Consider the following 137,632-nt stretch of genomic DNA (forward strand, 5'->3'; position numbering starts at 1 on the left):
GCATTAGAGAAGATCAAAAGCTTATTCTAATAAGTTCAGTATCTATATCCAATATTCCAGCTCTAGACAAGGCCTGTGAGAGCTTTGGCTGCTTCAATCTTCATGGGTGTGCTTGAGGTTAGCAATCAAAGACCACACCTCAGATTTCAGCGAGCGAAAGATTTCATGTACAGGTTCCGCCAAACTGCAAACTGAATAATCTTTTCATGAGCCTTGAATGTGTTCAATCGCCCAGAACTGAGAGGCAATTGAAATTGCCACCATCTGGAATTTTCACTGATTCCTTTACTCATAGTTGTGCTAACATGAGTAAAGTTGCCACTTAATCATGTCTCAAGCCAGTACCAAAAGAAATAACAACAAAGCACCTACTCGCTACAAGTACAAACAGAGATCTCGGCAGAGGAAAAGAGAGGGAAGCCTCACTCAGGGGTCCAGCTTATTGTGCACAGGCCGCCGCCTGTGAGGTAAAGAATAATCCTCGGACCACCACTGAGGCACCGTTTCCTGCACATTTGCTTGTTTCCTTTCCATTTTCAGCCGGTAATCCGGTAACCCCTTAACACCTGCAAACTAACAAATGATGTTCCAAGCAAAAATGCAAATAAATCGTAAAAACAACACAATAAGAGCAATATGTTTCTACCTGAAAGATGTGGTAAGGCAGCAATCATGTGGCATTGACCAAGAAAGAAGAGGCAAGTTATCATCTTAAGCACAAACCCCAACTTCATGTTAATCCTTCTCCATACTATTCCCTCCCAACTCCCTATATGCTATGCAAAACTTCTTACTCTGGCCACCTTTTATGAAGATGATAAGACTAGGAAAGGACCCACTGATGTAAAGATAAATAAATAAAATAAAAATAAATATGCATTTAAATAATGAATACATGAATCTAGCTAACACGGAAATTTAAAAAGTAGAATCTTAGAGGCTTAGCTGGGGTTTCTTTTTGTTCTTTCTACAAGTATAAACTATGAAGAGGTATAAAGATAGATGGATAATGCCACTTAGTCCACATTCTTGAAATAAAGTGTACCATTCAGAAGACTGAAGACTGGGCTCAGCCAGTCATCCAATCAATCAGCTAGATGGTTTGAGTGGCAACCTCACAAATGCAAACTAGCACACATGAAGAAAAGGCCAGCAGATTATTGAAGCTGCTGAAATTATGCCTATTGAACCATCATAGTGTTTCTGCCTGAAGCTCTTTTTTTGGAACCTCAATGGTACAACAGAACCATCTACGTAAAGTTGGAAGAACTTCATTGTTGCCCGACATTTTCATTAACTGATTTTGTTTCCTCTTGCCAAATATTAGTCAACCTTCTTTTATATGAATTATGACTTACCCAGCAACCACAGCAGAGGCAGCTGTCACTCCAACAAGCACTGAAACATGCACATCCCAATCATCATAACATGCATCATTTGCATGACAGAAGCATTCCATCAGCATTGAAACATTTTTCACTGGATTATTATTTTTGAATGTCTTTAAGAATAACATCAATCATTTGCATACAATGCATAACGTTCAAAAATTGTAAAATTCTCTTCCTCCAGTTATATCTAAGAGGATGGGAAAAAAGCCATTCAATCAAATGAACTTTCTGATTGACTAATGTCAGATCAACTCAAAAAATAAGGGCATACTACTCCCTTCGAAGTCAGTGTCCGGAACAACACCATTCCTAAAAGAAAACTGGAAGGTACAGTTGGTGCGTCATTGGCAAATAGCAATTGGCAAGTTTCAGGGAGCTCTGTCAAAGGGCTGCGTATCATTGTAGCAAACATCCCAGACAGCTTCCATGGCATCCTTTGCAGCTGCTTCTGAGCAGTATGGATTAGCAATTACTGATTTCATGACTCTTCTTCGCACACAGTCCTTCAAAATTCAAAATGAAACCGACAACCAAGTTAATTACATGTAAACAATGCCTAAAATATTGTATAGTACATAGTGTATAGCATGTGTTGTGCAAGTAGACAAAGATTAACTGTGCCTGAAATAATCCTATACGGTTTATCCTTTTTTGCTCACCCAAAAAAAAAACTCTAGACAGTATGCACTCCTAGTTTCCCCCTATTAAAGACCTGCCTTTTCTCTACATCTAAAGAAAACGGATCACATCAATTGGTGAAGCATGGTTGGTAATACAAAACAGTGAAAACTTAAATAAAACAAGAACTTAGTACACAATATATATACATGTGCACAATGCATACACAAGGGAACTATGGGAATGTACTTCTAGGTCCTCAACAGTATTCAGAGCATATGGTTAAGATACTTTACTTTCCTTTAGGTTGAGAGCAAAGATCTCACTTAGGTTATACCAATAACATGAGGAAAAATTCTTCTTATTGTTGCATTCAGGAGTAATGCGGGTTACTTTCAATCAGCCTAAGTTATTCCCTGAAGCAAGGAGGTATTTAAAATCGTCATTGCTGAATTCTTCAGCTAACAGAATGATTGAAACCCATATCAAAAGGTGGGCCATAAAAAAACCACTGCCTTGCTAGGGTGTGTATAGAAACCCAATATTTCAAATAGAGCCATAAAAGTAACTACCGCCTTGCTAGGGATCTGGGATGGCAATAAACTATAAAATTTCACCTCTGGTTTTAATATTATAAAGTTAGATTCCTCGAAGAATATATGACTTTAATAAGGAAACATCCATCACAGGTACACCAAATACTCCGGTGTTGGATCCAACCAAAAGTTGAATCAGTTTCCTTGGAGCACCCTCACATGCCCAAATTTAGATATCATACCCAGTTGACTTCCTGTAAGGTAATGAGCACTTGAGCCTTGCATATGAATTTTTGAGCTGCCACAAAGCTGGTAAGCTTCTCATACCTTAAAGTTAAGCATACTGTATCCAGTGGCATGCTCCTTTGATAAAGGTTAGTTAGGAATACTTCCATTTGTAACAGGTGATGTCAAATCAAGAGAATTATGCTAAACACCTAACTCCCCATGTAAATAAAAGATTATGTCCTGTCTGTTCCACTGCCGCCTTACAGCTGAGTGTTTTCGTCTTTGCAGAAATCACAATTGAAAATATAGCTAAAGTGATGAAAAGAAAATATTCAATGCTAGCAGATACAGGAGAAGAGAAAAGTAGAGATGGAGATTCTTTCTAAAGAACTTGTTTAAAATGAAAACAGAAAAACTCACCTGTTCGTGGCCTCTTATCTTCGTAAAACCCCGCAGCAACTCCCGTTTGTAGTGGCAATCACCACTTAGATGACCAGCCCGAATCTGTTTCACATAGATAACACGAGCATTTTTAATTTTATAAAAAATGAGAAATTCATATGGATTAAAAAATTTCATCACAACTAATGCAAACCTCACTACAAGCGTGGTGAGCACAATTAGCCCAGTCCAAATTTGCAGCACGACAGTCATCATATGCATGAATTAGCTCATGTATCACCACTTGATTGACCTCATCTTGAATGCTCATGTGATTACTACACACCACAATCTACAAAAGGTCCATACAAAAATAGCAACACATTACCCCTACACACTCAAGAGAATTAGCTTATAATAAACTCTTTTGTGAACCAAATCTGGATTGTAAAGGAACTCTTTATGTAAGCAATTTCAGAAAGATCACATCCGAGAAGATAAAACTTCATTTTGGCCCTGTATACCTACTTTGGTTATGAAGTAGATACCAGTCAATTACCAATCAATAGCTATGTAGGGGGGGTACCAAATGACATACATTTTTTAAAATTAAAAGCCACACGCATAAAATTAGCATTTGAAAGCAGTACCATAATTTGAGCGAATTAAAACAATTAAACCCCGATTACATTGAAATACAAAAATATCAATTATAGTTGTAAATTTTAACTATAAAAAAATAATAATACCCCCTCGCCACGAACGTAGCCGCCGCTGATCTGCTTGTCGCAATGGACAGCCTTGATGAAGTTTTCCCCAACCACACACCCAGCTTTCTCCAAATGCTCCCTCAGAAACTTCACCATCGGAGCTTGTCACGGAAAAAACGAAGAAACGAAGTCCGTTAAACAACCAGTCCATGTTTCGCTACCCGTATTCAGCAGAAGGGAAAAAAGGAAAGAAATTGAAATCGCGATAAATTCCTAAAACCCTAAACCCCGACTATATGTATCAGATTAATTTTCTATTAGAAAAATAATGGAGAAGTCTTGAGCATATACATCGAAGGCTTCGTCTGATCATGTCCTGGCACTCCTCTATGGACTTGCCGCCGTTGACGGCGGAGGAGAAGCTTCCGGATCCTGATTCCGGGGCGGCTTCCTCTGCCATGAATTTGTGTTTGGGAAGCTCTTGTTTGCCGTCTTTCGATTGGCAGAGGAGCGCTCTCCCTCGCAAAGTGATTTCCGGGTCAATTTCCAGTCCGGGTCTTTCAAAATGCCTGGGGCCTGGCCCTTGGGGCGGGGTGCGGTTACATTACAGTACAGTATTGAGTATACGCTGTTAAACGGCACGAATTTTCTTTGTCGTTTTCACGATGTCAAAATTGTTCTGCCTTCGAAAATTAAAGTTGAATTTGCTTTAGAATTCATCCCCAAAAAAAAAAATCATTTTTTTCTTCAACTGGGGTTCATTGCCTTTTTTTTTTTTTTTTTACCCTTCGAAAATTAAAGATCTCATCATAATATGATCATAAATGTTGTAGTAATACGTTAGAAAAATTAAAATACCTATAAATAAAACAATAATATTAATTATTTATATAAGCTATATATACCACATATCATTAAAATATTCAATGCATATATTATAAAATTACACATGATTTATACGTTCTAATTAATATTGGTGACTTAAAAACATGTATGAAACCTTACTGGTCGACCACATATATATTTATATATTTATACGTACGTAGTTGTGTTCGAGGTCGTGATTATTAATGAATCAATTAACGAACCTAATTGGTAGTACTTCCTTTCAAACATGTAATCCCCGATGATCTATGGAAGGGATAAAATACAATACTCCCATGGTGTTTACTAGGCCTAGCCTAAGAGGAGACTCATTAGGAGGAAAGAACATGAAGAGGGAGGAAAGAGAAAAAAAGCTGAGAGTGCATAGTATCGCGAGGAAGATAGGGAAGTGACATCAAGTAAAGGGGAAGTGAAATAAAGTAAAAGACAGAAGATAAAAGGAAATAGATACAGACGACTTCAATGATTGTTTGGCTAGACTTATCCCGGAGGCTAGAAGCTGGTTTCTTCAATCTCATGACAAGAGCCATAGCAACGAGATCTCTATCATAAGATAGTTTTCTGATATCTATTGTATAGTAAAGATGAGAGATTATGAAAGACTATAAAGCATGCATATTATAGTGAATTATCTCATCTCCAAATTCCTATGGATGTAAGCCCATTATCGAACCATATAAATTTGTGTGTCCATCTCTCTTTATTTTTTTTTTCATTTATTTATTATTCACTATCATGGACATATACACAGACATCGTATAGTTGCACCAAACTATAGTCGAAGACTCCATACCACATCAATCGAGACCCGAACAACCTCAACAGGGTCGAAAATGAATCTTTCTTCTCTTCCAATGCGCCTCTTGTGCTGATTTTAGGCGTTAATAATCTCTGCGTGTGTGTACAAGTTATCATTAAGGTTATACAGTAACTCAATCCATATGATCATCATGTGTTCTAATCGTCACTAATTCTTGCTTTTAAATATATGCTGAGGTGATATCGGATAATTTGAGTTGATCTGTAAATAATAATATTTTGTAAGTCCTATTGAGATACGTTTGAATATAAATAGGTTGTGATATGTATTTGAATGTATGAAATATGTTGAGATGGGTTTAAACATTTTAAGGGTAGGTTCCATCAATGATTGGTTTGAGATAGATTGAATGGGAGTGGCAATATGTGACATGACCCATTAATCCAATATGAACACGACATGATAATAGCGGATTTGAGTTTAACCTTAAAGAGATCAGGTCAAAACGGGTTGATCTAAAATACGATTATTTAATAGGTTGATAATGGGTCAACCTGTTTTGACATGTTATAACCCGTTAATAAAATTATAATTATAATTATACTCTTGTATCTAAAAGTAACATTTTTATAATTTTAATTTTGATATTTTTATTGTTTAGATTGTAATTTTAAACTTGTAATTAGTTTTATAATTTTTTTATAAATATTGTGATTTTAATATTCATATAAAATTATACTAAATTTAATCAAGTCAAATTAGTTAATTTGGGGTGTATTCAATTCATTTACATAAACGAGTTAAAATAAGTTGATATGGCACGACTCATTATGTTAATGGATCGTGTTAGGGTTTGATATTTTAACACGATAAACTTAACTAGTCATGTTTAGATTTACTCATATGGTATAATATATATGTCTTAACATAACACAAATACAAACACGACTTGTTAACACTATTTAACACCCCTATAATTGAAGTGATCTTGACATCCAAACGTAGCCTTATAAATTGATCCCCCATAGAAGGTTAATATATATCTTTATGTATGTGTGTGTATTCTTAAGATCAAAATTACTAGATCGAATACAGTTAATTAATTTTTGTACGTACGTACATTTTGAGCTAGGATGATGTATAATGATCAGATTAAACTTACAACTGGAGTATCTATTTCGGCTGTGATACAAAACCCAAGTTTGGCACTTTCTCGTAACATAAGACCCGCGCAAATCCTCCCCAAGACCACCAAATCCGGCCGGTCATCCAAAAGCCCTCCTCTCTCTCCTATCCTTTGCCCTATAACCGACTAATTAACCAACTATATCGATAATAATCAAAATGCAAAAGCCACCCTCCATCTTCACCCTCCTCCATACATTTCCCTAACTTTCCTCCTACGCCTAACCCTATATATTCCCTTCTCATCTCTAACGTCTCCCCTCATTCTTTGGTGCAGTGTTAATTCTCTATATATCTTTAGAGAATTACTGCAATCTTTAGAATCATCTTTCTCTTTCATCTCTCCTAACAGAACGCCAGAACCGACAAACAACATTATCAAGATTAAATAATAATGGCTCGTAAGTTTCTTGTTTTGGCTTTGGTTTGCATTGCCGTTGCTGGAGTAGTGGTGGCAGCCCAAGCCGAGCAAGCTCCAACGAGCTCCCCCAAGGCCTCTCCCACGCCGAAATCCTCACCCACCACTCCATCATCGTCACCTTCCTCTGCCCCAGTACCAAAAGGCTCAGAGTCATCCGCTCCCAAGTCATCAGCATCCAGCCCCAACAGCTCCTCCCCATCCTCCTCGCCCAAGGCTTCTGCTACTCCCACCTCCACACCTGCCGCCTCTCCTTCCGATGCCTCCTCCCCCAACACTGACGTCTCTTCTCCTCCCGCCCCAGGCAGCGAGTACACTGGAGGACCCGCAGCTGGACCTACTGGTGATGAAGCTCCTGCAGCCGCACCCACGACAGAAAGCAGCGCCTCCGCCCTCAAGGTCTCTGCTGCCGCTGGTGCTGCAATCGTCGCGGGCTTTTTCGTCTTCTAAATTAAATTAGAGACGAGATTGAGATCGTCTTGTTGTTGGCAACGAGTGACTCTTTATACGTGCAGCATGTGTTTATGATTAATTCGTACGTACGTGTGTCAGATTTTCAATCCAGGGGAAAGCCGTTTAAATACTAAAGGGACCCGATCTTCTAGTTTAGGAGTCGGTCCTTAATTTGATTGTTTAAATAACTTTTTCGATTTTTACTTTTAAATGTATGCACGTGCGCCATGCGATCGATTTTCTGAGTTGTACATGTAGATGGGACATTTTGGGAGAAAGAACAATAATTTTCATTAATTTTCTGATCTTTTAAGTATATTTGGCATGCATGCATATTTTAAATAGAGTAACATTAAATACAGTCATTTTTACATATTTTTTGTGTATTTTATTGATATGATTGGTTAGATTAATTTTTTTTAATACACAACCAATCATATCACTAGAATATATAAAAGAGTACACAAAAATAACTGTACATAAAATTTTTGTACTAAATAATAATATAATTGATATGCACCCATGCATTCATGCATTATATACGGTGCATTGCTTATATATAATAATTACCTTATAAGTTATAATCTCAAGCAATACTCTTTAATTTATTTTTCTCAAATAAATTAATTTGCTTGTTTTATTTTATTTTTTTTATTAGCCCTAAATTTAAATTTCCATGGACCAGATCATGATCATGAATTGAATAAAGATAGTCACTCTTGCATACTTTTTATACATTCCACTAATTTGATTAGTTATAAGTAATTATTTTATATTAAAAAATTAATATAGTTAATTACATTAATAAAATACGTAAAAATGACTATATATAGAAATTTTATTTAATGTGTAACATTAATATATATTGTCATGAGCAATAAATATATATATATATATACACACACTCAACGGCATGAGTTTGACATGAAAGAGCCTAGCTCATCAAATGCAAAATGAAAGGGCGGGCAATTTCACCAACTTAATTAAAGGCCATTTAACTTTAACCAATATGGATCGTTAAATACAGAACAAATCATAATTTGCATGAATATGAATATCATTGCATGAGCAAAAGTAGATGATCAGAGATCATTGATCTAATTGATGATATGCATGAAATAAATAAATTAACTAGCAAGTGATGTGTCGTGAAATATTACAAGAAAAATAGATTTTTGCAACCGATTAAAATGACTATTTCCATCGAAAAGTCTCAAAAATCCACTTGGTTTCGTCTAAAATAGTTATTTTGCTCCCAAAAATCCGTTTATCATGCAGTGTTAAAGGTAACTAAAGTTATTGTATGTTTTCCGGCGTGCGTGCATGGGAACATCAGACCCACGATCTCTTAGGTCCAATAGTGATTATTATATATATATATATATATAGAAAGAGAGAGAGAGAGAGAGAGAGAGAGAGAGAGAGAGAGAGAGAGAGAGAGGAGCCAGCTCGTGCCCTTCATCTAAAGTTAATTAGGTCCTCGAGCGGGGCAATTCATGATCTGCAGATTGACGACAGGATAAAGGAGGGAAAAAGTTTATTCCGACATATGTCTTTAATTATTCACCCATTAATCATGGTAAAACCACCTTGTTGCCTATATATGAATATTGTGTATGCTCTATTTCGTGATACGTACGTAGTAATGATCAATCGCTTGCTTTTGAAGATCTTAGTGGCAGCGCGGCGGACTTACGTTCCTAATTAATTTTGGAGCAATGTTCATTGATGCTGACTTCGACTTACGTACGTTATTATAATGTCCTTTTTTCTGATCATGAATAATTCATTGAGCCACTGATCATCATCAACGACATATATATATCCTATATCCCAAACCATGCACTCATGTTTGAAAAATCTTAATTAGTACCCCTTGAACCAGCTAGCCAACGTCATGAGTACTCATCAGTACTACTTTCAGTACTTATTCCTTTTTGGTTGTTTTTTATTTGCTATTTATATTCGAAATTATCATTTCAGTCACGAACTCATGAAAATCAAACTGATCAGCTACTACTGTATGAAGTTTTTTTGTTCTCATAGTTTAGAAATGTCATTAAAACTGATCAGCTTGCTGCTACTGTATGAAGTGTTTTTCTCATAGCAAACTTGGTCTTGACTACTCTTGAGTCGTCCGACGCACGCATGCATGACGCATCCACTGGTAGATCACGTCATGATGAGAAGACCGGGAAAAGTTGGAAGATACTAAGATTCCACAGAAATGATCAGAGGGTGCTTTTGGGAAGTGCAGAGGGGTCGGCGTTAATTTGAAACATGCATGACAAATGTCAACTAAATCGGCACTTTATAACTTCCGTGTCATTAGACAGGAATTGCCATAGCATCGATCCATGATGTTTTTTTTATAAAGCTATAGGCGGAAGGAAGCTGGAAGCAGTACTCTTAACTTCTTACTAGTAGTACTCCTTAATTCACGTGGCCATAAATATTATATATGATAAACTGCGGGCAAACAAGCTACATCTAGAGAGATTAATATTCTTGATCTCTTCCTTAATTTTTGTACTTGCTTCCCCGCACTCATATTAATGATATCTAGGCCGGGATCTCATGCGCACGTGATCATTTTAGCTAGCAGCGGGAACCCTTCCTGCACCCAAGTGCACCAGCAGTCCTGGTCATTGAGCCCACCAGAGAAGATGGTCTTGCACTCAGGCTAGTTGCCCTGGCATAGCTGGATGATGCTCCTGCGCCCGACTGCAGGAAGTATGCCCCATTCAAGAACAAATCCCCTTCCGACCTCCAGTTCCAGTGCCTCCATTCACTCTCTGGTGCGTCCTCATGCTTTGTCACCTCTTTTCTAAACCTCAAATCGGGTGCCAGAAATCTGTTGCCTTGGCTGTAAATTGTAGGCGCAGCGCTCCCTCCAATGGCATACATTTCCCAGTGAGTGTAATCATTGTTCACCACGTGAAAATACCCAAATCTACACCTGCAATAATTTTGAAAGCAAATTAGACCCTCAAATACTATGTTTATGTACTTCTGAATGAAGTAAAGGGTACATCTGTAATTTCTACTTTTGAATATTTTCCTCCTCACGTAGTACGTACCTTGGCATTCTCTGTACCAGCCCTTCTCCAAAGTGATTAAAGGCTACAGTAACTTGCATGTTCTTGTCTTGTGTGTACGCGTCATTGTGGCCTAAAAGCATGACCTTGTCATGATGAGTCATGTAGTTGTTGGAGATGGTGATGGCGGTGGATCCATGGATGGCATCGATGAGGCCATCATGGCAGTTAGACAGTGAGCAATGGTCCACCCAAATATGCCTCCCGCCAAAGATGGACACTCCATCACCGTCCGATCTGGTCCACCAACCAGAATGGTGAGGGGAGTTCCTTATATTGGCATTCCCTCCTTGCTTACAGTCATGAATGTTGATGCCATGGATGATGATGTTAGAGACATAATGTATAGTAATGCATGGCCCACCGGCAATATGGACGCTGGCACCTCTACCATCGATGGTCTTGAAGGAGTTCATGACAAGCTCTTGCTCCAGCTTAATCACCATATCTCTTTGGAAAATGATCCACAAAGGCTCATCTTGTATAACTGCGTGTCGTAGAGTACCGGGCTTAGGATTCACGGGGTCATCGTTGCCGGAGTCAGTGACCACATAGATGCGACCATTTCTTCCTCCAATGGCATTCTTTCCGAACCCGATGGCACAGTCGGCTAACCTCTGGCGGTTCTTCTCCCAGTTGGGATCGCACCTCCAGCAATCATCAATGGGGTTTCCGGTTCCGCAGGAGAGATAGGCCAAGTTCCTCCTGGAGGCATTGATGCTCCTTATACCCCCAAAAAAAAAAAAAAACAAGTGACACAATTTCAGCATGCATAAATCATAGTACAGATCACTAAATATCCTTAATTAATATATAAAGTGAAATTTAACTACCTGTGCACTTCTTGGACGACAAGATCAGGGTCTTGTACAGGAGAGGAGAAAACGAAACCTGGATTGCAGCATAGAAAATAGAAGAAACTAAGAAAGAAAATGGAAAGATGGGCCATTTTCGATCTTGGGGAGAAGTAGTACTAGTTGAAGGGAGGAAATTAGAGATCAGTAGTGGGGGGGGGGGGGGGGGGGGGGGGGGGGTGAGGTCATGTGGTGCGGACATGGTGGATTATAAAGGAGTAAAAAGCCGGGAGTAATGGCGTGATTAGGCAGGCTGAGCATGTGGGGTGCTCTCATTATCGTAATTTCAGGGTATTTTAATTTTCTTATTCTTTGCCAGTTATACATCCGGTAGTTTGAAACCGTTGATCAAGCCCTCATAAGTTCAAACCCTCCAAGTCAAATTGGTTGACTCTTCGTTTTTCTCATGGGGCCCATGCGGCCCTTTATTTCCTTATACTGTACGTGTTCGTCGTTTTCGGACACTCTTGCTTTCGGCTGGCTTTGGATATCGTCCGAATAATTATTCAGTACGGCAGTACCCTTGGGCTTTCCCCTCAAACCTCGACAAATAATATCAATAAGAAGAATAATAAATGAATAATATTATAAACCAGTCTTGATATATATATGTAAAATTAATTAATATTGATTTATTTATTAATTTATTAATATATTTATTACAAACCAGTCTTGTAAAATGAGGTTAATTAATTTATATGTAATAATTAATTATTTATTAACTAGTCTTGATAATTTATCTATATAATAATTATTAGCTAATCTCTATGAACATATAGTACAATATATATATTCTCGTTCTATCAGTAAATGTTATAGATGTCATTCAAAGTATTTACAAAAACACTAATTAGTTAAGGACATAACATTTTGTAATAAGATAAAAAGTATCACGTTATCATATTTAAAAAAAAAAAAATGATATTTATAGTCTTAATATGTGTAAATTGTTGAGGAATAAATCTCATATTACATGTAGACAAGGTCTTTGTCATGTTTATAAGTACTAATGTGTAAACCTTTCTTAGTGAACTGGTTTTTAATGAAATGAATTAGGCCCATGATCTATTTCTTCATGGTATCAGAGCAGAGGTTTTGAGTTCGAATCCTGACTCTACGTTCTATCACATTTAATTAAATATTTTATGTGTTGGACTACCAATTGAGGAAAAGTCTAGCCCACACATGGGAGAGTATGTTAAGATATAAAATAAATAATAAAATCTATATCTTCTCATAAATTTAAATTTTTAGGATAAGTACTGATTTTGCATGATATCAGAGACATGTAAAAAAATAAATTGAATGGAATTAAAAAATAAGCTTAAGCTTTTGGAATTTCTATGTATGGCAGCTCGAGATTGAGGAAGAGCTTTGGCTGCCACTCTTGGTTTGGACTGTCCATGTGTAGCACCTTCAGCTTTGGGATCTTCGTGAATACTTTGTCAAACACAAATCAAGCTTCTTTTTAAAAAGGTGGAAAGTAAACATGTGACTCGCTTGAAAAAATAAATTTTTTAATAGTATACCTCACTCTTTTTTAAAGAAAGTGCACGATAGTTATACATTTTAATATTATATTTTGCATTACTCTTTATTATAGATTTTAAAATGAGACATAAAAAGGAATTAGACAGTATCTTCATGATCATGTATATAGTTGATGAATCCCTCGCTCAACGACCGGCCGGATTCATCTATCTTTTGATGATTTGGATAAAATGACTTATTTAAAATATATTTACCCGAAGAAAAAGACTCCAAAAGAAATTCTTTATTATTTGCCAAAACCTAATTGGCGTGACTCTGGGGTCGTGAGCAGTGGAAAAAGGTGACCCTCATGAGTCCCCGATCTTCCTACTCGAAGGAATTGGGTCCTAAATTTCCTTGTAAAATGAAAATAAGTTAGGTGTAGAAGCTAGCTAGCTCTCGATCGCATGGAAAAGGAAAACTTCAGCCCGCGCATATGTTTTCAAAGATTCTGAACAACATTTACTGTGTATGTTTCCTCTGACTGCGGTACGTAGAAGGAGAAAACAAATTAATAATTAAGGACTTATATACTATGATCGTTCGTCAAGATCCAAGATCAAAGGTCCTCAATTTAGTCCGTATTGACCGTAGTTAACCATGCTTTTTAGTACCTAATTTGCCTTTAATTTGCATGCATGCATGCAGCATGATATATCCCCGTTGCTAAATTTTCAAAGACATCGTAACTATTGTCAATTAGTTTGGTATATATACACGATATAGCTTGAGAAGTCATGGGAAAAAAGTTCTCTCATCTCTCTCTCTCTCTCTCTCTCTCTAAAAGTCTAGCTTATTCAGTCGTTGGGTTCAGATCCTGTACACTTACGGCTTAATCATGACGTGCATGCATGCCATGTCCCCAAGGGAGTATTTGGCGATCGATGAACTTGAAAGCATGATTAACAAAACATTGACGATAACAGGCTTAATATAAAGTCATGATTATGCACGATCGAGTACAATGCATGATGTCAAAGCTAGCTGCAGTATTGATGGAACTAACTAAAATGTATACATATATATACACAACTTGAGGCATCGCTCCTAGCTAGCTCGGCAATCAATCGAATCCACCTATCTTTTTTAGGGGATCAGGACGGTACCATTTTATTTATAGGCTTTACTTGTGGCAGAGGTATACTGTGGTTACAACCAAAATATTGGAGGTTACAAATAATCATAAAAACCCAACTTAAGTATTAAAACCAGTATTAAAATCAGGCTAAACATTATACCAAGATAACGACAAAGTAATATCTTAATAAGACGGAGTAGAGCAAAAACAAAGCAAAACCACCTGCATACAAAACTAAACAACCCGATTAAGATAAAGATAGGACAAAGTAAGTGGATAGCAAACTTGTGAGAAGCTGCTATCTACGTCGAAAAATGTGTAACCCAGCTTGGTCTATTCGAACTGCTCCCAAAATATCTTTTAGGAGACTGTTTATTTGCAAAGAAAATATCATTACCATTAGCCCCCAACTCGTCTAATATGTCAGCTACGTGATTCATTTCCCTGTAAGCATGGGAGATCCTTATCACCAGCGAGCTAGCCTTCAACTTAGCCTTATGCTAGTACAAGGGACTTGGTCATCTTTCTCCCTTCACTTAACCACCAGCTTAGAATTAGTTTCAATTTTAATATGCGTAATATTCCTCTAAATACAAAAATTAAGGTCACCTGAGAGGGCCCTGATCTCAAGATTATTATTGGAGCTTATGCCATAAAATCTGACAAAGGAAAAAATCATATGACCATACGCATTTCTAAGAATACCTCCGCCTCCACTTCTTCCAGGATTCCCTAGGCTGGTTCCATCAACATTGAGTTTAGCATATCTCTAAGTTGGTCGCAACCATTTCAAAATCTGAGTTGTCTTTTGCTTGACACACATTTCCATCAATCCAAATTGTTTCAAAATCACACCTTCTGAGCATCTGATGAAAGGTTTATTCATTTTGTTATGAAGGATTTGAGATAATAAAGTTCTGACTTTAAAGTACACTTGCTCCCTGTTTTCAAATATCCCCTCCATGCGAGCTTTACATCTGTAGAGCCACAAGAACTAGCTAATCAAAGAAGGAAAGATACCAATCACTATATTGAATTGAGATACTGCCTGAGTTTTGGATAACCATTTTGTATTTTACCACCACATGTATGAGTTGGCCATAAATTTAGTCCCAATGATGACTCAAAAAAACTCCAAACAAAAGTGGGAATTTCTACCAAAAGAAGCAAGTGATCTAAAGATTCCCAAGCAGCCACTTTACAGCATTCACATTTAGAGGCTAAAGTTATATTCAACTTCATGATATTCTTGTCAAAAGGTAAGCTTTTATACATACATTTCCACATGAAAATAGAAGTCTTACTGGGAAGTAATCCATGCCAGATCAACTTGCAATCTATAATATTATAATTAAATAGAAGTTAATTAACCACTTAAATATATAATAATACACGTTTATGCACAAACTAATTCCCAAATTGGAAATTCTTACATGCAAGCGAATTTATTATAATAATAATAATAATAATCCGATATAACCTGCAAAGGACTTCGTGTGAGACTCAAAATGCATATATGGCATGGCATAATAATGCAACATTCCATGCCATCTCTCTACTTTTTTCTTGGATGCCAAATAAAGATCAAATCTATCCTGCACCACTTTATGACTTCTTGTAATATCTTAACCAACTCCCCTACCTAACACAAATTAATAAATAAAAATCATATATATATATATATATCAATAGAATATTTGTTGATTTTTTTATTTATTTTATGTGTTGTTTTTGAAGACCGGGGTGAGGCATATTCTTGTCTTTATAAGTATTTCACCAACCAAAACGCCTTCTTTCTTTTTTAAAATAATATTTGCGGTTATAAATATATAAATTCCGTATACTCTTTTTAAAAAAAAATATGTAAATATGAGACTCACATGAAAAAATTAAATTTTTAATAGTGGATTCTACTCTTTTTTTAAAAAAATGCTAAGCACTTACACAATTCATGACTGTATTTAGTATTACTCTTGAAAATTTCTACTACATTCCTACACTACACATTACACATGATTTTTTTAATTTTTTTTCTCTTACCAAATATATAGTATATAGATGATGAGTAGAAAAATTCATTTAGTTTAGTTATAGTAAACTAAAAAGTAAAAAAATTAAATATAATATATGGTGTGAGAATGATAAGTAGATTATTTAATATTAATTAATTAATTAATTTTTTTACACTCTTCGGTTTATTGGAAGAGGCCATTAAGGGTCACTAACTCGCACGTGAATGTTTGTGGATTAGGAGGGATTAGGTCGAAAGTAAGCCTTGAACTTGGGGCCGAAAGTTCAGCCCAGTTTGTGTTTGAGTCAGATTTAGACATGGAGTGTTGAATCAGATCCAGACGGTCCAAATAATTACGACAACCGTGAAACGCATGAACTCTGTTCAACACAACACAGTGTCCCACTCCCAATACCAAAATGCCAGACAAATGATATTTATAAGCAAAAAATGTATAAATACTGCATATTTTTTTAAAATATATGTAATTTATATAAAACAATTTATTTTTTAATAACTGATCTAACACACGGCACTCTCTCATCTTTACATTCGGATTTTCAAGTTCCCTTGTTGAAAGGGCATTTGGTCTAGTGGTATGATTCTCGCTTAGGGTGCGAGAGGTCCCGAGTTCAATTCTCGGAATGCCCCCCCACCTTAATTATTTTCGTCTCCAGAACTAGAAGACCGTGGAAGCAAGCACGACGTCATCAGCATTCAACTGTGGATTTGGGGGTCTGACCCAGTAACAAACTACAGCCATATAAAAAGGAGTAAAGTGAGGTACCTTTAAATTTTTAAACTGGGATATTTCTTTTTTCGACGACTTGGTACACGTGGGCTGCCAGCAGTACACAAAGGTGCAGACAAAAGCGATAAAGACTCGGGTCCCACCCTACACTTTCCCGTGTAAAAGTTCATGCTGATTGGAGGATTTCTTCACTGTCATCTCTGGACATTTTTCCTATTCTGCCAACAAAATGAAAACCCATGTGTTAAGTAGATGGATGTAGGCGAATGATGGCGATGGTCTCAACACTCAGTAGAACAGTGAAAACTTTGCCGTAATTTCTTTAGGATCCTTTTATCTTCCGACCAAACAAAATTAGGAAGTCTTTAATTATCTTATTTTTATTTAAATAATAAAATTTAATTTATAAAATTTATATTGCCAAGAGCGGGAACAAGGCAGCGATCACGTGAATTAACATTACTCAGATTCACTGCGTATAAAGTATAAACAGCAAGTGCAGCTTTTATTGCTAAAAAGAAAAATAATTAAAAAAAATAAAATTAATAGGCTTGAAATACCAAATTCATCATCCATCCATGGCAGCAAACGATATCTGGATAACAACACAATCCAGTCCCTCACCCCAATCCCAATCCTCTCGGCCCACGTGGCGATAAAAAGCATTCTATCACTATCATCCCTCAATACGAGATAGCTGACTCTAGCCCCTCTCCTCTCTCTTACCTCTCTTTCCCAATGGGTCCAACTCCTGCCCCCACAAAAAGTTGTTCACTTTTTCTCACGATTTTTTCATTCCTCAGCTTCAACCAGGAAGAGAGATCAGCCTGAGGAAGCCAGAGAGAGCCTTCGTCTGTGAGTGTGTGAATGCGCAGAGAAATCATGTGCAACAAGAACAGTCCTCTGGATATGAAAACCAGGTCTCGGACCAAGAAAGAGAAAGCCAGAGCAACGCTTAAACCAGCACGCAAAACAAGAACCAAGACCAGGAAGCCCAAGTTCCTCAGCCTCCGCCTGGAACTTTCCCCAGAAAACTCACCAACCTCTTCCCAAATGACGCACAACCACAAAACCAACCAACACGATGATGATCATGACAGTAGCCAGCACCAGCTGAACCTGTTTCCTCTACACCCGGAAAACCTAGTGGAAGACAAAGACATACACGACGAGAACGTGGCCTTCCTCTTCGACACCGAACCCGGCACCACCCTTAACAGCCTCCTTGCCGAGGCTTCGACGTCCTCCGAGGATGACACTCTCTTTTCCCCGCCGTCACTAACGTACGCCTACGGGGGAAAGGATAGGGCTCAGGAGGGTACCGTTGATGTCGGTGGCAATTACTGTAACAGCACGAGCTCGAAGCTGGTACGGACGGCCATGAGGAACAAAGAGAGAGAACCGAGTGATCAGGAGAAGTGGGTGTGTTACTCGGAGGTACTAGTGGAGAAGAAGGAGCTGGAAGAGGTGAGCAGCTGCACGGCGGACGTATGGCCGCCTTGTGCAATGAAGCGGACGAAGATGCAGGGGTTGCTGTCGTTGAAGCTTGATTATCAGGGCATCTTAAACGCTTGGTCTGGAAAGGGCCCGCTTTTCATTGCTGGAGAGTCCCCCCCACAGACTGTGCCTGACTTGCACGAGGATCGGTCTTTTGCCCATGACGGTGCCAATGTAAGATCTTAGCTACGTACAGTTCTATATCCTTATTAATTATTATCTCAACAATTTTCATAATTCATATACGCATGTTTAAATTGTGAACCTGGATGAAGATCACAGCTATATCATTGTGGCATTAACAAAGTTTTTTCATATTTGACTCCGATTGCTTATTGGAATTCTGGGCAACATCACTTTTTCGCTTTTGGTGGCCCCAGCGCACCTTACCCAGCTGTGGCTATGGCCCAGTTCACCAACACTTTTTGTTGGTTGGAATGTCTGATATTTTCAGCTTTACATTACTGCAGTGAGCCATAGAAAATTTTTACTCATGTTACTCCATCACACATGATTATTTTTTATTGAATAAAAATTTTACTCGTGATCCATAACCCAAGCTTGCTGGAAGATCTACGATCCACATTCTTTTTTTACCTTCACTCGCACAGGAGCGGGCTTGGGTTAGATCATTGGGGTTGTTTCCTTATATAAAAATCTCTTACTTTAATTGACACTTGCTTGACAAACCATTTGGATGGAAGAGTTTTGGGAGGAATGGAATGTAAAAGAGTGGAAACCTATCATTGGAAGCTCAATAAAAGGTGCAGAGTGACTGCAGAGGGCATTGACCATCACTCCTTCCAATAATTGATAGAGCTAATTAAAAAACTGGTATAATAGCCAAATCAAGTGTTTTTTTCTTCTGTCTTAAAAGATCCAAACATAAAAGATATAATATCTATCATTCCATTATATTATATTATATTATATTATATTCTGTCTTGGTCCCTCGACATCGGCCAGAAATCAACGAATAACCAAAAAGTTTCTATAGTTGGTCTTGGAACTGCACTGAAGTTAGGTTGTGACATTTGTGGATTGGGCAGGTTCTAGGGGATGGGTGGGGCAGCGTTGGTAATATATGGGCGGTTCCAGAAATGGGTTGCAGTAGTACTGATATTGCAAGCATGAAAGTGGAGGAGGAGGAAGCGGAAGGCAAAGATGGTTGGAAGACGAGGCACAGAGAAGCAAGCGTGTTGAGATACAAGAAGAAGAGGCAGAACAGACTCTTCTCAAAGCGTATCCGATACGAAGTTCGAAAGCTTAATGCTGAGAAGCGACCCCGTATGAAGGTATATAACCCTCACCCTCTTTATCTTTTTCTCTTTTCTGCCATGCAAATATGTCAGATCGATGTTTGTCCTTAAAACTTAAATTGCCTCTTCATGAGTAGGCGGGGAAGTACTGGAGGTGATCTCCAGAAGTTCTATGTCAAGTAAATGCACTTTTTTCTTTTATTTTGTGCATTTTTTTAACAAGTATTTTTTAAAAAACAAATGGATAGAAAATGTCGGTGGCCATCCTCAGTGGTGTTTTCCAGCAAGAAAGAGTTGCATTTAAGTCGTACTGCCAGCGAAGTGTGAACAGGGATTTAATCACAATTTCGATGTTCAATGTGTCACGTTAACATATTAATTGAGAAAATGGTACATGATGCTGATACTAGCTAATTCTTGCCATTGCTGAGGCTAATCAGTACGAAATTCTGAATTCATTAACCCTAACTTTATCTTGTTAGAGGATGTCCCAATTGATCTGTCTCATTTTTCGCTTTCAATCAATGTCACACGACCCACACCGCTATTAATTTCAAAGCTAAATTGTTTTGACAAGTCTCAGTAATCTTATCCCATCCTACTTTATTTTTTGGTCGTGACAAGTACTGTTTGATTTGGCTATGAACAACTGGTCAAACCAAACTCTGTCCGAGTTCTCTAATCCAAATGGACTTTGCTCAATCTTATTTTTCTTATCTTTGACACTCCAACTGATTGCTGATTATCCCTTCAACCTGCATTTCAAAGAACCAAAGGTTCCAACTTCTAACAGCAGATAAGAGTTAGACCATCTTTTGGGGTAGAACAAGAACAAAAGCTATTAGAACTTAGTATGTTATATATAAATCAAGAAACTTTGGACATTTTTATTGATCTGGGTATGTTATAATCTTGTCTATTTGTTGCCAATGCTACATCAATTTCATCTCAGTGATTGATGATCTCTTAAAAATACTTTCTGCAGGGTCGATTCGTGAAGAGAAGTTGAGATGGCATAGTCTATCTTGGACATAATATTACTACTGCCTGAGGGTTTTATTTTCTTTTCCTTGCATCATAGTAGGGGCACTAAGATAATGTTAGTCAGTGCCAAAACAAATCCAAAGGAATAAAAACAAAAAAAAAGAAAGTTGTAGAGGCACAGAGATTAAGTTTTAAGGAGTGCCTACTTGGGAATAATGGATGAGATCCATTCCTGTATTCTTGTTTGCTTAATTTACCCGTCAATTTACAAAGCCAAATTATGTTTATTTGCAAAAGAGAAATACGCTAACCACAAAGTGATTACACAAAAGTAATCATATAAATTGATCTGATTTGATGCGGTTTATTAGATTGTAAAGTTATTTTTATTATAAAGCAAATTTGACGAATCACATAAAATCACATCAATTTGTGAGATTACTTTTATGTAATCCTTTTGTAGCTGTAGTACTACTCAAGACATTGTTAAGTGGCCAAGGGTGTTGCTTGTCCTTATACTAAACGACTCCATTTGCAGCAATTGTTGATCGAACAAACGAGGAAGTATATCTAAAAGTGTTCAAGTTCAGACAAAAATTTGAGAAGATAGATATTTTATTCTCAGAAAATCCCTTTGCAGTTATATTGAATATTGGGATTCCTTCAAATACTTTGTAATAAAATTGCAAGTGAGGTAGGAGATATGGTAGCTGTGAGGATAATCACCATGCTCTGCTATAGAAAGTGAACAACGCCTTGAAGAAATAGGAATACGATACTCTCAAAAAAGAAATGGTCATGTTCTTTGGAACAGGACGGTCGACATGCATACTTTTTCATTTGCATAGGAACAGAAGCAAAACAGGATTAGAATCTCCTTCAATTATAACTTCTGAATTTAGAAATAGAATATATAGATAGTTACATGTAGATTCCATAGTATTTAAACGTCAGGCTCCCAAGATCAGAGACACATGAATTTCATACTTAAAAGAAATTAAAAATAAAAAAAAAAATAGTACAATTTGTGACATGGTTTTGAAACCAACTTCGTTTCTCCAACCTCGGAACAAAGTTCAGGATAATTAAGGCCCTGTTTGGATAGCGATAGTGTTTTATCTCATCTCGTCATTACAACTTTCTTAAATTTTCACATAAAATATAATTAACAATTTAACATTTTCAAATCCTAAAACAATAATAATATTAAAAAATAATATTTTAATAATATTTTATTTAACTTTCATATAAAATTATTTTATCTTATCTCACTATCCAAACTGCAGTTTAACCTTATAGCAAGAATCAAATATCTAGGTCGAACAACCAATTATAGGAATATGTCCTGCACGTATTCATGCATCTTACCTTAACAGAACATGGAGATATGACAGAAAACCCCGAGGCAAGGAGGATGATAACGTTTGAAACAGCAGAAAATTATGGTGACAGAAGAAGAGAGAGCACAAACAGCTCAAACACAAAGCCTTTGTTGGGTATGTTCAGTTGTGCTCTCTATCTTCTGTCAACACAACTAATTAAAACCATCTTCTCAAGCAGAAAATCATCACCGACCTATATACTCTCTGATCGGGAAAAGGAAAGCATCCATCTGCATCAGCAGTCAACAGATCACATGCAATATATATATATATATATATGGAATACTAAATATTGGATCGAAGATGATAGAAAACAAGAGATGGAACAACATATGCTGGAATTTATTAGACTGTAGAAGATTTTTTCTTACCACAGATACAGAAAACAGACTCCTTCGGTGTTGGAAGTCGGAACGCTTTAAGTCTGTCAACTCAGAGAAAGATGCGGAGTGCTTTGTTGGGGGGGTAACTTTGTTAAGGAACATGGAAGCGAGAGGCTGTCTTCTCTTGTTGATAAGAAAGGCAAAAGGGGATCATTATAGATATCTGAAGCAAGTGGGTAGATAGACCATTGACTCATTTGATTAACTCGGTCTAAAGTAACTCTGCATGCTAACCCTTCAGCTTTCATTTTCTTGGAAGATGACTTTTTTATGAGTACCCTCAATTGAATAATATCCATATCCAAGATATAAAATAAAGAATTTTTTTTTTTTTACTATTTTCATCAACTTAAACTTTTAAGATAAATGATGATTTCATATGTTATCCGAGTAGAGGTCCTGAATTCGAATCTTAACTCTACTCTATTTTATTTAATTAAATATTTCATATGTTGAACCACTCATTAAAAAAGTCTTACCTATACGTGAAGATGAATTTTAAAATATAAAATAAATAATAAAATATATATTTTTTCATCAGCTTAAACTTTTGAGACAAACGAAGATTTAACAGTAGGTACATATGTATTTAATTACATAATATTGCCATCCTTTTTTTTTTTTTTTAATTTTTTAACAGTTCTCTATTTTGTCATCAGCATGTATTGCCCTTTTTATCAGTAACAAAAGGCAATAACATGGTGGCTCCGAGTAGATGACCCATTTGATGGCAAGGAATTGTAATAAAGGAGATGCTCGTCTCTACCCACAATTGTCTCAATCAATCGATCTCGATTGGAACTTTTAAAACAGAATTATAAAGAAATGTCCATCAATACCCCTTTCATCTGGAACTTTCACAAGCTATAAGACCCCAAAATGATAAATCAATTAGGGCCTATAGAGATTTTGGTCCATCGAGTTGTATTTAAGCTTCATCATTATTCTTGTATTGGGCTTTGTCGCTCCAGCTATGGGCTTCTTGTTAATATTATGTGGCCAATGCCATGTAAATTCGAGATCCAAATTAAATTCTATCTAGAATAATAATACATGTACAATTATTTTTATAATATTTTATATAATTATATTTTAAATTAAGGTTATTTCTGTAAAATAATATTATTTTTATAAGTTATTTTACAAAAATTTCATTTATTTATATAAAAAGTTATGAAAATTATTGAATGTGTATTATTTTCCTTTCTAATATATCGATATCTATGTGTTTTTCATCTTTATTTTTTAATTGGACTGTATTAATAACGGGAAAGTTCTTGAAATACAAACGGAACAAATTCAATCTTCGAATCCACTAGTTGCTGAAATAATGGCAGCACTACTGGCAGCAATAATGGCCTCCAACCAAGACCAAGAATGGGCTATCTTTGAAAGCGACTCTCAACTGATTTTTGAAGCTATCAAAAGCACGGATCTCTTTTCAAATTGGCAAATATCTCCCGTTATTGAATATATTCAGTGCCTATTTCTTTCTCATCAGTATTGAAAATTAATCAAAATTAATCGATATGTGAATTGATGTGCGCATCAAGTGGCGCAATGGGCAGCAATTAATTTTATTTTTGGTTACATATCCCTTGATCTTCTTTCTAGATAATAATGGAAAAGACCCTCCTTAATCTTTGTATTAAACCTTTATTTATAATATTATGATTAGGAAAAAAAAGAAAAAGTAAGGGCATGCATGAGGAGGTGTGAGGGGTCTAAGAATGATATTGTACAAAGTTATACAACAAAAAAGAATTTAATACCTGTCTTTGGACCCCTTTGAGAACCTAAAATCTTTGATTCTTTAGGATATTTTCTTGGAATGAATTATCAATGGAACTCCCTTTTGGCTCAAGCAATCTATACATACTGTGGAACCCATAAAATGCCAGCTTTTAGCCATAAAAAAATAAACTTACTTTACTACTGCTTTAGCTTTATTCCTCAAAATTCTATGAGTCGGCGTGCACGCATGGGTGCTATAAAATGAGGGAAAAGGCCAGGAAAATAAGTGAAGGTGATTCATATATATTAGCTCAAAGCCAGCATTTAAGAGTTGCTCACTCACACACAAAAAAAGGATACAAGCAGCAGCATTCCTTAATCTAGCTAAATGGAGGAGGACTCATCACCATGTTTTAGCATTGTTTTTTTTTAATGGTTAGTACTGAACAATATGATTAATTTAAGTTTTTTTTTCATACACTAATGGTATGAAGGGGAGCCCCAATTGGTTGGTCTCCTGCCAAGCCATAGAGTTTCCTCTCCTTTGTAGCTGGATCTTCCAGCAGCAGCACCTTGTCCTTGTCTCTCACCCCAACCATGTGTAAGTATTCACCATCCTCTCTCTCTTTCCCTTTGAACAGTAGCCTTTGCTCCCCTGGCTCCAAACCAGTCACCAATGACAGTATCATCTTCAATTCTCCTGAATATATATTATTCAAAGGGAAATTTAATCACTTACCACAAGAAAAGAACATCTCCTATACATGCTCATGTTGTTTCTTATATTTAAGACTCATTTAATCCCTGGTTTAACCAATTGAACTCTTGTTCTGATCAGATGATTCAGTACAGTAAAAACGATGCAAAAACACTAAATCGGAGTACTGATTGTAATGTAAGCAAGTACAAGAAATGCATGAGAAGGCTTGATTACCAAAAGTTGAAGTGGCTTCAATGGAGATGTCATGCCATTTTGAGACGGTTGATGAGACTCTAACTGTGATCGTTCCCTCTCCCACACTTTCCCCAGTGTCTCTCTTTTGGACAAGCATGCCACCAGGTCGAAGTTCCCATTTGATTTCACTTATGCCTCCACAGCACCCTTTTTCTCCTCCTTTGATTTTGTTGCCATTTCCACTACCACCACTGAGCTTTGAGCTGCTTCTGCAAAACCTCTTTGACCTTAACTTGATCATGATCTTTCCACTCTCTTTTAGCCCTCTGATCTATCTCTCTCAAAACTTTAACTCAATGGAGAAGATAAAGTGCTTGGAGGTTGGGTAGTTACATATATAGGAGTATAGAGCTTGCATTAATCTATGAATATAAAATACATGTCGCCTTTAGTTTTGCCATAAAACTAAGGCTTATGTTGGTAATGAGACAATGAGTTTGTGACACATGTTTCTGAACAATATGGGCACAGTTTCGTGTGGTGATTTTAGGGGGGCTATAGGCACATGGGGGTGGGTGCCTCACTACACGCTTGCTTGATTAGCGGGCCAATCTCATTCGAATTGATTGGTCAGTTGGTCTTTTTCAGAAAAATGGGTTTTTTATGTTTCTTTTGATGGCTAGCTTCTATCTAGCTAGTCTTGGACTCTGTTTAAGAACTGTACTGTCAAATTAAGGCCTTGTTTAAGAGATTAATGTTAGGCATAGTTCTAGAACGTCTAACTGTGCATATTCTCTTTGAAAAAATAACCAAGCCTATTATTAAAAACTGAGTTCTTTCATACAGATTACAGATTTGTTTATTTTTTTTAAATAAAATATGCGAAACTTATACACTTTTAAGACTTTTCCGACCATTTCTCTCGTACATAGCTTTAATATACAATTCAAAGTTCAAACAGACCCCAGATTGATAAAATAGCCTCTTCTATTTTACCTTTTTCTTTTTCGTGGATCCAAAAAGTCATAGCTCTCAACTGTCCCCATGGAATATATATTACATTAAACAAAGACATGAAGTTTTTTTGTCCGGACTCGTAAACTTGTGATCATTTTGGTTTAATATTATGCTCAGTTAGGTGGAGCTTATATTTGTATGGATGATTGACTAATCTTTTGGGCATCGACCCATGTGGGAGACAGTTAGAAAAATACAGTCTCTCTTGCTCTCAACCATGTCCAAGACTCCTAAAGTCCTCATCTTTATATTAAAGATAAAATTATCCGCCGAAATTAAGGGATAAGTAGCCAACTTAATAGTGAAAGATTCTCTAGACTTGCACTTAAATTACTAGAATATAGCCTCCTGACCAGACCTACTCAATTAAGTGTGCGACAAATACTAATTATCTGGCCATCGGAATCGGAGAGTTTGTGTAAAGTGACCCATTAAAACTTACAAGTTCCAGTAGACATGGCACTTGCAGAGGGAGAAATATATGGAAAGGGCAATCAGTTTCGAATTTTCTATTAGCTTTTTTTATGCAGTGGACACCCCACATGTTCTGGTAATGGCCCCTAGAGATAGGCTCATGGGTGTTTCTGAAAACCAGTTGAAGCATTATATGTGCGAAGAAAAGGTGCTTGGGAGGGGGCCCTGTGCTCATGTTTTGCCGCGCATTCATTTATCCAGGCATAGGCAAAGCTAGACATTTTTCAATACTTGCAGATGAATTATTAGCATATATATTATATTTTCTTGCCTCAACCTGAAGAATTAATTGGTTTTGGTCAAAGATTACTTACTGTTCATAAGAAACTCAGAATTTTTGTTTTAATCGTTGGGATTAAGACAAAAGATGAAGGAGAGTTTGGCACTTGAATTTAGATGATCACAAACTGATAGTTTGAGTAATTAAAGAGCATAGCTAAAACAATGGGAAATTGGCAGCTGCAGGAGCACGTGAAAATGTGGAAGATGATGTTATCTACCATGGCAGGCAGGCAAGCAGGCAGGCAGGCTAACGCATATTACAAGGGGAAGAAAGGGAGAAAAAGGATGATTCTTTCACGCATCCCACAAGATTTGCTTGATCTTGTTGGCATGCTGAATCACAAGATCATATGTATATATAGCCAGAGATTTTATGCGCATCGAGGCAACGTCCATCTCAATAATTATATATTTATCAGTTGCTATGCATGGGCTATACTATATAATAATAATGTTTATATGCAATGTCTTCCTCTTTGTTCTTCCTCTTCTTTGTGTTATTAATTGTTATTAAGCGAGTTTATTTTATTAATAATAGTATTATGATTACTACAGTTTGAAACTTCATCGAATAATGTCACTTCAACACGGTAAAATAAGAGTGAGATCAAAACATGGTATATAGCATTTTTTTTATAAACCTGTGTAGATGGCACACATTTGACAAATTATTTATATGACATAATTTTATTTAAAAGATAAATTTTATAAATAAAATCTTACCATTTAAATTATGTGTTTTACACGTCAACTTGAAAATATAATAATTAATTAATTTTTTTAATAATAAGAAATAAGAATAACTCTTTTGTGGGTCCTGGGAACTGATAAAGATTACAAACAATTGGTTGGGCTGGTTGTAGAAAAAGCCCAGTTATCACATACATAGTTAATGCAGTTTGCACCAAGTTCCCTGTTTCCTGTTTTGGGTCGGTCGGAAGTATTCAGTTCAGATTTGAGTTCTGGCCCAACTAATTTTCAGGTTTATAGGCAATAGCAGCCTAGCAGCTGCACTGAATCACGTCCCGGTCCGCGTTACTGATATTAGCGTGACGGCTCGTTGAGCCTCGTTCTGGGTGCAATTGAATGAATGGCTGAGAGATGACCACAGCGCCACAGAGAATACGAGAAGTGCAAACCCACTTCAAGACATCCACTGAATTCTAACTGCAAAGCTAATCTTGCATCTCTCTCTCTCTCTCTCTCTCTGGTCTTTAATCTTCGAGGTACGAACCCACCAATCCAAACTCAATTGAACTGTAAGTCATAACCAAACCTCACTTGCTATTTGCCTGTTGTTTCCCCCTCCTCTTTGTAGTCGAGAAACTGTTCCAGAAAAAATATTGTCACAGGAGAAAATACTTTTCCTTCTTATGTCTTATAGAATTCTCTGTTCTTAGTTTTTGTCTGTACTTGTAAATTGTATACGAAAATGCAATCCTTAACCACTTTGCCATCAAAGGGTGACCTTTGGGTGGTATCTCAATCGGGCATTGAACTGGGTTCTCATAGAATTGAAACTAGGAGGAGAAACAAAAAGACGAGGGGCGTTGGTTTCCCGGTTTGTCATAGTAGAAGTGCTGGTCTCTTGATGCTTTCAAATACCGAGGGAGTTGTTCGGCGTGGGACTTGCTGTGGGAGCTCAGAGTTCGATTTGGGATGTGGGTATTCTAAACTGAAAGTTGAACTCTTTCGTGTGCCTAAGAAAAGTCCTTTCGGTGCCTTGATTGCATTGGCTTGGGCAATGGAGCACCAAGCAATAGGGAATGAATTTCCTAGAGAAGGATCGGATTTTGTTAATGGGTTTTCAGGGAAAGTTGAGAGCAAGGATGGCGATTATGTTAATTTGGGCGAAGTGGATGATAATAATGATCATAAGATGGGAGATGATAACATAGAGAGTGCAGAACAAGATGGGGAAGGGAAGACTTCAAAGGTTGACGTTCGTTCACTCGCATGGAGCTTACGATTTGCGAGAACTGCGGATGATGTGGAAGAGATTCTAAAGGACAAGGGTGAGTTGCCCCTTCAAGTATACTCATCCATGATCAGAGGTTTTGGTAGGGACAAGAGAATGAATTCTGCACTGGCTGTTGTTGATTGGCTTAAGAAAAAGAAGCTTGAAACTAATGGATTGATTGGCCCTAATCTTTTCATATATAATAGTTTATTGGGTGCAGTCAAACAGTCTGAAGAGTTTGGAGAAATGGAGAAAGTCTTGAATGATATGGCGCAGGAAGGGGTTCTTCCTAATGTTGTTACTTACAACACTTTAATGTCAATCTACTTAGAGCAAGGACGAGGTGCTGAAGCCCTTAATATTCTTGAAGAGATCCAGAGGAAGGGCTTCAACCCTTCTCCAGTTTCCTATTCTACAGCTTTATTAGCTTATCGAAAAATGGAAGATGGGCATGGAGCTTTGAGTTTTTTTATTGATTTCAGGGAAAAATATCATAAAGGTGACATAAAGAAAGGTGCTAATGAAGATTGGGACGGTGAATTTGTTAAACTTGAGAAGTTTACTCTTCGTGTTTGCTACCAAGTAATGCGGCGATGGCTTGTGAGTAGTGAGAACCTGAGTACCAACGTGTTGAAACTTCTCACAGATATGGATAGTGCTGGGCTTCCACCTGGTCGGGAAGAACAGGAACGTCTTTTGTGGGCTTGTACCCGTGAAGAGCATTACATTGTTGTGAAGGAGTTGTATAATAGGATAAGAGAAAGATATTCTGAAATTAGCCTATCTGTCTGTAACCATGCAATTTGGTTGATGGGGAAGGCTAAGAAGTGGTGGGCGGCTCTGGAGATCTATGAGGAATTATTGGACAAAGGCCCAAAGCCAAATAGGATGTCACAGGAGCTGGTAGTTTCTCACTTCAATATACTTCTTGCCGCAGCTAAGAGAAGAGGAATTTGGAGATGGGGTGTTAGGTTGCTCAACAAGATGGAAGAGAAAGGTCTTAAACCTGGAAGTAGGGAATGGAATGCAGTACTTATTGCCTGTTCCAAGGCTTCAGAAACTTCTGCTGCGGTGCAAATATTTAAGAGGATGGTTGAACAAGGTGCAAAACCTACAATAATCTCCTATGGAGCCTTGCTTAGTGCACTGGAGAAGAAGAAGCTCTATGATGAGGCCCGGCAGGTGTGGGACCATATGATCAAGGTAGGTGTTGAACCAAACCTGTATGCCTACACAATCATGGCTTCGGTTTTCACTGGGCAAGGGAAGTTTAATTTGGTTGATGCCATCATCAAGGAAATGGTTTCAACAGGTATAGACCCAACTGTTGTGACCTACAATGCAATAATTAGCGGGTGTGCACGCAACGGCATGAGCAGTGTAGCATATGAATGGTTTCATCGCATGAAAGTTCAAAACATCTCCCCAAATGAGATTAGTTACGAAATGCTAATCGAGGCTCTGGCAAAGGATGGAAAACCAAGGATTGCGTATGAGTTATATTTGAGGGCTCAGAGTGAGGACCTTAACCTCTCGTCAAAGGCTTATGACGCAGTCCTACAATCCTCTCAGATTCATAAAGCAACTGTTGATTTAAGTGTTCTAGGTCCTCGGCCTCCAGATAAAAAGAAAACCCTCCGCATTAGAAAAACTTTGACAGAATTCTCTACCTTGGCAGACGTTCCCAGGAGAAGTAAACCATTTGTCAGAAAGGAAATTTACAATATTTCACATACAGAAGGAAACCCTTAAGTGATTTGTGACGATGAGCTCTGTACAATATTTTTCTTTTCCCCCATATTTTAGCTTATGTGGACATGTAATAAACTCTGAACCAACCTTTTTTAAGGCGCAGCTCTGATACTGTTGTTCGCTGCTTAAACACCGTCTCTTATGCAGAAATTCAGAACAAATGACAACCTGCCGCGTATATTCAGATGTGGAAGGCTAAAAGCATATGGGGAGCCTATCAATGTTGGAATTATGAATAAAACTCAACCCTCTTGCTTCTGAGTAACAAAGGGCTTATGATCGAAAACCACGTTCACTTTGATAATCAATGTCACAAACGGTTTCAATCATCCTGGTTCCTGGAATGAAACTTTTCTACAGAACCATTTTTTGAAGATGTTTGATAGGATCCCCTATATTCTCAAACAAGTACTCCGCATTTTTCTATATTTTCTCAAACTATTTAATTCATTATGCTTGAATTGTTACTATTTTTTTGCTTTCCACATGGGGCACGAGCTACCCCTACAATGAGCTGTCGATGCCGTATGGCAGAAACATCATGAATAATAAAATCACAGCTGCTTTAAACAATATTTGAAGGTTTGATCCCCTCGGAGTGATCAACTGGAGGTCCAAAGCGATTGATCTATCCCCAATGGTTGAAATAATTTCATTTTTTTTAAAAGGAAAAGAAAAAGAAAAACAGAAAGATTGTTGTTGAAAGAAACATCTGGATTTATAATAATTCGCTGGCGAAATCAACACTGTTAAACACAAGTACGTTTGACAAAAAAAAAAAATAGAGTTATAGAACCAGAGCAAATGCTTGTTGACAAGTCTATGATTGCCATCAGCATAAGTGGTCTGACTGGAGTATTAATTTTGTTTCCTAGGTTTCGAATATGGTAGCCGATTCAAGATTTCTGACAGATTGAACAAAATGACACCACATAATTGAAACAAATACCTCTTAGTTGTGCTGCCTGCTGCTTGCTTCCTACCATTGAAACATGACCAGTATACTCTCAAATTGCTCAAATATGGGGTTGATTATGCACATATCACACTACATCTGTGAAACTGCTTTTTGTGACCATGAATACACTGCTTTTTTTTTTAAAAAAGATTCTGTGTCACATTTCGAAGCCAAAAGAGACAGATCCGCTCTTAGCATTTGTGATTTGACTGAACTTTTTATCTTGTTCTGTGCACCCCCAAAAAACAGCACATTTTATGTGTTATCCATCTGCACAAATGATTGGGAACTGTACAGTGAGTCAGTGACAACTCAACATCTGAAAATATGCTGTTTAATTCCCTTGTAGGTTTTTTTCTTGACCAAGACAAAAGCCATCGGCAGACATGTTACTATACCTAATTCAAAAGACAAGAAAGGTCTAAAATGAAGTGTAATGCAGGTTGGATGGACATTTTTTCTTACTTAGAAGGTTTGTCAACGCAAGCACTGCTGCATAATTTCCACGAGGAGACAGGCAATGCCACGAGAAAGGGTAACAATTATATTAATTAATCACCATCAAGCCTACGCACAGACTTTGAAAAAGGAAAAATCATCACTCTAATAATGGAAAACAAATAAATAAATAACTTGGGACCCTACCACAATATATTTTTTCTACGTACACGTGAGAAATGAGCATACAAAATTGTCGCAGCTTGGATTCTTCTGTCGATTCTTGGCCAGTGCCGTAAGCCAGATTCAGCAATAGAAACTGTACCCATGTCACTTGTAGTATTTAATAAGAGAATAGGCATATGAATTTTTTGTGTCAATAAAAAAAAACGATTCATCCTCAATCATCAGGTATCCAGATTTAAAATTGAAGATGGGTAATCTTCTGTTGTGAGGTTGGATATATAACGCATTGAATTATTTCACGCGAATTATCCCTGATGTTCTCATGCAATAATTTGCTGTCGCGTCCTGCCCATGAAACTTGAAAGACAAAATGGCTATGGTGAGTCCAACTGTTTTTCTCCCTCGTGTAGAATTCTTTTAACAAAAATAAAGATTCCATCCAATAAAATATTAAGAAATAGATTTGTTTTGTTTCGGGCAATTCGGAAATAGCTTTGCAAGCATCCAAACGCTTGTCCTCGTTTTCATGCAATTGTTTATGTTTTTCTGGTCAGTGACAGATTGGAACTGAGCCCAACTTGCTTTTCTTTTTTGGGGTGTGTGAGCACAAATAATGAGAAATATATTTGATAGAGAGGAAAGAAGGAAAATTTTGGGTGATCAATCCTTGCTCTTGAATCTTCGAGGCGGTACATACTCAACGGCTCTGGCCTTTGGGTTCAATCCCTTGTGGTGCGTGCTTCTTTCAAAATTTTCAACGTTCGAAAAAAAAAAAAAAAAGCATCACAGAAAGCAAAACAGCCACCTGTTGTTTTCAAGGTCATTTAGTCCAGAAGAACAGTAAAGCAGTGATTTTGTTTAAGTTGTTGTGGGTTTGCAGCAAATTGTCTTTCTGTGTATTGGGTATTTTATTTTTTATGGTTACAGGCTATTGTGGGGAGTTGAAGTGCTGAAGATGGCGTCTTTTGTGATTGCAAGTCTGAATTGGAGTTGACTATTGGATGTGGCCGTAATGATTTTTAGGGAGATTTGGGTGAGCAAGGTATATGGGAACAGAGATGGAATCTACGAAGGGGATTCTGGCTTCTTTGTGGAACTTCATTTGCTTTCTACCTATCTTCACTGGGCTTCTAATTCTGGGTACCATTAAAGGTCAGTGTCAATTGCTTTCTACCTTGAGGTCGATGTTTGAATTCTGTATATTGAGAAGTTCGAATGCACATTTCTCTATTATATCGTAGACGAAGGGTACAAGATTTCATAATGTAGACTGTAGAGCGTAGCATCTGAAACATTGATTGGTGAATCAAGATATATTGTCTGAATGCTGAGTGTGACTTTTGGTCAACACATCAAACTTTTCACCAAACTCTGATTTCAGGTATCATTTTCTGCCCGCTGATATGCCTAATCATGACAATCGGAAATTCTGCCATTATTTTGGGTCTTTGGCCAGCACACGGTGCTTGGACATATTATTGCATTGTGAGGTGCTTTCATTGACAATTCACCGTCCTATTCTAGTTACCTGATTTATCTATGTTGGTTAATCTTTCTCATATATTGTGGATTTCTTTAATGGGCAGAGCTAAACGATTAGGACCTGTTTTGAAGATATTTGTCTGCATATGCATTCTACCTTCGCTCTTGATTTTGTGGCCAGTGGTTGGCATTATTGCGAGTATCATAGGTGGAGCAGCTTATGGCTTTCTTTCACCATTATTTGCTACTTTTGATGCCGTGGGAGAAGGAAAGTCTAATAAACTATTCCATTGTTTTTATGTATGTCTTCAATATTCAATTTCAGTCATTATTCATTTTTATTTTCACTCTCTTGTTGCCTTCAAGCGAGGTCTTTCTTCTGCTACATTTGCAGGATGGGACTCGGGGAACTATTGAAGGGAGCCTCACTACTGTCACAGATTTTGGGGACGTTTGTTACCATTCCTACTTCTCATATATGGATGACCTTCGACAAAAGGCGCCTCCAGATGTGGACTATTATGATATTAGGTTTTCTCCTTTCTGCTCTACATCTGCTTTTTCATGTTTTGTCCATGTTGGTGCAGTAAACTGCGCGCTAGTGAAGAGAATATATTATTAGGCACAAATCCTTCCTGATGACCAACTAGGCAAAAGTTGTCAATATTCTCCTGAGCCATATAATGAACATTGGCTCTTAAAAGAGTTCTTATGTTTCAGATTTACAAACATAGTAGTAATATCCATGCATTGACTTTGTATTTGTGATGGACGGACCAATCAGAGGTGAGAAATCTTAGACTATCCTTTACTTATGGTTTTTCTGTTTCATACTTCATCTTTAAATTGTGGGAAATTCATTGTAGTCATACGTCCCAGGAGGGGTAGAATCAGGACTTACTTCAGGGGGAAGGGTAAAAAATTGACCGTACAAAAGAAAATTAAAGTTAAGCTTGCAATACTGAGAAGATATTGAATAGCAATAACTTGTTTGGTTTGGTTTTGACTCAAATTTAAAAGCAAATTGACTCAGTTTTCAAGCAGTTCGATATGCAATTTGAAGTTGTTTTGTTAATATAGCCAGATGAGTCGATGACCTTTGTAATTGCTACTTCTGTTGTTAATATTCGTAGTTAACGTAGTTACCATTGCTGTGTCCCTTCATGTGTCCATTCTTGTGCTTTGTGGGTTTCTTTTCCTTCCTCTTTCTCACCTGGCCATACCTTACTATAAGACTAGCTTTAAGCGTAGAAGTATAATTAATCTGCCGTACGACTACAGTAATTAAGCATTGTGGAATACTTTCCGCCATGAACCTATTTTGTTTTATTCATTTTTATGTCAACTTTTTTGCAGATTGCTTTATCTTCCTGCTGCAGTGATAGCTGGAGTTCTTGGTTTCATCATTGATTTGCCCTTAATCTCACTCATTGCTATTTGCAAAGGCCCTTACATGCTCTTAAAGGGTTGGCACCGTTTGTTTCAAGACCTTATTGGTCGTGAAGGCCCTTTCTCGGAGACAATATGTGTACCTTTTGCTGGTCTTGCTATCCTACTCTGGCCATTGGCTGTTGTTGGGGCAGTGTTAAGCTCCATGGCAGCCAGTATCTTTCTTGGTTCTTATGCAGGGGTGGTTGTTTATCAGGTGAAACTGTTGTTTGGTTAGCTCAATTCCAAATGCTAATTCCTAGTTGTTTAGTTATCTAGCTTTTTTATACATTGTTATTGAGTATTTTTCTGTTGTTGACAGGCATTTGGAAGTAGCATCTTGAATTGATCTAGTTTGTTGTTCACATGAATGAGACCACACTTACAACTAAGAATAGCACTAAATATTTTTTAGTGTCTTTTAGTGATAATCTTGCACTGTAGATTTACATTCTAAAGATAATGAAATAAATTACATTTCCATGTGGTCTAATGCCTTCAACTGCAATAGTTCCTTATCATTTTCTTCAACTGGTTGCTGTTAATATCTCTTTCAGTTTAAATCAGAATAAATTGCAAGTTGTATCATCTTTTATAGTTGCACCAAATGTGGCCATTGAGGCAATTTCTATATTTGATTGTAATGTCTTTGAATTACGCGAGTCCTTTTGATTTGGGCTTTAGTTTGTGTAGCACACTTATCTGTTTGGCGATATATACGTTGAATGTTTGGCCTTTGGTTACAGGAGTCCTCCATTTGGTTTGGGCTTTGCTACATTGTTGCATCCTTGTCCATATATGATGAATACAGCAATGATGTTCTTGGCATGCCAGAAGGATCTATTATGCCCAGGTTTTGTTCAGCACTCTAATGCTTCATGGTTTTGATATCGGGTCATGCAGTTTTGACATGGTTTTATAAGATGATATCAACAGGCCACATTTCCGAAAGAAGGATGTGCTATCTGGCACCAGATCTCTTGCGCCTTCTTTCTCAAGGCCCAACTCTTTCCTTAAAGCTCCGTCCCGCACAGTGTCACTTAAGCACACTGTGGTTGAGTTCAAGCCACTTGAGGTCTATTGTATAATTGCCTTAACATTGAATGAATGTTTCAGTCTGGAATGAATTTCGGCCCTCTATTTTCATGTATTTGACGATGCATAACTGAGCACTTACAATTTTGTAGACACCCAAGTTTTTAGCTCGTGGTTTAGGTGCTGACTGCAAGTTTGTTCATCATTCATGTAGCTACTTGATCGCTTATTCAAGGAGATGCAACGCCAAGGGGAGATTATGGTTTCTGAAGGACTAATAACACTTCAAGACGTTGTAGATGCCAAGTCTGATAACGGTAGCCAAGTTATTAGCATAGGATTACCAGCTTATTGCCTTCTTCAGATGCTTCTGCGCTCTGCAAAAGCCAATTCTGTGGGTTTATTGTTTGGTAAGTGAAAAAAAAGATATTGTTAATCTACAATACTTTGCAAACAGTTTTTATGGCAGATAAATAAATGCTTCTTGTACATGATTGATGTAGCGGACAATGTTACTGAGATCACTAGCACAAACAGGCCAGAAGATACCCTCTTTGATTGGTTTCTTCACCCACTTCTGATCATCAGAGACCAGATTAAAGCTGCGAACCTTTCTGAGGCAGAAGAGAACTGTTTCTCCAAATTAGTTTTGTTATTTGGGGATCCTGTGAGGTTGAAAAACTCAAATATTGGCTCGCCGCCTGAATCCGATCGTAAACGAGCTGAACTTGATGCATTAGCCCGAAGGTAATAAAGTCATGAAAATACTGGCAGGACCCTCTGGGTTCCCGAGATTTTTTTTTTTTTTCTTTTATTTTCCCCTTTTAGTAGTGCTGTGTCATTCGTCCTCTTATTTTATCATGCAGGCTGCAAGGGATTACCAAATCCATCTCAAGGTATCCAACTTTTAGGCGTCGTTTTGGATGTCTTGTCAAATTCTTATCGGATGATCTTGCCAAGAAGAATGACAATGGGCCGAAAACAATTTTAAGATCAAAGAGCGCCTTTGGACGAATGTTTGGCCACAAATCTTTGAAGAACAAAGCAAGCGATGATAAAGAGCCGCAACCAGTTGCAAGAGATGTGGGAATTTTGTGATGAAAGATGTCAAATGGTATTATAGTTCCAATCTTAATTTCTTTTTCCTTGATTTCCCAATTGCATATTTTAATTGGTAGCCGTTATTCACTCCCAGGTTTATGAAGTAATACTAGTCGCTAGGATCAATGTTCTCCCATGCAAGAAGTAATTTTCCCAGGGCGGTAAGCGTAACGCCTGCTGGCTGAGCTATAACCTGCTGGGTGGGACTGAGAGAAATACAGGACGGCTTCTCCTCCATGACACTGACAAAAGAAGCATGTATTTGTATGTTGTGCAAACCAAATGCAATGTAACCCCTATTTTCCTTTTACCCGGCCGCGAAGAGCAGTGTTGGTTTTTCATCAAACTGATGCATTTCTTGCTAAAAACCTACAGCTTAAGGTTCACTCACAGACTGACTGGTTTTCTGATTGAAAGAACCATTATGAAGTGAATAAAATTCCGTTTGACGACTGATTGAGCCATTAATTACAGAGGCCAATATATATTTCAGAGGGAATTAAAGAAATTAAACGCAAGAAAAATATATCTTTTTAAAACAGCCTACCTGTGCTTTGTGATTGAGTTCGCTATAAATTTTAGAGGGAATCAAACTGTTTGTCCTTGGGAATTAGGAACCCAGAATGTGCTTGTTCGCTATAGAAACATTCTCAGATTTCTGTTTCCTTGTACCAGCTTTTTGTTTAATTTTCTCAGCTTCTTTCCAATACGAAAGAAAAATCAAAAGATATAAATATATATATATATATATATATATATATTCCATACATAAATCATGACATGTTCAATTAAAATCCCACGTAAAATCTTCCAACGAAAATTAAGAAACTAACAAAGACCTTTGATACCCTTAACATCCAAACAAGTCGACGATAGGTACAACAAAGTATATAGCAGTATTCTGGCATATAATATATATATATATATATATAGTTGGAGATAGACTATATGTATAATAACCTAAAAACTAAGCACCATATATGATAACGCAAAGCAAAGAACAAATAATGCAGAGACTACTCCAAGCGAGGAAACCGCAACACGGGAACCAGACGATTTCTCACCTTCAGATGGAGCTGACTGCTCGGCCTCCGCCGACATCACCTTTACGATCAGCCGCTGACCCTTCTTGCAGTGCCCGGATACTCCACTAATGAAGTAGAAAGGCCCCGGATAATCCAACCCGAAAACTGTGTTCCCGGTGTTGGAGAAGAAGTTGGGGTGCGAGGAATTGCACCTCTTGTAGTCTGTCTCATTCACCTCCATAACCGAGTCCTTCTCGTACTTAAAACCTGCACCAAAAGAAAAACACAAAGAACCAAACCACAAGAATAAAACATGAACATCGATATTATACCGAACTTAATGTCATGTCTTGAAACACTTATTCTCTGAAACACATGCCATGAATTCGGAAGTCCATGTGTGTCTGTATATAGCAGAACTATATATATATATGCATGTTGAGGTGTAGTACTACTTACGGACAGTGTCGCCAACTCGGAAGCGGGTTTCAGAGGCCCAGTCATTGTAGATCTTGCTATCATTGACCGGGGGGACGACCCAACCTTGGGTTTGGGTGCCTCCGACTTGGAACTCAAAGGAGGATACTGGGAAAAGCCCGATATAAGAGAAGACGGTCAATAAGAAGAGCATTAATGCTGTGATCGAACTCATGGAGAAAGGAGCCATTAATGGCAGCTTTTGGAAGTGTGATATATATGCGAGAGTGCGTTATAGCCTGGAATTGGCTTTTAATATATACCAAGGAAGTCAGGTCACGTTGAAGTTGGTTAGTGCATGCACACGCACCCGAGAGAGGGGAAACATGCATGCAGATAATGGAGATAGTGGGAGGTTGTGGATAATTAGCTTAATACCTTTTTCATTTTGACCTGGTCAGTTAGTTAATTAAATGGCTTCGTCGATCCATAATTCAAAGTAGGGAATTTTGAAGGCCAGGGCATGCATTAGTAACACTAAAAAGAGCAAGAATTCTTGCACTTCGATCGGCAATCATCTTGCATATATATATATATATGCATGGATCATGCAGGGCCATGCCTCAAGTCTCAGTACTACACTCTGTTTTCAACAAACTCGTCAAAGTTCGTGAGTACGTACTGGTAGTCGTCGATCGATCAATCGATTATTTTCACGAGTTTAATTTTGAAGGGCTATTAGAGTAAAAAAATGACAACTTTGATAGTTTGAGATATTAATTTTCTCGAAATAAAATTAGAAAATATTGTTCGTAAATTAATTCATCCCCCAAGTATATTATATATGTAAAATGTTCTATCCACAAATTGATTACATAAAAATAATCTCACAAACTGATTATATGGTATGATGTGATTCGTTATATTGTAAAATTACTTTTCTTATAAAGTAAATCTAATGAATTATATAAAATCACATCAGTTTATATAATTATTTTTATGTAATCTTTTTGTATTTGTAACAGTAATCATTATATTATATATTGAGAATCTACTTATAAGTTTATATATATAATATTCAATGTACAATTATCATGTGATGGATCAGGATCAAGCTGGCGGCTACTCATGATGATCATCTGAATAAATAAATTATATATGAACTCGATCCAGAAAAAGTGCAATTTATAAATTGTATTTGTCTGTCTTTAATTCCTTCCTTCTATATATATATATATATACACGTACGTACATTAATACATGATACGTACGCAAAGATTTGGCACATGATGAAAGAGCTAGCTAGGTTTAAGAAAGTATCATATTAGAAATAGATCACGCACGATCGACATGCATCCATATTATATACTGTGATTATCAATTACCACGGCAAGCGATCGATCGTGCTGTTCAGAAACAGCAAAACCATTTTTTCTGCAAACAAATACATAACAAATTATAAATACTACGTACGTACATGATACTTCAAGAGTACTTTAATTTCCTATAATTGAAAACTACTACATTAATGTATATAGATATATATATTTATATGATAATAACATGCATGTGACGCTTTATTAATCGTACAGTTACCGTTTGATCATGATTACTGCTTGGATGAGTAGCACTGGCTGCTGCTGCTGCACTCCCAGTCTTAGTACCGTTATTATAAGATTTCTTCTCATCTCTGGCTTTGCTGAATATGACCGTAAACCCTTCTGCCGACGCCGGATTGTTCACATCCCATTCCCCAAACTTAGGTAGAGGCCGACCCTTATCCTGCTGCATACATTCATGCATTCACATATATTGATTCACAAACATATTAATTGCAGATCATACACACACACACACATATATATATATAACGTCATGATGAGCATACATCACATGCATGAACTATGATGGTTTCTGGCCAACATATTTTCCCAATTAATGTATAGTACTGATCATGCTTAATTTCTCTGGTTGCAATTAATTCATCATGATTTACATGCAAAAACACAGCTACCAAGCAGTTATTGCAGATTTCAGCCTACTAATATGTATAAAACCGAGTAATCATGTCCCGCATGCATGCAATGAAAAAGAGAGAAGAAAAGATCAAAAAGCAAAGAACAAGCTGCTGGCCGGATTCATACGTACCGACGCCATTAAAATATATCGCAGGAGCTAATTGATCGTGACCCTGTGAGAATGGGAGAGAAGCAATGAAGCTGATCAGATCATGAGAAATAGATCAGTTGGGAGATCAGAGAAATGGAGAAATTAAAGGAGAAAAACAGGAATATGGATCGGAGAGCGAGTAACGAGGTAGAAACGTCGTAGACAATTAGAAGCGGGTACGTTATAGATTCTTGGTCATCATTGAGCGAGGCATGCTCCCATGCATGCACGTTGGTCATGTCCACGTTCGTAAATATCCCCGGCTGTTTTCGTAACCTCCTGTCTCTTCGATCTCGGCCTCTACGTACGTAGATTTTGGAACTAATTTATTTAACTGAAACTTTAGAGTAATTCTAGTTAACCTCCGCCAACTTCCGTACATTATATATATATTTTTTAAAAAATTAATATATTTTTTGAAAAATAAAGTAAATTTATTTTTTTTAAACTAATTAAATTTTTCTATTCATTATTCATATATTAAATATTTAATAAAAGAAAAAATCAATAAAAATTAAAAAAAAAAATGTAATGTCATTTGAAGGTTGTGTAGCTTTTTTTCGAAACTTTAATGTCACTTTTTTAGTAACGAGATAAGGGATCATTCTACTCTTTAAATTTTAATAGATGCTCCGCCGTTATAACTATATTTATTAGATAACGAGAAATGATTTTTATAAAATTTAAATAGACAAGTCTTATATAAATTTTTATAACTATACTTCATCTTGAAAAAGTATAAAAATAAAAAATAAAAAGAAAATCTTTTTAACATGACCCACTTTTTGACAAAAATTTTAAGTAAAATTTACTATTTATAATTTGTACTTAACATTACTTGCACTAGCATATGGTGCACTTGGTTTGTTAAAAAAAATAAAAATATATATATTCAAAATAAATAAATATTTGAAAATATAAAATGAAGACTGAAATGTTTAGTTTCTTCTAACCCTTTTTATATCTATATTTTTTATTTTATTTTTAATAAATCACATCGCAACATACAGTGACATTTACCTCAATGAACAAGCGATGTAACTCGAGTGATTATTACTCGGCCTATATATATAGCCACCCCACAACGAGATGACCACATCCATCCTAAGCCCGCTCCATGGGGGATAGATATTGGATCCAACCCGAGGTGGCCCAACCATTAATTTCTTTTGGTGGTTACAATGTTGTTTTATAAATTTTAAAATACATAATAAAAATTGAGAGCGATTAATTTTTTTTTTTAAAAAAAATTATATAATGTTTGTCTTTCTTTGATCTTGAACCTAGTTGATGTTTTAAATCCATTTTAAGAAAGACATTAAAACGGATAAGACCCTCTAGCCCATATAGAGCCCCAAACCCTACCCCTCAGCTGTCGGGTTGGGCGGGAAATGGGCAAACGAAGGATAAGGAAAAGAAAAGTTGAGGAAGGAAAAATGGGCAGGGGAAAAGAAGAAGGTGACAATGAAAATGAGGGAAATGGGAAGAAAAAAGTGTAGCGACCTAAAGCTAATTTTCTTACTAACTATTAATGGGGACTTGATAAAAGGAATTCAAGATTAAAAAAAAAAAAAGGGAATCTCGAGATTTCTTCTTTTGGATTTAAGGGTGACTAGAACGAGAGAACTTTTTCAACTTTCATTAAGGAAATTTCAATTTTATCATTTATATAGTGAGCTATGAGAGATCATGAGAGATTGTAAATACTATAATTTATAATAGATTTGTTCCCCAAATGATCCATGGACATATATCTTGTACCGAATCACATAAATTTATATGTCTTGCTCTTTATTTATATTTGTTGTATTTAATTTCTATTTACTGCAATAAATATACGTACGGATACCATACCACAGCCATTGTTGGTTTTAAACCACTCCGATCAAAATTTGAACCGTCACCATGGGTCGAAGAAGATTTCTTCTACCTCCTCAACCTGTTCTTACAAAATAGGCATCATCAAACATTATTTAAGCTTTAACTTTGCAATACCCCCGAGTTCAAGTGATTGAAAAGCTTAGGATATTTCATACCTACTCCAAGTGTGGCAACTTGTCTTGGATCAATTGAGTTTCGATAGTAAATTAATCAATTGTAATTTGATAAAATGGCTTTGTTTGGTTAGTGAGGTGAATCGTGATTCCACTTCAGGTTATCTTATTATTTATAAATTATTTATTATTCTTTTATTACTATTTATTAATTTTTCACTACTATTCACATATCATTTGAAATTACCTCAACATCGAGACGTAGCAATTACTCTTCGTAATCGTATACATAGTTTTTAGTGGATTTATTTTGATTATAATGTCATTATCTTCTTTTTAATGAAATTATTTTTAAAGACATTAATGACATTTATAAGATTAAGAATACATTATAAATAAATTTAAGTATTTTAATTCTAAATTAAAGATATTCCTATCCCAAAGTAAGAATTGTTCCAAAATTATGTTAGTAATTGAAGAATAGCAATGATATATACAGTCATGAAATTACAAACGCCGCGCAATCGTTTTGAAAAAGAATGGGATCCACGATTAAAAAGTTAATTTTTTTTTTATGTGGGTCCCATATTAATTCATTTTTTTCAAAACGACTACACGCCGCTTGCACAACCACGACTGCAAATATAATTTCTCATTGAAGAATAAGAAACTAATTTCAACAAACCTTATCTTTTCAATTGTTTTTTTTTTTTAATCCTTATTTGTATTTTTAAAAACTAAAATTAAAATTTATGGAAGTGATTTAACAAATATATTTTTCGAAGTATATTTTTTGTTTTCTTAAATTAATTAATTTTTTTTACTCATTATCTATATACTAAATATTACAAATAAAAAATAAGAACATTCGATCTCGTACTTTAAACTAGACGATCAACCTATCAGAGAGCTCATTTCTGTGTCTCCCTTGCTCGAAAGACAGTAATGGCGACGGGTCTGTTCAGGAGAACAATATCTAGGGTGTCAGCATCAAGAGTCGTGTGGGCCCGGGCCCAGGCCCACGCAAGCGAGGCCGAGGCGCAGCAGGTGGAGGCTAAGGCTCTCGCCGCCACGACTCTCAAGACCTTCTCCATATACCGGTGGAACCCGGACAGCCCGCGAAGCCCGAGCTCCAGGACTACCAAATCGACCTGAAGGAGTGCGGGCCCATGGTCCTCGACGCTCTCATCAAGATCAAGAACGAGGTCGACCCCACCCTGACGTTCCGACGATCGTGCCGGGAGGGCATCTGTGGTTCCTGCGCGATGAACATCGACGGCTGCAACGGCCTCGCTTGCCTCACCAAGATCCCGTCGTCCGGGTCGGCGACCACGATCACGCCACTGCCACACATGTTTGTGATCAAGGACCTGGTGGTCGACATGACCAACTTCTACAATCAGTACAAGAGCATCGAGCCCTGGCTTAAGAGGAAGACTCCACCCGTGAAAGGCAAGGAGATTTTGCAGAGCAAGAAGGATAGGGCCAAGCTGGATGGGATGTACGAGTGCATTCTCTGCGACTGCTGCAGTACATCCTGCCCCAGTTATTGGTGGAACCCCGAGACTTATCTTGGCCCTGCCGCTTTGCTCCATGCTAAGTAATCGGTGCAGTTCTCTATCATTTTTTTTTTTTATCGATACCGTTTTAATTTAATGTGCGAGATTTTGTTACTAGTTGGTTTTAAGGGGTGGAATAATATTGTGATTTTCTTACTTGTCGAATGTGATTGACTTAGAACTTCACTTTTTTTTTTTTTTCTATATATAGGTCTTGGCTTAGAACTTCTTAGAAGGAAAATTAAATTAGGTATTTTTATGAAGGAAAATGTTGTTTTTATCTTGCATATTGTGAAAATATAGTTTTTAGCCAATGTTGTGGAGTAAGTTATATGCTAGATATAAAAACATAGAATTTTTGCTTCCCTGTCGTAAAGAGTTGTTTACTATCTTCTAGAAAATCTAGATAGCTCTACCATATGGTGAATGGAGGATCTGAAATAGCTCTACCAGTTGATTACACAGATGAGATGAGATGAGATGAGATGTGATGTTTTAAATAGTAATGAATAAAATATTGTTATAATATAATTTTTGAATATTAATTTTGTATTGAGATTTGCAAAAGTTATATTGTTTATTATATTTTGCATGAGAATTTGAAAAAATTGTAATGATGAGTTGAGATGAGATGAGATGAGATTTTTGGTTTTGGTTAACCAAACAAGGAAATCAAAAATTGTAATGATGAGTTGAGATGAGATGAGATGAGATTATTGACTAGTCATTTTAGAGTATAAGCCAAAATGTAGTTTGAACTTTTCTTGGGTTGTTTCACTTTCTTGGGACGCTCTTGGTTTGATTCCGTATTAAGAGTTCTTGTGGATTACTTGATAGCAATTCTTATAGGTGGGATCGTGTCATGTGTTTACAAGGTTTACTCTATAGGGTTGGGTCCAAAGGACCCTGCGTCTGTGAGGTTGCATGTCAAAAAAAATGTGGTATTCGTGGTTAGAGTGACACCGAGTCAGATACACTTAATATTGTCTTGGCTACCAAGTACCTTCTTGAAAAGCCTTCACTTCCAATAAGGGTTTACGCACAATGACGATATAGTTAAAAGCTATACTCGCTAAATCCATTTTCTTTTACTTTTTAGGATCATTATCAACAGGTTACTAGGAACAATATTTTGATCTACACAGAGAAATGGAATTGTTGCGTTGCCTAAAAGGTGCAGATAGATCATAGTTTCAAATATTGTTATGCCTGTATCTTTATGTACTCATCCTAGAATCTATCTTTAGCAAAAGCACTGGCCTGCTTGTAAGTAATATGGTAGTTCTTAAGATTCTTATGTCTTGGTTGTACATGCTGCAGGTGGATAAGTGATAGCCGTGATGAATATACCAACGAACGGCTGGAGGCTATAAATGACGAGTTCAAGCTCTACCGCTGCCATACCATACTCAACTGTGCCCGTGCCTGTCCAAAGGGCTTGAACCCTGGAAGGCAGATCACTCATATCAAGCAGCTCCAACGATCTGCTGGTGCTTGAGTTTCTAGGTTCATGTAGTATTGCATGCAGATGTGAATTTGACCAGTTATTATGGTATAATTTTGGTGAACCAGGCACAGACAGCTGTGTATTGAGTTAATAATGTGAAGCATCGAATGTGTTGTTACCTATCCCTTTTGTACCCACAAAATTTGAATTCAAGTATGGTCTTTTTCTTTGCTATTAAATAAAAATGTTTCTATAACTTCGTGGGTATCCGGAGTTGTGATGAGATGAACTTTTTGTTTTACATGAGGTATCATTCCACAAAGATTCTTCTTGTGTCCCACAATACCGGGTTTAAGGAAAATATTGATGATAATAACTTGTAGTTCACGAGCATAAACTAATCTCCTCATACTTTTGTCCTGAGATAATTTGATATTCCTTCAAAAATTTCTGAAAAAGAAAATTAATATATAGTATTGTAATCACACGATTACACGATGATCTTAGAATATTTTGTTGATAGACTACTTTTTTTTAATAAGTATGCTGGTAGACAAAAACTTGCAGTTTCCAAGTCACATCAAATGAATAGTTTCCTCTTCTCCTAACCCCAAGAGGTTATATAAAGCAGGTTATATGAGAAAACTTCACCTACAGTGCAGCTAACCTTAGATATTAAGCACATTGGTTAGATCATGAAGAGCATGAAGTTGCTGGCAGTAGCAGGGTTTTTGGTTTTTCTGGTCTCCATTGAGGTTAGGACAAATTGTGTTCAAGGGAGCACTCGCCTTTCACTTGTCTCCGACTCTACAAACCTTGAACCATTTCAGTACGTTACTGTATCAGGTGATGCAACTGAACTTGCACTTCTCATTGGCTTTTAAGCTGTCAGTTCCTAAAAATTATATAGATAGGACAGGAAGATTCATTCACTTAATGTGGCTAAAACTTTCTGAGATCTTGCAAAATAGAGAGGGGCTGTAACATTGGACTGTCTTTTATAGGATGCAACAATGACTGCGATACAGCATGTTGTAACTGTGATATCAGGAAACAGCCACCATTATGCGTGCAATGCTGCCAAGAATAGCCTTGACATGCAGGTGTGCTTTTAGGCACTCGGTCTGGTTCTGCAGGCAAGCATTTTTTTTTTTTGGTCTGCACTTCTTGTGATCTAGAATGGGGATCTTGTGTAATTGTTTGGAAAGTTGTACTTTCAATTCTCCAATGGCCAGAAAGAATACAATTGCACAAGGAATTCTCTCTGTTATTTAGAACGGGGAGATTACCATGTCATTTATTTCACCCACCACAACAAAATCTCTGAGCATAACATGCCCCAAGTTGTCAAGATTTACAACAAACAATGAACTGAAACTATCTTAAAAGATGGCTCTTAAAACATGAATGGACAAAGTAAAAAGTGTAGAGGGGTTATATCCTCCGAGAAAGACCAAGAAATACAGCAGCTGATGAGATTTGTACCCTAAGATCGGCAATATCCAGATCATGTCCACCTTCAACAAGACCCCACCTGTCCATCTGCACAGACATAAGAAAGAGCAATTATAGTTAGGAAGAGAAAGTCACGGGCTACATCCTAATGTCATTAAGTGTTCATTTCAGCATGTGTGCAAGACAGAGAAAAGGGAAGGTGGGGGAGATGGGAATAATCCAATGAAAGCGATGAAACCTGCAAATCTTCTTCAAGTCTAATCAATTCAATCGCTTCCTCAATTTGCAATTTCCCGCGAGAGATCCCAACTGCAATAATCAAAGAATGTGCTGCAGCTGCAATAGCATCAATTGCTGCCAATTCACAGTCATCTGTTTTCTTCAGAAGGTTATCTATGGCCTTTATGAGACCATCTTCCTGCTTCCCACCAAAAAAACTGGAGTAGACGACAGGCTTAAAGCCAAATTCAGATTCTACCCAACCAAGTAAAGGATCGATTTTCTGCACTTGAGATTCTACAAATTATAAAAAGAAAAATTAGTAAGGTACCATAGACTACATTATTTAACACATAAGAAGATCCATGTCCACAGTCCAGTAAAAAGACCGTCTGATTACACATACACGTAAAGCATTATATTATACCTAACTATGGCAATATTTACTTTAAAAGGACTCAAGCTGCTAGAAAGAAATGCAGTTTTCTAGAATGGGCACTGATGACATACTAAAGAATTTCCTTTTTTTCCGGATTGGTGACATACTAGAGAATTTCCTAAAAGAAACTTCTTACACTTTCAGCAACATGAAGCTCCTTTCCCAGAAAAGAGGTAGACTCATCCAAGTATTCTTAACAATCTGGATAAAACAGTCTATAAAGACCAGGAAACATAACTATAAAAAGTGATAAAAATCCATTCGCAACAACTCACTATAGCCTTAGCACTATTCATTGAAGAAGTATCACTCTAAATCAAATACACATTATAATTTAAATCAAGGAGTCAAGAGGTACGATTACATACCATAGACGCCACGTGTCAGATCATTATCTTCTGGTGCTCGACAGAAGACCAAATCTTGGTTAAATTTCTTCAACAAATATTCAATAATCTTTGCTCGGTTGAGTGGAACTCTTTCCAGTGCAGTACAAGCAAGTCTCATTAGAGGCATTGTGAAGGGTCTGATCCCATCGATTTGCTACAAGCAAGAAAAAGTATGAAAAAACCAATGTCTAAGCAAAAGAAAGCACAGCCCTGAAAAAATAAAGAAAAAGAGTGAATTTCAAAATCATTTGAGTCATTGTAAATCCTTCCTTTTTTTTCAATTGCAAAGAATTCGTCTCCATTCATCTCATAAACAAGTTTAAAACTGAGCATAAATTTCCGATGGAAAGAATAACATAGAATTAGCTTTTGCAAAGTTTCTAAAGTAACAATATTAACGAAATCTTTCCATTTCTTACTTTATTATGTCCAACTTAACGTATCCCAGAAGCTGGAAACTTTGGTCTCTGAAGAAGAGCTGAATATTCAGAAATTCGGGAAATACTTCAAAGGTGAATTAAAGAGTAGTCAGATGCCGTGAAAATGTAAACAAAAATGCCTATTTCAGTCTTTTCAGATAAGATAGCAGTACCACAATCCAAGCTTTAGCACGAAAAAGGATGACAACCCATTCGAGTTTAAGCAAGTCCAAAAATAGCCACAAAAGTATTCGATAGTCGATACAAATAACATAGAGAACCGAAGTAAATTTTTTAAAAAAAAATGATGTAATATAAAAAGAAATTTACATAATTTTAGCGCACCACGAACCTGGTATTCCCACTCAGCAGCAATGGCCTTAGCGAGAGGCAATGTAGGGAGCTTGAGGGGCGTCTTAAGCGTCCGATAATCAAGCATCACCGTCCACCCAATACCATCATCGGCTTCTCTTAACTTCACGTCCTTGTAGAACCTCCTCCCCACTACGGACCCTGTCACAAAGGACATCGGCATCGTTACAGAAGACGCCGTCTTGGGCTTCGAGCTCGGCGCCTTGACGTAAATTCTGTCATCTCTGTCGCTTTTGTTGGTGTTGTAATTGCTATTGCCGTCTTCTTGACCTTCGGATGAGAACGTGAAGGAAGAAGAAGGGTCGGCGGATTGAGGGTCATCGGCAGTGGCAATGGAGCTGGTGAAGAAACGCGTGTGGGACTGGGATGAGAGTCGTGTGAGAAATTTGGGGTTTCTTTTGAGATAGTTTAGGGTTTGCTTTACCAGTGAATTGGCCATTAATTGCCAATTGTCTCTGGATTTTTGTTTCGGAGCTTGTTGGAAACGTGTTCGTGCTAAGCCAGCTAGGGTTTTGACTGTATTTTTTTCCAGAGGATTTTGGATTTTGGATTCTGGAAGATGATTGTGATGCCAAATACAGTCTACCCCGTAAGAAAAAATCTAATTGTAAGGCTGTAAGCTATACATTTTTTTTTTTTTTTTTTTTTCATGAATATTTCAAATTTACTCACTTTTCTTAAAAAAAATATCATAAAACTGTAAATATAATTTATTATTTTAGACCGAATTTTTTTTAAAAAATCTGTAAAATACACTAGCATTCTATTTTTATCTTACTCCAAAGAAATGATAAAAAATAAGTCAAAGATAATAAATAAAATCTTATTTCATAGAGTAAAATAGGAATATAGTTTATAGCATGACTCGTATTGATGATTAGATCTTAATATAAGACATTATAAAAAAAAAATTGATAATTTAAACGAACAAACAAACAGCTTAGAAAAATTCATACACCTTTTTTATTCCACATAACGGCACAAGCTATTCTATCTTATTCATTTCATTATTTGTAAAATCATGTGTTTCTTCCGAGGGAGAAAAAACAGTGAAACCCACGAAATTCAAGTGACTTTTACATTGAGTAGAGCAAAGTTTATGCATATTCATTCAGACTATTGGCTGTCAAAAGATAAAACAAGTGGCTCTGCCTCTATACTTTCCTCCATGGATTTAGGGGAGACTTGGGGTTCCTTGTGAGGATAGAGCACAAAATGTTGACACATGAATATTATGTCAAAGGTTATGGACACCTGCAACAACACATTCCATCAAATATTTTCAAATAATAATAATAGGCAAAAAAAAACACAAAAAAATACAGATGCAGGCAACACAGTATATTCTATACCAGGCATAACAACATTTTTCCCATGTTCCCACGAAAGTTCACCGAAGAACCTGGTCAAAGGCAGCAAGTTAGTGATATATCATGCACGGGGGAGAAATTTAGATGGCAAGATCTATAGTTGGGGAAGAAATTACTTTGATCAATAGATTGCACAGCCATTTGCATCAAATTTGTCACCCCTCCACAAAAATCCAGCAAAATGTAACCAATGCTGAATCCTTGCGTGTTCTTTCTCACAAAGTTCATAAACACCTATTTTTCACAACAAAAAAGAGAAAGTCATTAATACATGTTGATGACCACTTCAGTTGTGACTTCCAGAATAAAGTTTGTACAGCTCCACAAACTGTTAAGTGATTGCATTCACCATTCCATGCGGTGAAGGCAATTGAGACAACAACAATTAGTGAAACTTCCCTCTATTACCAATTAATAGGGGGTAAACAGTTTTCAGAGCACATCAAAGCCATGTATGTCAGAAAGCTATCTCACTTCAGCATGTAAATTTGCATGTCATTATCTAGTATATGATAAGAGAAGCATATATTTCAAAAACTGAGCCCAATGCCATTCTACACATCAACGCCCCAACATCAACCCTCCTGTCCCTATACATTCTTTTAATGTCAGTGCCTGTATGGACTTTCCATGTACAAGGAAATTGTCAGATCGCACTGACCAGCATGACCAAAAGATTAATCCTTTCAGCATCTCCTTAAATAATACAAAACGACTAAAAGGGATAACAAATCTGACCTGAGGAATATATTTGATGACTGTCATGAAAACTTGAATTGAGCTGCAAAAGAATTGAGTTCATAGCAAGTTTGAAGGAAACAATATCCTAGACAAACTCAGTTCTTTTGAAATTAACTGAAGAGAGAAAAATTGAGAAGATTCTGATAGATAGGCATATGGGAAAAAACACTTTGTTCAGTAATCTGCACCACTACATATCACAAGCAATATATATTACAGTACATGCAAATTGTATATTTTTACTCGTAATCCCTCCTTTTGTCTCCATTTTTTGTGGGAAGAGTTTGCAACGTTACTGGCACAGGGGAAGAAAGGTTATCCTACATTGCCTATTTTTATCAGTAAGGATACAAAAGCCTCTTTTCATCAGTAAGGATACAAAATAAATGCCCCCTTAAATTGAATATAAGCAATGAAGGTAATCAAGGTATACAGATAGCAATTATCTGCCCCAATATTGGCTGAAAATAGGACATTTCATTTTGCAGTGTTTGGGGGCCCATTAATTTCAACCTAAGCAGCTTAATGATCACTGTGAATGTGAGATCCCTATGACCAAGTGACAAGGACACCTTTATCAAGTTCCTAAGTTAATCCATATCATCACGCCAAATTTCCAGTAACTCAGCAAAAAGCCAGATTTAAGATTGTCCACTTTCACTAGATTAGTTGGCCTGCCAGGAAGGCCTTCACACCAGTGTAAAGAGAAAAGTTTCACAAGAAGAGCAGTCTAGAGTTTCTTTAACTTTCCAACACATGGGCTTCAGAAATTTTCACAAACTCTAAAAGACAACAGATTATACATTGTCATTATTAGAGAGAAGCTAAGCATTAAGAACCAAACAGGGAATAACCGTATCTTATTATCTTATACTGAGTGAAAAGCATTTTATTGCCCAGAACTTTACAGCAGCAAAACTAGTACCAGATGAAAAGCATTTTATAGTTCTACACTATTGTTATTCTAATATATCATGATGATGTGAAAAAGCAAACTTAGAAAAAAATCACTTCGCATCTAATGCTCATGTCATGGGAATGACCATGTTGCAGTCACTATTCAAAGCTGAAATTCAAGGTGAAGAAAAAGCAGAAATAGAATATCTTACTTAAAGATGGAGATTAGCGAAAGCCAGGAACGGCTTGGCAAAACTATGAAAAAACAAACAGCAGCAAACAACCATACGACGGATACGATTGCAATGGTTATCTTGGAAACCTTCTGACCTCCGCGCTGTAGGAAACCATCAAAAGAGGTCGAATGAAAACACTCAATATCTGATAAGAGTACTAAAATAAAGATCTGCCACCTGTAAGGTGGAAGAAGATATGGTCAGACGAGTAAACCACAAACTTCATAGATTGCAATCTGGAGCAAGATAATTGATGTCACAAGAACCGCGTGAATAGAGAAAGCAACATCATTTGCAGCCACAGGTATCATCTGCAGTAATCAGAATAACAACAAAACAAATGAAGGGTAATAATTTATGTACTAAACATTAAAAAAACCAAAAATAGAGCGCTCAAGCTTTAACAAGCAGAAATGAAGTTAAACCATTCAGATTCTACATACTGCCAATTTCAAATATTGCCTTGATCTTAACTTGCAGTCTATTTTTTAAACCCAAACAAAAAATTACCTGATGCGCTGAACAATAGATAAAAGCAACTAAAGTGCCCATATCATCCTATCATATTTCAAGCGATTATCTTCACCTAAAGAAAAATTTGAGAAACGTACAAAATTAAACAATAAATTAATTTCTGTTCTTTTCTTTTCTTCAGGGAGAAAGCACCAACCTGTCCATAGCCGTATTTTTTGTAGTATTGCTTCTGAATAGCGGAGCTAAAGTAGAGGGACGCGTTGTGTATCAGATAAGAGGCGTGCTTCGTCAAGTTCAATATTACGAAGTCGAAGCTCAACCCCACCACACTATGTTCACATCCCCAAAAAAAAAAAAAAACCGTAGAAATGAAATCCAGGCCGAGAAAGAAGATGATAAGAAGTCGATGAGAAGTCATTTGCGTTGCAGGAACTACCTTTTCCTACGGAAATTAGAGATGAGTTGCGGGTAGTAGCACAAAGTCCACGACAGGAAAGCAGTCCATCCCAGAACCTGGTAGGTGATTTCCAGCGGAATTGAATTCCACGAAGCCATATCTCTATTCGACGGTGAGAGTGACCAAGAATTTACTTTTCGTTCTACATTTTTCCGGGGAAACAGTCGGATGTAGCGTCTTCGAACAATTTTTACATATATATCCCCTTACACGTCATCTTCATTCTTTTTGCTGGATGCGTGTGGCCCTTACGTGGAAGCTTAAAAATCTTTTTACCCTTAACACCATCCCAACAGATCCAGGATGGTTGGATTTATTATCTAAAACTTTTTATCATTAGTTAGAATCTATTACAATTATAAAATAAAATAAAATATAAATACCTTTTTCATATTAAATGATTGTGTATTTAATGCATTAATTTATGAGTTTGAAAGTAAATTCTCTCAAATAATCACATGCGAATGGTACAAATACCTTTGTTACATGAAAATACATCATTTTTATAAAACTACGTAGCACCTTTTAAAAAATAGTAACAGAAAAGTTAGAGCCATGCTTGACTGGTTTTGTTGCATTACAATTTCTGCCGGTACTACCTTTGGCCTAAAGCCATTTGTTTTCGTGTAGAATGGCCATAAACCTTGAGTCTTGACAAACTTTTTACATGATGGACGATGAGGAGCTTTACACATCTTCTGATTGTGGCTGATCATCAGAAGACTTAACAAGCGGCTCTCTGTCTTCCTCAATGAGTTTGGGCGAGACTTGGGCATTTTTCTTAGGATAGAGGACATAATGTTGACACATGAAAATGATGTCAAAGAATATCGATACCTGCAACAGCATATTTCACCAAGTTTCCATGACAAACAAAGAAAAATGTCAAAATACTAGTTGTCTGTTGATGCATGGAATAATGATTTCAATGACCAGTGAAATATCAATAACACTAAGTCGTATTTAAATGATTAATTATTAATTTAAAACAGAAAGCGAAATTAACAAGAAGAAGAGTAGCAAATTTATATGCACATATATTATAGTAAAAGCGTGAGAAATGCAAGAGCATTGGTAGATATCAGTTGCATAAGGCAAAGAAGGTCATAGTAAATCAAAAAAGTGGAGAATATTCTGTACCAGAGACAGCAACGTCTTCCCTATGTTTCCATAAAAGTTCACCCATGAACCTGGAAAACATACAAGTAACAAATCTATTATGCCTTTCTTTTTTCTTTTCTTTTTTTGATAGTTAGAATATTATGAATTTATTTTTTCGGGAGGGGGGTAGAATAAATTTAGATGGTAATATCTATGGTTCAGGAAGAAATAATAAACCTTGATCTATAGATTGCACAACCATCTGTGCATAATTTGTCACCCCTCCAAAAAAATCTAGTAGAATGTTTCCAATGCTAAATCCATCTGTGCTCTTTCTTGCAAAGTTCATAAATGCCTGTATTTCATAACAAATCCATTAGTACAACATTGATGGCCACTCCAATTCTTACTTTAAGTACATAGGTCACAATGCCATCACAAAATATTAAGCAATTAAGAGCATATTTCTCGTGATCTTATGAGGCAAAGACGATTAAAACACCTGAGATTTAAAAAAAAAAAAATTACCCTTATTGCCAACTAAGCAGAAGTGAACTACTTGGAGCATATCCAAGCCTTGGTTGTCAGGAAGCTATCTCGCTTCAGCTTATTTATGAGGGCCACTTTATGACAATAGAAGCATATATTATATTAAAACCACCAAACCCAATTCCGTTTTCCGGTTGGTGGTCCACTTTACCCAATTGCTATGAAGTAATGCTACATAGAGTCGTAGACTACGCAAGCGCCGTGTAGTAATTTTGAAAAAAAGTAGGGTCCACTATTAAAAAATTAATTTTTTTTTATATGGGTCCATATTTATTCACTTTTTTCAAAATGATTGCACGGCATTTGCCCACTCATGATTGCAAGTATCATTTCTCAATTTTATAAGCTTTTGATAAGTTCTCAATGTTATAAGCTTAAGGAAATACAATGAACAAAGCCAAATTTTTATGCTTGTCCGAATAACCTACTATCCTAGTTCTTTTCTTTTCCCATGCAACCCCAAGAATAATCAAGTAATTGAAGTTCCAATATATTATGGGTACAAAAGAATGAAGCCAATGTCTGTGCTGGAGCCTGGCTAGTCAAATAGAAGGTAATTATTGGGCTGCATCTATCAGAATAACCAAAAGATAAAAAGTAATTCATGTATCTGACCTGGGGAATATATTTGATAACTGTCATAAAAACTTGAATTGAGCTGCAAGATAATTGAATTCATAGAAAGTTAGGAAATTTAAAATTGGGTCTAGACATCATCAAAAAGTATAATAGCAGTCAAAGACAACACTTATTGCATCATGTTCTGCACCATTATATAGGGTAAATGGCATAATAACGGCACAGTACCGTCAATTTACAAAAACACTTATTGCAACCCCTCCTCCTATCTTTATTTATTTATTTATTATTATTATTATTATTTTTTTTTTTTTTTTGTGCAGAGGAAGGGGATGGGTAGGAAGTGTTGGGAATGCTATAAGACAGAGGAGAAAGGCAACTACCCCAGAATAACCCATTCTTTCAGACAAGAAAAAAGAAGAAATGCCGCTTGAAGAAAAAAAGCAATGAAAGGAATCAGGGTACAAGGATTTGAAATATCTGCTCCCATATTTGCCCAAAATAGGACTCACCATACAATTTTTGGGGTCGGTACTTTCAACCTAAGCAGATTTGTCATCACTGTCTTAATGGCAATCTCACTCTTCCTTATGGCTAAGCCATAACTTAGACAGCTCATTAATGATAAATTTCAACGAAGAACCATACTCGACAAGTCAAGAAGGTAATACAAGATATTATGCAGATGTGAAAGATCAAGCATAACTTGTCAACCGGTAATGCCATTTACTCAAGGTTGAAATTCAAGGCATAAAAACATAAAGAGAACAACTTACTTAAAGATGGTGATCAACCAAAGCCAAGAATGAGTTGGCAGAGCCATCAAAAAACAAACAGCAGCAAATAACCACACAACAGAGACAATTGCAATAGCTATCTTGGAAACCTTCTGACTTCCACGCTGTACATAACCATCAAGAAAGACAAAATTAAATACTCCACTCTCTAAGAAGTTATTAAGATAGAGATCTCCCACCCATAAGATGAAAGAAAGCATGAACTCAGGGAAAAAGAGTGAACCACCTACATCATAGATTACAATTTGGAACAAGGTAATTGCTGTCAAAAGAACAGCATGGATAGAGAAAGCAACGTCATTTGCAGCCACAGGAATCATCTGCAATAATTTAAAATGACAACAAAACAAATAAAGGGTTAGTATAAATAAAAATAAATAAAGGGTTAATAGTGTATGCGTTAAAATTTAAACAATTAGATTTACCACTTTTCAGAAATTTAAGCTTTTGGACCAATGTGTGATTTGACATTATATTAGAGCAGAAGTCGTGAGCTCAAACCTAACTCCCCCCTTCAGCCCCCATTTAATTAAGTAATCTATGTGTTAGGCCCACTTATTAAACGGGTGTAGCCCACAAATGAGGAGGAAAGTTAAAATTTAAATAATTAGCTTTACTTCCTCACTTCCACCCATCATCTTAAACTTTAAAGATAAATATTGATTCAATGGTATGCAAAGAACACAAAAACCAACACGAGCACTCATTCTTCAACATGCACAAATTAAGTTGACTGTTCAGATTATAGACACTGGAAATTTTTAAATGTTGCCTTGCTCACTTGTACATGTGTCTCTCAAAACCAAGACAAAGAAATAGCCGAGACTATTGATAGACGTAACTCGATTCCCGTACCACCCTACATCTTTCAAGTGAACATCTGATATACGGCATCTCCCCCCCTCCCCCCCCCCCCCCCCCCCCCCCCTCTCTCCTCCTTCTCTCTTTTCCGCGACCAAAATAAAAACTGCAGGTAGAAAGTCTAATCTAGGCTAATGTCTTCTGCAGTAGTCAGCAAAAAAACACCACCACCTTCTTGATGACAAGGGCTCACCCAGAAATGGGAATTTGATATTCATTACTTCAAGTTCACTACTTCAACGCCTCTGTCGACATCATATGTAATACGACCACAGCAATACGTAAATTGGGTATAATCATAAACTCAACAAAATTATTTACTCTTAAAACTAAAAATAAATTGTGTATGTGTGTGTTTTTTTTGGCGTTCGTAGAGAGAAAGCACGAACCTGTCCATAGCCGTATTCTTCATAGTACTGCTTCTGAATAGCAGAGCTGAAGTAGAGGGATGCGTTGTATATGAGATACGAAGAGTGCTTCGTCAAATTCAGTAGCACAAAATCGAAGTTCAACCCCACCACACTACGTTCAGGTCCCCAAAACGAAAAGATTTAACAAAAATGAAAAATCATGGAAATGAAATCCAGGACGAGCAAAAGGATGATGAGAAATTTGTGTTGGGAGGAATACCTTTTCCTACGGAAATTCAAGATGACTTGCGGGTAGAAACTGATGGACCATGATAGGAAAGCCGTCCATCCCAGAACCTCATAAGTGATCTCCAGCGGAATTGAATTCCACGAAGCCATTTCTCGATCGCTCTCTCGGAGAGCGAACCCGTATGAACGTTAATAAAGGAATCCTTTTTCCAAACGTTCAGAGTCGGAAGACCATGTCCTGTCCCAGAATGGCAGTCTTTTTCTTGTACACAGTTAACTGCTATCAGGACCGTCCGATATGTGTATGGTGCCATGAAGTGGTGGGCCCGGTTATGAAGTTGACGGCCCCTCGCCTTAACAGCATTTCTCTATACAATTTTTTGTTTTCTTAGTAATTATGATATTTCATTTATATTTATAGATCATATACTTAAATAAAATAAAATATAGATATTTTTTATAACTACAATCATAAAAAAATATCATATAAAAATAAATTTACAAATTATTATAATTTTATATAATATGTTAAATTTATTTTATAATAAAAATAATTTTACAATCTATTGTACAATATTAAACTACATTAATTTATATATTTATTTTTATAGAATTTTTTTTTCTAATTAAATGATTTTTTTATATACCAACTAATTACGAGTTAGTTGAAGTGGAGAAAATCCTAAATGAAAAATACCATTTTTTTTTCTTAAGTTTATTTGAAATGGAAAACACTAAGGTCACCATTGGTGGCTCCTACTGGGGCCACCGCTGGCCCAAATTTTTTTTTTAATTTTTTTCTTAATGATTAAGAAATTTTTTTTAATTTTATTATAATTTTTTTATATTTTTTAAAATATTTAAAATTATTAAAAAATAATTTTAAAAAAACAAAAAAATAAAAAATTATTTATGCCTAATGGTGACTCCCAATAAGAGCCACCTACGGTGCCTGTAGCACCATCCATTTGAAATTGAAATAACGGTACGAGGAATTTATCTTTACTTGTTCGAGAGAAAGTTCATTCGCCTTATCTTTTGATTTTTTAGATTTAGTATTGATTATTTACAATTTATTTTTTATTTTTTGGTTAAATATTTACTATCTTATAAAATAATTCACAACAAAAAATTAAAAAAATATATTAATAATATCATTTTTGTTATTTTGAGACTATCTAGGTGGATATTGTTATCAAAGATAATGATGGGCTAACAATTCATTCACAATTTATAGAAAAATTTAAATATAATAATAATTTTATTATATTTAAACAAAACAAGTTAATATAAAAATCAAAATAATATTATTATATTTCATAATTGTATACAAATCGTTATTTAACCGTAACTTTATCATTTTCCCTGTTCCAAAGTCCAAACTGAAAAAAATAATAATAATAATAATAAAATAAATAAAAAAATAAATTATCGAAAGTTTGAGCCCTACCGCTACGAACCAAGATGGAATTAAAGCCCAATTCATTCATCCAATCCCATTATAAACCTTGTAGGGAAAGTTGACTATCAACTTATCCTGACCGCCCCTTTAGTTGGACTTTTTCTGAAGAGTGCCGCTACTCTACGCCTGCCCATGACCTCTCAATCTTACTGTTAGTGTTGAATTATTATTATTATTATTATTTATTCAATTTTTTTTATAATTTTAAAATATTTTTTAAAAATATAAAAAAATACTAATACACTAATAATAACTTTTTTAATCATTAAGTAAAAAGAAATATTAATAAAAAATCAAAATGTGTGAGGTGTCAAAATGAGCGGACAAAATTTTATATTTATAGATCAAATACTTAAATAAAATAAATTATAGATATTTTTTTATAACTACAATCATCAAAATATCTTCCAAACACGAATTTACAAATGATTATGGTTTTGTATAATATGTTATATTTATTTTTTAATAAAAAAAATTTATAATTTAACGTATAATATTAAATCACGTAAGTCTGTAAATCTATTTTTGTAAAATTATTTTTATAGTTAAATTATTTTTTTTATAAGCCTACTAATTATGAGTTAGGTGAAGTGGAGAAAATTCTAGATTCCTCTTAAGTTTATTTGAAATTGAAATAATAGTAGGAGCAATTTATCTTCTTTTTTTATTTTGAGCAATTTATCTTTACTTGTTTGAAAGAGATTTCATTCATCTTATTTTATGATTTTTATTTTTATGTAGTATCGATTATTTAAATTTTATTTTTTATTTTTTGGTTAAATATTTTATGTCTTATAAAATAAATCACAAAAAAATAAAAAATATTATTAATATCATTTTTATTATTCTGAGACGTATCTGCATAGACATTGTTATAACGAATAGAGATAGGATAACAATGTTCATAACTTATAGACAATTTTAAATATCATAAATTTTGTTTTTTTGGAAAGAAAATATAAGAATAATTTGTATTATATTTAAATATATCAAATCAAAAGAAAAGTTAAAATCAAGTTTAAAATAATATAATCATATTACATAATTGTATACGAATTGTTATTTAAGAGTAACTTTATCATTTTCCTTATTCCAAAGTCTAATCTGCCAAATTTTTTTATAGGAATTTTGAGTCCTACGAACCAAGACGGAATTAAGCCCAATTCATTCACCCAATCTGCCAAGTTTATTAAAGGATTTGCATGAAGACATATCAAAATCCTTCGGAGACTTCGGACACCGCTAAATTGAAGTTGTCCTCAAGTCAAAAAAATGGCTTCGTGGAATTCAATGCTGCTAAAAATTATGTACCAGATTCTTGGATGGTCACAGATACAGAAAGAAATAGCTTTATGGAATTCGATTCCAATGGAGGTGATGTACCAAGTTCTGGGATGGACCCCTTGCCTATCATGGACTACAACTGCCTATCCTCAAGTCATCTCCAATTTCCGTTGAAAGAGGTCGTATTAGTATTGTAAAAAATCTATAACACGAATTGTTGTCTCTTCCATTTTTTTTTCTCGATCGGCACGGATATCATTTCCACGGCTTTTCAATCTTGTTGTTGCTTTCTTTCCTTTTCTTTTTGGTGGGTGTGAACCTAGTGTGGTGGGGTTGAGCTTCAATTTCGCAGTGCTGAATTTGACGAAACATTCCTCGTATCTCATATACAACGCATCCCTCTACTTTAGCTCCACTATTCAGAAGCAATACTATGAAAAATACGGCTACGATGAGGTTCGTGTGCTTTCTTCTCTTAGTGTTTAAAAACCAGAAAAAGAGAGTAGAAAAAGAGTAACGGTCAAAACAGAAGAGAAATAAGTTTTCAATAAAGCATAAGAAACCTTTTGTTTAGGGTTCCACCCCATATGTACACATGTAGACAATGCCGACAGAACGTATTTGGACTGCGTTGAGACAATGAATTTTAAGTTTAGAACATTGGGATCTGCTTTCCATTGATTTTAGGCTCTTTGTAGTTATTGTTCTGTTTTTGGTTGTATGTCCAAGTTGAAGGTTTTTGGTGTTCTTTACATGAATTGGGTACCATTTGTCTTATTTGTTTGTATTATAATTACTGCAGATGATACCTGTTGCTGCAAACGACGTGGTTTTCTCTGCCAACACAGTTCTAATGACAGCAGTTATCTTGTTCCAAATTCTAATCTATGAAGTATGTGGCTTACTCGTCCACACCAAGTTCGTATCTTCTTTCATCCTACAAGGGTCCATCTTTATCATAGTAATTGTTTTTGCCAAGTGTGCAGTGCTTTAATTTGATCTTCATTTCTTGATGATTTTGTACAGCGTGGAAATCAAAAAGTCTCCAAGATAGCAATTACAATTGTCTCTGATGTGTGGTTATTTGCTGCTATTTGTTTTTTCACAACTTTGCCAACACATTCCTGGCTTTGGCTAATATCTATCTTTAGATAACTGTTCTGTTTATGTTTTTGTACCTTTGAATTTCAACCTTATGTGAATGGCACTAATGGTTGACAACTTTCATGTCTGCACACTGCAAAAGATGGTCATTTGATACTTAGTGATTGTCCCTCTTCATCTTGCAGCTCATTTCAAGTAATCATGACAGTAATCAAATACATTCCCCAGATCAAATTACAACCCCTTTTCATTGAGACGGTGAACGCACAGAATAAATAAATTAGGAGGAAAGTCAATGTCATCTATTCTAGGTGTTTTTATTATCTGAGATACGTGATCTGGAATAGCCATCCACATTTTAGTTATGAATTTATTATGAAATACAGACGTTTATGAACTTTGCGCGAAAGAGCAAAGATGGGTTCAACATTGGTAACATTTTACTCGATTTTTGTGGAGGTGTGGCTAATTATGCACAGATGGCTGTGCAATCTATTGATCAAGGTTTCTTTTTTCTTCCTCAATCATAGGTTTTAACATCAAAATTGATCTCCCCCACCATGCATAACATATTCCCAAAATTCAATGCTATTTTCAGGTTCTCAGGTGAAATTTAATGGAAATATGGGGAAGATGTTGTTATCACTGGTAAGGATTATATCTTTGCTTGTCTAATTTAAGATCAACTTCTATCCCTCGTACTATGCTTTTAAGGATTTTTTGTATGTTGGGATGTGTCTAAAAGATTGGATGAAACATGTTGTTGCAGGTATTTATTTTCTTTGACATTATTTTCATGTGTCAGCGTTTTGTGCTCTATCCTCGCAAGAAGTCTCGAGTCTCTCCTAAACTCATTGTGGAAATTAGAGAACCACTCGTCAAGCCTGCCGACTGCCCACAATCAGAAAATGTATAAACTTTGCTCTGCTCTTATTATAATTTCACAGTCAATTTTAATGGCTGTGGTTATTTTCAAAAGAAACAGAAATTTTATGTGAAACGAAATCAATTATATGGAACATAAAATGTATTATAAATAGCTATTATGTAGGAAGATTGCATGTGTTTGTGCTTATATAAATGAGGGTTTGGCTTACTTCCTCCTAAATAAATACTCACGGGATACGTTATGTTAAGAAGTAAAGAGACAAGATTGGAATATTGATAGAAAAGTTAACTTATTTTATCACTTAAAACAATATTGCCCATTCATTTTTCAAATAAAATGTTTCCAGTGAATTTTTAATATGATGCAAGTCAAGCCCAATAAGATCAGGATGTTTGGTGAATGACATAATATAAGAATTTTATTGTAAGATAATTTGTGAATGGTAATGATATAATTTAAATTTAGTATTTTTTAAGTTTTGAGAAATAAGAGAAAAAGTTATATAAAAAATATTATAAAGTTAAAATTATTGTTAATATTATTTTTATTTTAAAATTTTAAAAAATTAAATTATTTTTTATTTAAAAATTTATAAAAATTGTAATTATTAATTTAAAAAAATATAATGATTAATTTAAAAATATTTATATTTAAATAATATTTAAAATAAAATAAAATGAAATAAGGTGGAATGAGAATTATTACCAAACATGCATGCTTGCTCCTCTTGCATGTCTTTAGTAGCATCATAGAATAAATCAATGAAATTAATGTAAATCTAATATCAGATGCTGTTCTCAATTTTATAACTTTATTCATAATAATTAATTTTTTATGGCCCCATTTAAATAGTAAAATATTTTATTTTATCTAATTTTATTATTATAATTTATCTAAATTTTTATATAAAATATAATAAAAAATTAAATTTTTTAAATTTTAAAATAATAATAATATTAAAAAATATATTTTAATAATATTTTATTTAATTTTTAACTTTTATTTTAAACCATTCAAATATTAATCAGCCAACTCGATTTCCGTCAATTCATCTGTACGAGTTGTCAGATCTTACTTTGCTTGGTCCACAAGTAGTCAGCACAACTTGCCCCCCAAGCTTCTCTCCCCTATAAAAAGAGAGTCACAACTCTAACCTTTCTCATTCATTTTCTTCCAGCCCGCGACACGCACCAAAACATGAAGAGAGAGGGTCGCCAACATGGGATGGTCAGGACTTCCCGGATCCTACCTGCTTCAGTAAATCCAAGACCCGAAACCCGGTTCATCAACAAATTTGATTCACCCCCGACTGCCGGGTTGTTCACCAAGGTGCCATCCAAGCCCACCAATCACTCAAAGTTTACAGGGAAGTGTGGCACCCCACGGTGCACCGGTTGTCACGTGCACCCAACAGGTAAGTCCAAGCTCAAGGCCAAAGGAGCACAGAAGCTAAAGTCAAATGACTTCAAGATAAATTCTCGGCTTGTCAGTTGGCGGGTCGTTGATGGACAACCCGGATTGAATTTCCCTAGGATTTCTGCCACTGATCTTATAGATCATTTGTCAAGTGATTATATAAATGATGATGAAGTTTATGATCTTGATGATGAGCATAATGAGTCGGTGGATCTTACATCTACAAACAGAGGGAACGACGACGTAAAGATCGATACTAAAGTTAATAACGAAGAAAAATATGTTCTTGATGATGATGATGATGATAAGATGAGTTTTTGTGATGTGGGGTTCAGATTGGATCGAATTGAGGAGGAGGAAGGTTGGTGCTTAGTGGGGGAATGGTGATTGCTAATCTATGGTTAATTTATTATGTACATTGACCATTTCGAATGATTCCTTTCTATTATGCTTCCTTTGTTAACTTAAAATCATGTAATGTACGACTTCTCGTAGTTGGAGAGGTTGTCGCATATGCTCTCTTATTCATGTTTTTATAATTGCAAGTGTCGGCAATAGCTTTTTAAAGTATTATTCGCTTATCATTCCAATGAATAATGTCTTAAATCTATATGAAAAGGGAATAAATAAATTTACAACTTGTAAATTTGTTAGATTTATTTTATAATAAAAATAATTTTATAATTTATAATATTACATCAAATTATTTTAATTTATAAATTTAATTTTATATAATTTATTTGTAATTAAAATATTTCTCAAAATTTTCCAGATGCTGTCTAGAAACAAAAAGGGCATATCATATGGGCTGAAAATCTATTGGTGAGCTCTACAACTATGACTTGACTCTTGAGATATATGGGCCTGAGCGAAGGTGATAGGCCCATTATTGGACCCATAGAAAAATTTACTTTTTAACGTAAGATCCCACGTTGGACGAAACCTTTTCTAAATTCTATCTCAACAACTCCATAGGTGGGAAGGATCCTCCTAAACTACCCGATGACTTCAATTCATTTATAATGCTGATTGCTGGGTACAGATGAAATGGAAGTATTTTACAGTGCATGTCTGCTGAGTACTAATTTCATTAAGAACTGCTGGATAAACTTCTGAGATTTATCCAAATCCAAGTGCTGATATCCCTGGATGTTTCTTTTTGGCACACGGAGTCATCGTGCGTATCTTAAAGTCGCTCTAAGCTTTAAGCAGCAATGGTGTTATTGAATGATATTTGACCTTGTTCAATGATATTCTGCTTTCCATTCCTAAGTGCGATATTTGTGGCTATGGCTATCCATCTGAATATTTGGAGACGTATTCTCATGAGTATCCACTATAGATTGTGGAGTGAGAGTACGAGTTGGAGTTTGACTATCCTTTCCATGGAGATGCTTAGAGCCGCTTCTTTTGATTGAAGGCCTCTGAGGAGGTAGAGAGGATGTGCTCTCTGCCATGATGCGAGTGGGCTTTCTTCCTAGCTTGGGTGACTGTGGATGTGCCAATGGCATCTGCACATAAGAAAGGATGGATAATCATAACTTTCGCAGATTAAAATAACATCACTCAGGATGGCCATTTAAGTTTTACATAAATGAAGAAATCGAAAGACAAATGAATTTCGATTTTTAGTCTATGTTTTCTTTGATGCTGTATTAAATTGATGTTTCTGTTGCTGCTTTATGGTCTGTTGTGAGACTTTATTACAGGTCTCTTACAGTCTCCACAAATGACAAACAACATATTTGGTGTAGCAAATCTATTTAACGATACCGAACAGCTTAGGTCACAAAGATACCTTATTCATCTCATTCTGTTGCTCTTTTCTTTCCTTGTAAAAACTAGGCAGTGGCCTGGCTTTGAAGCAAAGGCTTTGGCGCAGTTTTCTAATTTCTGTTTCTGCTTTCTCCTGCACAAATGGTCAATGAATTGATGTCATTGACTGACAAAATATTTCAAGATTCAAATTTAGCTCAGTGATGAGATAACAACCTTGATTTTTGTTTGCAGCTGCACTTTTTGTGCATCATTAGCATTGAATTTGTCTTCTAGCTTCTGGAAGCAACAGGGGAGAAATGGCAAAGATATACAAATCTGTGAGCTGCATATTTATAGTCCATGAAAGAGTTCCTTATATAAAACTATGAAAAGACCCAGACCAAGCCTTGCCTTCTTTCTTCTTGCAGCTCTTTCCTCTGTCCTGAAGCTAAAAGGGGTGGATAAAATTGGGGACTGCATTTTGTTTCTGCATGCACTCAAATATTTGGTACAACTGGCATTAAAATAAAAATTATTATCAGAACCCAAGGGCCTTTTAACTCCTTCAAAATTATCTGTTCCACATCGGATATTTCTAAAATATCTATTTGATCTTATAAACTTGGCCTTCTAGAAACAATAGTGAAAATAGTTTGTTAATTGTGTTTTCTTTCCTTTAAAAAAGGTTTTTACCCATTACCACGAGTCCCATTAGCGGTAGAGGAGGAATTGATGCATTTTTTTTCCATACGATTACCGCCCCTATAATCTGCCTAGAAAGAAAAAATTGTCTCTAGTATAAAGAACAGTCTACGTATCCCCAGTTCCATTCTCCACCGTCCCTAGTATTGGGAATGCACTATTTATTAATCAAATATGAACAATATCTTGCAACAATCTTAGTGAAATATGCTTACTCAGTGGGAAGCAAGCGCCATTTTTGGCTGACTTTTGTTCTCTCAGAGGCTGAGGGATCAAGTGGTGTCCTGGCCCTGTGATTTGCAGACATCAACAATTCACAATATTTATGTGCAAGACTTAAAAATTTTAAACAAATGCCCCATCTGTAAGAAAACGTATAACTCTTGAAAGTTTTTCTTTTTTAGTTTCTAAAATTAGGGTACCTTCTCTCTGCTGACCAAGGGGTAGCTGAAGGATGCCTTCGTACCTCATTTTTCGATACCTGCAGTTTGAAGATGCACTCATCTTAACATGATTGATGAGAACGGAAAAGTTGGTAGTTCATTCAGAAAAAGAAAGCGGTCTATGTGAACATGCGAGGGGAACTAAGAAAAGCACCGTAGTTGGGGTCTTCAAAGGAGTCAAGCAATCTTTAGATGTCTTGGAAGAAATAGCACCAGGTCTTGAACTTTCAATCTTCCGGATGACTTTTGAAGTTAACCTATTAATTTCTCTAATGGGAGTGAAATTGACTGACTTGTAATGTGATTTTGGAGTTGATTTCTTCTTATCTGCTGAGTGTATTGCAGACTTCATAATCATGGGAGTAGCATTGTTATCCTTTTTGGGACAAATAGGATCCATGTCTTTGGCAGGTGAAGATGGGACCTTGGTTGCTCTACCATGAATCAATGAACTTGAGGAAGAAAGTGATGGTTTCTTCTTGCTCATTGAAGCCAAAGAATCTTGATTCGAGTTTGAGCTCTGTTGCCATAAAAATTATGTAAGCACGATGACTTAGAAATCAAAACCAAAATTCATGAACATAAATCAAATATGGTACCCTCAATAGAGGTTTCTCCATTTCGGGCGTCCCACCGAGCTCCATTTCAGCTAACTTGTGATTATCAACATCCCTAAGCTGGTTCGATTGTTCAACTTCCAACGAATTCACCATAAAAACATGTTTTTCAGGTACCAGATCAGCTCCGTCCACCATGCGATTTTCAAACTGACCCTTCTCAGCGTTTGAACCATACTCATTGTCGTTGACAAAGGCATATGCTGCGGTGTATGGAGTAGCGACCACATGTTGTTGGTCAATAACCTCGTTGGAATTTGGAATCACTATCTCCGAATCATGGGGACTAATATTGTTAGCTACTTCTTCTTCAGCTGTTTCATTGTTTGATGCAGCATTAGCTTGTTCAAGCAAAGCTGCCGCCTTTTGAGCAGCGATTTTCTTGTAATGAGCTTCAAAGAAAGCTTTCTTCTGAGCTACTGAGCCAGGCCGGGAATACCTTTCCGCCTCTTCAACATAGCGGTTGTGAGAGAAGGTAGACCATTTCTCCCAAGCTAAGGACTCTGACATGAACCTCCCAAATGAGATTGACTGCCCCAGAGCATGAATAGGGTTACCCTAAAGCAGAGAAAGATTTTTGAAGCCATTGAGAAACTAAAACTACCGCAATTCAGGCCAATTACAAGATTAAAAAAAAAAAAAAATGAAAGTAGTAATGTAATCTTATACAAGAAAATTAGAAACTGAACGGAGTTCGAGGAACAATATCGTTGGGAAGGTAAAGGAATATGTTTGGTTGGTGAAAAAAATGCAGAAAGAAATTTAGGTCCTTTTCTCGGTTTTTATTTGGAGAGAAAATTTGAAAACTTACCCAATCGGGCCTTACATAATTAAATCTAATTTTTTGAAGCAAGAAATTCTATTAGTGGATGCTGAGATAATTTCTAGTTCTACTTTCTGTTATTTTCTCAGCAACCTAAAATGTCGTGAGAGAAACAGGAAACAAAGAAAAAGAAGACGAATAGGTTCAATACTAAATTTATGCAAAGACCATTCCAGCGAATGGTAAGCAGCCCATAACCATGACTAACAAAAACAAGAAAAAGAGTACTCAGATTGTAGTGTAGTTTCATGAACTGACCTCGTTGGCTTCATTAGGAATGCCAGAAGTGTAGGAGAATGGTTGCATGAGACAAGCTGAGTCTCCCATGCTTCTTTGGTTGTTGAAACCTCAAAAAATCAAAATCCAAGCTTTAGAACCGTTAATGCTCCTCTGTCGTTCTATGCCGTCAATTTCCCATAGGTGCCGTTTAAATTTGAATTTCAAATGGAAAGAAGCGAAGAGTCCATGTCGTAGAAAAGTCGGCCATATGCTGATGGGAAAGAGCAGTGTACTGCAATCTTTTATTTCTGAAGTGGGGTCTCCCCTGCCATCAATGTTTGGAGGAGCTTCGATCTTTTTTCAACTAGCCATGGGTCCCACACCTTGGAACTAATAAACAAAAAAGATATCCACAACGTTCACTTTTTGGCAAATTTGAATTCGAAAATGCCCTCAATTATGCTCTCTATTATTTTTGAACGGTAATCCTAAAATCTGAACAATATTTTTAAAACTGCATATACGGAATTGTCGATGGTTTAAGCAAAAGGGAGGGAAGGAGAGAGGATGATGTTTTGGGTGGTAAGTTAGATGGTGGAGGACAGAGATGTAGATGTAGATGTTGAACTACCAGTAGTTGCAACGTTACCATGATAACTAACGAGGCAAATGTTGTGAGATGTGCGTGTTGGTCCTAGGATGCTTGATATCTTTGTTCTTCTTCATATACAACACCTGAAGCTCCCCCAACACGTTCTTTCACTCTAAATGGGTGGGGGCGACATGTATCCATCTAGAACAAGAAGAAAAAGAATTTGAAACTTTAAAAATGACAACAAAAATAAAAAGGATCAAAGGCAGCGGTTGATCACGGCATGAAAAAGTGATTTATTTATTTATTTTTGAAATTCAGGATGGCATATCGTAAACTTCATGATTTTGTTTTTCATATTTATTTATTTTTGAGCTTTTAGTTTATATATTTGGTTAAGCAAGAGGTATACGGTATACCTAACAATGGGGAATGGGGTGAGGGGTGATTATAGCGCATCAGTATCCCAACCAAAGTTCCTGTTAGAATATTACAGTCATTCATACAAAACCAAAAATCTGAAACACATTATGCTTATTTTGTAAGGGTACAAGCACACACTTGCACATTAACCAAACAGAGAGCAAGCGTACATTCTGATAAAAAGAAAAAAGAAAAGTCTCCCAAGTATAAAATCCCATGCGGATCTCTGCCCACGCATGCAACCTTTTCTTCATAATGTCCTATTTCTCATATGTCCATCTTGATCTCTGTAAAACAGTACTAAAAAATGGCCTGAAATAATAATTAGAAGGCTGAATGCTAGAATGGATTGGTCTTGCCCATTCCCTGTAGCATGCAATGTATTGCAGTAATCCTCAACATTCTGATGCTTGTCTTTTCTATTCTGATCTCCTTGGATTTTACCAGCTCCCAACCCCCGCCAAAAGAAAAGGATTTGTCAACACTGCAAATTTGCCTCTCACGTCTTCATATCAAAGTATCAGGTATATGAAGATCTTCTCTTGTGTCTGTAATTTTTTCCCCTTGTTCTTTTTTTCCGACTGGAAAACACCACAAACATGACTGCCAAGAAACCAAAACCGGCAAAAGCCCATAGAGCAACAAGCCAGAACCTGAAAGAGCTAAACATCCTGTCTATCACGGCAGGCTTTGACAATCCATCAGAATTATTATTTGGCAAGTGGTTGCTTCTTACAGCATTAATTTCATCAAAGCTACCAAATTTCCTTGACATTGCAATTTCCTTTGCTGCATTCGGCTTCGAGGTGGATAGGGTACTGGGATCAGGGCAGTTCCTCCTCTCATGATGCAGGCGTAGTGCCTCATTCAGCGTCTTTATGCATTCTATGCTAAGCAGGTCACGCTGTAGCATGTCCTCATCAGTGTGATCAAGTGTTGAAGGATCCGGTGGGTCTGGAAACTTTGCCCAGCATCTATTAACCATTTCAACATCCCTATAATTTGCCTTGTCAAAGCTCCAATTTCCAACTCTGAACTCCAATCCATAGTGGAAAACTCTATAATGTTTGACACCAGGTTCAGGAATATATCCTGGGTATATCAATATCTCCCTGGTAATGCGATGCCTTAATTTCAACTGCACAGATAAGGAAGAAGAGAGAAGGGGGTCACTTGTCAGAACATTGTAGTCACTCAGAAAACTACAACTCCTCTGAACACATACATCATTTTGCCACATTCCAAGAACAACAATGTAAAGCGTACCAACCTATAACCTAAATTATGAGTTGCTTTACAAGAAATTAAGTACCTCTGCTGCACCAAATGAATAACCATACATCTCACTTATCCACCCAGATTCATATATATCGCCTGTGATATTTGTGGCATAATGAGCTTTGTCAGCACGGACCTCCTCTGTTTTATGCAGCCATAGTAGAGCAAAATTCCGGAGATCATCTATATGCATGATGATTACACCTCCAACCTTGTCACATGCATCAGGATGGCGAGTATGGAGTTTTGCAAGTTCATTGTCACACCCAATAAGGTACCTGGCATACATAGTGCATAAAATAAGGGAGTCATTCGTATGCAATTTCAAATGCAGAAAAAGACATACAAGCAGTAAGAAACACTTGCACAGAGAGAGAGAGCAATGCCTAATTACACTCAAGTGCGTAGAAAACACAAAACATTATAGGGGATATATGTTACTGTATCTTACTCGTAGGGAGTTGAAACTGGCCGCCCACGTTCTGCATTGAACTCCCATGGAGTAATCGGGCCTCTTAAGATCATATCTGCATCAAGAATTACTATGAACTCGGCATCAATATTTGCATGATTAAGCCAGTGAAGGACTGCAGCTGGTTTATTGATTGCTGGATACCTGACATTGAATAAACAAAAGCACATTTTTTATCCTCCCCTGCGATTCATGTCATCACATCTACTTCTCTACACATTTTCTATCTTTTTTTTTTTCTGCCCAATTTTTAGGAGGGGCCGGGGCCAGGGAGGGGTAATTAGCATTACATCTTCAGCTTCTCACAGATTTATTAAAAAATTCATTTTTTTTTTCTAATTCTTGTTGTGTCATGATCTGGATATACATATGTGTATCCAGATGATTTAAGCAGGTCCCCAGAAGATATGTCAAAAAGAGTAGAGTCCTAAATAATTCAATGGAAGATAACTGAACTCATATAGTGGTAAATTTTGTTTCTGATCACAAATTAGAGACATTCACTAAAGTTTAAATGTTTGTTTGACCGTAACCGAGATATTGTCCAGGATAGTGGTAGAGATGCAAATTAAACAGGCATTACATGAAGCAAATGATTGGATGTCACTGCTGAAATCAACATCGGGGCCTATAAGGAATCTATCAGAATTTTATTGCTAAACTGAAGAGAATAGAATTACCAATCGCCTGTTAATGGATGTTTGCTCATGGAAGGAACATAATGAGTAGGAGCCAGGTCATGGCCAGTGTACTGCTTCAAGTCTTCATCAGAACAGCTGAGAAGTCGTGTGATATTTCCAGGCTGGCCACTCAGGTGGAAGCTGTGGACAAGTCCTACAGTCTGCCAATCAAAGTACTTGATACATTCTGTGGAAAAAATGGTGTGAATTTTTGGATATTGCCCCCCAGGCTCAGCAATGAACTGCTTTGGTACAGTCTGTATTGATTCTTTCTCAGTTTGTATAGTAGCAGGAGTTAGAAGTTTTGGCCGAGTAAGTTCAGCAAAAGTTTTGCTCCTTAAAAAGCTCAAGTATTTTGACCCAGTTGGTTTAGGGCATCCATTTGCCTTGTGTTGTAATAAAAGACCCTCATTCAAAGTGTGAATGCACTCTATACTTAAAAATAGTGCCCGCCTTTTATTTGGATCAGATTCCATCAGATGTACCTGCACAAAGAAAGAATCTTAAGTTCCACCATGCTAACCAGGAAAATATTACTTTTGCAGGAAAAAAAAACTATTGAATGAATTTGGGGATGTAGAACTCTATGCTGCAGTCCAAATGGTTGTCACAAAAATGAATCAAACTGTTGATATTTTTTTCAGTGCTCCATCTAATTGAAGCCTATAAAAGATCTGACCCTAAAAGGATCATCCTTTACTTTGATCATATTAAAATTATGCATAAAACATGAGCCATAGACATATGTGGGCTTCTACTACACAAATTTTTTTCTCTATGAAAATGCATGATCATTTTTTATTGGTTAAAATACCTCTCTAGGAAATGGAGGTTCAGGAAATAGTCGATCGCAGTCATAAACTACATCATCCTCATGGTGATCTAGTTTACTAAAAGACCAATTTCCAACACTGAATGGCAAGCCATAGTGAAGAAGAATAGGTTCAACTCCCTCTCGTGGGATGTAGCCAGGGTAGATCATCAAGTTATCATTGATCTTGTGCTGAAGACCAACCTGGAAAACCCACAGATTATTAAAACATTCAACGAAAGATAAGATGTCAGGAACTGCAGCTCAAGTAGTAGATGGTTCAATTGGAGTTGATATAATAATGGGTATAAACTTTTGTCAAGGAATTCAAAGCAACTTACTTCTGCTGCACCAAAAGAGTATCCATACATCTCACTGATCCACCCTTTCCCATAAATATCGCCAGTTAGATTGGTGGACCAGTGAGCTCTATCTTCTCGCACTTCTTCTGTTTTTGAAAGCCACAAGGGAGCCAATGCTCGAAGATCATCAATATGCATGGCTAGAAGCCCACCAACTTTGTCACAGAGTTCTGGGTGTTTTGTGTGCAACTTAGCTAGTGCATTATCGCATCCAATCAAGTACCTAAAGGTGAAGTTCATGACTTCAATAGGCATGAAAGCAACAGTCTCCAAAAGAGGCTAAAAGAACTCTTGCATAAACTTTCATGAGAGAATACACTGCTATGACACAGTAACGCTTTAAAAAGAAAAATCTCAGAATCGATACCCATAATAGGCTGCAACAGGTTTGCCTTTCTCAGCACCAAGTTCCCAAGGTATTATAGGGCCTCGGATGATCATGTCTGCATCCAGAATCACTACCCAATCAACATTATCAGAATCTTTACTGTGTTTAAGCCAGTGCACAACTCCAGCAGGTTTATTAATTGCAGGGTACCTACAAAGACAAATAAAGACTTACTTTCTTTCTCCAACCCCCCTTTAGGGAAAGGGTTCCCGGAAAAATGTAACATGTAAGAACTTTTTTCTACAACAAGCAAGCACCAACATGATAATACAATGAAAGAGATCACGGAAGAGAACCATTATTACAAAACTTGAGAATAATATTAGAGTGCAGCCAAAAGGACCTGCTAAGAAGCTAAGGCAGAATTACTAGGAAAAAAAAAAAAAGGCTAATGCCTCTATGCTAAGATTTCACAAGGAAACACCCTTTTTTGGTATATAATTTGACTTATTCTAGAAGAATCTAGAGAAAGAACAGGAACCAAAGAAGCTCTTGAAAGCCTCACAACTTTCTTGAGAGGCACAAGACATAGCAACCATTGATAAAAACCTCTTGTACAAGAACTGAAGCATATATGATGCTGAAAAATTCGATATTCAGTAGAACAGCAGACTTCACCATTATTTCAACAACATAAAAAGCATAATCCTAAAAAACATTTCTCAATTAACAACACCAAGCCACTGTTACTGCCAGCAATATATCATATCCACATTTTTCTCTGTGACACAGGAATCATTCTTTCTTAACTGCCAGCCAAACTTGCTCTTTATTGAATTTGACATGCTTTTCGATACAGTTGCACCTTCAAACTCAAAATTTTGTAAAATTTTGTTCTCTGTCTTAGCAACACACCTCTCAATCTTGCTCAGTTTTAATCCTTGACCCTTACCTCAGCACTTCCTGCTCATCCTCATGGCCGTTAAACGCCATGGCACCACTTACCAGTATAATCACACTTCACGTCGTCTACTACTTTGCACAATCTTAGAAAATTTTGATTTACTTGGCTAAAAAATACAACAAATGGTTTAAATTTCACCTCTACTTTCTACACCAACATCCTTGTGAAATCAATATCGACTTAATAATAAGAAAACTACCAAGCACATTGACACTTCTAAAGCAAGGGAAACATGACGCATTCAAGAGAGAAATTGCGAAACGATATTCTTTTTACTCGCCGCATGCTTAGACCAAGCCCATTTGTTAGTAACACATACCAATCAAGAATTCCAAGGCAAACTCGGATTTAAATCCCAATTTTGACAAAGAAGGAAAAAAAAAAAAGGAATAAGATCAATAAAAATAGTGTTATTGAAAAAGTAAAAACAAAAAAGGGAGAGAATTTACCAGTCTCCAGTCCTGGGGTGTCTGCTCATGGAAGGGACCTCAACCGTGGGAGCCAAACCCATCCCTCTATAGTTCTTCTTCTCCTCCTCTGTACAGCTGAGGAGTCGGGTAATAGGCCCGGGTTGCCGGGCCTTTCTGAAGCTGTGCATCAGCCCCACCGTCTGCCAGTCGAAGTAGTTCTGGCACTCCACCGAGAACAGCGTGTGGATCCTCCACGGAGCCTCCCTACCCGTTTCCGCACTCCACCCAGGACCCATCAATCCCACGACCACCAAGACCAAAATCAACAACTTCGCCATTTGCAGCAGCTCCAAATTCAGGCTCCGATTCCAAATGGGTGTTGCCGGAAGGATCTGAATTTCATGGCTTTGATGAATCTCACGAGTTTGGTTGAGGTCAAAATGAGTACTTTTTCTTCATTCATGTCCGTAATTGTGGTTGTCTAATTAAATAACAAACACGATTAAAGTCCATGCACTCGTTGACTCGTTATCGGGGTCCGGGGAGATTAATTAAATTTTAATTTTGTGAAATAAAAAACTGTTAAAGAAAAAGGAAACCTGGGTTCAAGAGATGAACCCACTCCTCTTGCTGGCTCACATGCAAAGCTCCATCAGTCACTGTCGCAGATTCGTTCTAAATACTACAACCAAGTTGGAAATCAACGAGAGAACGACACCGTTGTCTGAAAATTTATTTACACTCCGTTTGAATTCGAAAAATGTTTTATTTTATTTTATTTTTAAAAATTTTTTATATTGAATACAATAAATAATTTAACTTTTTTAAATTTTAAAATAATAATATTTTATTTAATTTTTATCTTTTATTTAAAATTTTCTCACCTCTAAATCCAATCAGCATGAAACAAATTGCATCGAGCTGAGAATTGCTGCCACAGTAAAATACGTGATCACTGTCCTCAAAGAACTTCATCTCATGAATTATAGTAAAAGTGCAAATCTCGTTTATTGGGGAATTTTTTAAAAAGTTATTTTATTGTCAAATCACTACATATAATATACTATGTATATTTCAAATCAAATTATATTATATAAACACATTGCTAAATATCCTCTACATAACTTAAATATAATTTTTTCTCTCAAAATATAATTAAAAAAGTGAGAGCGGTGAAAATATCATTTTCTTTTGCAAATTGCAATAACAAATTAGCAATGATGATGATGATGATGATGATGTTACGACAAGAGAGATGAGGAAGTGTAGATGCTGTAAACGGCTATTCAAACAATTAAGGCTAATCACCAAGTTGATATTTTGTTTAAGGACTGGTTTTGTCATATGCTATGGAACTAACTCCCTTGCCCTCTAACACTACTTCTTAGTCGTTTGATCTCTTTGTTTCCCCAACAATTTTCTTATTGGGAGTCAAGGTCTAGTCACTTTTTAATTTATTATTTTTCTCATTTTTTTTTTTTTTTTTTTTCTGTTGGAAAGCGTATTTGCTTCCAAATAAAATTGAGAAATGTTTTAGTTATAAAATTTTTTTAAGAATGTAAACTTATAAGCTTCAATGTGATATCTCAAATTATTTTTGTGAAATTTTTTTTATAGCTTTATACACTTTTCAATCAAATTATCCTTTAAAAGAAGTTAAAAAAAATGATACTTACATTCGTGAGTGTGAAAGCATCACATAATTACTTTTAAAAAAGTAAATAAATAAAGCGCTTATATGGAAAAAAAATTAATATTTTAATAATGAATATCGCTCTTTTTTAAAATAACTGCACAACACTTATATATTTTACGACTGTATATAATATTACTTATATAATAAAATATCAAATGTTAATCGAACTTTCATTCGAGATTTCATGATATAGAGAACCCGAGAGCACCGGAAAATATATACATTAATCGAACTTCCAAAATTTAAAGATCAATGAGTATCAATGTTTGGCTTTGGGGGACAAATGCCTTCCGTATTCCGTAATGCAGGTAAAAGAGAGTAAGAGACATTTAGCTACAGGTGCATGCACGTCAACAATTAATTAAAATAAATATATATATATATATATATATATATATATATATATATTTGTTAATGGGACCAAGTTGGCACGACCTAGCCTCTACAATTACTTGGTCCCATTAACGAATTAAACCAAAAAAAATTCTGGAAAAGTTAAGCAGTTTCGTATATGATATTACAAAATCTATAGTGATCCCAACAAAGAAAAAAAGCAATTATAGTAATTAATCCTATAATGATTAAAAGAAGCTTATGATCATGACTGATAATCATGATCATGGCCGTCTAGCGATTATTTCTGATACATATAAACTTTGAACAACATAGAATAAACCCATGGACACCCACTTTCATTATGACAATACGAAGAAATTCACCATTACATAGATACCCAAAAATTAAACAGCACATAAATCAAGATCATGATCATGATGAGAAGCTTTAAACCCCAATGGTCGGAGCTCAATCCAGGTGAAAGTGAAAGAACAAATAGAATTCCAATGATCAAATTATAAGTAAAAACACGACACCATGAATCATATATATCACAATTGTTGAGGAAAAAATCCTATATTACTTGTGGATAAGATTTTAGACATATTTATAAATAACGAACAAACATATCTTATTGAATTGATTTTATGAGATGAGTTAAACTCATAAATTTTATTAATAATATATCTAGTAATAATTTGAACAACCCTACAATATACAATCATTACGCAAGTGGTCTTTGATTTTTTTTTAAAATAGTAAACACCACCATAAAACGGTACAAAAAAAATTATATTTTGTAGCAGAGCCCAAGATTTTACAAAAGGCTTGCATCAGATTTATACACCTAAGGCTTGTACTTAACACTGTATATATATATATATATATATATGTGTGTGTGTGTGTATTACATATGAGAACTACTACATACACAAAGAGATAATATAAAATAAATTTACAAATTGATGTGGTTTCATGAAATCTGTTAGATCTATTTTATAATAAAAGTAACTTTACAATCTGACGCACCACAATAAACCATATCAGTTTATAAGTTTAATTATGTATAATCTCTTTATGACTAAAGTATTTTCCAGTACATATATATATATGGGTAGTGATAGAGTTACTACCCATCTACTACATATCTACTACTCATGTGTATTGAAGTTTTTTTTTTTTTTCATTTTCTTTTAAGGATTTTTTTTAACATCTTTAATCATTAAGAAAAAATTAAAAAAATATATAACTTTACTACTATCCACTTTCTTAATCATTAAGTAAAATAAAAAATTATAAAAAAATCAAATAAAAAAAAAAGTAGTAAATAAGTAATAATGGAGTAGTAATGCTATCATTTTCCTATATATATATATACACACACACAACGAATATTGAAAGACCATAGTGTTGAAAAAAATGAACGCACTCAAGTGTCTCTCGTGTTTTGAGCATTTACTTTTTGTTAATATGATTTGGTGTGAGATCATTAATTCACCACATGAATTGGAAACGATATCGCGAACCAAAATTTAGAACAAATGGAAAGGACTGGCATGCAGTTCCTTACTTCATAGAAAGTCACTCAAAACATTCATCTTCACAATAACTACTTCTTCCAACAATTTTCTTGCTTAGTGTTCAAGAAACTAATTAAGACACTTTTCATCCAAAAAGAAACCGTAGATACTTGGGGGGACAGATGTGAGTGTGTTCATTTGCTGTTTTGCAGGAAGAAAAGTTCCTGTTCCGGATAATTGAAACCATCCCATGAGAGTACGGAATCCACACTTTCAACCCAGTGTTGTAAAGACTCTTCTTGAATAGAGGACGATTCACCCATAGAAGGGTTGCCATAATTTTCCAAGCTATAAGAAATTTTAGTGTTGGTTTCTTGGTGCATCCATGATCCAAAATCCAAGCCTCCCCACCAGATGTCATAACTGCTTAGTAGATCGTTTGTTTCATCCAAGATTAGCTTCACTTCATCCATTTTCTCCCCCGTTATTAAAGAATCTCTCTTGGCATGACTATCCATGGACTTAAATTCCTCACTTTTCTCTTGTCCTTTCGATGAACGTGACTCTATTGCTGTCTCATTTTTATCACCACTTATTCCCTTTTGCTCAATGGGCTCGTGAGTCACAGGGTCTAAGCTAAGTAGCTTTAATCTCTTCTTGATTCGTGTATTCCAATGATTCTTGATTTCATTATCTGTGCGGCCAGGAAAATGTGCAGCAATCTTAGACCACCTGCAGAAAGTTTTTAATCTTTTTAGGAGAAAAAACCAGCTTTGCCACTCAGTATCCTATGACATTGCTTATAGATACCATTGCCTTATATATCAGGCAAACTTTTATTTTTTTGGCCGGAAATCAAGGAACTGAGGAAGAAAGACATGCTATCTATAAGCATTCATACCTGTTACCCAGACGCGAATGAAGTTGAATTATTTCATTCTCTTCATTTTCAGTGAAACAACCTCTCTTAAGATCTGGCCTCAGATAATTTATCCATCTTAATCTGCAACTTTTCCCACATCTCAGCAAACCTTCATGATGGTGTACACAAATTAAATCAATATTTGAGAGCAAGAGGAGAGGGAAGGGGATCAGGGTCATATCGATCAAAACATACATACCTGCAAGTTTAGGAACCATTCTCCAGCAGTGGATGCCATTGTTGAGGATGAAGTTCATGAGCTTGTGATCTTCCTCAATTGTCCATGGACCTCTCTTCAATCCAATCTTATCACAACAAGGTTGCCTTCCCATTTTACAACTCCGGAGCTTGTGATCCTACCAAGCAAAAGTGAGGAAACCCCCCAGCCAGGCTATAGCGGGTCAGCAATCAAAGGCTTGCTTATATAAAGGAGCTTCTGGTCCAAAAAAAGATGCTGCCAGGTCATTCAGACATTTAAAAAACAGAGCAGGATGTTGTTCATGGAGGGAGATTAATGATTGAATGGAAAACCACTTTGAGTTTATTTCCAATAAAGCATTGAAGGTTTTGATTATATATTAGCCAGCACCCTTATGGAGACGATGGAAAAGGTCACGTTTTGAGAGACACCACAGAAAAGAACCAGACGTGGGTCGTCCTCGTTGACAAACTTCTTTTTTTCTTTTTCTATATTTTTGCTGCCAAAGTAGTCTTCCATTGGTTTTGTTCTACGCAGAGCCAAAAAAATAAATAATATCAAGAAAATTGATTAGACTCTTCGATTCTCTAAAGGCTGGCCAGTTTTTCCCCTTCTTTTGTTTGAAGGCTGGCCAGTTTTGTCGTTTGGAGGCAACTCTTCCCATTTTTTAGTTTGAAGAGTTAGATACCTTTCATCAAACATGTAAGTAACATAAAATTCGGACCGTGGATTCATTTGGAAGCGAGAAACTCAATAAATCCCAAGTACATTGGCTACACGACATGGTTCATTAATATTAGTATAAAGGAACCAATGTCCTCCCTATGAGACTGTAGGGTCATTACTTACAAATTAAGATGATTAAGCATGTGATGAATGACATAGCAAATACTCAATCACTCACATGACTTCTCTGCAGAACTTGATTTCCTTTCTGACCCTTGTTTTGGGAGGTTAAATAAATACCTTTCTTTTAGTTGGAATATATGCAAATCCCATAGTCATAGAACTATTAATTTCCCAATTGGAAATTAATATCAGACCCATCTCTATCCATGACATCTTCTTGGTACAAAAAATCGCAAAAAATAAGTAGATGATGTTGACCAAAGCACCCTAGAGTTAGAGGCCGGAGCATCTGGTATTCTGCCAATGCCCGAATGATCCTGCCCATATAGCAACTGCAGAGCCATAACAACAAAGAGTGCACGTAAGTTGTTGTTGATGTCTACCAAATACCCAGAACTAGAAGACAAGAAAGAAATTATTAGTGAATAAGCAAAGATGCTCATGAAATAATGGTGCTGACAAAAACATAGAGCGAAGAGGTTTCACAATAGCTTGAAGTTCACAATCATCACTATCTTTCGCCATAAAAAAATGAATTCCTTGAGGCTCCATTGCTTTCTGCAGATTAAAAAAGAAGAACAAAAGATTCACTTGAATACCAATAATATTGTATCTATCGAAATAGGCATCAGAAAGAGCATAAACTACTAATCGAAGCAGAATAATGCAAAACAAAAAGAAAAAATAAATATTTTTTGGGACCTTTCTGAGTCTCTGACTGACTGGAATTGTTTTTTGGGACACAAGTTTCACCTTTAACTGCTGCCAACGGATCATCTGCAGTGCTTGAATGCGTGCAATGGATGAAACAAAATTTTTCAGAGGCAGACGTGTAATTTCATGTACAAGTCTTAAATTAATAAGTTTCATATAATTTATTTGTAAAAAAATGAATTTCATTAATAAAGAATAATTTTTTTATACTTTTTTTTGAGGCGAGGTCCATTTTTTTACTACGGCTTATATAGAATTTGTGTATTTGATATTTTTACAAATCATTATTAGTTTTTGAAATATTATACCGTGTATAGTTTTTTTTTAAAAGAGTTTTGTTATATACAAATAAAGTCGCATACTAATCTGCATATTAATATTGATTTTTTCATACTTAAAAGTTAAATTAATACTATTTTTAATAAAATCTACTTTTTGACTAATTACATTAAATTGATGTACAGATTAATACATAATTATTCTTGTAACTAAATTTTTCTTTTTGAAAATCTTTCAAGAATATAAAACTGGAGGTGTGAATAGAAGAAATTTACATGCTTCAATAATACGTTGACACATATGCATTCAAGAAAAAGAAAAAGAGAACTGCCTCAATGTAAGTAGAACTCACACGATCTCCCACCATTGTCATCCTCTCTCTCTCTCTCTCTCTCTCTCTCCCCTCAAGCCAATCGAGGCCCACTTTCTCTCACCCCTCAGTCTCTCTCCCTACAAGCCATCATCCATCACTTTCTCTCAGCCATCAGTTTAGTGGTATCCGGACCTCAGTAAGTTGCTCAAGTGCTCCACCTAGTAGAGCATTTGATACATAACAACTATCCAAGTTACCAAGATCCAACTCGACATCAAGAAAAATAACCAGAGGTGAAAAATACCTTTTTGTCCACCCAATTTAGCAAATACAAGCTCTAACATTTTTGCTTAGTTTTCAGAATCAAATATTGAAATTCTTATCTGAGCACTTAGAATTAAAAAATGAATATTTTCTAGTTTATCAAATTCAAACGATTAGTTTGAAAAGAGTAGAAGGGGCATTATTGCCTTTTTCAAGTTTAGTGGAAGAATTTCAAAATATTTTGTTAAAGAGAAAGAAAACTTGTTCCGTTTTTCTCTTATAAATGATGACGTCAAATCAAACCTAGAGTAGTTATATTTTTCTCCTCTTGATATATAGACATATCAATATATTAATAGAGGGTGTAAATCTCCTCTATTCTCCCGTCTTATTTGAAGTTAAACTCAAAATATATCGATATTCCTAAAAGTACGTTAACTTCATATAGGACTTTTAGTTTTAGAGCTTCAATGCCGTTTATTAAAATCCTATCTTTTCTAGAAGTGATATAGTTATACAGAGTTAAAAGACATTTCATACTAATTGATTTAAAAATTGATATTATTTTATATAATATATTAAATTTATTTTATAATTTAACACGTTATTAAATAAATCAGTTTATAAATTTAATTTTATAAAAGTTTTTGTGATAAAAAATATTTCTATTTTATAAAAAAAAAAATGATAGCATTTTATATGCCCGTCCGAAAATGTTTCCAGAACCTTCTCAAAATCTGGACACTTTGCTTTATATGACGTGGCAGATTTAGGAGAATGTACTCTTTTGACTGGGACCCACGTCAGGGCAAAAGGAGTCCGCAATCCGAAGAAGATGGTGCAGCGTTGTAAAAAAAACTAATATTTATTTAATTAAAGAGGAGTGCACGAATGAGCAAGAAAGGTATCCAATACAGACACGCGTCAATGGCGAGATAACATATGAAAAATTATATTTACAGTCTATTTGTACGTGTAGATTTTTTATTAAAATAAAAAAATATTATTTTAAAATAAATATTTTAATAATTTTAAAAATTTTTAAAAATAAAATTATTTATAATTATATTACAATCTTTATGTACGTAGCATTGCTCATAATATATATGAGTTCCAGCTTTTATAGTTAATTTTGTGTATTTTTTATATATTTTATTAATATAAGTGATTAAAATAAAAATTTTATATTAAAAAAATACAATCACTTATATTAATAAAATATATAAAAAATACATAAAAATAAATATACTTAAAATTTTTAAATATATATATTTTGTGTGTGTTTTTCTCATTTCTTAAAATATTAAAGACAAAACAAAACATTTCAAATTATGAGTTTGTTAGGTGTTGATGCATTTTTTTAGTCATTAATACAATTGAATAATGCACGATAATGATTTGAATGTTGATACGATACTCATATGCTTATTTAGGAAATAAATATAAATAAAGCATATAAATTATAAATAAAAAGAGATATATAAATTTAAGAGATTATTACAAACATAAAGAGATTATACAAAATAAATTCATAAATTGATATAATTTCATGAAATCTATTATATCTACTATATAATAAAAGTAACTTTACAATCTAATGCATAATAATAAGACACGTCAATTTCTATATTTATTTTTGTATAATTTTTTTGTGACCAAAATCTACGTGCATTGATCATTAGGAGCTAAGTCCATTATATCAAGTGATTTTAAAAATGTCTCATGACCTCTCATATTTCTAAATTCAAAAGAGAAAACTAAATCCTAGAAAAGTTTAAAGAAGATGCTTAGCAATCTGGATAAAAGAGAGCCGAGAATATGTCTTGATTCGTAGAAATTCCTTCCCTCTTTAGATGGTTCATTCTCTTTCGGAGTAGTTGAATCCTTGTTTTAAGTAACTTTAGTCTTTAGTCAGTCGTCCGTCACAATGGACTTTCAATGGATTAGACATCTCATATAGCGTTTTTATCGGCACTAGTTGTTCATGAGTAGACAGCATTCAACCTCAAGCGTAAAAGCAAAATCCAACCAAAAATAGCATCGTGGATTTTATGGAAGTTTCTATTTATTTTGTGGGCCAAACAAAGAAATCTTCATTGGACATTCCTTAATTATTTAAAAAAAAAAATGTCAGATTTATCTTACACTTCCATATATATGAAATTAAATTTACAACATCTTTTGTTGTCTTACATTTAGTAGTATTAGAAGGATCTCTGTCCAAACAAAAACAAAAAAATGTTCTCTCCACTATTGAGTTTGAATTGAGAAAAACTAGATACATGAATTGAAGGATTCTTTTTTTTTTTTTTTTTTTTTAATAATGTTTAAGTATATCTTAAAATGTGAGAAACTCTTGAATGGACAAAATACAAAATTTTAAATAATATATAATTAAGATCTATTTAAATATAAGAAGTGTTTTATCTCATTTTATTATTATAATTTTTCTTAAATTTATATATAATTTAAAATTTTTAAATAATAATATTAAAAAATAATATTTTATTCTGATCCAAATTTATCGTATTTTGTGAGAGTATGGGAGCATTTCTCAAGCAATTAACAGTTTTTCTTATTTCTTTCTTTTCTCACTGGCAAAGGACTAGACAGTCCTTGAATGGTTATGAAGTGTCGTGACATGGTTGGCGGATCAGCTTTTTGGCAAACAAAGCAGGGAGTAGCGGATTGGCACGGAACTGACGCTTTAACGACCGCATATAACCGACACAGCCGGCGGAAACAGCAAAAATTATGATCGGATGTGGTCGTCCCTTCTCTCCCATCATCAACCCGTAATAGCACCTCCGATTTTCTCTCTCTATCCCTTTCACCATCCACCATCTCCCTATCTTCCACTCTCTCACGCGCACGTACACATTCTTTCCTCAGAGGTTTCGAGCATCCCGGAGAAAGTTTCTTTCTTCTTGTTTTTTTTTTTTTTTTGTTGTTGTTGTTTTTGGTTTGAAAGGAAGTTAAAAATCCACTACGCCGAACGAAATCTAATGAATGAGAGGGAAGAAGAGGTACTTCTCGTGGAACCTTGCGGTGTCTCTGTAGTTGGCAGCGCAGGCGGCAATGAAGGATCGTGGTAAGAAACACCGCGACGTCGTTTCTTGGAGCAGGTTCTTCTGGTGCACCCTCTTCGTTATCTTCTCTTGCGTCCTCTTCACTGGCTTCACCTTCTCAACTTTCCGCCTCCTCTTTGGAGGTACTGTGACTTATTTATTTAAAAAAATATATATGCCATTCATCTTATTTCTTTTCATTTATCGTGATCTGATTTGGTTCTCTTTGTTAACTTTTAGTTTTATTCGACGATAGTGCTGAGTTCTTCTAAAACAGAAATAAATGAAGTAGTACTAGTAAATATAGATTGGAATAACTACTTTCATTACTTCGTATCATCTGAACAGAAACGTTTCGACCAGCGCTGGTCTTTAAATGGCCAGCTCCTGCGATGGAATCCATTTCCGGTGCATCTCCGATCACTCGGTCCATCTCAATTCGAGAGACGGTTATGCTTCCAGACCAGGCTCTTATCTTCCTGAATTACCTTCCCTCGGCTCGGTTATTTACCAAAGAGGACCTTGACTGTGTTTATTTATCGGTCGAATCGTCGCAGAGACAGCTGAGGAAGCCGCCGGTGGACGTGGAAGGCGGCTGGGATCGAGATAACCAGATCGTACGGTGCCCGCGCCAGCCACGAGGCTTCACGGTCTCGCTTGCCTTAAAATCGAGCGGCCACGTCCCACCACCAGTGCCCTCGCACAGGTGGGACTCGCTCGCGTACGAAGCCATGATCGATCGGGACAACACCACGATCGTGTTCGTGAAGGGCCTTAATCTACGGCCCGAAAGGCTCTCCAATGTTTCGAGATTCGAGTGCGTGTACGGCTGGGATTTCAGGAGACCAAAGTTTTTACTAAGGTCCGACGTCGTATCGATCGCGCAGGAGATTGTACGGTGCAAAACCCCCTTGAGCGTTCTGAACAGCCCACGTAGGATGAGCACGAGCAACAATTCTGTGAAGGTCTCAGTCAGACTGAAAGGGAGAGGAATCTTCCGCTCCATAGCCCGACCTGGGTCGGGGCTCCGCCCTGGAAACGACCCGTATACCCGAAAACAGTACGAGATGTGTGTATGCACCATGCTGCGCAACCAAGCACGGTTCTTGAAAGAATGGGTGATGTACCATGCCCGAATAGGGGTGCAACGATGGTTTATCTACGACAACAACAGTGACGACGACATCGAAGAAGTCATTAATAATGTCGTGGACATGTTATCCAAGACCAAGGATATAGACAAGGAAGTCAGTTACAACATTACCAGGCACGTGTGGCCATGGATCAAGACCCAGGAAGCTGGGTTCTCCCATTGTGCATTACGGGCAAGGGACACGTGCGAGTGGGTTGGGTTTATTGATGTGGACGAGTTCTTTTACTTACCATCAGGTCTGGTGCTGCACGATGTGTTACAAAACCAATCGAGGTACAGCTATGTTGGAGAGGTGCGTGTGTCGTGCTACAGTTTTGGGCCATCGAGTCTCAAACATGTTCCAGAACAGGGGGTGACTGCCGGATACAATTGTCGGCTGGCGGCACCGGAGAGGCACAAGAGTATAGTGAAGCCGGAGGCATTGAACTCCACATTGATAAATGTGGTGCACCATTTTCATCTCAGGAAGGGTTTTGAGTATGTGAATGTGGACAAGGGCGTGATGGTAATTAATCACTACAAGTACCAAGTTTGGCAAGTTTTTAAGGAGAAATTCTATAGGAGAGTGGCTACTTATGTGGCTGATTGGCAGGATGACCAAAATGCTGGGTCCAAGGATCGAGCCCCTGGTCTGGGAACTAGAGCCGTCCAACCGCCGGATTGGTCGAGCCGGTTTTGTGAGGTCACGGACAATGGCCTCAGGAATCAGGTATTGAGAATCTTTGCAGACCCAGAAACACAAACTTTGCCTTGGCAAGAGGTGGGTGAGCAAGGCAATCATAGAAAATCGAGGTATAAAAGAAAAGGATAGTAAAGTTTATGACTTTTGTAAGATACATATAATGTTTCTAGTTTTTGTATTTTTTAGTACTGGTTTTTTATAAAGAAATTATATGTTGTAAACAAATTCTTTTGTAGAGACTCAAATAGAGGCAATTTAGAAATGAGACTATGACATACATACTCGAGAGATCTTCATGACTGACTTGATTGGAATTTTATTTTGTTCTCTTTATACTCCACAATTTCGTGGAGTGATGGGATGCCTGTTAAGCACCATTTCCATGGCTGCTAATTTGAAAACAGAAGCATACTGAGGAAGATTGAGGACAGGAAGTTGGGGAGAATTCTTAAGGATGTTCATTCTTGCTAGAAAAAGCAACCACCATTCATCCCACTTCAACATATTTGTAAAAAGCAGAACTTGCATAATTTAACTAGTTGGGAAACTTTCTTTTGAATCATATTTTATTTTTACTAAAACGCAACATACTCTATTTATCCAGTATGTTTTGATCATTCTAATCACTCTTCCTCTGGAGGAAAATCTATTTACAAGTCTGCTTTTGATATACTCAAGATGGCACTAGTGTGATCAGTCTCGTGTCGTTGATGAAAATTTTTTAGTATTTTAATGTTTTTATAAGAGTAATGCTATGGACAAGTCTCAAATGTATAAAATTTACATAAATCTTTTGTAAAAAAGACGAAAAAAAGTAAGTAAAATTCATTTTTTGCATAGTGAAATTCACTTTTTATAAGGGAAATGATTTAAGAGTGGGTCTTAAGAAAAACTACCAGATGTTTTTTTTTTCTTTACTAATGGTTAAAAAAGTATTTTTTAAAGAGTTTTTTCTTAAAAAAATATTGAAGGAATTTGAAAAGGTTTGATTTTTTTTTTTTCCCTACTGGTGACTTTTCTCAAAATCAACTCTCAGTGAGTATAGCAATGTTGTTTCATAAAATGCATGCAGTGAGATTTGTGCATTTAAAATTTGCGTATATCATTATTCTGTATAAAATATATATTTTTTAAATAAAATAATAAAAATGACAAATCATATATTAATATATAGTATAGAGGATGATAAGTAAAATTTTTCTTTTTAAAATTATAAAAATATCCCTTTCAAAATCATCTTTTTTTTTTTTTTTCATTTAATGCAAATAAAATTTCTCTTCTAACTATAACAAGTTACACAACATCGGTGGACCACAATCCCACGGTGAGAGATCAACGGTTGGAGCTTATACAACAATCAATATCGTCTTTATACACTTCTTTACGAACTTCCGTATTCTTTTTTATAGTAAAATATTATTTCATTCATTTATCAAATGAACAATTACAATTTTTAACTTGAAAAATATAAGTCAAATTTTAATATTTTTTTATTCTCCAATTTATAAATTTTTGTATAGTTGACAAGATCTTATCCAATGCCTTTAAATAAGACTAGCCATCTGAGAGGTAAAACTTTTTCTTAGATCACCGTCTAAGACAGTCCACACAACTCCTCCTCTCATGGAGTTGAGTATAAACTCTACGAACCTAGATCCTAGAGATAATATTTTTTTAATAGTATCTAAAACAAAATAAATAAATAAAAATCACTCAATACACAGAAAAAACTAGGCCGATGGACCGAAGAAAAAGACTTTGGGCCCAGCCCAAACAAAAAAAAGTCCAGCTTGTTTGCAAGTGAGAAGGCTCTTAGGGTTTCATCTCCATCGTTTTCGCCGCCCCCTTCCACCTTCTCATTCACGGCTTGATTCGTACGCCGTTGGTCTCTCAGTGCTTGAAGCAAGCACGCTTCTTTTGCAGAGGTAGCACGGCTTGATTCAGTGCTCTCATCGGATGCATGCATGCAAAGTGCAAACCTTTCTACTACCATAGAACCAGCCCAATGCCAGCACCAGCACCAGCACCGCCACCCAGTGGACACCAACCGGACCCACCAAAACCGAAAGCCAACAACCTTAACAACGAAGCTCACAAACCAAAAAACAAGAAAACGAAACAAGACCGAAACGAAAAGCTGGGAGCCGTCAGCACCGCTACCCCCCTCTCCGACCTCCATCCATGTGAACGCCTGCACCCCAGATCGGCTCATCCACAATGCACCTTCGAAAGCCTTCCGAAAAAACCTTCCTCTGTTTTCCTTGGACGAAACAGGGCACCATGCACCTCAGTATGCATCGTCCCTTCCTCGGTTCTCCTTGGCTAAATAGATCCACCCATGCACATCAGTGTGCATCCAACCCTTCCTTCTGTTTGAACCGGCGAGAGTACATTCCAACGTGCATGTCTTCCTTCATACATCTGAGAGCTAACGCCACACATACGGTCGGAAACACCGGACAGGTTCGTGGATTTTCAACCACCCATAACCATGGCCATAGGAAGCCGAGATCCTCCTCCTCCATCGAGCTAAATCTCCCCGAACAGCTGCGTGATTTGTTATGGAGGACGACTCGGGAACCAAGCCGGGTGGTGGTTTTTCAACCCACCAAAATTACAGCCCACTACTTTTATTAACAAAACCAAAACCAAAACTCAGGAAAATAGAGAGAAACTGGGAAGCAAGGAAACAAAAAACCAGAAAATAGCAAAACAAAAACAGAATAAAGAGAGAGAGAGAGGAGGGAGGGAGGAGCCGAGCCTCGGATGGTTTCCTGAACTTGTTTCCTATAGAAAAGGGAGAGTTTCTCTCGTATTCATATATAGCATTTAAGAAGCCAAAACAGCATCCAATTCGAAAAAATCGACCCGTTGGAAAATATTATGCCCTGCTTCCTTCAAGCCTTTTTTTCCTGTGCCAAAAACAAGCAATTTCTCTAATCTTATACAAAGATGTTTAGTCCGAGAAACGCAGTTGAAAATGGGCAAAACGCGGATTTTATATTCAGCCCCAGGTTCAAGTCTGTAGCTGCCATGTCCGGTTGGGATGCAGAGAGCCTTTTGGCTGCGAGTCTCGTGGAGGACACCCCCGATCGACAATCAAAGTGCTGGAAACTCTCCGATTCACAGTTCAAGTCCCCACCCAGCAACTCAAGAAGGTACAATGCCCACAAATCCAACCCCATTTTAACACCTTTCGTCTTTATTTTCTTTTTTGCTTTAATTCCAGACTTTTTATATTTGGTTTGATTGGTGGGAAGTTTATATTAACGGCTACATGTTTATGAAAATTTACATCCCTTGATTGATCTTCCAGAAAATCATTCTGTTCATAATCATTCTTCTATTTTATGGAAACTTTCTAAAATTTCATTGTATAGCTTTTTGTTCCATTCTTGTAGTATGATAATATAGGATCTATTTCTCAAACCTTCAACTTTAAATGAATATGGTATCAAAGCAATTTTGATCCTGTTATTCTTCTTTTCCTCACATTGATTTGCTCTTCTTCTTCCTATTTCCTATGACAAATTCACACGTGTCCGTCAAAAACTCTTTTGCGACTACCATATACCATTAGTCCATACTATCTTTATTATTTAGATCATCTAGGATTTATTTTAGTTTCCCGTTCATTAACTTTGGATAATTATTCCACCTGGAGTCGAGCCATGCGAATGGCTTAAGTGTAAAAAATAAATTGGATTTTATAGACCAAATAATTACTAAACCAGACCCAACCAAGTATCTAGATGAATTTGCATCATGACAACGATGCAAGGACATCGTTCTTTTTTGGATTCTCAATTTATTTGATGCCAATCTTGCCACTAGTGTCACCTACATTGATTCTGCCTCTAATTTATGGGTTGACTTGAAAGAAAATTTTTCTCAAAGTAACGCTCTGCTCCTTTATCAAATCCAACGGGCCATTTCTTTCTTACGACAAGACGAGTCTTCTATGATAGTTTATTTTAACAAGTTTAAGGAGTATAGGGATGAGTTGACATCTTATTCACCATTACCTCCATGTAATTGTGGGGGCAATGAAAACTCTCCATGACCGTGATCAAGAAGAAAAAGTTCTTCAATTCCTTATGGGACTCCACGACTCCTATACTGTTATTCGTGGACAGATTTTGCTAATGAATCCTCTCCTTCCTCTTCATAGATCTTATGCCCTAGTCCTCAAAGAAGAAAACCAACGAGAGATCACCAATTCTCTATATAGTTCTGATAGCATGACCCTTGCTGTGAATCAATCTTTTTTGAGGTCACATTATGCCTCAAATTCCAATAGGAATGGTCAAGTCGTGGAAAACGTAAAGATTAAACATGTGATTATTGTCGCAAATTTGGACTTTCTGGACTTGGTCACTCCATTGATCGATGCTATGAGAAGATGGCTTAGCACCAAGAACACATTTGGTGGAAGTATCACCATTTGATTTATGCAAACGATGGCCCGATGGATAACTGTGTAATCGATAACATCGATCAATGGAGTGACCAAGTCCAGGAAGTCCAAGTTTGCGACAATGATTACATGTTCGATCTTTACCTTTTCCACGACCCCAACCATTCCCATTGGAATTTGAGGCATAACTTAATCTCGAAAAAGATAGATTCATAGCAAGGGTCATGCCATCAGAACTATGGAGAGAATTGGTAAATCTAATTTGGTTTTCTTCTTGGAGGACTAGTGCCTAAGAACTATGAAGAGGAGGGAGATGATTTATCAGTAAAATCTGTCCACGGACAGCAGCATAGGAGTCGTAGAGTCCCATAAGGAATTGAAGAACTTTTTCTTCCTTATCACAATCATGGAGAGTTTTCATTGCCCCACAATTACATGGAGGCAATGGTGAATAAGATGTCAACTCATCCCAATACCCATTCAGCTTGCTCAAATAAACTGCTACAGAAAACTGGTCTTGTAGTAAGGAAGAAATGACCCGTCAAATTTGATAAAGGCGTAGAGCGTTACTTTGAGAAAATCTTTATTTCAAGTCGGCCCATAAATCAGAGGCAGAATCAGTGTAAGTAACACTAGTGGTAAGATCAACATCGACTGAATTGAGAATCCAAGATAGAACCAAGTCATTGCATCGTTGCCATGATGCAAATTCATCTTGGTACTTGGTTGGGTCTGGTCTAGCAATTATTTGGTCTATAAGACCCAATTTATTTTTTACACTTAAGGTCATTCGCATGACTCAACTCCAAGTGGAATAATTTTTCCCAGTTAATGAACAGGAAACTAAAATAATGCCTAGATGATCTGAACTATGAAGATGGTATGGACTGATGGTATGGTTAGTTGCAGAAGAGTTTTCGAGAGACACATATGGATTTGCCATGGGAAATAGGAAGAAGAAGAATGTGAGAAAAGAAGAATAACAGGATCAGAATTGCTCTAATGCCATATTCATTGAAAGTTAAAGGTTTGAGAAACAAATCCCATATGATCAGACTACAAGAAGGAAACAAAAAGCGATATAGGGAAATTTTAGAAACCTTCTATAAGAGAGGAGAATGGTTCTGGACAAAGTGATTTACAGGGAGATAAATCAGGGGAAGTAAATTCCCATAAACGTGTAGCCGTTAACATGAACTTCCCACTTATCAAACCAAATATAAAAAAAATCTTGGAATTAAAGCAAAAAAGAAAATAAAGACGAAAGGTTTTAAAATGGGGTTGGATTTCATGTGAGCATTGTACCTTTTTTAATTTCTGGGTGGGGTCTTGAACTGTGAATCGAAGAGTTTCTGGAACTTCGATTGTCGATTAGGGGTGTCCTCCCCGACAAGACTCGCAACCAGAAGGCTCTCTTCATCCCAACCAGCCATGGTAGCCACATACTTGAATCTGGGGCTAAATAATCCGCGTTTTGCCCATTTTCAATTGCATTTCTCAATCTCTCACCGTGGGATTGTGGTCCGCCGATGTTGTGTAACTTGTTATAGTTACAAGAGAAATTCTATTTGCATTAAATGAAAAAAAAAAAAAAAGATTATTTTGAGAGGGATATTTTTATAATTTTAAAAAGAGAAATTTTACTTATCATCCTTTACACTACATATCAATATATGGTTTGTCATTTTTATTATTTTATTTAAACAAATATATTTATATAAAATAATAATATATACAAGTTTTAAATGTACAAATCTCACTGCATGCATTTTATGAAAGGGCATTACTACACTCACTCAGAGCTGATTTCGAGAAAAGTCTCCAATGGTGAAAATCATTCCAAGAACCACAGCTTTGCTAACAGAATCCTGCATTCAAGTGACATTATTTACAGGTGAAAAGTTGTAATGATGGGAAGGAGCAAAACTTTATACAGTTGTATCTGTGGCGTTTATAGGAGGCTGGGTCCTTTTTTTCATGTGTTGGGGCCATATTGTGACATTTAGTTGACATTTTTGAGCAACTTGTCTTAAAATCAATGGAGGAAAGCCGCTTGTCTTCCCATTGGGAGCAGAGTGTGGGCTTGTGAAGTGTGCTCTTAGCAGAGAAGAATGTTATAGTTTGGGATTGTAGATATCTTATTTGTAACATTTGTAGAAAGTTTGAAACCAACCCTCACGCCTACCAAGATGCTTTTATTTGTAGTGTATTTAAGAGTCCCTCTTTAGCTGTTTTTGAAGTTCCAATCTTTGCAACATAGTGAATCATGGTTTTATTGGGAGAAAACTTGGAAATACCACTCTGCTTTTACCAATATTATTCTTTAACTCAGTGTGAATAGACTAAATGATACTACGCCACTTTTGTTTATGGAAATTGAACAAAAAATATGTTTTCTTTGAGCACCTTGACATTTTCTTTTATTCTGTATATTAGTCATTTGTCTGATCCCAAGTCTAAAACTTCATCTGCTGAATGGTAGGAAGTGTTGTTTTTTACAGGTGGGAGGTGTGGGAAGGAAAAATTAGCTTTGGATCTTTTCACTGGTTTATTAATCTCTCCTCCCGTTTTTCCTCGTTAAAGGTAACTACATATCTCTGATACAATGTGCAATTAATGGATTCTGGTGGACTGGACTAAAATATCTTTTGTGTCATCATGTTGTTGTCTTCACTGCTGCCCGGCCCAGAAAATTTATATCCCGGTCACTTTGTTTCCTTTCCCTTTATGTTTTTGGGCAAATGTTAACTTCTCGATTTTGATCTAATCCAATCATAAAACAGGTGGTAAGGGTTCTAAGAGTCAATCCCTTACTTGTTACAGCACTCACTGCAGTTATTTTGGTATGCTTGGTTCACCCAGCACTAGGACTCTGTGCAGGTAATGTTCAAGTTTAAATTCCTTCTTGGTTTTCTTATGGTGTGATGTGTCAATCATTGAAATAAAGACGTGAGCTTCAAATTTGTGGATTTGGTTAACTGCCAAGCAGAGTTTGTAGTAAAAATGCCATCCGAAGCTTGTAGTAAAAATACCATCCGACTTTGGCTGCCAAATTAAAATATCTTTGCCGTCTCGCCTTCTACCCTTCCATGCTAGAATTTTTTTGACCCACGCCGCAGGTAACAAAGCTTGCAATCCATTATTGCTTAAAAGATCACCAACCTTCAGCTTTGCATCACCCACCACTGCTTGAGAGTCAGCAATGGCACCCTCTCCCAGCCAATTATCATACCAAAAATGTATCTTGCCACGTCGAACCATATATCTTGAATATCTGACAACCAGAGGCATCGCCTCCATAACCCCCTTCCAGAATCTGGAACCTCGCAAACTAACAGCAGCAGGGTGATTATTACCAACATATTTTGCTATAAAAAACTTTGACCAGAGAGAATTCCCCACAAGTAATTTCCATGCAAATTTCATAACCAGAGACGTTTGGACTTCAGAGAGACCTCAAATGCCCAAACCACCCTCCTCTACGGGAAAATAAATATTTCTCCAAGCCACCAATTTCCTCTTTTTTCTATCCTCCCCGGAATTCCAAAGAAGATTGGAGAAAATAGAGTTAAGAGATTTACAAACCCCCTTTGGCAAGTTGATCACTGATAAAATATGAATAGGCATGCTCCATAAAACATGCTTGATGATAGTAATTTTTCCCCCGAAAGATAAAATTTTACTCTTTCATCTGACCAACTTCTTCTGAATTTTTTAAATCAACCGATTAAATAACCGAATGGTCATCCCTCCCACATGCAAAGGCATCCCCAAATAAATACAAGCCCACCGTCCCTCCACAAAGCCAGTTTGCCGTAAACACCTTTAGTTTCCTACTAAGGGGAAATTTTGAGGAAAAGAAAATAAATGATTTGCTAGGACTTACCTGTTGGCCAGAAATAACTTCGTACGCATGTAACGTGTTCTTCAAGTGCCGAACAAATTGTTTTCCCCCATTGGCGAAGATAAGTATGTCATCAGCATAAAACAAATGACTAATCAAGGTACTTCCTTACGCAATGAACAGCTTCACCTTCTACTTTTGGAAAGCCTCTCGGTTCATACAAGAGAGAAGTTCTTGAGATAAAATAAAGAGATACGGAGATAAATGATCGCCTTGATGAAAACCCGAGAAGGTTTGAAAAAAGCTTTAGTTGAACCATTCAGTGTAATCGAGCAGATTAGAGAATAAATACAATTGAAAATAAGTCCTCTCCAATTTCTGAAAAACCCAAACGTCTCGTCACCTCCAACAAAAATTTCCATCTAACCCGATCATATGCCTTTGCCATATCAATTTTAATCATCATATTTCCTCCTCGAACTTTCTTATTACTGCCTTGAACTAGTTCTTGCACAATCGCAATGTTGTCAAAAATACTACGCCCCTTCAAAAACGCGGATTGCTCTTCAGAGATGATGTTGCCCATAATCAGCGTCAGCCTTGTAACCATGATCTTTGCCAGAATTTTGGGAAGAAATCAAAGTGCTGTTTCGAAACTTTCCGTGCCGCAAATGTCATATTTTTAGAGAATGGAAACATGGTTGCTGATTTTTTAGCCAAAGAGGGTGCTAAAAATAACTCTATGCAGTTTGTCGGCTCGCGGATTGTTGCGCACGGATTATTAGGGACTTCCTTATTTATGCTGTTAATTCATTGTTTATTCTTTTGGCTGTAAATGGTTGTTCCTCCGCCTCCGCGAGGGTGAATCAATAGTGTTCATGGATTTCTTAAAAAAAAAAATGTCAGTAAAAGCCATGGAAAGTTAGAAAGTACGATTTCTATAAACCATCTCAAGAATGATGACACGGTAAAAAAATGGCTAACTCTATGCAGTTTGAAAAATGATAGTATCCCCTTAATTCTACTTTCCAACTCAGTTTTGCTGTTTGTGAATCTCCTGTTTTTTTCCCTACTCAGTTTTCCATTTCCAAGCAACTGATATTAGTTTTCTAAGCAACTAATATCCATTCATCCAAGCAATATCATTCTCACAAAAACTGTGAGAATTATGAATTTAGAAAGAAAACAAACGAGAGAAAAGTTGTTGAAGTAGAAAGTTTCTGCTATGCTGTATTGTTGTCCTATTCTCTTACAAGCTGTTGCAGCTTTATACAAAAAGGAAAGAAAGGGAATCTTAACAAACTAAAGGAATAAAATGAATTCTGTACAGCTGTGTAACAAACTTTAAAATTACATAAAGAAGGTACATGATAAAACAGTAAAAGAATAGTCCTTATGGTAAATGAACATTGGAACTACAATGTATATTCTGCACATCGGATGGAGGATGAACCTGCATGTCAGGATCCTTGGATTGTCCATGATCAGCATGTGCTGCATGATCTGAGTCTTGACTGGTATGCTGTGTATGCTGCTCTAATACCCCCCCACAAGATGGAGAATAGATGTTAACTATTCCCATCTTGGAGAGATGTGAATAAAGAAGATAAGAAGGCAAAGCCTTGGTGAAAATATCGGCCAGTTGTGAAGTAGTGGAGACATGAGCAGTTGTTATGGTGCCCTCTAAGATTTTGTCTCGGATTAAGTGGCAATCCACTTCAATATGTTTGGTCCTCTCGTGAAATACAGGGTTAGCTGCTATGTACAAAGCAGCTTGATTATCACAGAATAGATGGGCAGCTTGGGGATGGGAAATAGAGAGGTCTGCAAACAAATGTCTCAGCCAAACTAACTCAGTGGTAATGGAAGCCACAACTCTATATTCTGCCTCAGCAGAGGACCTAGAAATCACAGTTTGCTTCTTAGATTTCCAAGAAATGAGGGACTGTCCAAGAAAAATGCAAAACCCAGTTACTGATTTTCGAGTATCAGGGCATGTGGCCCAATCTGAATCACAATAGCCTTTAAGCTGCATGTCTGAAGTAGATGAGAGCAGAATGCCTTGTCCTGGTGAGTTTTTAAGGTACCTTAGGACGGCTGCAACAAGGTGGGAACTTGAGGGGTGATCTATGAATTGGCTAAGAACATGGGTGGAATAGCTGATGTCAGGTCTTGCAATGGTCAAGTAAAGGAGTTGACCAATGAGTTGTCTGTAGGGAGTAGGATCAGGTAAGGGAATGCCACTGGATTTACTCAGTTTGTGATTCTGGTCCATTGGAATTTTTAGGGGCTTAGAAGCAAGCATACCCGAGTCTGCAAGGATGTCTAGTGTGTATTTTCTCTGACATAGGTGGATACCAGCAGGATTTCTAGCAACCTCAATGCCCAAAAAATATCTCAAAGTTCCCAAGTCCTTAATTCTGAAATGTTTGTTCAAAAAATCCTTGAGGGAGGAAATGGATTCAACTCTATTACTAGCAACTACTATGTCATCAACATAAACAAGTAGTGCTGTAAAAGAATTGGCAGTATGACAAGTGAAAAGACTGTAGTCAGATTTGGACTGAGTGAAGCCAAATTGAATTATAGAGGAGGAGAACTTGTCATACCACTGTCTCGAAGCCTGTTTGAGACCATAAATGCTTCTCAGCAGTTTGCAAACTTGGTCAGGATGACCCTTGTGGTATCCAGGTGGTTTTCTCATGTATATTTCTTCTTTGAGCTCTCCATTAAGGAAAGCATTGTTGACATCGAATTGATGAAGATGCCAACCCTTAATGGAGGCTAAGGCTAAAATAGTTCTCACAGTGACAATTTTTACCACAGGGGAAAAGGTTTCATGGTAATCCACACCTGGTTGCTGAGTAAATCCTTTGGCAACCAGTCTGGCTTTCTTTCTTTCAACTGTGCCATTGGAATGGTATTTGGTTTTAAAGACAAACTTGCAATCAATGGGAACTTTGCCAGGGGGTAGGTCAATAATGGTCCAAGTGTGGTTGACCTCTAAAGCATCAAGTTCAGCCTCAATTGCTTTACACCAATCAGGGTCCTTAATAGCTTGTTTGAAAGTGTGAGGATCAATGTGTGAAGAGATGGTAGCAGAAAAAAAAGACAGGGCAGGTGATAAATGATTATAAGAAATAGAAGAAGATAAAGAGAAGGGAATACCTGATGAAGAAGCCATGTCCACTGATTGGGTGGGAGAGATAGAAGAGACTTGTTGACAATGAAAGTCCTGTAGATATTGAGGGGTTGTTCTAGTTCGAGTAGATCTTCTAAGAACAGGTGGAGAAGGGGTCTGTGGGATAGGTGGAGTAGGTGGGGAAGGAGGAGATAGAGGAGGAAGAGATGAAGTGGGAGCTAATGTTTCTAAGGAGGTGGGGAAATTACTAATAGATGGAAATGAGGTTTGAAGAGGAAGTGGCTGCTGGAAAATTGTTGAAAGCTGGGAAGTTGGTGAAAAAAGGTCAGGTTGTTGAAAGGGGAAGACATATTCATGAAATGTCACATCTCTGGAGATAAAAACTGTTTTAGAATGAAGGTCAAGGAGTTTATATCCTTTGACTCCAAAAGGATAGCCAAGAAGGACACAAGTTTTTCCACGAGGATCAAATTTGCTTCTGTGGTGGGATTGAGTAGATGCAAAGCATAAACAGCCGAAAATTCTCAGATGAGAATATGTTGGGGGAGATTGGAAGAGAAGTTCATATGGGGTTTTATTGGAAAGCAAAGGGCTAGGAACACGATTGATGAGGTGAACAGCAGTTAAAATACAGTCATTCCAGTAAAGGTTAGGAAGATTGGACTGAGTTTTTAAGGCTCTGGCTATGTTCAAAAGGTGTTGATGTTTCCTTTCAGCAACCCCATTTTGTTGAGGGGTTGCCACACAGGTTTTGTGATGGATGATGCCTTTCTTATTGAAAAAATCTGTCATTTGGAATTCAAGGCCATTGTCACTTCGTAGGATTTTGATTTTAGTATTAAATTGTGTTTCAACCAGATTGTAGAAAGCTTCAATGCAAGTTCTAGTGTGAGATTTGTTTTTAAGTAGGTAAATCCAAGTACTTCGAGAAAAATCCTCTACAATTGTTAAAAAATACTTGGTTCCATCATATGCTTCCACTGGGTTGGGACCTCAAATGTCACAGTGGATAAGCTCAAAGAGAGTGTTGCTTTTAGTTGAACTAATAGGAAATGGCAATCTGTGATGTTTTGCAATGGGGCAAACATGACATGGATTAGTAGCAGAAATACTAGAAACATGTTGTTTAATGGATGGGTCTTGTATAACAAGTAATTTATTAATGGGAGTATGACCCATTTGACAATGCCATAGATCTGAAACTTGATGAAAATGGTGAGAAACAGCAGAAATAGAAATGTTCTTATGCAAAAAAATGGAAAAATAGTCAAGAAGGGCGGATGGGGTGACTGGTGCTGTGGTCAGGTGGTATAAGCCATTCTTCATCTCACCCATGCCAATCGTGCTCCATGTCAAAAGGTCCTGGAGAAAACAAATTTGTGAAAAGAAAAGAAAGCAGCAAGATAAAGAGGATGTTAGCTGCTTAGCTGAAATTAAAGGAGGGAACACAAAGGACATTATGCAAAATTAAAGTGGGGGTGATGTGGACAGTACCTATATGAGTGATTGGGGCTGAGTGACCATTGGATAATTTAACAGAAAAAGAAGTTTGAGAGGTGATAGAGGAAAAATAGGAGGTGTTACAGATCATGTGATCTGTAGCACCTGTATCAATAATCCAGGATATGTGTGTGTTAGTGTGCTGTGATGAAGTGAAAGAAGTAAAAGAAAAACAATTACCATTCATGGTGGATGGGGGAATGCAATCTGTTTGGACAGTATTGATCGAGTGAGTAGCAATTGAAGCTTCCTTTGTCTGCAATAGAGAAAGTAGTTGATGGTATTGGTCTTTGGTGAAGGTGGGGGTGTCATGGGAGTGGGTTTCTGGGTCGAGGGTGGTCATATTGGCAGAAGAAGGAGCAGGTTGTCGGGTTTTTCCATGGAATTTGTGTCCAGGTGGGTAACCATGCAACTTATAGCATTTTGCTGCCATGTGGCCAGTCATGTGGCAGTGAGTGCAAATGGGTGCTTGAGCATTGCCTGCTTTGAAACATATGTCAACCGTGTGAGCTTGAATTTTGCAATGAGTGCAAAAGGGTCTGTCACGTTTAGGCTGCTGGAAAGGTTTGGGAAATGGTTTGTAATATGGTTGTTTGACTGCAAAAGCCATAGAATCAGGTGAGGGGAGGCCATTGAGGACAGCATGATGCATTTCTTGTTGTTGGATCATAGAGAAGATTTTATTGATGGGAGGTAAGGGATCAAGTAGCATGATCTGGTCACGGGTGATATTGTGGGATTCATTGAGACCCATGAGAAATTGGATAATGCAATCCCGTTGGTAACGATCAAGCAAGACAGTAAGCTTGCCACAGGTGTAGTCAAGCAAAGGATCACATAGAAGTAATTCATCCCAAATGGTTTTGAGCTTACCAAAGTAAATGCTTACTGAGTCAGAATCTTGTTGTAAACTAATGAGAGCCTTCTTGAGTTGAAAAATGCGATGGTCATTCTGTTGAGTGAACCTGTCCTTGAGCTCAGACCAGATTTGAGAGGCATCATCGACCAAGGCAATGCTGGACTTAAGGGTTGAGTTGATAGAATTGTGAAGCCAGGAGATAACAAGGTCATTACATCTCTCCCAAGCGGCATAAAGAGGATCTGTGGGATTTTTGGGTTTGGTTATGCTTCCATTGATGAAGCCAAGTTTATTCTTGGCACATAGAGCTCTACACATGGCTCTGGACCAAGTAGTATAGTTGTTGGTGTTAAGAAGATCAGGGACCAGAGGAAGAGAAGGATTGTCTCCATGGTCAAGACGATATGGGTTGGTGATGTTATTAAAATCGAGGAAGTGGGATTTGGGGGAATTGGGGGTTTCAGTAGTCATGGCAGAGTATGCTTACGCACAGGCTCTTGATACCATGTGAGAATTATGAATTTAGAAAGAAAACAAACGAGAGAAAAGTTGCTGAAGCAGAAAGTTTCTGCTATGCTGTATTGTTGTCCTATTCTCTTACAAGCTGTTGCAGCTTTATACAAAAAGGAAAGAAAGGGAATCTTAACAAACTAAAGGAATAAAATGAATTCTGTACAGCTGTATAACAAACTTTAAAATTACATAAAGGTACATGATAAAATAGTAAAAGAATAGTCCTTATGGTAAATGAACATTGGAACTACAATGTATATTCTGCACATCGGATGGAGGATGAACCTGCATGTCAGGATCCTTGGATTGTCCATGATCAGCATGTGCTGCATGATCTGAGCCTTGACTGGTATGCTGTGTATGCTGCTCTAATAAAAACTAAACAAAAGCAATATCAATTTCCATTGGCTTAATAACTTTCCCAGAAGTGTGTGTGTATATATAAAGAGTAAATTGAGGGCATCGATTGTTAATATCATCGCAGAGACACACCTACCAAGTAACTTATGCCATGTGATATACACGAATGAGTGTGTGAACCACAATAATTTTCCAATATCCCAAGCATGCATTAGAACTGAACAGAAAGATGCAGCTGTGAGAAAGAACCCTGCCAGTGTGACTCTGAACATATGCCATACCAAAATTCTATAGATATAGCTTCTGTATGTTTCATGATATTCAAATTACCTTCCAAATAAAAGGAGAGAATATTCGAAAGGGGGGTCATTTTCAAGCCGTTTCAGGCCACAATGCCATAGAGAACTCTTAACGTTCACAGGAAAAAACACACCTAAATTCCTCATAGCACAATGTTTCCAGAATTGCAACACGGGGCTACGCCAATTAAAGCTATGAACTTTTTAGGTATATGCACCAGATGCTGACAAAGAACACACATGCTTACAAGTTAAACGAACTTGTCCAACGAGGATCTTACCTTCATTTCCTTGTAAAGTCTCTATTCTGCATCATGAAGTTTTTTAAGGGTGATGCACTGAGCTCCAGGCCTGCATGGTTCACTAGTGCCACAAAGCTCAACCGCCTCTTTGGTTACCTGAAGAGACTTGGAAGACCAACTCCAAGACAATGCACTAAACACCTTCGCAGAGTTCTTCCCTGTAAATGATAGAATAACAATAAATTCCAACAGGAATGTGATAGCTAAAATCATTCAGCGGGCATCATCACAAGCACAAGGATAAAGCCATACTTTGAGTAGAAATTAATTAAATCAAAATAGGATTTCCCTGAACAAACTATTCACAAATGATCATATTAGGCGCCAAGTGAATAGAGGGGCAATGAAGCTTAGATCTCAGAAACAAAAGAAATACAAACAATAGTCATGATCATATGATTGGTTTAGTATTATATAAAGAATAATGAATAATCAATCCATGGTCCAAATTAAAGATACCTACTTATTCAAAAACAATGGGTCCAGACTCTGTTCTTCAACAAGTTGCTCTAAGGAATCTAGAGTGGCTCCCACCTGCATGTAGATGTAAATTTGGCGTGACAAAACTAACAGGGATGCAGTTAAGAAAAATAAATAAATAAAGAAACATGCTAGCAACAACCATATGGGCTACCATGAAAAGAAATTCAGTTAGTACACCATAATATTTATCCTTCATATATTCTTAACTCAAGTTGGAGGGTGCTCATCATGTCTAAGTGACAGACATGATAATAATAAGTTTATAATTATTAACTAAAACCGAACTACCTTAATTAATTTTCTACCGTACGTACGTATGATCAATGATCTATTCGTTCATTTGGACCTGAAGACGATCGAGCTATATACATGTCCCTCTCTATTTTTGTCATGGAAGTGTTGTTACTTTATTTTTTTTTTCCTAAGATGAAAGTGTTGTTACTTGTCTTTTCAATCATTTTCCTTTTGAATAATATGGTTTGTTCGTCTTTTTTTTTTTTTCTTTTAATATTATTTAGTGTGAAGAAGAGAAAATGTACGTATGTGGTCCGTCGACCCAATTCCGATCTGGCCTTTCGCCTTTCATGACGCAATAATGTCATTATTGTAAAATGGCAGCTAGGAGGACACGCGGCTTCTCCATTGAAAATCATGAAAGTAAGGAAAGAAAAGTAATAAGAGTGTACTGTTGTTCATGTTGAGGATATTTGTGGCTCAATATATGTGTTCATATAAGAAAAAGAAAAGGAATTTATTTTCAGAGAAATCAATCTTGCCATTACCACAGCAACAATCTCCTGATCAAGTCCTTGTACCCATTCCTATATAAGAAATAATTTTCCTATCAACATTAATTACCTCCACTTCATAAACACATATTTAATTATAGAATGCAACAATGGTGAACCACATGACTTTCACCCAGACCATTTGCTTTCGCTCAAGCAATTAAAGTAGAAGCACACACAAAGATGAAAGTATAAGCATGATAAGACTAAAATAGTAGAAATTGAAGAACATTATTTTTTCTCCGTGCCTCTGAACTTAGGTTCAAAGAACAATATTTTTTCTCCGTACCCTAAGCCGCAATACCCATCTAACAACACCAAAAAATCACCTATCTCAATATGCAAGAAGAAAATAATAGTATAGAAGGAAAAATAGTACAACATTTACCTAAGAAGCTCAGCAGGGGCGGCGGAGAAACAAAGCTCCACTGGAGCAGTGTTGGAGGTCTGGTCCGTTAAATGAGCTCGCAGGGAGGGGCAACGCTGGGCAAACTAATGAGCTTCGCCAAGTGACACTGAATAGATGGACGACGTCGCTAGGTGTTTCTAGGCAAAGAAAGCGCGTCACAGGTTACTTGACAAGGGAGGAGGGGCATTGGAGAGGATATAATAACCGGTTAGGACAGTGCTACAACCACCACACAATATTATTAAATATTTTTTAATACTTTTAAATATTTAAAAAAATTATAATATTATTAAAAAAATACTTCTTTCATCACTAAGTAAAAATTAAAAAATAAAAATTCCAATAATAACACTAAGCGGTAAGAACTAGTGGTGAGAGTATCATTTTGCTAACCGGTTATTCCCAACTGGGCCTCGGCCATTAGCCAAGCCCGTAGCCCTCCTCATCTACTCAAAGGTTCCGCAGGATATGAATCAAAATTCGACGAGTTTTTCTACTAATCAGTCATTGGCCCATTGTTCATCAACAAACATCCCCACACCTAACGTGGATATCTTCTTCTTCTTCTTCTTCTTCTTCTTCTTTTCTAGTTTTTCTACGTGCAGTCTATTTCACGTAGTTTAATTTGTTTTATGTTCGATACTCTAATTACTAGCTTCTTGCTTTCATTGTGTTATCCAAAATATTGCTCTTCTTCTATTTGTCAAAAATATTCAATTGGAAGAATAGATTCTTTCAAACTTTCTCTGTCCAAGAATTGATGTAGCCTTCTTTTTTATTTCTTCATTTATAAGCTCATATTCTAGAGTGTATATTATCCTCGGCAGTGGCTTTCTAAGCATGCGATTTCTCTTAACACTGATTCAATCGTTTTATTCCTAGTTGAGAAATTTCTGATGGATTCAATATTTTGCTTCTTGGTTTATGGTTTTTTCCTATTGTTTTAGCATTGTTCTACCATTGTTTTGGTAGCTTCAAGTTATCTCTAGCATGATTGCGGTATTGTTAAGCCTTCTCCAACTTTTTTTTTTTTTTTTGGTGTTTCCTGGTGTTTCAATGATACTAATTTTCCACTTATTCTAACACCAATTTTCCTTTTGATGATCAAATTTTTAATTTCTTGATTATTTTCTGATCATGTTTTTTGGTCTCTTTCTTTCTCACTCATTTTACTAGATCTTTCTCTCTCTAACTCTTGGAGGGCATTACTCCATTTCCTAGCCATCGTCATTCTCTATTAATCTTTTGGCAACATTAACATTGCAAAGAATTAACATCTATGGGCGTGGTGTTATTATTTCTATGGTTTTTTGCCTTCTCTGGCTAAGAATTTATGCACTTCAAGCAATCAATATTTCGTTTATGGACTATATAATGCAAGTTCTACTGCATGCACAAATCAAGATGTTCCAGCTTGAGGGAAAGAATTAGAAATACTATTTCACCTATGCAATTATGTTACATTAAAGCTATTTTAGTTTGTTGGCTAATTAGTTTTGGCTCTTTTATAAATAGAGCTCATTCTATGTAAGGAAGAAATCGTGCAATACAATTTAGATTTATCATTTTTCAATCATTCATTTTTCTAATTTCTCAGTCACTTTTCTTTACCTCGGCTCCAATTTTGATAGAAATGCTAACCAAAATTAATTTTTGGGAAATGCTTATATTTCTCTATATTTCTTTTATTTATTTTTAAATGACCAAACTTGTTAGGTACCTTACAAGACAAAATATTAAGTTATATACAGCCTTTAGTAAACTATTACTATTGGAATTAAGTGCTTGGGATGCTTGCTTACATTTCTATTTTTCAGTTAACTCATTACAATTGCCTGAAGTCACAATTGACCTTATGCATGCAAGCTCAGCCTGAAAGGGACCCCACAAGAGAAAGATGGATGATAGGAATCATGGTCTCAGTCACAATAGTTAAATTTGTCTCATGGCATTCTATCGCAGATTCAAAAATGAATTTGTTAAGGCCCATGCTCAAGATCATCTCTTCAATGTGATCACAAACTCAATTGGTCTTATAGTAGCAGTTTCAGCTATCAAATTCTACTGGTGGATCGGTCCTATTGATGCTTTGTATTGTGTTAATAGAAAAATTGTAAATGGATCATTTGGTCGTAATTGTAATTTTCGAATTCTCTATGAATATTTTGTAATTGTGTGCTTTATTAAATGATGTTTTTTCGCATTTAATAAATGTCTACACATGCAGTCCCCACTTGGAGACTGCAAATATAATTTCTCTATTCTAAAATGGCAGCTAGGAGGACACTCGCCTTCTCCATTGAAAATCATGAAAGAGGATGCGATAGGGAGGAGGGAAAAACAAAAAACAAATTGATCAGTTTTGATGTTCTAGCATATCTGTCTAGAGGTTTGCTTTCAACCGAGCACCGCTTCTTGTGGACATAGGTAGACTCAATTTTAAATGAACTAAACAAAGCCTAAATTTGAATTTACCTCAAACTAGAGGGTATGCCTTTTTTTTCCCTTCTCAGATACATATATTTCTTTTATTTGTTTTTAGGATTTTAGTTTCATTGATTTCACATTCTTAAGTCCAGTAGGACGAATGAGTCTTGACTCTTGAGTATTTATCTTCAATTGTAGTTTTTGCAAAAAATGTTTAAGATCCGCAACCGATACGTTGCTCAGATGACTAACACAAGGGGGATGGATTGAGTTATATTTAAAAAAATAACAATTATAAATCAAATATACAATATAAAATATAAACAAAATACGAAACAACAATAAATATAAAGAATAAGGGTAAGATAGAAGCAAACTCAGTATGTTAACGAGGTTCGGCCCCACTACCTATGTCCTTGCCTCAAGCTACCCCTTGAGGATCCTCAAATTCACTATTTAACCTCCTTCAGGTGGATATAGAAACCTATTATATCTTTGAACAACACTGCTACAAAGTATCCATGTAGAACACCCTCTACACTTGCAATCACCTTACACGTGATGATTTAACTATTCTCTATGTAGAACACTTTTTACATATACAAGATTTATACACACCCTTTTACTGATACAAGAGCTAATAATGGGTAGGTTATGAGAAAATACTCATCAATGAGTGAAATAAGAACAATACAGTGCAAAATATATATTTTTCAAGATGAATAAGGATTAAGGCTCAATACTTATAGAAGAGAGAATGAAAGCTTTGAATGAATGTTGTATGCTCTTGGTGTTGTTAATGTGAAACTCTCAAATGATCTATTTATAGGCATATGAGACTTCATATTCAAATTTAAAAAGATTCACATAAAAAAAACAACGTCATTCACATTTTCAAAAAATTTAAATAAAATGTTCTTCTTTTTCAATTGTCAAAGATAACATCATTCATTTTTCAAAAATTTCAAATCTAATTTTTTTACTTTTTGCATATGACAAAAGGAGCACATTTTACTTTCAAATTTTTCAAACAAAAATATCTACTTTTTGCATAAGTAAAAAAAAAACATCAATCACTTTTAAAAATATTCAAATAAAATATGCACATGTGAAAGATGACAATCAATCATCTTTAATATTTCAAAGTTTAAATCTTTAATCATGTTATGCACATGTGAAAGACGACAATCAATCATCTTTCAAAATTTTCAAAATATTCATGCACATGTGGAAAATGTATTTTAATGCTTTTGAATTTTTAAGAGATTTACAACATTACTCTATAACTTTAATGTGAACCTGTTCCCTTCTTGCTCATGCTTGGTTCCTTAATGTGCTTGACTTTATTGTGTAGATAATTTGAACTTGAGACTCCTTTATTCTTTAAATTCATTTGTTATCATCAAAATCCATGTGTAGATATATAATTAAACGAAACTTGAAACCTTAGATTCAACACAATAAAGGTGGTATAAAGTGCCCAAAATGCAGACAAATAATAAGGTAACTCTCAGCTGTAATTTGAAACCAAATAGCTATAGGCTTTCATGGTCACAGGGTTTGTTTGTTTATAATATCATTTACTTGAGTTTGCAGCAATGGAAGATCATGCAGCGTGAACACGGTCCTTTGGAATACAATACAGCTTCTCTTTCCACAAGACATAGAAGCAAGAAAGGCAGCCAATGCCTTGAATAGTCAAGAAGCAATGTGTCAAAACCGTTTGGAAACAGCCTTTTATCTTGCCACTAGTGTTATCTACACTGATTTTGCCTCTGATGTATGGGCCGACTTGAAAGAAAGATTTTCTCAAAGTAATGTTATGCACTTTTATCAAATCCGACAAGCCATTTCTTCCTTACGACAAGACAAGTCTTCTGAAGCAGTTTATTTCAACAAGCTGATGGGGTATTGGGATGAGTTGGCATCTTATTCACCATTGCCTCCATGTAATTGTGGGGCAATGAAAACTTTTCATAATCGTGATCAAGAAGAAAAAGTTCTTCAATTCCTTATAGGACTCCATGACTCCTATGCTGCTGTCCGTAGACAGATTTGCTGATGAATCCTCTCATTCCTCTTAATAGGTCTTATGCACTTGTCCTCCAAGAAGAAAAGCAACAAGAGATCACCAATTCTCTCCATAGTTCTAATGGCACGGCCTTTTGTGACGCCCCCAAATTCCGTTTGGAATCGGACGGACATTTGAAGCGTCGACACATGCAACACAAGGTTACCTGCCCCCATTTATGACATATAAGATGCAATGTTCCTAACATGCATCTAACATTATGCAATATTCGCAGCGGATAATTTTTTTCTTTAGCAATACTATGCACCAAATTGAAAATATCTCAAATGCTTAAAACATACTTCATACATAAAGACTCATTGAGTAGATCACAACACTAGTCTAAAATGGTTATGATCCAAAAAGTACTAAAGATGCAACTCCATTGTACAAGTAGTAATTTACGTTAACTACTATATTAACATTGACATCGCACCGTCGCTTAGTCAACTATGTCTAGTTGATCAGCTCCTGATTCTCCTTCATGTCCTGTAACAAGATCTACCATTCGGGGGGAATGATAGTTGGGACTACCAAAGTGAGATTTGATTACAAATCTCAGTAAGTTAACAAAAAAACTTCCACACAAGCTAATGATGCATGCATGACAGTAAAAGCATAAATGCATAATCAAATTCATAAGTAATTAAAGCATAACTTGGCGTACAACATAACATAATTGATATAAATTAAATTGAAATATGAACTGAACTTGACTTGACATGAACTTGATCTGAAACTTGACTTAACATGAAAAATACATACTCCACAGTTGTTGTGGCTCCATGTATTTTACGTGTAAATACATACTCCACAGTTGTTGTGGCCCCATGTATTCTACACAAACTTGACTTAACATGAAAAATACATACTCCACAGTTGTTGTGGCCCCATGTATTCTACACAAACTTGACTTAACATGAAAAATACATACTCCACAGTTGTTGTGGCCCCATGTATTCTACGTGTAAATACATACTCCACAGTTGTTGTGGCCCAATGTATTCTACGAAAACTTATTCTTTAACTGCTTAAATACATACTCCACAGTTGTTGTGTCCTCATGTATTCTACGTGTCACAATTGATGTGTCTCACGTAGTGTATGCGTCACAATTGCTGTGACCCCATACATAAGTAATCAAGATGAAACATGACTGGAATACGAAATGACTGAAGTCCTGACGTAACATAACGTGACTTGAATATAACTTGAAATACATGACCAACTTGAGATAGAAATATTTCGTAACATTGCATAACATATAATAGACAACATATTTAACATGACATACTTGCAACAGTGAATATTACATGACTTGACATACATGTAATAGATGGCATACTTAGCATGACGTACTTGTAAGGTACAGTAATACATGACAGAATATATTATGTAACAGATAAAAATTGACGACAGAATAAATTCTGTATAATAGACAATTACATGATAACTTGGCATGGCATGACATATATGATAACACACATATATACACTGTAGTTCCTTTACTTAGCACACATACACAGTAGATTGCTAGTAAGTTAAAAACTAACTTACCTCGATCTCCGCGTTTCTTATAAAACTTCAAGTGCGACCACGAGGAACTGTAATTAGTGATTCTAAAAGTTAGAACTAAATCACTAAATATTTGAAATATGGAAAATACTAACTTAAAGAGTAAAATTTTCATTTTACTCTCTACATGTGGGAAAATGACCGTTTTACCCATAACTTAAGGATTTTGCATACTAACTCTAAAAGTTTCCAAAATTTACATTTCTCATATAAATTTTGTCCTAAACTTAAATATTAACTCAGAAAAATTTAAAACAAAACACAACTATGAAGAACACACTATGGCCGAAACATCCATAGGCCATTTCCCTTGATTTTTGTTGCAATTCCTTCCAACTTCAAAACTCATGCTTAAACTAAAATTTTGCAACAAACATCTTCCAATCCTAAGTTCAAAACCATACTTAAAACATCCATTTAGAAAAAGCTAATAATTAACACCAAACTTTTTTGTAAAAAGATCCAAGCACTTGAATCACAAGTTTTGACCTTAAATCAAAACATCTCCAAGAATTTCAAAAATCAAATCTTACTTCTAACATATTCATAATATCATCCTAACATCAATCATGCTTTAAATCATCAAACTAAAGTCACCAAAATCACAAAATAACATTTGGAGTTTTTGGTTTTACACTTAGTCCAAAAACAGAAACTTTTTCCTCAACTAGTTTTGATAAATCTCTTGATCTATGACTTATAAATATATGATCTTCAAACCAAACCATCACATGGTTTAAAAAGATGTCCTAAAATATATATAAGCTTCTAATTCAAGATCACATGGTTAGAAATTAATCAAAACATAAATTTAGCCAAGAATATCCACACTTTGGCTTATCTGAATATCTCTTTGCATAAAATTTTATATCTTTGAAACTAACATCAAATATCTTCAAAATAATAATATAACATGTATATAAGATGCTTAGGATCCTCCAATAAAATTATCAAAGTCATTGGAATAGGTTTAGACCACCAAAGAGTTAAACTTTCTCAAAACAGAAACTGTTTTTCCTCTTCCAGTTTCTAAGTTTCTAAATCTAAGAAAATATTTCATCAAAACCTTTAATCATGCAAAAATCCTCAACCAATAATCATATACACATGTTAACAATATTCCATAAAAATTTCGGACCAATATCTATCCATTAGCTTGGTCAAAAATTCCAAATTATAACATATTCTCCAGTTTATCTACCAGAATGACCTTTCTATAGTTTATACAATATTTGACTGACCAAATGATTTTCAAATGGGACAAATAAGATATCCACGTAAACTAGACTAAAAAATGAACAACTTATATGAAGGAGACTTTATGATAAAATACTTACAAAAACTTCGAAATGGGTGTGTAAAAGACTTCCTAAAAGCTGCCTGAGAGAGTGTTTGATATTCTTTCAATGGAAAGTGTAAATGAAGATAATTTCGTGGGGAGAGGTGGCTGAAGATACTTATGGATGAGATATGGAAGAGATGAGGCTGGAGTTGAGAGTTGAGTGTAGTTTTCTCCTACCCAAAATATCTATAAAAGATTATCTCATAATATTCTATCCAATAGTATCTACAAAAAATCAACTTAAGATATTTTTATCTAATAATATCTATAAAAATCAACTCAAAATATTTTTACCCAATAATATTCATGAAAATTACCTCAAGATATTTCTTTTTATCTAATAATATCTACAGTTTTGAACAGACGTTTTGTCCGAAAATATGAAAAAATGTTATTGCGCCATAAGACTTTAAATAACCCTCCGAGTCTAATGACACAAACCATAATACATTTTGACACTTCTAACTATCTCCAATAATCAAAAACACACTTCTGATACTATAGTAAATAATAACACTAACTATGTAGTTAGACAAAAACCTATACGATTAATGGATTCGTGAAAACTTATGGGGTTTTCACGAGATTCCTAAAGTTAATAGAAATTTCACAATTGAATTTCTAGCGGGCTATTACAATCTCCCCTCCTAAAAAAAAGATTTCGTCCTCGAAATCGAAGTAAGTAAGAAATAACAAGTTAAGGAATATGTGTTGCTTACCAACCTGGTGTCTATCCCGTATATATTTGCCTTTGAGATTATGTCATTCCTTAACTCTCTTATTTTAATCAACAATTATATTATACTTCTTTCCACAAGGTTGGCCAAGTTGTATCGACACACTCTCCAAACCTAAAATTTCAAGTAAATAATCTTCCGAAACTCTTTTTTAGAAAAACATAGGCGATATACTTTAAGTGATCTTGTAAATACCAAAGTTAGTAGAGAATTCATCAAAATTAAGCCGTTATCCTCTCTCTCTCTCTCTGTTTTTTTTTTTTTTAAATCGGTGGCCCTCTATTTTAGACCAGACAACTCTGATACGCATGATTTTTATAGGTCTTCTGTAGTTGTCAGGCGCCGCATAGCTACGACACTACTTTATTCTTCTGTAATTGTCAGGCACCGCAACTATGATACTACATTGCTCTTATCTCTTGTAGAGAAATGATTCACGAGAGATGATTCGTCATCATTTTCTCTATAAAAGAATTATTCAGTTCATCTTCTTTCTCATCTCATCTTCTTCACTTTTCTGAAATTAGTCTGCATTCTTACTCTGCAATCTCTTTCTGCTTACTCACTTTGGAATGGCTCAGCAATCTTCTCATTACCAAAACATGAGGTATTCTGCACCTCGTTCACCAGTTGTTTATGCTTCTTCCGTAGGTGCTATAATGCAATCCAATAATAATCTGACTAATAAGTCAGATAATGAACTTATCTACGAGCTTGTGAGTCTCGGTACTTGATACTCATCAGCCATTGTCGCATATTCTCAGTGACTGCAATCCAGGACTGGTGGGGTTGACAAACTCCACGAGAAAATTTCTATCCTTCAGAGGCTTCTTATGGAATCCAACATGAAGATAGAAGCAGTAAAGCGAGAGAACAGAGATTTAAAATCTTTGGTTAACTCTTCTTTTCGAGTGGCTACTCCTTTAGATAGGAAAGGCATGCAGATTTTTGAAGAGCAAGAGCGTTTAAAGATTGAAGCAAAGAGTCTCAAATTTCTGTAATTTTACTTTATGATAATAAAATAATACTTCACAAATATTCATATTTGTGTTTCTATCTTCTGGTAGATGTTTTATGTGTTCCATTTTATTTCTTTCAGGGATTTTCATATATATGACATAATCCAATGACTCATATAAATATGCATTTAATCATGCATATCTAAACTCTCAGTAATCTTCAAGTTAATAAAAACCTCAAGGAGTTCTACTGATTTAGGACTAACTTACTTCTTTATAATCGCAACAATCAGTCATCTTCCTAGGTGGTACTTCGATAACTGACCAGTTAATAACTTAAACTTGAGACTTTCTCTCTTATGATTGTCATAACTCTTCTATCCATCAGGAGTTATCAATTATTTTAACTCTAAATGATTTGTTCCTAATGTTCACATAAATCCTCAAGACCAAGATTTTACTCTCCATATAATAGTTTTCAAAAGAAGATCGATCTATGTATCCATAAAGATAGTGCTTTGCCAGAAATCATTTATTGGCGGCGTGGTAATACTATTATCATAAATGAATCCTACTAAGGCTAAAGCTTTTCTTAATCAAATTACTCTTCCAAACACAATTTCTATCGTATTCTCAGAATCAAAACAATCCTCCAAATATGTGGAATACCATTCATCAATCCTACATATCCTTTCTCATATTACTAAAAGGTATTCTATATCTACATTGGTATGAACAATAATATTTCTAATGAAAATTGTTACTCTTACCACTAGGGTAACAATTCAGCTTCCAAGCTGAATTCTCAAGCACTACCACAATTAATAGAAACAATGACTCGTTTGAATCAAACAATGTACAATTTACCAACCCCAAAGACTTGACCTACTCCAAAATAACAATAATGCAATACTACCATCAATTGCAATCAGATCAACGTTAACTATGTTTACCTTAACTAATCCTTCATCCATCGAGAAATTCTGATCCTCTTGATTGTTATCTCCCTTAGGATTCCAAGGTATTCTATCACGAGTCATGTGTCCCTTCTTGAAACACACGAGTATATGTATAAAAACCGCATACTACCTTTCATACCTTAAGAAATTCAAGCCTACTGACGACTAATATCTCAAGCCTAATGTTTGGTGCATTTCCTAAGGACATGTAGATTTAATGTCCAGAGACGTATTTGCTCTGATACCACCCTGTGATGCCCCCAAATTCCGTTTGGGATCGGACGGACATTTGAAGCGTCGAGACATGCAACACAAGGTTACCTGCCCCCGTTCATGACATATAAGATGCAATGTTCCTAACATGCATCTAACATTATGCAATATTCGCAGCGGATAATTTTTTTCTTTAGCAATACTATGCACCAAATTGAAAATATCACAAATGCTTAAAACATACTTTATACATAAAGACCCATTGAGTAGATCACAACACTAGTCCAAAATGGTTATGATCCAAAAAGTACTAAAGATGCAACTCCATTATACAAGTAGTAATTTATGTTAACTACTATATTAACATTAACGTCGCACCGTCGCTTAGTCAACTGTGTCTAGTTGATCAGCTCCTGATTCTCCTTCAGGTCCTGTAACAAGATCTACCATTCGGGGGGAATGGTAGTTGGGACTACCAAAGTGAGATTTGATTACAAATCTCAGTAAGTTAACAAAAAAACTTCCACACAAGCTAATGATGCATGCATGACAGTAAAAGCATAAATGCATAATCAAATTCATAAGTAATTAAAGGATAACTTGGCGTACAACATAGCATAATTGACATAACTTAAATTGAAACATGAACTTAACTTGACTTGACATGAACTTGATCTGAAACTTGACTTAACATGAAAAATACATACTCTACAGTTGTTGTGGCCCCATGTATTCTACACAAACTTGACTTAACATGAAAAATACATACTTCACAGTTGTTGTGGCCCCATGTATTCTACGTGTAAATACATACTCCACAGTTGTTGTGGTCCCATGTATTCTACGAAAACTTATTCTTTAACTGCTTAAATACATACTCCACAGTTGTTATGGCCCCATGTATTCTACGTGTCACAATTGATGTGTCTCACGTAGTGTATGCGTCACAATTGCAGTGACCCCATACATAAGTAATCAAGATGAAACGTAACTGAAATACGAAATGACTGAAGCCCTGACGTAACATAACGTGACTTAAATATAACTTGAAATACATGACCAACTTGAGATAGAAATATTTCGTAACATTGCATAACATATAATAGACAACATATTTAACATGACATACTTGCAACAGTGAATATTACATGACTTGACATACATGTAATAGATGGCATACTTAGCATGACGTACTTGTAAGGTACAGTAATACATGACAGAATATATTATGTAACAGATAAAAATTGACGACAGAATAAATTCTGTATAATAGACAATTACGTGATAACTTGGCATGGCATGACATATATGATAACACACATACATACACTGTAGTTCCTTTACTTAGCACACATACACAGTAGACTGCTAGTAAGTTAAAAAATAACTTACCTCGATCTCCGAGTTTCTTATAAAACTTCAAGTGCGACCACGAGGAACTGTAATTAGTGATTCTAAAAGTTAGAACTAAATCACTAAATATTTGAAATATGGAAAATACTAACTTAAAGAGTAAAATTTTCATTTTACTCTCTACATGTGGGAAAATGACCGTTTTACCCATAACTTAAAGATTTTGCATACTAATTCCAAAAGTTTCCAAAATTTATATTTCTCGTGTAAATTTTGTCCTAAACTTAAATATCAACTCAGAAAAATTTAAAACAAAACACAACTATGAAGAACACACTATGGCCGAAACATCCATAGGTCATTTCCCTTGATTTTTGTTGCAATTCCTTCCAACTTCAAAACTCATGCTTAAACTAAAATTTTGCAACAAACATCTTCCAATCCTAAGTTCAAAACCATACTTAAAACATCCATTTAGAAAAAGCTAATAATTAACACCAAACTTTTTTGTAAAAAGATCCAAGCACTTGAATCACAAGTTTTGACCTTAAATCAAAACATCTCCAAGAATTTCAAAAATCAAATCTTACTTCTAACATATTCATAATATCATCCTAACATCAACCATGCTTTAAATCATCAAACTAAAGTCACCAAAATCACAAAATAACATTTGGAGTTTTTAGTTTTACACTTAGTCCAAAAACAGAAACTTTTTCCTCAACTAGTTTTGATAAATCTCTTGATCTATGACTTATAAATATATGATCTTCAAACCAAACCATCTGTTGCCCAGATGACTAACACAAGAGGGGGGGTGAATTGAGTTGTATTAAAAAAATAACAATTATAAATCAAATATATAAAATATAAACAAAATATGAAATAACAATAAATATAAAGAGTAAGGGTAAGAGAGAAGCAAACTCAGTATATTAACGAGGTTCGGCCCCACTGCCTACGTCCTCGCCTCAAGCTACCCCTTGAGGATTCCCAAATTCACTATTCAACCTCCTTCAGGTGGAGATAGAAACCTATTACACCTTTGAACAACACCGCTACAAAGGATCCGTGTAGAACACCCTCTACACTTGCAATCACCTTACACGTGGTGATTCAACTATTCCCTGTGTAGAATACTTTCTACACACACAAGGGTTATACACACCCTTTTTCTGATACAAAAGCTGATAGTGGGTAGGTTATCAGAAAACACTCCTCAACGAGTGAAATAAGAACAATACAGCGCAAACTATATCTCTCAAAATGAACAAGGATTAAGGCTCAATGTTTAGAGAAGAGAGAATGAAAGCTTTGAATGAATGTTGTATGCTCTTGGTGTTGTGAATGTGAAGCTCTCAAATGATCTATTTATAAGCATATGAGATTTCATATTTAAATTTAAAAGGATTCACATGTCAAAGACAACATCATTCACTTTTTCAAAAAATTCAAATAAAAGGTTCTTCTTTTTCAATTGTCAAAGACAACATCATTCACTTTTTCAAAGAATTCAAATAAAAGGTTCTTCTTTTTCAATTGTCAAAGACAACATCATTCACTTTTTCAAAAAAATCAAACCTAATCTTTTACTTTTGGCATATGACAAAATGAACACACTTTCATTTTCAAAAAATTCAAACCTAATCTTTTACTTTTTGTATAAGTCTAAAAAAGCATCAATCACTTTTGAAAATATTCAAATAAAACATGCACATGTGAAAGATGACAATCAATCATCTTTAATATTTTCAAAGTTCAACCCTTTAATCAAGGCATGCACATGCAAAAGATGACAATCAATCATCTTTCAAAATTTTCAAATTTAATTTTCAAAAATATTCATGCACATGTGGAAAATGTATTTTAATGCTTTATGATAAAATATTAATTTTGAGCATTAATCCTAATTTCGAATTTTGAAGAGATTTACAACATTACTCTATAATTTTAATGTGAACTTGTTCCCTTCTTGCTCATGCTTGTTTCCTTGATTTGCTTGACTCCATTGTGTAGACAACTTGAGCTTGAGACTTCTTTATTCTTTGAATTCATTTGTTATCATCAAAATCCATGTGTAAATATATAATTACACAAAACTTGAAATCTTGGGTTCAACAATCTCCCCCTTTTTGATGATGACAAATACTTGATAGAACCTGAAACCTGTATTAATACTTAAGCTCCCCCTGAGAATGTGCGTTAGTTTTTCAAGCAAAAGTATAAATATAATTCCAAGCATATATAACAAGTTTAGCAATTTAAACAATGTTAATGTTCTAGTCTAACACTTCTCCCCCTTTTGGCATCATTAAAAAGGATCCGCAACAAGTAAATGGACTGAAGAAAACGATGCGTTTAATAGTCACTGTAGATAGTTGAAAAATGGAGCCGTCCGTGACCCGACAAGTGCTGCAAAGCCTCGAGGCCTAACTCTATGAATTTAATACGGCTGAAGATTTAAACAATCGCCTGATGTTGTTGACAGACGGGATTGAAGGCTCCGAGTTTCTATAAAAAAATGATCATTTTCATCTATCGGATGCCAAAAAAATAATCACTTCTTGACCTGAGTTCTGTTTTTCCACAACGATAGAATGGCTGAGCAATTCTCTTCCACTAATGTTCCAGACTTGAATCAGGAACCCTTGACGCATCAATCATCAATCTTCTCTCATGAGGCCGTCAATACCATGATAGGAGCAGTGAACCGTTTTTCTAGTAAGACTGATTCTGAGATTATTGCAGAATCAAGAATGCTCAGTAATCAATATGCTGCCTCTGTTACGATCATATCTCGAAGGTTAATGGCGAGGGTGAGTGAGATTGATCATCTTAATATGCAAATATCTGAGTTACGACAGAAGCTTGCTAATAAGGATAGTGAGAATAAAAGGCTAAAGCAAGAAAACCAAGAGTTGAAAAAATTTACAGATTGGTATGCTCATGATCTGCAACCACGAATAGAGGAGCTGGAACGAGAAAGGGTTCAGATACAAGGTCAACATCGGCAGATAACAGCAGAGGTTCATCGTTTACTAGAAAAATAGGGACAATCTACTGTTAATCTCGCTGGCTTAGTAAGAAAACTTTTGACAATGTGTGTCCAGCATATCTTGTATTTCTTTTGACTAAATAAGATTTGAAGAGAAAATAGTTTGTCTTATTCTTTATGCTATCTCTATAAAATCAGTCCTGAAGTTCATCCAATCCGCATCAAGTTTTCATCTCATCTCTATAACTCATCTGCATTCCTTCAGCATTCTCGTTTTAAGCCTTCTATTCTTTTCTCAATGGCTCATTCTTCTAACATTTCTCTAGATCCATCCATGAGGCATTCTGCATCTCAACCTCCTGTTCTTTCTGCAGCTACCATTGGTGCCATGTTGCAGCAAGAAAATAATAATCTGACTAATAAGTCAGATTCTGATGCTATTTATGACTTGGTGAGTCTTGGAACTCGCTACTCTTCCTCTATTGTGGCTTTTTCTCAGCGGCTACAAGCCAAAAATCACGAAGTTGAAAAGCTCAAAGAACAAATTGTTGTACTTCAACAAATTGTTCAAGAGTCTCACACAAGGGAATGAATCATTCGGCAGAAGAATAAACAGTTGAAATCTTTATTAGATTCTTCATTCCGCTTGCCGGTTCCCATGAATAAGAATGACATGATATTGTATGAAGAGAATGAGCGTCTCAAACATGAGGCTAAGAATCTCAAATTTATGTAAAAGTATTAAAAAAAATCTATCTCTATTTTTATTGATTCTGGTCTATCTTTTAAGAGATATTCATAGCATGCATCATACCTATTTCTCTTCTGATCATACATAATCTATCTTCTGGTAAAGGTTTTATGAAAATATCTGTTAACTGATCGTGTGTGTTTGTGAACTCTAACATTATATCACCTTTTTGCACATGATCTCGAAGAAAATGATACCTTATTTCAATATGCTTAGTTCTAGAATGTTGTATTGGGTTCTTTGAAAGATTTATAGCACTTGTATTATCACATTTGATTGGAATGTGATTATACATGAGTTTAAAATCTTCAAGTTGTTGCTTCATGTAGAGAACTTGAGCACAACAACTACCCGCAGCAACATATTCTGCCTCAGCAGTAGATAGTGCAACAGAATTTTGTTTTTTACTAAACCAGGAAACTAATGCATGACCTAAGAAATGGCATGCTCCACTAGTGCTTTTTCGATCTATTTTACAGCCAACATAATCTGCATCTGTGTAGCTGATTAGATCGAAAGATGTGTGCTTAGGGTACCATAACCCTAGGTTAATTGTACCACTAAGATATCTAAGAATGCGCTTAACTGCAATTAAATGTGATTCTTTTGGAGATGATTGAAAACGTGCACATAAGCACACACTAAACATAATATCTGGTCTACTGGCTGTTAAATATAATAAGCTACCAATCATACCTCGATATATCTTCGAGTCAACTGGCTTACCGGATTCATCTTTATCAAGTTTAGTTGATGGGCTCATTGGTGTTCCAATTGGTGTTCCAATTTCCTTAGCATTTTCCATCCCAAACTTCTTCAGTAATTCCTTAATATATTTTGATTGATTGATGAATGTCCCACTTTTTGCTTGCTTAATTTGCAATCTGAGAAAGAATGTAAGTTCACCCATCATGCTCATCTCAAATTCTTCCTGCATAGTCTTAGCAAAAACTTGACACATATTTTCATTAGTAGCACCGAATATTATATCATCAACATAAATCTGAATCAAAAGAATATCATCATTTTCATATTTAATGAAAAGAGTTGTGTTGATTTTTCCTCTTGAAAAACCTTTTTCAATCAAGAAACCACTGAGTCTCTCGTACCAAGCTCTAGGAGCTTGTTTAAGTCCATATAGTGCTTTTGTGAGTTTGAAAACATGATTTGGGGAAATATGATTTTCAAAACCTGGAGGTTGCTCAACATATACCTCTTCATTTATAAAACCATTTAAGAAAGCACTTTTAACATCCATTTGAAAAAGTTTGAAATCTTTATAACAAGCATATGCAAGTAGCATTCGAATAGCTTCTAATCTTGCGACAGGTGCATATGTCTCATCATAATCGATTCCTTCTTCTTGATTAAAACCTTGGGCTACAAGTCGAGCCTTATTTCTAGTAATGACTCCAGACTCATCTTTCTTGTTTCTAAAAACCCATTTTGTTCCAATAATAGTATAATTTTTGGGTCTAGGAACAAGTGTCCAAACATTATTTCTTTCAAATTGATTCAACTCTTCTTGCATAGCTAGAATCCAAGATTCATCAAGAAGTGCGTCATCAATATTTTTGGGTTCAATTTGAGATAGAAAAGCAGTATGATTACAAATATTTCTAAGAGATGATCGAGTACTTACACCTTGTGAAGGTTCTCCCAAAATTTGTTCCACTGGATGATCTTTCACAAATTTCCACTGTTTGGTTGCATCTTGTATTAAATTTTGATGATCTTTCCTGATGGCTCCATGTTGAACTTCCTCTATTGCTTTCTCTTTGTTGAGATTGAGACTTTCTGTGTTATTTATACCTTCTGTTTCTTCATCAATAGATTTCTTGGAGAGTAGAGAATTAGATTCATCAAATACTACATGCATAGATTCTTGTACAGTCAAAGTCTTTTTGTTGAATACTCTATAAGCTTTACTATTAGTAGAATACCCGAGAAAAATACCTTCATCAGATTTTGCATCAAACTTACCTAAATTATCTCTGTCATTCAAAATAAAACATTTGCATCCAAATACATGAAAGTAACCAATGTTGGGCTTTTTCTCATTCCAAAGCTCATAGGGGGTTTTATCTAATTTAGACCTTAACATAACTCTATTTATAACATAACATGCAGTACTTACCGCTTCGGCCCAAAAATAACTAGGCAAGTTATTCTCATTGAGCATTGTTCTTGCCATCTCTTGAAGAGATCTATTTTTCCTCTCTACTACCCCATTTTGTTGAGGAGTTCGAGGAGCAGAAAAATTATGAATAAAACCGTTTTCATCACAAAATGTTTCAATATTTTTATTAACAAACTCTTTTCCCCTATCACTTCGGATACTTGAAATAGTATAGCCATTTTCATTTTGAATTCTCTTGCATAACTTGGTAAAGGCATTATGTGCCTCATCTTTATGAGCAAGAAAGATGACCCAAGTATATCTAGAGAAATCATCAACAATAACAAATGCATAATATTTTCCTCCTAGACTTGCAACTCTATTTGGTCCAAAAAGATCCATGTGTATCAGTTGCAATGGTCTAGTAGTGGAAATATGTTTCTTAGTTTTAAAAGAAATTTTTGTTTGTTTACCAAATTGACATGCATCACAAATTTTGTCTTTAAGAAAATATGTTTTTGGTAAACCTCTCATAAGATCATTTTTTGAAAGTTTGGAAATAAGTTCCATGTTGACATGACCTAATCTTCTATGCCATAACCAACTAGTTTCATTTTGAGCTGACAAGCAAATAGCATCTTGTGAGGTAATTTCTTCAAAATCAATTGTATAAACATTATTGTTTCTAAAAGCAATAAAACAAATATTACAATCATGATCATTCAAAATAATGCATTTATCCATTTTAAAAGTAACTGTAAATCCTTTATCACATAATTGACTTATGCTTAAAAGATTATGTTTTAAACCTTCAACAAGTAGAACATCTTCAATTATGAGAGAAGATTCATTACCAATTTTACCTCACTACAACAAAAAACATATTTTGGGACGAAAATTTTCGTCCCAAAATATATCGATTTCGTTCCGAAAGATTTTTTGGGACGAAAAAATTTCGTCCCAAGCTCGTCCCAACATCACTGTCCCAGAAGATATATTGGGACGAAAAACACAATTTCGTCCCAAAATATATCTTTTGGAACGATTTTGAAAGTGACCGTTCGATACCGTTCGAACGATGCTTTTTTTTGTCACGGTTAAAATTCGTCCCAGAATGGCGTTCGAATGCTTCTCATATACCGTTCGAACGTCAATGTTTGTTTTGAACGGTTATCAAGATACGTTCAAACGATCAGTAGAAATACGTTCGAACGTTAAATGAGACGATCGAACGGTATAAGAGATCGAACGGTGATGATCAACGTTCGAACGATATGGTAATGTCATGCGTTTGAACGGTTTTTTGAGCATCTGGTATCGTTCGAACGGTTTGCGAGTTGACGTTTGAACGTTACATTATCGTTTGAACGGCATGCCCATTAATGTTCGAACGTGACTTTGTCGTTCGAACGGATATTATTTTTATTAAAACCAATAATTATAAAAAAACTAAATAGACATCCATATTATTTGAAAAATATAAATTAAGAACTGTTTAATTACTCACAAAAGTTTTATAATAAGTGCGAAGAAATAAATAACCATAAAACTAGCATTGTTCATACATAATTAGATAATGTCATAAGCTAGACGTAAAAAACCATCAGTTGGTTGGAGGCCTGTACTGTTGCATAAGCTGTTGCATTTGGAGTTGCATATCTCTCCTGAACTCTGCTTGTTCTTCTTCATGTTGTTTGAGGCGCATCTCCATGTCTCCTTGTCTCGCCAATTGAGCCTCTAACTCTTGTTGTTTTGCAATCAATTCTTCAATTCTACGATTCGCATTCTCTTGAGCTATAGAGGCAGACCCGGAAGAAGAGGAAGAGGGAGAAGGTTTTACACAGCGACCCAAACCCCTCAAATATCCTGAACGTTCACCCAGAACTTGTGTAAAAATCTCAACATCTGTATTTGAGGAATTTTGATCTGACGCAGATTCAGCACGCAGGGCAACCATTTTATCCTACACATAAGATAAAGAGTTAATATCATCATAAATATTCAAATATATTTATTTAAAACAAATTATAATACTTACATAATTTTCACGGGCATCAGGATGACTCCACTCTCCATTACGATTAGTATGTGATGCAGCATATAATTTTGTCAGATCATAATTGGCATCTGAATCTTGCTATAATAAAGATTTGTTAAGATATAAAGTCATTATGATTGATATATTCAGTTAACTATATACAAATGAAAGAATAGCAATACCAATTTTTTAGAGAGGCGGTGGAAAGATCTTGAGCCTGCATGATGAGTAATCTTCAATTTTGATCTATTTGTTTTGTTTATAGAACTTCGCTCCTACATAAGAATTGAAAATATTAGAAAGCGAAATTAAAAATAGGACTAAAATAATTAAATTAATTATACCTTATATGATGAATCCTCAAACATGTCACAAAGTTTTTCCCAATCAGAAGGTTGCACATCTTGAAAAGGATGTTGGCGTGCTTCTTCACTATTCTCAAACTTATTATAATGCTCATGACACCTCGCCTTATACTTGCGGAATGCATTACTCATAAGCTCTTCCACAGTTTTACGCTCCTCTCTCCGACCAAAATTTATTTCGAAATCATCCTTACAGACAAAAGTTTGGACAAAAATATTATCATTTATAATATTCTAACTTTAAAGTAAAATAAAATTATAAGTCCAATTAAATTTCATTTATTAAACATTACCAAACAACGCTTCTTGATAAGGTCCTTAACATCTTGGGGGACTTTCTTCCATGAACTTGTTGCCAAAGGTGCATAAGTTCGTGTAAGAGCACCCACATGCGATGCAAGCCAAGCTGCTGGTTGTCCTTCGCCTCCGGTATGTTCATCAAGAATGTTAACTTTGATCTTACCCACCTTACGATATTTTTCCAACGTCACGCCTCTCGTAGTGCCTCGACCTTGACGAGATTGTACTGTGAAGTCATCATGATATATAACATTATAATCAATTTTCTATTATAATCTTAATTAATAACTTTTATGACTATTAGAATTTTACCTTGTTCTGTAGAGTCAATCTCTAATGGTGAGTCTGAAGGAGAGCTAGGAACAGGTGGAGATGGGTTGCGCACTTCCTTTCTCTTCGGAGGCATAATTTCAAAAAACTGATACAATATTCATTAAGTAAAATAGTGCTCATCATCACGTAATGTGAAAATATAATTCGTCAATCACTATCTGTATCAGTATCATTTGACAATTCAGTCTCATCTTCTGTAGATAGTTCAGATGAATCAACACTTTGCTCAAGTGTCGCATCAACAATTTCAGCCTCAATATCTTCTCTATTCAATGGAATCATCTCATACTGGCTCAAATCCACAAACAAATTAAAGACGGGCTGACTCTCTTGGTATGCTTCTTGAGTAGAGGCATCATCTTCTTCTTCATCTCGCCCTTCTGCCTGAGGGATAACATCATATATATTTCTTGGAGCATATTTTTGTACTACTCGCCATTGAGTTCCCAACTTCGGGTCATCTAAGTAGAATACTTGAGATGCTTGAGAAGCTAAAATAAATGGATCATCCTCGTACCATTTTCTTGATGTATTAATACTCAAGAAATATTCATCATCACGGACTCCAGTTCGAGGATTGCTTAAATCCCACCAATCACACTTAAACAGATACACTGCAAGCTCCCCCAAATATTTCATTCCAATTATATCAACAATCACTCCATAGAAATCAATATTTTCTCCATCATGACTTCCCTCAACTAGGACACCACTATTTTGTGTTTTCCTATAATGATCTCGATCTATTGTGTGATACCTACTACCACGAGAAATACATGCAGAATATCTTGTAGCCCGTCTCGATGGGCCACGCGCTAATGCATACAATTCATCTGATATATCGTTTGGATTATTGGCATGCATTTGTACAACCTACATATTAAGTAAAACGTCTATTATATCAATAAAAAAAACAATCAATATTTTCTATTTGTATTGAATGAAGTGTCGCATATGTAATGTCATTACCCGTTGTTCAAACCATCTCGGAAACTCCTCTTCATGTTTCCGGTCTATATCATTTACTCCTAGTTCCTTGAGCATGTTAATATGATCACTGAAATTGATGATTACGACATGTATTTTATATTATTAGAATTTTGCGAAAGTAAATGAGCGAATACTAAATTAAGAAAAGATTAATACTTACTTCAAGTAAATCTCTATGTCAGGGCAATTGTTCAGCACGTACCACTGAGCTTTCTCAAACTCTCTTCCACATAAGTCATAACCACGCACTGCACCAAGTGGACGTACTTGTTGGGAAAACACGGAAAACACATTTCGTTGTCTTGCTCTGTCAACGTCAAAGTTTCTTTCTGGCCGATCAAACCTAGTGTCAACTCCGTGGAAATATTTGGAACAGAAGGTATGCCACTCATCATCAATATATGCTTCTGCAATTGATCCTTCTGGGCGAGCTTTATTACCAACTGTTCGTTTCAACTTCCCAAGAAATCGTTCAATGGGATACATCCATCTATACTGAACTGGTCCTGCAAGTCGAGCCTCACGTGGCAAATGGACGGCCAGGTGAACCATGACATCGAAAAATGACGGTGGGTAAATACTTTCTAGCTTACACAATATGATGGGAATTTCCCGTTCCATTCGATCCAAAGCTTCTACATTTAATGTCCGTGCACATAAGTCTTTGAAAAATAAACCCAACTCAGTCAAAGCCACGCGCACGTCTCTAGTCAAGTACCCACGTATACCAATAGGCAAGATACGCTGCAAAAGGACATGACAATCATGACTTTTTAACCCAGTTATTTTCCAATCATTTGTTCGCACACACCTTGTCAAATTCGAGGCATAACCATCTGGTAATTTAATTTTCATTATCCACTCACAAAAAGTAGCCCTTTCATTCCTTGACAATGTATACCACCCAATCGGCATGTAAACGGACGAACCATTTTCTTGCAACTGCATTTCCGGTCTTATTCCCAACCGCTTCAAATCCTTCCTTGAGTTTAATGTATCCTTCGTTTTTCCTTCAATTGACATCAATGTTCCCAATACGGATTCGCATATATTTTTTTCAATATGCATAACATCAAGACTGTGCCGTAATTTTAACTTTGACCAGTATGGAAGATCGAAAAATATACTCTTCTTAGTCCAATTCAACTCAGAAGTAGCTCGTTTTCTCTTTCGTTGTTTTTTACCAAATTCATTACAACCAACATCTACAAATTGTGCAAGTAAATCTTCACCAGACAAATATGGTGGAGGTTGGCCCCATTCAACAGTACCATCAAACATTTGTGAATTTCCCCGCCATCTATGATCACCAGGTAGAAATCGACGATGACCCATGAAACATAATTTTCTCCCGTAAGTGAGCCATTCAGATTTAGTATGTTTGTTACATGTTGGACATGCCATTTTCCCCTTAGTACTCCAACCTGACAAGTTTCCATATGCTGGAAAATCATTTATTGTCCATAAAACCGCAGCATGCATCTTGAACGACTTGCCTGTTGATGAATCAAATGTGACAACCCCATTCTCCCACAAATCTTTCAATTCTGCAATCAATGGCTGTAAGTGTATGTCTATATCATTTCCCGGCGATCTCGGACCTGGAATGAGCAAACTCATCATGAAATATGGATCTTTCATACACTTCCACGGTGGTAGATTATACGGCATAAGTACGACTGGCCAAGTACTGTGACTAGTACTCATGTTCCCAAACGGATTAAATCCATCTGTTGCCAACCCAAGTCTCACATTACGTGGTTCTTCTGCAAACCATGTATGCTCCTTATCAAATTCCTTCCACACCTGAGAGTCAGCAGGATGTGATAAAATATCATCGTTTCTAACTCTGGCTGATGAGTGCCATATCATGTCTGCAGCTGTTGCACGTGACATATATAATCGTTGTAATCTAGGTGTCAATGGAAAGTGGCGTACTACCTTTTGCGGCACATTTTGTTTGTCAGATGTCCATCTTGACTCGTGGCATATGGGACATTCGTTCAACTGCTCATTCTCTTGCCAAAATAATATGCAGTCATTCTTACATGCATGTATTACGTTGTAATCAAATCCAAGTCCTCGTTTCAATTTTTTTGCTTCATAGAAGTTACGAGGAAGTGTATTATCTGATGGCAGTGCCTCCTTAAACAACTCGAGTAACATATTGACAGCCTTAATTGATAATCGGCACATTGATTTTATGTGTAGCAGTCTTACGGTAAATGACAACTTACTGTGTCTTCTGCATCCTGGATATAGCTCACGTTGTGACTCATTCCACAATCGTGCAAAAGTATTATGACCCCCATCATTTGAACTTGATGTGTCCGTGCCACCTTCATTCATAAACATTCCCGCACCGATGTCACCTAACATTTCTTCCATATCCTCATCATACTCATCTCCAACAACATCTGGTTGTACATCTTCATCGATAGCTTCTTCTTCATGTGGAGTATCGAATGAAGTTGGATATGGTTCCCCGTGTAAGACCCAATCAGTATAACCCTTGTCAATACCTTTTACAAATAGATGCTCTCTCACCAAGTCTATCTTATGAGAGCGCAAATTCCTACATGTATTACATGGGCATCTAATACGTCCATCACTATCACATGTACCCAATGCAAACTCTAAGAATTTCTTAACACCTTCAGCATATACGTTGTAATTCTGACCCAAACGATCGCTAACTCGCATCCAACTCTTATCCATGCTGACTATCTTCATTATAAACAAGCACGTGTGCATCAACAAACAAGCATGTATCATGTATCAATCAAGGAGTATGCCACCTTACACCGGGTAGTTGGTCCTATCCCATTCGGAACTGTAAGATCATAGTCGCAAACCTATCCTCTATAATCTGTCACGCCCAACAAAATTTCGGCAGCATATCCCCATAGTTCTCCAAATATGCTCGTCTGGTTGTGTGCACCGACTTATCCATCGTCGATACAACATCACCGAAACTGCATATCCGGAGAACAAGGGATAAATCTGCCAAAATCTTAATGCTGGACGTATAACAGATATAGCTCGATAGTTTGCGAGAATGATCTTACAATTCCAAACTGTCCACTCTGGACAATTCAAGAGTTATCAATCTTTCAATTAAGGCGGATTGATAACTCTCGAACGGGTCTAAGGCTAATATTGATGAACAAGCAATATAAGATATGCCAATATTTAACATGTATCAAACAAATAATTCAACATCATAAATAATTAAGTTTTGTAACAAATCTTAGATGATTTGTAATTTAATTCATTCTCATTTGATTATTTGAATCTTTTAAGTATTTAAGTATTATTAAATGTAGATTATATATATTTAATTTTTAATTACACTCCTGCATTTAAAATGTTAATTATTTTAACACTGCCCAAGAAATCGTTCAAACGGTGTTCGTGACCGTTCGATCTCCTATACAGTCGTTCGAACGGTACACGTACCGTTCGAACGGTTTACATCCAGAAATCACTCGTCTTCAACCTCCGAAAACCCCAAGTAATACAGTCCATATTACATCAAAAGATAGCAAAATATATGACTAACTCATGTAAGCAAACGAAAACACTTATATAAAAACTAAAATGAGGTCAAATTTAAGGAGAATACCTGATTTGGAGAGATAAAGCTTCAAAAATTCCAAACGGTAAAAACTCTTCACCAAACGGTAAAAACAACCTCTTAATCCGAAAATATAAGAGATTGATAGGAGTTTGTAATATTTGAGGGCTAGATTGAAGAATAATGGCGTTGGTTGGAACAAAATGAGCGTGGGAGTGATGCTCGGTCGACTGAAACGAGTCCGAGATTGTGAGGTTCTGTCGTGTAAATGCAGAACATTGCCGTTCGAACGGTTGTTTAATGAACGTTCGAACGTCAAATCGACTAGCGGGAAAAATTTCCCCCGCCGATTTGACGTTCGAACGTGAAAATATACGTTCGAAGGCTAATAATTAACGTTCGAACGGTTATATTATACCGTTCAAACGTCAAATCGATTAGCAGGAATAATTTCCCCCGCTAATTTAACGTTCGAACGTTAATATAAACGTTCGAACGTACTATTAAACGTTTGAACGCCAATAGTAAACCGTTCGAACGTTTAATTATATTGTTGCTTATTGTATTTTTTTTGCACTATACCTTTAAATATAATAATTTCTAAATATACTATAGTTTAGAGCCATAGTAATATAACTATATAATATATAATCAAACATATATTATATAGTTTAGTAACATATATAGTATAAAATATCATATTACATCTAATATAATCAACAAGTACTACATATATTAACCTATTATATATAACATATATATGGTATCATAGCATAGGGTTATATGTATCACATGCATATATATAATGTTTATTTCTATAATATTAATAGTAGATATTTAATAATAGAATATCTACTATTAATATATATAGTGTCATCTATACTAGTATATATATATGTGGTACTAGTTAATATCACATATAATATATATGTTATATAAATACATGAACATGGCTTCATGTATATAGTAGTCTATATTATATTAATTATACTATATAATATAACTTATACTATATACTATATAATATTCAATAGTATAATATATTTTAATTAAATATAATATAATATATACTATAAATTGCCAAAAAATTATATATATAATACATAGTGTTTAATAATATATAAGTGCATTAAATATATTGCATTTAATATTTTTAACAATTAAAATATATTATAATTGAATTAATTATTATATTTAATATAATTAATACGGAATATTGCATTTAAATATTTGAAAACCGATTAATTAGGGATGGCAATCAATATTTAGTTAATTCGTTCGAACGGTATAACGTACCGTTCGAACGGTACTGCATATATAAGCCCATCCCGACGTCATTTTCACGCATTTCCTCCGTGAAAAAGCCTCCAAACCGTCGATCTCCGCCGTTGAACGCCGTCTTCGCCGCCGTCAACAGTGCCCACTCGAAGCCCCTACCTCTAACAACCGGTATTTTTCATTTTTAAAGCATTTTACCGTTTAGATTTAGGTTTTTGATAGATTAATTGTTTAAGTTAGGGTAAACCGATTTATACATCAAAATAATCGGTAGATTTGCATAAATCCATGTTAGGAACATTTATTTAGGTTTCTATTGCATTTATTTTGGTGTAAAATCCAGGGAATCGAAGGATTCCATGGATTTCAATGGCCGAGTCGACTCGGCCTGGAATCCCGATCGACGAATATCGTTCGAACGCTATGCTTAGCGTTCGAACGTTATAACTTAACGGTCGAACGGTCTGTCTGTAACCGTTCGACCGTTACAGTAAACGTTCGAACGATATAAATCAACGGTCGAACGGTTTGTCTGTAACCGTTCGACCGTTAAGTTACATCGTTCGAACGATATAACTAAACGGTCGAACGGTTTGTCTGTAACCGTTCGACCGTTACGGTAAACGTTCGAACGGTGTTTAATATTATATTTATATTATTAATATTGATATTGAGTGACATATTTATTGTTGATAATGTTGTTCAGAATGGCAAATATTATTAAATTGCTGTTTGTTTCAAACTACTGTAAATAGTTCTTTATTGTATTTTTCTTGTTAATGTTATATATCTAGTTTGTAATTATAAATTTCAGGTTGATTATAATGTCTACTTCTAGACCGGCACGTAAGCGACGCAATCTTGGTGAGAGTAGTAGTGGTCCAGTTCGGGAGAGGACAGTTTCACTGGAGCGACCAGTGAAGATTTCTGATTTCCAGAGTCTTATCTGGGAGGGTCATTCATTGCCCTCAATATTCAGTGATCGTGGTTGGGGACCTATCTTGGATGAACGGGAGGAAGCATGGGAGCCAGTCTCCTACATTGACATTGTTGCTGAGTTCTATAGAGAACTCGGCAGTGCCAGCGCAGATGATTCTGGGGCCTACAGTATCACTGTCCGAGAAGTACCCGTTGTATTTTCACGAGATGGACTTGCTGAGCATCTCGGTATTCCTAGGCTGCCAGATGCATATCCGAATGTGGTGCCTAGAGAGTCTGATCCTTCAGTTGAGGCGGAGACAGCTGAGGAGGAGGCATCAGTTTATACTGATGAGGTCGATACCCTTGCTGATCACGAGGTGAGGGATTTGGTTGTCGGTCCAGATGCTCCACCGTATGACGGGACGAAGAGCATCAAACAGGCAGATTTATCTTCTTTCTTTAAGATATTAAATTTGATAATTGCCAATAATATTGACCCTCGGCAGCACAAGACAGAAGTTGGCATTGATCGGACGAAATTTATGATACGGGTCGCTCGTGGCATTCCTATCGACTTGGTGGGATATATATTCGATAGGATTCGATCAGAATCTCGGTACATTTCGATGGATATACTACCATTCGGAGTCCTGATCACCCGATATCTACTATGTGCTGGTGTTGTGCCAGATGTTGCTGAGCGTAAACGGGAGCCGATGGGACCGATAAACAGCACCACCCTCTCACGCAGCACGGGACACTCGAGACTGCGTTTTCGTGCACATGTTCCAGAACCAGTTGATCCTCACAGAGATGCACAGCCGGGAGATCATGGAGTCTCAGCTGCAGCTGCAGAGACATCTACACGGGCCGAGGCATCAGTCCACAGTGTTACTCGTGAGGAGATGGCTGACATAGTGCGTGCAGCGATCAGCGAGCAGACATCAGCAGTGATCGATGCAGTGCGTATGGAGATCCATTCTGCTGTGTCTGAGCTTCGTACAGAGTTTGCTGCCATGTCTGCGACTCAGGTCACCATCAGTACTCGACTGACACAAATAGAGGAACGTATAGCTGCAGTCGAGGAAGTGTGCAAAGACTTGGGGTCTTAATTACTTTATGATAAATTTTATTTATTTATTTCCTGTTTTTTGTATGGACAATATTTTGTGTTTTGTAAATTCAGTATTTAAGTTATATGCAATGGTATTGTTTTATATTTTCTAAACTAATTCTTAATTTAGATTATTCATATTATTTAATTAACCAATTTTTTATAATTACTAGTTAATCTAAATATAATTTGGCAAAAAACTTAAAAAATTAAAACTCTGTCACCGTTCGAACGATTCAAATAACGTTTGAACGGTGAATATGCATCATTCGAACGGTTAATATTAACCGTTCGAACGGTTTATCAATTTCCCTCCAAAATAATTTTGCCTATCGCGCCAATATTACGTTCAAACGGTGAAAATTAAACGTTCGAACGGTTAATCATTAACGGTCGAACGGTTAACTTATTTGGGACAAAAATATTCGTCCCTAAGAATACCGTTCGAACGCGTTCGAACGGTATGGCATAACCATCGTCATTTTGGAACGAAATTCAAATTTCGTTCCTAAATCCCACTTTTTGGGACGATTTTCAATTCGTCCCAAAGTAATTTCGTCCCAAAAAATCATTTTTGTTGTAGTGCCTATTCCCACGATCTTCCCTTTCGAGTTGTCTCCAAATGTCACGTGTCCTTCTTCTTTAGATCTAAGATCAAAGAACTTAGTCTTGTCTCCCGTCATGTGTCTTGAACATCCACTATCTAAAAACTACTTATTTTTACTTGTGGATGACTTCATGCATACCTATAAAAACAATTAAAATGATTTTTCTTGGTACCCAAGTTCTTTGGGTCCTTTATTTATTAGTATTAGAAGAAACAAGATTTTTAGGCACCCATATGGCCCTAATAGTCATTGTATGATTTCTTCTAATAGGACAAGTATGATAATTATGACCATTTCTATTACAAAAATTACAAATAGCATGTGACATATATGAAAAACTTGAATGATTATAATAATATCCTTTTTTGACAAAATTATTTTTATGAAAAGAATTTTGAATATTAGTCTTTGAGGTAGAATGATTATCAAAGAAATTTTTATAAGGTTTGTATTTTTGTTTTGGCATATATCCCAAACTTGCCTTGTCAAAAACACATCTTTGACTACCAAGAAGTTTTTCAAAATTTCTTTTTCCATTCGTAAAGTTTTCAACAATATTTTCTAAATCGGTTTTCTTCTTATTCAATTCAAGATTTTCATCTTTCAAAATGATACTTTCTTTTCTTAAAATTTCAATTTCGTTTGTTAAAGAAGAATTTTTCTTTTTCAAAGCAGTATACTTGATACCCAATTTTTCAAATTCCTCATAAATCTCTTCTAAAACATTTTGCAATTCTTCATATGAAGGATTTTCAATATTATCAAGATTTATTACCTCAATGTCATCTTTAGCCATAAGACAAAGATTTGCTGATTCTTCATTGCTTGCTTCACTATCTGAGCTACTTGAATCATCATCCCATGTAGCTTTCATTGCTTTCTTGCCCTTGTTTCGATCTTTCTTTAGCAGAGGACAATCTGGCTTGATATGACCAGGTTTATTGCATTTATAACAAATTAAAGTGTCGTTTTTACCTGAATCTTTCTTGGAAAACTTTTTGAAAGATTTCCTCGGAGGAGTTCTATTTTTCTTCAAGAACCTCTGAATTCTTCTTGTTATCATCGCAACTTCTTCATCTTTATCGTCATTTTCCTCATCTTCATCACTTTCACTTTCATGAGGAACAGCTTTAAGTGCTAAGCTCTTCTTTGGTTTTCCTTCTTCTTCTTCTCTTTTCAATGTGTACTCATGGGTGATAAGTGACCCGATGAGTTCATTGACTTCGAGCTTCTTGAGGTCTCTAGCTTCAAGAATCGCTGTAACTTTTGATTCCCAACGTTTTGGTAAAGAGTTGAGAATTTTTCTTACTATCTCCACCTTGGAATAAACTTTGCCAAGAGCTGTCAAGCTGTTTATGATGTTAGTAAAACGAGTGTGCATACTAGAAATAGATTCATCATCATTCATCTTAAACATTTCATATTCATGAGTAAGAATATAAATTTTTGATTCCTTGACTTGCGAAGTTCCTTCATAAGTTACTTCCAAGTTATCCCAAATTTCCTTTGCCGTAGCGCAATTCATTATTCTATTAAACTCATTTCCATTAAGAGCATTATATAATAAATTCATAGCAGTTAAATTTAAAGTATAAAGTCTATCGTCTTCATGATCAAACTCTTCTTCTTCCTTTTTGACCTTTACTCCACCAACCACTTTTGTTGGAATATAAGGTCCATTTACAATACATTTCCATATTTCTCTACCTTGAGCTTGAAGAAATATTCTCATTCTAACTTTCCAGAATGAGTAATTATCTCCACAAAAGAGTGGAGGCCGACTACTAGATTGACCTTCACCAAATGAAGCTGCAATGTTAGCCATAAGATCTTAACTCAAAAGATAGTTAATCTTATAATAGAGCTCTTAGCTCTGATACCAATTGTTGCCCAGATGACTAACACAAGAGGGGGGGTGAATTGAGTTGTATTAAAAAAATAATAATTATAAATCAAATATATAAAATATAAACAAAATATGAACTAACAATAAATATAAAGAGTAAGGGTAAGAGAGAAGCAAACTCAGTATATTAACGAGGTTCGGCCCCACTGCCTACGTCCTCGCCTCAAGCTACCCCTTGAGGATTCCCAAATTCACTATTCAACCTCCTTCAGGTGGAGATAGAAACCTATTACACCTTTGAACAACACCGCTACAAAGGATCCGTGTAGAACACCCTCTACACTTGCAATCACCTTACACGTGGTGATTCAACTATTCCCTGTGTAGAATACTTTCTACACACACAAGGGTTATACACACCCTTTTTCTGATACAAAAGCTTATAGTGGGTAGGTTATCAGAAAACACTCCTCAACGAGTGAAATAAGAACAATACAGCGCAAACTATATCTCTCAAAATGAACAAGGATTAAGGTTCAATGTTTAGATAAAAGAGAATGAAAGCTTTGAATGAATGTTGTATGCTCTTGGTGTTGTGAATGTGAAGCTCTCAAATGATCTATTTATAAGCATATGAGACTTCATATTCAAATTTAAAAGGATTCACATGTCAAAGACAACATCATTCACTTTTTCAAAAAATTCAAATAAAAGGTTCTTCTTTTTCAATTGTCAAAGACAACATCATTCACTTTTTCAAAGAATTCAAATAAAAGGTTCTTCTTTTTCAATTGTCAAAGACAACATCATTCACTTTTTCAAAAAAATCAAACCTAATCTTTTACTTTTGGCATATGACAAAATGAACACACTTTCATTTTCAAAAAATTCAAACCTAATCTTTTACTTTTTGTATAAGTCTAAAAAAGCATCAATCACTTTTGAAAATATTCAAATAAAACATGCACATGTGAAAGATGACAATCAATCATCTTTAATCTTTTCAAAGTTCAACCCTTTAATCAAGGCATGCACATGCAAAAGATGACAATCAATCATCTTTCAAAATTTTCAAATTTAATTTTCAAAAATATTCATGCACATGTGGAAAATGTATTTTAATGCTTTATAATAAAATATTAATTTTGAGCATTAATCCTAATTTCGAATTTTGAAGAGATTTACAACATTACTCTATAATTTTAATGTGAACTTGTTCCCTTCTTGCTCATGCTTGTTTCCTTGATTTGCTTGACTCCATTGTGTAGACAACTTGAACTTGAGACTTCTTTATTCTTTGAATTCATTTGTTATCATCAAAATCCATGTGTAAATATATAATTACACAAAACTTGAAATCTTGGGTTCAACACCATCACATGGTTTAAAAAGATGTCCTAAAATATATATAAGCTTCTAATTCAAGATCACATGGTTAGAAATTAATCAAAACATAAATTTAGCCAAGAATATCCATACTTTGGCTTATCTGAATATCTTTTTGCATAAAATTTCATATCTTTGAAACTAACATCAAATATCTTCAAAATAATAATATAACATGTATATAAGATGCTTAAGATCCTCCAATAAAATTATCAAAGTCATTGGAATAGGTTTATACCACCAAAGAGTTAAACTTTCTCAAAACAGAAACTGTTTTTCCTCTTCCAGTTTCTAAGTTTCTAAATCTAAGAAAATATTTCATCAAAACCTTTAATCATGCAAAAATCCTCAACCAATAATCATATACACATGTTAACAATACTCCATAAAAATTTCGGACCAATATCTATCCATTAGCTTGGTCAAAAACTCCAAACTATAACATATTCTCCAGTTTATCTCCCAGAATGACATTTCTATAGTTTATACAATATGTGACTAACCAAATGATCTTCAAATGGGACAAATAAGATATCCACATAAACTAGACTCAAAACGGAACAACTTATATGAAAGAGACTTTATGATAAAATACTTACAAAAGCTTCGAAATAGGTGTGCAAAAGACCTCTTAAAAGCTGTCCGAGAGAGAGTGTTTGATATTCTTTCAATGGAAAGTGTAAATGAAGATAATTTCGTGGGGAGAGGTGGCTGAAGATACTTATGGATGAGATATGGAAGAGATGAGGCTGGAGTTGAGAGTTGAGTGTAGTTTTCTCCTTCCCAAAATATCTATAAAAGATTATCTCATAATATTCTATCCAATAGTATCTACAAAAAATCAACTTAAGATATTTTTATCTAATAATATCTATAAAAATCAACTCAAAATATTTTTACCCAATAATATTCATGAAAATTAGCTCAAGATATTTCTTTTTATCCAATAATATCTACAGTTTTGAACAGACGTTTTGTCCGAAAATATGAAAAAATGTTATTGCGCCATAAGACTTTAAATAACCCTCCGAGTCTAATGGCACAAACCATAATACATTTTGACACTTCTAACTATCTCCAATAATCAAAAACACACTTCTGATACCATAGTAAATAATAACACTAACTATGTAGTTAGACAAAAACCTATACGATTAATGGATTCGTGAAAACTTATGGAATTTTCACGAGGTTCCTAAAGTTAATAGAAATTTCACGATTGAATTTCTAGCGGGCTGTTACACCCTTGCTATGAATTGATCTATTTCAGGGTCACATTATGCCTCAGATTCCAATGGAAATGATTGGGGTCATGGAAAAGGTAAAGATAAAAAATGTAATCATTGTCGCAAACTTGGACTATCTGGATTTGGTCACTCCATTGATCGATGCTATCGATTACATGGTTATCCGCCGAGCCATTGTTTGCATAAATCGAATGATGATACTTCCACCAACGATGTTCTTGATTTTAAGTCATCTTGTCATAATACTAACCAAGATGACTCCACTCCTGTAGCTCCGTTCTTCACTCCAGCACAGTATAAATCAATACTAGCTTTACTTAATGAAGGTACCCTGCATAGCTTATCCAACATAGCAGGTAATTGTTGTTCTTCATCCATCTTTGCAATATCTTGCTCTAATTTAAGTTCAACTTTAAATTCCTCATGGATCATTGACACAGGGGCCACTAATCACATGGCCTCATCTTCTAATTTGTTCACT

The 137,632-nt window shown here is 35.8% G+C and overlaps 16 protein-coding genes, 3 long non-coding RNA genes, 1 other non-coding gene and 2 pseudogenes across 27 annotated transcripts; 10 read left to right on the top strand and 12 right to left on the bottom strand.

Moving 5' to 3' along the window:
• Positions 1-1,460: 1,460 nt before the first annotated feature.
• On the bottom strand, positions 1,461-4,436 carry LOC122302681 (mitochondrial inner membrane protease ATP23). The gene is made up of 5 exons (XM_043114066.1): positions 4,216-4,436; positions 3,904-4,025; positions 3,369-3,506; positions 3,194-3,277; positions 1,461-1,894 (listed from the first exon to the last, which is right to left on the bottom strand). Exons 1-5 carry the CDS (start codon positions 4,322-4,324, stop codon positions 1,760-1,762), a joined length of 588 nt encoding a protein of 195 aa, XP_042970000.1. The 5' UTR covers positions 4,325-4,436; the 3' UTR covers positions 1,461-1,759.
• A 2,652-nt stretch (positions 4,437-7,088) lies between these two features.
• On the top strand, positions 7,089-7,562 carry LOC122302210 (classical arabinogalactan protein 11-like). The gene has a single exon (XM_043113344.1). The coding sequence runs from the start codon at positions 7,089-7,091 to the stop codon at positions 7,560-7,562; it is 474 nt and encodes a 157-aa protein (XP_042969278.1).
• A 2,294-nt stretch (positions 7,563-9,856) lies between these two features.
• On the bottom strand, positions 9,857-11,675 carry LOC122302679 (pectate lyase-like). Its single transcript, XM_043114065.1, has 3 exons — positions 11,497-11,675; positions 10,646-11,386; positions 9,857-10,524 (listed from the first exon to the last, which is right to left on the bottom strand). Exons 1-3 carry the CDS (start codon positions 11,610-11,612, stop codon positions 10,164-10,166), a joined length of 1,218 nt encoding a protein of 405 aa, XP_042969999.1. The 5' UTR covers positions 11,613-11,675; the 3' UTR covers positions 9,857-10,163.
• Positions 11,676-16,715: 5,040 nt separating this feature from the next.
• TRNAP-AGG lies at positions 16,716-16,787 on the top strand. The gene has a single exon. It is a non-coding gene; the product is annotated as a tRNA-Pro (tRNA).
• Positions 16,788-17,598: 811 nt separating this feature from the next.
• LOC122302682 lies at positions 17,599-20,914 on the top strand. The gene is made up of 3 exons (XM_043114067.1): positions 17,599-18,558; positions 19,434-19,679; positions 20,629-20,914. The coding sequence occupies exons 1-3, from the start codon at positions 17,755-17,757 to the stop codon at positions 20,650-20,652; spliced, it is 1,074 nt and encodes a 357-aa protein (XP_042970001.1). The 5' UTR covers positions 17,599-17,754; the 3' UTR covers positions 20,653-20,914.
• A 566-nt stretch (positions 20,915-21,480) lies between these two features.
• On the bottom strand, positions 21,481-22,659 carry LOC122302683. Its single transcript, XR_006240500.1, has 2 exons — positions 22,381-22,659; positions 21,481-22,239 (listed from the first exon to the last, which is right to left on the bottom strand). It is a non-coding gene; the product is annotated as an uncharacterized LOC122302683 (long non-coding RNA).
• Positions 22,660-24,409: 1,750 nt separating this feature from the next.
• Positions 24,410-25,541, bottom strand: LOC122303615 (BAG family molecular chaperone regulator 2-like). Its single transcript, XM_043115460.1, has 2 exons — positions 25,061-25,541; positions 24,410-24,826 (listed from the first exon to the last, which is right to left on the bottom strand). Exons 1-2 carry the CDS (start codon positions 25,320-25,322, stop codon positions 24,600-24,602), a joined length of 489 nt encoding a protein of 162 aa, XP_042971394.1. The 5' UTR covers positions 25,323-25,541; the 3' UTR covers positions 24,410-24,599.
• A 2,300-nt stretch (positions 25,542-27,841) lies between these two features.
• LOC122302685 (protein LOW PHOTOSYNTHETIC EFFICIENCY 1, chloroplastic-like) lies at positions 27,842-30,636 on the top strand. The gene has a single exon (XM_043114069.1). The coding sequence runs from the start codon at positions 28,227-28,229 to the stop codon at positions 30,504-30,506; it is 2,280 nt and encodes a 759-aa protein (XP_042970003.1). The 5' UTR covers positions 27,842-28,226; the 3' UTR covers positions 30,507-30,636.
• A 1,669-nt stretch (positions 30,637-32,305) lies between these two features.
• Positions 32,306-37,602, top strand: LOC122303130 (uncharacterized membrane protein At3g27390-like). Of its 5 annotated transcripts, none has more exons than XM_043114748.1 (13): positions 32,306-32,467; positions 32,643-32,928; positions 33,016-33,240; positions 33,470-33,578; positions 33,675-33,870; positions 33,965-34,101; positions 34,927-35,215; positions 35,745-35,851; positions 35,935-36,073; positions 36,248-36,443; positions 36,537-36,780; positions 36,900-37,147; positions 37,229-37,602. In XM_043114748.1, the coding sequence occupies exons 3-12, from the start codon at positions 33,135-33,137 to the stop codon at positions 37,129-37,131; spliced, it is 1,755 nt and encodes a 584-aa protein (XP_042970682.1). In that variant the 5' UTR covers positions 32,306-32,467; positions 32,643-32,928; positions 33,016-33,134; the 3' UTR covers positions 37,132-37,147; positions 37,229-37,602. The 5 variants fall into 5 exon arrangements, with proteins under 5 accessions (XP_042970682.1, XP_042970681.1, XP_042970683.1 ...); XM_043114747.1 differs by having other exon boundaries at positions 32,643-32,907; XM_043114749.1 differs by having other exon boundaries at positions 32,643-32,820.
• Positions 37,603-37,899: 297 nt separating this feature from the next.
• LOC122305836 (early nodulin-like protein 1) lies at positions 37,900-39,000 on the bottom strand. The gene is made up of 2 exons (XM_043118363.1): positions 38,619-39,000; positions 37,900-38,426 (listed from the first exon to the last, which is right to left on the bottom strand). The coding sequence occupies exons 1-2, from the start codon at positions 38,824-38,826 to the stop codon at positions 38,095-38,097; spliced, it is 540 nt and encodes a 179-aa protein (XP_042974297.1). The 5' UTR covers positions 38,827-39,000; the 3' UTR covers positions 37,900-38,094.
• A 1,172-nt stretch (positions 39,001-40,172) lies between these two features.
• LOC122303056 lies at positions 40,173-40,957 on the bottom strand. The gene is made up of 2 exons (XR_006240593.1): positions 40,725-40,957; positions 40,173-40,361 (listed from the first exon to the last, which is right to left on the bottom strand). It is a non-coding gene; the product is annotated as an uncharacterized LOC122303056 (long non-coding RNA).
• Positions 40,958-43,628: 2,671 nt separating this feature from the next.
• Positions 43,629-46,067, top strand: LOC122303639 (annotated as a pseudogene).
• A 924-nt stretch (positions 46,068-46,991) lies between these two features.
• LOC122302686 lies at positions 46,992-49,678 on the bottom strand. Its single transcript, XM_043114070.1, has 4 exons — positions 49,019-49,678; positions 48,227-48,401; positions 47,439-47,716; positions 46,992-47,287 (listed from the first exon to the last, which is right to left on the bottom strand). The coding sequence occupies exons 1-4, from the start codon at positions 49,475-49,477 to the stop codon at positions 47,180-47,182; spliced, it is 1,020 nt and encodes a 339-aa protein (XP_042970004.1). The 5' UTR covers positions 49,478-49,678; the 3' UTR covers positions 46,992-47,179.
• A 300-nt stretch (positions 49,679-49,978) lies between these two features.
• On the bottom strand, positions 49,979-53,455 carry LOC122302689 (cystinosin homolog). The gene is made up of 8 exons (XM_043114072.1): positions 53,193-53,455; positions 52,953-53,085; positions 52,504-52,593; positions 52,259-52,383; positions 51,147-51,189; positions 50,525-50,642; positions 50,391-50,440; positions 49,979-50,292 (listed from the first exon to the last, which is right to left on the bottom strand). Exons 1-8 carry the CDS (start codon positions 53,309-53,311, stop codon positions 50,155-50,157), a joined length of 816 nt encoding a protein of 271 aa, XP_042970006.1. The 5' UTR covers positions 53,312-53,455; the 3' UTR covers positions 49,979-50,154.
• A 142-nt stretch (positions 53,456-53,597) lies between these two features.
• Positions 53,598-57,963, bottom strand: LOC122302687 (cystinosin homolog). Its single transcript, XM_043114071.1, has 8 exons — positions 57,731-57,963; positions 57,490-57,622; positions 56,470-56,559; positions 56,219-56,343; positions 55,479-55,521; positions 54,552-54,669; positions 54,354-54,403; positions 53,598-54,050 (listed from the first exon to the last, which is right to left on the bottom strand). The coding sequence occupies exons 1-8, from the start codon at positions 57,847-57,849 to the stop codon at positions 53,901-53,903; spliced, it is 828 nt and encodes a 275-aa protein (XP_042970005.1). The 5' UTR covers positions 57,850-57,963; the 3' UTR covers positions 53,598-53,900.
• Positions 57,964-60,433: 2,470 nt separating this feature from the next.
• LOC122302214 lies at positions 60,434-62,465 on the top strand (annotated as a pseudogene).
• A 1,128-nt stretch (positions 62,466-63,593) lies between these two features.
• Positions 63,594-64,427, top strand: LOC122302693. Its single transcript, XM_043114080.1, has one exon. It carries the CDS (start codon positions 63,636-63,638, stop codon positions 64,239-64,241), a length of 606 nt encoding a protein of 201 aa, XP_042970014.1. The 5' UTR covers positions 63,594-63,635; the 3' UTR covers positions 64,242-64,427.
• Positions 64,428-64,634: 207 nt separating this feature from the next.
• Positions 64,635-68,727, bottom strand: LOC122302691 (protein WVD2-like 7). 4 transcript variants are annotated; one of them, XM_043114075.1, is made up of 9 exons: positions 68,456-68,727; positions 67,357-67,932; positions 66,912-67,277; positions 66,737-66,795; positions 66,530-66,604; positions 66,024-66,099; positions 65,847-65,948; positions 65,653-65,763; positions 64,635-65,365 (listed from the first exon to the last, which is right to left on the bottom strand). In XM_043114075.1, the coding sequence occupies exons 1-9, from the start codon at positions 68,522-68,524 to the stop codon at positions 65,123-65,125; spliced, it is 1,677 nt and encodes a 558-aa protein (XP_042970009.1). In that variant the 5' UTR covers positions 68,525-68,727; the 3' UTR covers positions 64,635-65,122. The 4 variants fall into 4 exon arrangements, with proteins under 4 accessions (XP_042970009.1, XP_042970012.1, XP_042970008.1 ...); XM_043114078.1 differs by having other exon boundaries at positions 65,847-65,909; positions 68,456-68,725; XM_043114074.1 differs by having other exon boundaries at positions 66,024-66,126; positions 68,456-68,725.
• A 743-nt stretch (positions 68,728-69,470) lies between these two features.
• On the bottom strand, positions 69,471-75,371 carry LOC122302690 (peptidyl serine alpha-galactosyltransferase). Its single transcript, XM_043114073.1, has 8 exons — positions 74,776-75,371; positions 73,402-73,572; positions 73,014-73,257; positions 72,676-72,876; positions 71,862-72,346; positions 71,161-71,325; positions 70,744-70,987; positions 69,471-70,569 (listed from the first exon to the last, which is right to left on the bottom strand). Exons 1-8 carry the CDS (start codon positions 75,072-75,074, stop codon positions 69,952-69,954), a joined length of 2,427 nt encoding a protein of 808 aa, XP_042970007.1. The 5' UTR covers positions 75,075-75,371; the 3' UTR covers positions 69,471-69,951.
• A 2,951-nt stretch (positions 75,372-78,322) lies between these two features.
• On the bottom strand, positions 78,323-80,752 carry LOC122302692 (myb-related protein 315-like). Its single transcript, XM_043114079.1, has 3 exons — positions 79,410-80,752; positions 79,190-79,319; positions 78,323-79,020 (listed from the first exon to the last, which is right to left on the bottom strand). Exons 1-3 carry the CDS (start codon positions 79,540-79,542, stop codon positions 78,483-78,485), a joined length of 801 nt encoding a protein of 266 aa, XP_042970013.1. The 5' UTR covers positions 79,543-80,752; the 3' UTR covers positions 78,323-78,482.
• Positions 80,753-84,462: 3,710 nt separating this feature from the next.
• LOC122302694 (glycosyltransferase family 92 protein RCOM_0530710-like) lies at positions 84,463-87,021 on the top strand. Its single transcript, XM_043114081.1, has 2 exons — positions 84,463-85,039; positions 85,245-87,021. The coding sequence occupies exons 1-2, from the start codon at positions 84,907-84,909 to the stop codon at positions 86,858-86,860; spliced, it is 1,749 nt and encodes a 582-aa protein (XP_042970015.1). The 5' UTR covers positions 84,463-84,906; the 3' UTR covers positions 86,861-87,021.
• Positions 87,022-88,537: 1,516 nt separating this feature from the next.
• Positions 88,538-94,133, top strand: LOC122302695. Its single transcript, XR_006240502.1, has 2 exons — positions 88,538-93,731; positions 93,932-94,133. It is a non-coding gene; the product is annotated as an uncharacterized LOC122302695 (long non-coding RNA).
• Positions 94,134-137,632: the final 43,499 nt, after the last annotated feature.

Source organism: Carya illinoinensis, chromosome 3 (assembly GCF_018687715.1).
Source record: "Carya illinoinensis cultivar Pawnee chromosome 3, C.illinoinensisPawnee_v1, whole genome shotgun sequence".
Classification (NCBI taxonomy): Eukaryota; Viridiplantae; Streptophyta; class Magnoliopsida; order Fagales; family Juglandaceae; genus Carya; species Carya illinoinensis.

What these genes read in the sequence shown, in the direction of transcription:
- LOC122302687 (XM_043114071.1), bottom strand. Translation starts at nt 57,849, where the DNA reads ATGGCTTCGTGGAATTCAATTCCGCTGGAGATCACTTATGAGGTTCTG. An exon ending in AAGAATACGGCTATGGACAG is followed by an intron (nt 56,560 to 57,489) that starts GTTCGTGCTTTC and finishes AAATTATTGCAG; the next exon opens with ATGATTCCTGTGGCTGCAAA. An exon ending in GGAAGACGTTGCTGTCTCTG is followed by an intron (nt 54,051 to 54,353) that starts GTACAGAATATT and finishes ATGCTGTTGCAG; the next exon opens with GTATCGATATTCTTTGACAT.
- LOC122302681 (XM_043114066.1), bottom strand. Translation starts at nt 4,324, where the DNA reads ATGGCAGAGGAAGCCGCCCCGGAATCAGGATCCGGAAGCTTCTCCTCC. An exon ending in GATCAGACGAAGCCTTCGAT is followed by an intron (nt 4,026 to 4,215) that starts GTATATGCTCAA and finishes TTCCGTGACAAG; the next exon opens with CTCCGATGGTGAAGTTTCTG. An exon ending in AGATAAGAGGCCACGAACAG is followed by an intron (nt 1,895 to 3,193) that starts GTGAGTTTTTCT and finishes TGAATTTTGAAG; the next exon opens with GACTGTGTGCGAAGAAGAGT.
- LOC122302689 (XM_043114072.1), bottom strand. Translation starts at nt 53,311, where the DNA reads ATGGCTTCGTGGAATTCAATTCCGCTGGAAATCACCTACCAGGTTCTG. An exon ending in AAAAATACGGCTATGGACAG is followed by an intron (nt 52,594 to 52,952) that starts GTTGGTGCTTTC and finishes TGATTACTGCAG; the next exon opens with ATGATACCTGTGGCTGCAAA. An exon ending in TGTGCAATCTATTGATCAAA is followed by an intron (nt 50,441 to 50,524) that starts GTAATTTCTTCC and finishes GCCTTTGACCAG; the next exon opens with GTTCTTCGGTGAACTTTCGT.
- LOC122303130 (XM_043114746.1), top strand. Translation starts at nt 33,135, where the DNA reads ATGGGAACAGAGATGGAATCTACGAAGGGGATTCTGGCTTCTTTGTGG. An exon ending in CAGGGGTGGTTGTTTATCAG is followed by an intron (nt 35,216 to 35,744) that starts GTGAAACTGTTG and finishes CTTTGGTTACAG; the next exon opens with GAGTCCTCCATTTGGTTTGG. An exon ending in TTGAGTTCAAGCCACTTGAG is followed by an intron (nt 36,074 to 36,247) that starts GTCTATTGTATA and finishes TCATTCATGTAG; the next exon opens with CTACTTGATCGCTTATTCAA.
- LOC122302210 (XM_043113344.1), top strand. Translation starts at nt 7,089, where the DNA reads ATGGCTCGTAAGTTTCTTGTTTTGGCTTTGGTTTGCATTGCCGTTGCT.
- LOC122302694 (XM_043114081.1), top strand. Translation starts at nt 84,907, where the DNA reads ATGAAGGATCGTGGTAAGAAACACCGCGACGTCGTTTCTTGGAGCAGG. An exon ending in TTTCCGCCTCCTCTTTGGAG is followed by an intron (nt 85,040 to 85,244) that starts GTACTGTGACTT and finishes TCATCTGAACAG; the next exon opens with AAACGTTTCGACCAGCGCTG.
- LOC122305836 (XM_043118363.1), bottom strand. Translation starts at nt 38,826, where the DNA reads ATGGCTCCTTTCTCCATGAGTTCGATCACAGCATTAATGCTCTTCTTA. An exon ending in CCGAGTTGGCGACACTGTCC is followed by an intron (nt 38,427 to 38,618) that starts GTAAGTAGTACT and finishes CTTTTGGTGCAG; the next exon opens with GTTTTAAGTACGAGAAGGAC.
- LOC122302691 (XM_043114074.1), bottom strand. Translation starts at nt 68,524, where the DNA reads ATGGGAGACTCAGCTTGTCTCATGCAACCATTCTCCTACACTTCTGGC. An exon ending in CTTTGAAGACCCCAACTACG is followed by an intron (nt 66,796 to 66,911) that starts GTGCTTTTCTTA and finishes TTCAAACTGCAG; the next exon opens with GTATCGAAAAATGAGGTACG. An exon ending in AGCTGCAAACAAAAATCAAG is followed by an intron (nt 65,764 to 65,846) that starts GTTGTTATCTCA and finishes CCATTTGTGCAG; the next exon opens with GAGAAAGCAGAAACAGAAAT.
- LOC122302682 (XM_043114067.1), top strand. Translation starts at nt 17,755, where the DNA reads ATGCGCAGAGAAATCATGTGCAACAAGAACAGTCCTCTGGATATGAAA. An exon ending in TTGCCCATGACGGTGCCAAT is followed by an intron (nt 18,559 to 19,433) that starts GTAAGATCTTAG and finishes TGGATTGGGCAG; the next exon opens with GTTCTAGGGGATGGGTGGGG. An exon ending in AGAAGCGACCCCGTATGAAG is followed by an intron (nt 19,680 to 20,628) that starts GTATATAACCCT and finishes TACTTTCTGCAG; the next exon opens with GGTCGATTCGTGAAGAGAAG.
- LOC122302679 (XM_043114065.1), bottom strand. Translation starts at nt 11,612, where the DNA reads ATGGCCCATCTTTCCATTTTCTTTCTTAGTTTCTTCTATTTTCTATGC. An exon ending in GTCGTCCAAGAAGTGCACAG is followed by an intron (nt 11,387 to 11,496) that starts GTAGTTAAATTT and finishes TGGGGGTATAAG; the next exon opens with GAGCATCAATGCCTCCAGGA. An exon ending in CTGGTACAGAGAATGCCAAG is followed by an intron (nt 10,525 to 10,645) that starts GTACGTACTACG and finishes AAATTATTGCAG; the next exon opens with GTGTAGATTTGGGTATTTTC.
- LOC122302692 (XM_043114079.1), bottom strand. Translation starts at nt 79,542, where the DNA reads ATGGGAAGGCAACCTTGTTGTGATAAGATTGGATTGAAGAGAGGTCCA. An exon ending in AATGGTTCCTAAACTTGCAG is followed by an intron (nt 79,320 to 79,409) that starts GTATGTATGTTT and finishes ACCATCATGAAG; the next exon opens with GTTTGCTGAGATGTGGGAAA. An exon ending in CATTCGCGTCTGGGTAACAG is followed by an intron (nt 79,021 to 79,189) that starts GTATGAATGCTT and finishes AACTTTCTGCAG; the next exon opens with GTGGTCTAAGATTGCTGCAC.
- LOC122302686 (XM_043114070.1), bottom strand. Translation starts at nt 49,477, where the DNA reads ATGGCCAATTCACTGGTAAAGCAAACCCTAAACTATCTCAAAAGAAAC. An exon ending in CTGCTGAGTGGGAATACCAG is followed by an intron (nt 48,402 to 49,018) that starts GTTCGTGGTGCG and finishes TCTTGCTTGTAG; the next exon opens with CAAATCGATGGGATCAGACC. An exon ending in GACTTGAAGAAGATTTGCAG is followed by an intron (nt 47,288 to 47,438) that starts GTTTCATCGCTT and finishes ATGTCTGTGCAG; the next exon opens with ATGGACAGGTGGGGTCTTGT.
- LOC122303615 (XM_043115460.1), bottom strand. Translation starts at nt 25,322, where the DNA reads ATGATCAAGTTAAGGTCAAAGAGGTTTTGCAGAAGCAGCTCAAAGCTC. An exon ending in TGAAGCCACTTCAACTTTTG is followed by an intron (nt 24,827 to 25,060) that starts GTAATCAAGCCT and finishes ATATATATTCAG; the next exon opens with GAGAATTGAAGATGATACTG.
- LOC122302685 (XM_043114069.1), top strand. Translation starts at nt 28,227, where the DNA reads ATGCAATCCTTAACCACTTTGCCATCAAAGGGTGACCTTTGGGTGGTA.
- LOC122302690 (XM_043114073.1), bottom strand. Translation starts at nt 75,074, where the DNA reads ATGGCGAAGTTGTTGATTTTGGTCTTGGTGGTCGTGGGATTGATGGGT. An exon ending in CACCCCAGGACTGGAGACTG is followed by an intron (nt 73,573 to 74,775) that starts GTAAATTCTCTC and finishes TTGTCTTTGTAG; the next exon opens with GTACCCTGCAATTAATAAAC. An exon ending in ATTCATTTGGTGCAGCAGAG is followed by an intron (nt 70,570 to 70,743) that starts GTACTTAATTTC and finishes TTATCTGTGCAG; the next exon opens with TTGAAATTAAGGCATCGCAT.
- LOC122302693 (XM_043114080.1), top strand. Translation starts at nt 63,636, where the DNA reads ATGAAGAGAGAGGGTCGCCAACATGGGATGGTCAGGACTTCCCGGATC.